Genomic DNA, 128595 nt, shown 5'->3' on the forward strand with positions numbered 1-128595 from the left:
GGTGCGTTAGAATGTCATCACCTCAAAAGCACCTAAACGTGGCATGGAAATCTACGGGTATATTGAAGAGTGAAGTGTGGGTCACCAGACCAAACAAACAAAAACAGCTGAGAGCAAAGCATCAAGGATATCTGGGCTTCCATAACTCCCATGCAATGCCCTACCATTGACTTCAATGTTAATCGCAGCATTCCAGTTACTAAGACAAAGAGCTTATCACCAAGTATTGAACATTGAAATGTAATTTAGAAGGTACCACATTCCAACTATTTTGATGTAAATGGAAAAAAAGAAAGAAATTTGGATTACAACACTACAAAACTATTTTGCGTAATAATGTGGAACAGAGCATTTAAAGTTTTTTATTATTTTAAAAAATACCGTTATCATTGGAAGGTTCATTCAAAAACTTTTAAATTGTACTCTAATGGCTGATGACTTGAAAATTATGACGACTGTCATTTGTATTGATTATTTGGGGAAACAGCGAAAAATGTCATTTGCATAATAATGTGGAATGCGGTGTAGCTCACCATTTTAAAAAAGGTGTGACCTTCGAATCATGCTCCCCCCATATGTGCAAGGTCTGATTTTTTTTGTTTTTTGTCTCGTCATTCAGAGAACAGAGCACAGCAATGACCTATAAGGCACTGTTTCAATAAGCCATTTGCTGAACAGACTGTATGAAAGAAGCCAAAAGAGGTGTGCACCTTACACAACAGAGCCGTTCTGTCACACCTGTGAAAGTCCGAGTGATTGATTGGCAATTTTCTTTAGCGTGAATGGGGATAGAAACAAGGTCAACAAGTGATTTATTTTAGACCTTCGTAGATTTGACAGAGGTCATCGGAGGTAAGTGGAAACCTTCCAAAAACAGCTCTGATTAAACTATGAACAAATTGGTTATCACAGATGCAACTAAAAGGCACGATCACATGTATCCATTTTATATGCCGCTCATTGGGGAAAGAAAAGAGAGAGGATGGCACATGCACAGTTCAGTAGTACCACTGTGATAGCATTTATTTGATATCAAAGCACTGTCCAAGCGAGCGAGCGAGTAATGAAAGCTGTTCTGCTTGTTGTTGGTCTGCCCACGAGCCTGCTGTTAGTCATTTAGTGCCCACTGCGGAACTCCCAGGAGGCCTGTGTACAGGGAAGCCAACAGGGGGGGGACAAAGGGGTCTGTTATCCCAGGCCCAGGTAGAGAGGGGGGCCCAGAATTGAGTGCTCATTACATTGTATGTATTGGTCGGGGTGGGGGCTTTCTGGGCATGGCAAAAGCTGTCAGCGGCCCTGCTTGTGTGGTTACACGCCTGCCTGCCTGCCTTGCCTGCCTGCCTGCCTGCCCGCCTGCCTGCCTGCCTGCCTGCCTGCCTGCCTGCCTGCCTGCCTGCATCGCGGCCTGGCTGGCCAAATCGCAGCGCTCGTCTCCAGGGACGGATTATGATTCCGTGGGCCCCTGGGCCAGACTAGAGGAAAGCCCCCGCCCCCCCCCCCCTCTCAATGCGTGTTGCTAGTTTACAAAACGATTCAAGGTTTCATGGCCAGATGTGAGCATCTATGCTGTTGGAGGTTTAAGGTGTTGTCCCCAGAGAAAATGTGAAAATTCAGTTGTTAAAAGTGCGATTTTAACGCAATATGAGAATGGAAATATAGAGGCTAGAACTTCAGGGCCCCTTGACTCTTGGGCCCCTGGGCATGGGCCCTGTATGCCCAAGCAGAGATCTGCCCCTGCTCGTCTCCACCATGTGCCAGCAAGGGGTCAGTGGGAGAGCAGCCAGTGCCTTGACTGCACCCTGATAGCAAACTGGAGGGAGGAGGACACTCTGGTAGCAATCAACTAGGGAGAGGAGAGGAGAGGAGAGGAGAGGAGAGGAGAGGAGAGGAGAGGAGAGGAGAGGAGAGGAGAGGAGAGGAGGACCCCCGTTCTGACCCATGGAGAAAGAAGGGAGGAAAAAGCATTAACAAAGCTGTTACAGTCTGCTGGTCACTAGCACTCCCACTACCACCAAAGATCACTGACTGCTCACTTACTATCAAAGGCTTGCGCTGATTGCAATCATAACGTTGAAGAAGCCATTCACTGTCCTTTCTTTTCGAATTTCAATAACCATTTACTATTGACTTTTTTGAGAAAAAAATGGCTTCAGATATAGAACTTTTTTTTTAATTAAAGGCATTTACCACAGGATATTTTGTGGAGAAATACAACCCAAAAAGAGAAAGTGAAAAAAAGAGAGAACATATTTATTTTTAAGGCCATTCATTCCACAGCTGCCCCGGCCATTTTGAAGAAGTTGCTTAATGGCACAGCAGCGTCTGTATCTATCTGTTAATTATATTCCAATTAATATCAGAATGCTGAGGGTGTTGTGGTGGGGTGGGGGGGAGGTGGGGGGTTGCTTGACACCCCTACAAGAGGAGTTGAAAACCAGGAGGAGAGGAGAAGAGGGGGGGGGGTGATGGCAGGCCAATGTGAAAGGCCAATTAGTGATAACAAGCCAGTACTCGGGCACCCTTGCACTGTTGATTAAAAGGGCATGTCACACACATGCACACGGACACACATGCGCACCAGTGGTGGAACTGAAAAATTTTCCCCACCAGTCACTGTGGCAGGTTGATTCTAAAATCTACCAGTCACTCACAATTTTTACCAGTCACCATTTTTACTAGGTCATATTTCACCGCTCCAAACATTGTAATGCCAATTAGGCTAATATAATTTTCTGATCCATGCTTATGTTTCAGAGGTGCCGTTTTGTTTCTTGATCAAATGTTGGATGCTGCGTATAACTCAGCATTAACCCGGGCGGCTGTAGAAAAAAAAAAAAAAATCACCTGTCAAGGTGACTGGTGGGTTGACATATTTCACCTGCCAAAGGCCAAATTCAGCCGTCATTGGCAGGTGGACGGGTGCTTATTTCCATCCCTGATGCGCACACACACAAACGCACGCACACGCACGCACACGCACTGACAGGACTACATAATGGCAGGGCCCAGCTATGGTGACATATATTCACACTTTTGTTTCATTATTATATTTTATTATACTATATACTGTATTGGGCAGCCATGGTGTTATTGTTAGGGAGTTGGACTGGAGATCTCAGGGTTGCAGGTTCAGTCCCCACCCTCACCAATCCCTGAGGAAGGCACCTAACCCCTCCCTGCTCAATGGACTGTAACCAAAACCCATGTATCTAAATAACTGTAATGTATCTACATAACTGCAATAACTTGCTTCGGATAAAAAGTGTCAGCTAAGTGCAATTTAATATTATCATGATCTTCCTTTTCCATTTCTTCATGTACATAGTAGACATGATACGCCATTGTTACAGACCCGACAGCAGAAGGCAGGCTAGGTTGAGAGGGCCCACCGCTGCAGCACAGCCTGAAGACCCCCCCCCCCCCCCCTCCCTTTGAGGCCACTTAAAAATCATTTACATGCACCATGTGATTCATAGGGGCAGTTGGAGACACTCGCCTCCAAATCGCTTCCAAAACCTGCACTGGTCTGGTTTGGTCCCTGGCTTGTCTTGTACAGAAAATAAAGAAGGGAGCCCTGAGGGCAGGCAGAACGCCATAGCAGTGACTAAAATGAAATAAGAAGAGAGTGCTTGCCGAGGGGTAATACTGATGCAAAAGAAAACACTGACCCCTACAGGACAAAAGCGGAACTGATGAGCCAGCACATCTGGCCTCTGGATTTGGCCCCATGGTACTTGCATTTTACGTTCGCGCCGATCACCATCAATGACAGATTAGGGATTTTTTTCCTTTTTCTACCAAATTGCAAGTTCTTAAAAGAGGTCCCGCTGCAACAACTCCTCAACAACTTTTTGAACTAGCATGATCTGGATAAATAAGAGTCTTCACAGAAATTAACGTTAGTATGCGTGTATACTGCTTTTCCAACAAGGCAACAGGTGCTGGATAAAAAGAATTAAAAAGGCATCCTACAACGTGAGAGAATCTCTGCCCCCTTTCTGCTTCTGGTTTTATTCATCAGAATTGGAATTAAATAGTTTGCGGAGAGTCTCTCTCCCTGTTTAATCTCCACAGAAAACCTGTGGATGATTGCCTGTGGTCTGTAGAGTTAAGATAAGATAAAAATAAACTTTATTGTCTATTTGCACAGAAATTTGTCTTGCATGACACTTCTCCACAATCCACATGTAAACGCACATTAAAAACACACAAAACATAATATAGAGTCTAGTCTGCTTGGTACAGAAGCTGATTAGGGCAGCACAGTACAATAAAAAAATACTAATTAAGTTACTAAGTTAGGTTACTAAAAAAGACGTTACAGGTACTAATAGTTACTAAAAAAAATTAATAAATAAAAAGTAACCTTTCCATAGTAGGAGATGGCCTCTTTGTATTTCTCAATGATGTCCTCCGCGCTCAGGCAGTTCTTGGCACGGCCAATCTCGGTGCTGGTGTCGGCGTTGATTCCATTGGTGGTGAGCGCGCCTGGGTTGAGGAGCAGAGTGGAGGGAGAGAGAACGAGGGAGAAAGAGCGAAAGAAAGAGAAAGAAAGTGAAAGAAACAAAGAGCAAAAGAAAGACAGCAAAAAAGAAAGAAAGAAAGAAAGAAAGAAAGAAAGAAAGAAAGAAAGAAAGAAAGAAAGAGCAGAAAAAAGAAAGAACGAAAGAAAGAAAGAAAGAAAGAAAGAAAGAAAGAAAGAAAGAAAGAAAGAAAGAAAGAAAGAAAGAAAGAAAGAAAGAAAGAAAGAGCAGAAAAAAGAAAGAACAAAATATTCGGGAAGTATTAGAGAAGACAGAAAGGAAAGAGTAATGAAAGGAAGACAAAATGGATGCAAGGGGTGACAGGGTGGCAGAAAAACAGAAAATGATGGACACAAAAGAAGAAAATGAGCACCGACATGGCAAGTGACCGCAAACACTCACAGTGCTCCATTCGGAGTTTAAGTTACCATTCGATTGAGAATTATAATTATTACTACCATGAGTAAACAATGCAAAATCACAGACAAAAAAGAACTAGCGTTCAAAATTAAAACATTTGGCTAAATCACTTCAGAGGAGACAGAGGAAGCAAAAAAAACTGAAAATTGTGTGCCATGCAGGCCTGTGGATTGGTGGGCATTCAAAGCAAACAAAAAAGTGACTAAAAGAAACTCAAAATCATCTGTTAGACAGGTAAAGGGGATCAGATTGGTGAACGCAAGAGGCAGGCTGAACGAAATGTCATTGATATTTATCAGCTCAGGGTACCGTCATGACTCATTCCGTCAAGACATTGACATATTAACACGGAATATACATTTTGAAACAGCACAGAGACAGAGAGGAGTAGGAACTGGTGAGAAGCCATCTCAGTATAGTAAGTTTTATCATTAATCCTTAATGACTAATTTAAAATGTAATATTTCTTTGGAGGAAAACAATGACAGCTCTTCCTTAGCCAATTAGTGAGGCATTTTTAGGGCAGAGCCAATGATTGTGAAGCTGTGGCAGCACAGCGAGCTCCTTCTAGCAGCTCCAAGACTGCCAAAACTTCCAGAACGTTCTCAGCAGACCGTTGAAGATAGCCCACATGGAAGGCTGAGGTTGTCTCTCTACGGTGGCCCAAATAGAACACACTGAGCTGTAATCTTCACGAGTGGGCTATAACTTGGCATCAAGAGAGATCATCTTTTTTTTTGCTAAATACTGAAGGTGACAACAAACACAAATAGGCAGTGCTATATCTGCCCAACATGGACACTTTCAAGTAAAAACCATAATGTTCTTTCTGCTATATAAAGAGCTCTTTTCCAAAATGAGATATGTCCATTTTATATAATGTTGGGAAATCGACATTTTTATATTGGGCATTCCATTGAAATGCATTGCAAAATTCATTTTCACAGAGGTTTTAAAGTATGTTCTCAAAACATTTGAATGGCAGGAATTCACACATAGATGATAGGACCTCTTAACAATCAATTCCAATATTAAAATGCAAAAAGTCAAAAATGGTGGATATAGCGTTTTGGAAAAGAGCTCTTCATTCTCTACCCACACCAGAATCCCATCTCTCATTAGTCACGCCTCAGCAAAGACGGCATTAAAAATGTAAGTGCTCTCATATATCCATGTCCATACATGCGTCATCATAACCATTACGAAACTCCATACCGCACACACATATGCCTTTTTAATGCACATGCATATGTTGGAGGCACATTTCTAACGCCAACCTAGTGACAACTTCCCACTACTACGTATATATGTGTATATATACAGTGAGTCCAATATGTATTTGATCCCTTGCTGATTTTGTTGGTTTGCCTACTAAAGAAGACATGATCAGTCAATAAATGTTATGATAATATGTATTCTAATATGGAGAGACAGAATATCAAAAAGAAAATCCAGAAATTGACTTAAGAGAATATATATTAATTTATTTCCATTTCATCGAGCAAAATAAGTATTTGATCCCCTGCCAACTGATAACAGTTCCGGGCCCACAGACCAGATGGGCACTTCCGATCAACTTGTCATCTGAACTAAAGACACCTGTACATACTAACATGCATAAAAGACACATTGAATCAGCAGAATCAGTCCATAGTATGAGTGAATCAGTCTCACTCCAACCTCACCAGCATGGGAAAGACCAAAGAGCGGTCAAATGATATCAGGGACAAGATTTTAGACCTGAACAAAGATTAAATGGGCTGCAAAGCCACAAGAAAGAGACTGGGCATTAATGATCCAGTTGTTGATGCATTTCTTCCTAAATGTGAGGAATACAAAATGACTATCTGGGGTTCTATACAAGATTTGACCTTTTGTAGGGATTTGATAATCATGAGAACAGAGAGAAAGCACCTTAGACCTGTACGGGATGAACTAGGCAATGATATCAAAGCTACTGGGACCAAAACCACTGAGAAAACTACTGGTAGCACTTAATGCCACAGAGGTTTAAAATCCTGTAGTGCACACATGGTACCTCTACTTCAGAAGGAACCTGTGCAGTCCCACCTGAGGTTCACCAACGGACATCAGACTGGTTTAGGATATGATAAGGAGGTGCTGTAGTCAGATGAAACCAAAATCAAGCTGTTTGGCATTACCTAACACAATTCAATGTGTTTTGAGAAAGAGTACTGCTGCTGTATGATCCCAAGAACACCCTCCTCACCATCATGCATGAAAGTGGTATCAATCATTATGGTTTGAGGGTGTTTGTCTGGCCAAGGCACAGGGCAACTTCACATCGTCAATGAATGGATGGAGGGAGACATGTAATGTGCAATCCTGAGTGCAAACGCCCTTCCCTCCACCACTACACTGAAGGGTGGGCCATTTTTGGATCTCCCAACATGACAATAATACACAACATACAGTCAAAGCAACGAAGGAGTGGCTCAATAAGAAGCATATTAAAGTCGTGGAGTGGCCTACAGTCTCCAAATATTAACCCTATAGTAATTCAATGGAAAGAACTGAACCTCCCATTTGCCAAGCTACAGACCACAAACTGTTAATGTTTTAGAGATAATATGCAAAGAAAAATGGGCAAAAATATTTTCTACTATATGCACAAACATTGTCATCAACTAAAAGAAGCATCTGACCTAAGTGCTAGACAACTAGGGCTTTGCCACAAAGCACTTTATCTTCTTTAGCTGGAGGGGTCAAATACTTATTTGCCTAAATTAAATACAAATAAATTAAAATATATTATTTTATGTTATTTTCTGGAATTTCTTTTTGATACTCTGTCTCTCCATGTTTGAATACATATTATCATAAATTTATAGACTGATCATGTCTTTATTAGTGGGCAAACCGGCAAAATCAGCAAGGGATAAAATACATATTGGACTCACTGTATATATCATATCACCATATCAGCTGTGGCCTAGTGGTTAGGGAGGTGGACTTCATGAGGTTGCAGGTTCATATCCCACCCTAACCAGACCTCCTCCCTAAGCCTCCATCCATGGCTGAACACTGAAGAAAAAAAAATCTTAGCCAGCTTATCACTCTAGTTTCAAGCAAAATGCATCAAGTCGATTTAAGTAAAAAATCATCTACTAACTAGTAGGTTTTGAACTAGAAAGTTTAGACTATTTAGACTTGTTTCAAGACATTTGCCAGTGGGGCAAGTACTTTTTTCTCAATCAGATTTCTTTTACTTGTTACAAGTACAAATACTTCTTGCAAAAAGTAAAGATAACTGACCTAGAAAACATTACTTGCCCCACTGGCAAATGTCTTGAAACAAGTCTAAATAGTCTAAACATTCTAGTTCAAAACCTACTAGTTATTAAGTAATTTTTACTTAAATAAAGATTGACTAGATTTTTTTACTTGAAAATAGAAAAATATGCTTGCTCAGATATTCATTTTTTGCAGTGAACTGTCCATGAGCTAGGCACCTAAACCCACATTGCTGTAACCAATACCCTGAACATAAATAGTAACAAAGTCGTTTTGGATAAATCCGCCATCTAAGAGTAATGTCAGAATAATATCATCAAATAATCACTTTCTCGGGACGCCGTGGCTCTGTGGGCTAAGGAGCAGTTACATTAAACCAGGGACCAGGGTTCGAATCTGAACGGAAGACACTTCCAGATTTCTCCCTCTCACTCTTTTTCTCCTTTTCTTGCTCTTTTTCTCTCTCTCTCTTTCTCTCTCTCTCTCTCTCTCTCTCTCTTTTTCTCTCTCTCTATCTCTTTTTCTCTCTCTCTCCCTCTCTCTCTCTCTCTCTCTCTCTCTCTCTCTCTCTCTCTCTCTCTCTCTCTCTCTCTCTCTCTCTCTCTCTCTCTCTCTCTCTCTCTCTCTCTCTCTCTCTCTCTCTCTCTCTCTCTCTCTCTCTCTCTCTCTCTCTCTCTCTTTTTCTCTCTCTCTTTTTCTCTCTCTCTCTCTCTCTCTCAATAAAAAAAATCATCCAATCCTGAATGTGTTTACTCTGAGTGATCAGGAGCATGCCCACAGTCAAAACTGAGGCTATCCGTCCTCACTTTCCCTCACCAAGGCCACACAGCAGCACCAGGCAGCCGAGACTGCCACAAGCCCCCTCTGAAAAATGAGAAACGACTTGGACGGCTCTGAATCTCACTAAGTATTCACAACAGAATATATATACTCCCGCCCGCCTGCCGGTCGGATAGCTGACTGGTGGGTACCGGCGTCTCAGCACACGCGGTGCCAAACAGCACTCGACAGATTGGGCTCCACAAAAAAAAAAAAAAAACGAAACTTTTTTTAGAAATGCCTCTCGGCCAATCTGCCTCAAAATATACAACATTCAAACTGGCACCGCGGCTCTTAGCAACAGCAGCCCCCTCGGTCCATAGCAACAGGGCTCTCGTTATGACACAGCATATGAAGACGAGAGCCCAAATGTTAAAGTCTGCCATTTGCCGATTATAGTGGAGCAATCGCCCACGCGCTGTTCCCCTGCGTCCCAACATCAAGAGTTGCCATATGAGCAGATAAGAGGTGGGGGGAAAGCCTGCTAATTGCATTTATATGTACATAAACTATATATAAGTATACATAATATACCCACACAGCATATGATTCAAATATACAGTACATTGATCACTGGGGCACCAGTTGGGCTTCCTCTTGGCATGAATGAGGCATGAATGCAACTTCGTTGTGTGTGCACCGTGTACTTGGTGCAGTCACCATAACAAAGACACATTCTGTACACACTCTGTAACAGTGTGCAAAAAAAGTGTCTTAATAAAAGTGTGTGAATTTGACTCCAAGGGAATCTAGGTCCGTACGGGCCCCTGTGAGGCTTTAATGTCCATGGCTGCCGAGACGAGAGCAGAATAACTATTTGTTGTTAAACTCTGCCACCTGGTGGTAAAACAGAACCAGAGACGATTGATTTCAAGGATGAGACGGTACATAAAGAGTTTCTTCTGGAATGAATATGATGAAAGGTTCTACGGTGCTATGGCAGCCATGCCCGTTGAGGAGACTTTAGGGCAGGGGTCCCCAAACTAAGGCCCGGGGGCCGGATGCGGCCCTCCATGCCCCTTTGACCGGCCCTCCACCTGTCTACACCTCACCATTTGAACTGGCCCAAAGAAGCAATCCTCACAGGGAAAATCAATGATAAAAAAATACTTCTTAAATATTTGATTTTGTTCATCTACAGGCCTTCCTACAGTTTACTATTCACTAACCTAGTGTGAATCACCAGAAGTTTCTTGTCTTGATAGTTTCTCATCTCACTGTAATACAATAGAAATGGTAGGCCTGTTTATATCACTCATAAACTGTCAATCACCATATTTTTCTAACCTTTCCTTGCAATTTTTACATGGTTTTTAGAAATTAAAAGGAATACTTGTGGTATTTCAAATTGAAAAACATGTGAAGCACTCACTTCTTTTGTAAATCACTTGTAATGATGAACTATTTTGTGCTGTAAATTATGGCTATAACAGGCAATGGCCTAGTATACAGACCCCATGATTGATCCCGGCCCCTGATCACAGTCAGGAATGATAATGTGGCCTCCAGAGAAAAACGCCTGGGCACCCCTGCTTTAGGGGAATGAATGGAGTTCTGTGGGACCGGTTTTGATCACACTTGGTGGAGGAATCCAACCACTTTATTTTGAAGAAGGCTTGCGCCGAAACGCGTGGGTCTCTGATCCCATGTTTTTAAACTTATTAGCCATGTTTCAATAAAGACTTTTTAATATTTTTCCACAAGAAGAGTGCCTTGGACTCCCTTTGTTGACAAGATACCACTTTATTTTAGGTTTACCTAATCAGTAATCTTTGGGCAAGTCAAGGACAGAGTAGTTTATCTATCATAACTCCCTGCAGAGCTCATTACAACCTGCAGATTTACATCTGGCTGGATGGATCACATTTCCTTTTGTCAGGGGTCCTTACTTTCTGAACCTGTCATTGACACCTTTAGCCTGACTCTCGCCAGACCGGGTAGAAATGGAGGTCATACACACACACACACACACAAACCATCAGACACATGCACAAGGAAAACACATACACAAAATAAAAACACGAAAAAGGGAGTGTGTGAAGGGGGGTGGGGGGGGGGCAGAAGCAAGAAGAAGCAGGAGTCAAGCGACACTACGGGCCCGCACGTTACCATACCTGGATCAATGAGAACCTCCTGAGCTCCTGGAGACACAAAACAGGCAGAGAGAGAGAGAGAGAGAGAGAGAGAGAGAGAGAGAGAGAGAGAGAGAGAGAGAGAGAGAGAGAGAGAGAGAGAGAGAGAGAGAGTGGGGAGGATGAAGAGACGTAAAGGAGAGGGAACAAGAAGAAGGGAAAAAAGAGAGCAAGAAAAGGAGAGAGAGAGAGAGAGAGAGAGAGAGAGAGAGAGAGAGAGAGAGAGAGAGAGAGAGAGAGAGAGAGAGAGAAAGAGAAAGAGAAAGAGAAAGAGAAAGAGAGTGTAAGAGCACAAGAGCGAATGAATGAAGAGGAAGAGAGAGTGAGAAAAACGGAGTAAAAGCGAGAAAAGAAAAAGAAAAGGAGGAGAGAGAGAGAGAGAGAGAGAGAGAGAGAGAGAGAGAGAGAGAGAGAGAGAGAGAGAGAGAAGGAGAAAGATGTAGAGAAAGAGAAAGAGAGACAAATGCACATTGACTCCTGAGTACACAGCGTTAGCATTTTACATGAGCAGATGTTAGTGCTGGTCTGACCTCTCAGTGCTGCTACAAGACACCAAAATATTCTTTTCAGTTCTACTGCTCTACAACAAAATGTTCATCTGAAAGAATCTGATGTACAACATGGGAATGAATTGTGTCCATTTCCTACTTGAGTTTGTGTTCTGAAACCCTGACCATCATATCCCACTAAAATCATCAATGATAGTGAGTTGAATATTAGGTTGTCAGTAGTTTGATTAGGATTAAGCAGTTGTTTAACAGAGTCTGCATTGCATTCTAGTTCGGCCGCAGAATTTTGACAGATCTGAACTAGAATATTACAACAATTAGGTTTTTTTATTGTCAATTTAGGCAGTAGCAGCACATTGAGGTCCATCTAGGTTTCCAGACACAGGAGGAACATTGTTCAGGTTTCAAAACAGTGCTGCAAGTTAAAAGCATGCAAGCTCTGCAGAATTAATTCTCTAGGCATCCATGTTAGCTTAAGAATCTTAAATCCCATACCAAAATAGCGTTACATTCAGCGCCATTACACAAACAAAGCCGTTAGTACTAAACATCCTGAAATGTGAGGCAAAACAGTTAAAATGGAACACACCCAAATCAAACATCAACTTCGTTACTATGGTTAAAGTTAGCCAACGTGCTAATCGTTGTTAGTATCCTAAGTAACTCATATGAATTAGCATCACATTCTTGTTATATGAATTAGCATATGAATTAGAATCACATTCTTGTTAATTCTTCATGGGAATAAAAATGTGCTTTGATTGACTAAATAGGACTCAATGTTAGTACTTGGTGAGTGATTAAAAATCCCTTTTTCTCAATTAAAGAATGGCTCAGGCTGGGTAAAGCTTCAGGCAATTGATAAAAATAAATGAGGAGCAAAAAAGCATGTGTAGGAGCCTGGTAAGGGGTGGGAGTTAGTGTGGCTGGTGGACTGGCAGAGGCACAGCAGCAGGAAGCTAGCCTGTGTTAACCTTAACTAAGTCCTGGATATGCACGCACGCGTGTGCACACACACACACAGGCAAATATGCACACACGCACACGCACACGCACACACGCAGGCAAATATGCACACGCGCACAGCCGCACGCACGCACACACGCACGCCTCACAGTTGCTGTCATGACCATTATTCATCACCAAAAACAGCTGATGATCAGTCACATCATGCTGAAAGCTTGAATTATTTCATACGCGGACTGCAAACATGAATGAGCATGGGGGACGTCAACTCAAAGGGGCTGTACAACAAACAAAACGATTCAACACTCCTCTCGTCATCTCTTCCTATCTTAACAGAGGAAACATTTGAACTTACTAAACGTATTGACCTACAGTATCAAATGTGTTCAATTTATCCTGAATCCATGACACTTAAAAAAAAAAAGCCTCCATCGCCACAGCAGCGTCAGAGATGAACGCCACGTCACATCTGCATTCACCAGGTGTGGAGGCACACACTGCACGCTGAGCAGACTTACATGCACAGAATATTGTCGGTGTACGACAAGAAGGAGAAGGATACAGCCGAGAGGAGGCTGCGTTTAGTTTCCATTGAGAGGGCATTAGTCCATTTTATTTTTTAATACTAAGGGGGGCATTGCCAGGCTTATGATGAGTTCAAGGGGGTGTTGGGAGGCTTACAATGAGGTCCAGGGGCGTTGGAAGGCTTACGATGAGGTCAAGAGGGCGTTGGGAGTGTTATGATGAGGTTCAGGGGGCGTTAATTAAAAAAAAAATGTTTAGAACCGCTGTGCTACCGGAATATTGCCAGAACACAAACACTTTCGGCTTACAAGAGTTAACCATGAGTGACTCTTTTTTTTTTTTTTTGCAAGGGTTGGGAAATGACCCCGGCCGGACTCGAACCGGGGTCCCCATGGGCATGCAAGCCCAAGTGTGGGGGGCTTAGCGCGCTGCGCCACAGCGCCCCTCCATGAGTGACTCTTGCCCAATAGGAATACTGCCCGCATTCCGCTTAAAATCAGAATATTCCTTGCATGTAACTGTGCTCAGTGGTGCACACAGTCCACCACAGCCACCACCATCCTCCACGCCTTACCTGGCCGGTGCCTCTTCCCGGCGTCTGCTGCCTGTGAGAGGCTGGGCTTGCGGGCTGCGGACTTCCCAGCCGTGCCCCCGGGGTAGTGGAAGATGACGGACGCCGAGCACAGGCCCTCCAGAGCCGCTGAAATCACACAAGAGGAATGCATCACTTTTGCTGAACAATTTGGTTCAAAGCAACTTACAAAATACGTAATGGCAACATACAATGTGTGGAGATACTGTAGAAATAATAATCTCGGATCTCTCTCTCCTTCCGCGAAAGCCCATTGTAAACTTGATCTACTTGTCGTGGTCTCGTTGTTTAATGAATTAGTTTTAATTAATTTCCTTAACAGATACGCAGCAAATGATATAACATTCAGCAGGCTAAATACATACTATCACAGGCAGACAGAGCCAGATATGGAGACCAAGGCCGTAGCTAGGGTTTTGAATTTAGGGAGGTCCATGATGTACGCGCACGGGCGCGCCGAACATTTTTACTATTACTGGAATAAACTAACATCTACTGGTCTGACCAAGTAGAGAGAAGTATGGTGTAGATTTCCAAAACATTTTGAGTAGGCATACTCAGAAATTGATGATGGTGATGAATGGGAAACACTTCAAAAAAATATAGGCCTACTTTCCCTGAAAAGTTAGGGAGGTCCGGACCTCAATGCTGGCTACGGCCATGATGGAGACAATCAGACAGACAAACAGACAGACAGACACTGCCACACTTCCAGTCAGACAGGCCATAACATATTGTTTCACCTCTCAGCCACATAAAGTCTTTTGACGGACCATATGCTGCCACACAGGCAGGCTGACGACAATAGGACAGCAGGGCTTGAGACTGGGTAATATATCAAATTTATATCGCCATATCAATATTGCGGTCAAACAATATCAATTTTCATAATATCGAGTTGAAACACTTTTTTTGTCATAGCAGACTGCAGACTTGCTACCTAACACTCATGCAGAACGCCACTGTATGTTTCTCTAGGACAATCCACTCACACTGCTAAAGGGAGGGAAGATTGTGAATTGTTTGGCACAATTGTTTTTTTTTTAAATTGTGATATCAATATTGACTGAAACAATCGTGATATTGATTTTTCCCATAATTGAGAAGCGCTGGCTGTTATAATACACTCACGATTTGGTTCGTATTACAATCTTTGACCTGCGGTTCAATACACATCGTGATTTCCTAAATGTATCTTTTTTTCACAAAAAAAACTACTATTACTGATTGAGCAGGTTACAAGTCGCTAGAAAGTATTTCAAAACTGTTTAAAAAATAATAATGAGGAGGATTTCAAACTTGAAAGCACCATCACATCATATCATGTGGTTGTCTTCTGTTCTGCACCAAAGGGTAACAGAAGTTTGAAAAAGTGTATCACGATACTGCCTTCTTGCATCGCGATACAGTATCGTGACTGAGTATTACTGACAGATATGGACAATGCCACACTACAAGTCAGACAGACCGCAGACAGACAGACCCTGCCTTAGCTCCCAGCCACAAAAAGTCATTGATGGACCATGTGCTGTCACACAGGTATACAGACAATGACAGAGAAAGACAGACAGACACGGATACTGACTGACAGACAGACAGCATATAATTACCTCCCAGCCACAGGAAGTCGTTGACGGAGCGCAGGAGCTCCACGGCCATGTGATAGTGCACCAGGGCGTCCTGCAACATGCCTGCCTGCAAACACAGGTCCCCGACGTGCTTCCTCATGCGGCCCTGGCAGCGCTTCTTATAGTGCCTGTCGAGCAAAGGAGAAAAGGGAGAACCAACGATAAGTGTCCAAATTAAAGCAGACATATTAAACCTCTACATACTTATGTATTACACTCAATATGTCTAACTGTTTAACTCAACGCTTTAGATTTTCTTTTGCCTTTAGACATGTAGGGTGATATCAGGTTTTGATATCACCCTACATATCTTAAGGCAAAAGAAAATCTAAAGCGTTGACTCTACATAAACTGTTACGTTCTAACATTGCTCTTTGCGCCAAGGTTAATTAAACTAAGGATGCATCAATGCTTCAGTAATAATCACGTGATACTGCTCATACCTTGTGATGGGCAACCTGGATACATTAGTTTACAATTCAGGGGTGCATTTCTGGAAAGCATAGTTGTTAGCAGTTAGTTGGTAGTTGGTAGTTGGTAGTCGTCAATGGGAAATTGCATTGCAACCAACAAAGTAGCTAACATAGTTATCAACTACGCTTTCCAGAAATGCACCCCTGAGACACATACAGTATTCCAAATGACCACGTTTCACCGGTCCAATTCCTTCAACCTGCCAATCAACAGGTTGAAAATGGGCAGGTAAACCATGTCATTTAGAATATATGGCATTGAATTGTGACTAATAAATCCAGGTTGCCCATCATTGCTTACTGCTTATACTGCAAGAAATCTACATGGGCAGCTGCATGTGAGGCTCAATTTTGTATGAACAAAATAAATATATCACAATATTGAACCTAAAATAATATAGTACGTCATGTAAATCAGAGTGTCTCAGAACAGAACGGATGATGGCTTCCTGCTTTTATCTGTTCCTCAAAAATAAAACTGGGCTGAGTCCCCGCTGTCGTTTGGTCTTATCTTACCAGCTCCAGGTTGGCCACAGCGGGCTCTGCTGCAAAAAGCAATCTGATCAATCCAGCAAGTGCACACAAAAGCACAGGGAACAGCACAAGGCAACAAAAAAACACTTCCTGGTAAAAGGGCAGCCACAAAACAAGGACAAAAGGCCTACCGTCTACATTTTGTTTCTTTTTACAAAACAACGAAACACGAACACAAGAGGATTGAACGGAGGAAAAGAATTTTAGAAAAGGACAAGATGATGAATGGAGAGGGAGAACATAAAGGGAGCGTCTGTGAGAAGATTCCTTTTTTAATACCTCCTAAAAGACTGTGGGGTGGTCAAGTGCCCTCATCATCATCATCGTCATCATCATCATCATCATCACGATCCCCATCATCAAAATACAGCCAGCAGCTGAATATGTTAAGCACAAAGACCATTGACGCCAAGACAGCTTTCTCATGGTATAAATGTGTAGCAAATACAGCCCTGGGCGCCATTCCAGTGGGAGAAATGACGAGCGATACATCAGGCTTTGATCTTGCAGCGAAGGTGGTCACGTTGGGTTCTTTCCGATATGCGGACTCCCGTCCTCCCTTGCTCACTTGCCTCCTTGTGGCCTTGTGATGACGTCACTGACAACAGAATTGTATTTCAATATCTCACAAAAGCTCAATTCTAATGTCAATTTCTCATTTGCAATCGGGATGGTGAATGAAAAACAGTCTCACAAAAGTTGTTGTGGCTATGCTGACAGCAGGGAAACGCTTTTGTTTTCTACACGGAGGCAGGGCATCAGCAAAACGTGAGGCTACAAGCACTGGTCAAGGACAGGAGTCTGCATATTGGAAAGCACTCGTTGTAATGGTCTGGGCCCACCCATACTTCCTCTAACTAGGGATGCACCGATACACATTTTTTCACTTCCGATCCGATCCCGATATCTAAATTTGGATATCTGCCGATACCGATACTACTCCGATCCAATACCAAAACCACATATATGCAGGGATTTTAACTTCAGGTAGGCCGAAGATGACTATTTGGTCAGAAAAGGAAGTCAGAAGAACAGGAAACCAATTCATAAGTGAAAGTATCAAGTAAAAAAGTAACAATCCCATCCTGAAAACTAATATGCAAGTGTTATGACTTCAAATTAATATTACACCTGGCTCAATATCAGTCCTTTGGAAATTCCGATACTTTGGGAAAATTCCGATCCGATCCGATCTCTTAATATATGTTGATATCTGAACCCGATACCGATACACCGATACCGATATCCCATCCCTACCTCTAACACTGTTAGAAATTTCACTAGTCAAGTTTGTCTGGCCAAGCCTACCATCTCTGATATTTTAAGTCTTCCCAGGATTGAGAACCAATTCAGCTTGAGCATTTCCAATGGCTCAATCAGGCATGTTGAAAGCCATGGCGTCCTAGTTAATGACACCCTCTGAGGAAATGGGTTTACAAGACCAGAACTCGCTGAATTACGTTAAGTTGCGATAGGCTGGCTAGGTCACATGGTTCATGAAATTAAAAGAATTTAAATCATTAGTTTATTACTTCTTGGTCACCATAACCCAGCACCACTTTTTAATATGTATATAATTTAGGGGCTTTTATGCCTTTATTTGATAGGACAGTCTGAGATGGTGACAGGAAGCGAGTGGGGCAGAGAGATGGGGTGAGATCGGGAAATGACCCCTGCCGGACTCGAACCAGGGTCCCCCTTGGGCATGCAAGCCCAAATGTGGGGGGCTTAGCGCGCTGCGCCACAGCGCCCCCGCCACCACTTTTTAAACACAGCTACAGGACTGAGGTGTGATCTGCTACCAGTCACAACAATACCCCCAAAATGGCGCCCAATGATGTCTCTCCTACAACAACACGTCCAACTTCCTTATTGGCTATGAGTGCGTCTTAATATGCGACCTTGCCTCCTCCACTTGCGCTTGTCTCCTCGTCCCGCCTCCTGGCCCCTCCTCCGTGGAGAAAACGATAAAGTTTCCCAGTTGTCAGCCTAGCCACAACAACTTTTGAGGGACTGTTTTTCATTCACCATCCCAATTGCAAGTGAGAAAAAGACTGTACAATTGAGCTTTTGAAAGATATTGAAATATAATGCTGTTGTCAGTGATGTCATCATGACGAGAAGCAAGTGGAGGAGGCAAGTGGAGGAGGCAAGGTCGCATATTAAGATGCACTCTATCCATTATCCAGCTACTAGTCTACCTTAGCATCAAGGCTCTTTGGTGCAGCAGGACCTCTGAGTACATGGATGCCATATCCCCAATTCATGCAGGCAATGATGAGTGAATGAGCCAGCCTGAAGCTTAAGCGGCCACAGCTATGAATTCAACTGTATGAAATCCATGTAATCGGGGCGGGCTGGAGATTACATTCAATACTGATTTGTCACTAGTCTGGAGTCCTGCAGCTAGTAGAAAGGACACTTGACCCTCCAAGTCTCCAGAATTTCTAAAGGAGAACCTGAGTGTTGCGAACCAGGCCAATGAAAAAGGGCATATATGCATGTCCAAAATATCCTATGTCCGTCACCTTTACCCGCGCCTTCTATAGGAGCTCTTTTGTGTTTTGATGGAGGTATGAGCATCCACCAAAATATCCTACGTCGGTTCCCCTTTACCCAAGACTTTTTTAGGAGCCTTTTTGTGCTTTCCATCCATCCTCAGCATAAAAGAGGTAGGCTCAAGAGAAGTAAGGTAATTTCATTTTTGTCTTTTTCGACTTTGTATTTTTAGTGTGAGAGGGGGGCAGGAAGCGAATGGGGAGAGAGATGGGGAGGGGTCGGCAAAAGGACCCCTGCCAGGAATCGAACCCGGGTCAGCCGCATGGTAGACGAGTGCCCTACCGGTTTGCCACGGCAGGGCCAAGGTCATTTCATTTCTACAACAGGAGACGGTTCGTAACGAGTGTGACGTAAAGTCCTAAACTGCATGTTTTGTATAGGAGACTTCCAGGTGTTTTGAATGGAAGGAATTCAATGGGAATGGGAATTCAATGGGTTTTAAGTCATGCCCATTTAGGAGACTCAGGCTATGTCTCAAATGACACACTTTTGTCAGTGCACTGACAGTCAGTGCAGAGTGCACACAGTGCACTGAGGTCTTTAGTGCATAGTGTCGTGGGAAAAAATGAGCACTATGCACTGTGCCCTCGCTGGAAGTGACAGCTGAGCATGGCATTAGCTCGCCAAAATATGAGTTGGCTACTGTTTACAATGCACAGCGTCTGGTGCTTCCATTTCCATGTCCTTCACTCCAAAGGACAACAATCACACATACAATATTTTGGTTGCCATGAAAAGGTTGGTGTCCCATCAACATTACTTACAGAATTAGGAGACTGTTGACCAAACTCTTCTACTGAACTGAATGCCACATTTCCTCCGTGTCATTGTCAACATGGACGCGGTTTAGTGCATGCAGTGTCCATCATTCTATGGCTGAATCTCAAATGGTGCACTTGTGCACTTTAGTGTTCATGTTTCAGTGCGTATGCCGTATTAGTTACGCACTGAAACATAGTGCCCGAAGTGCACAAGTGCGCCATTTGAGATCCAGCCAAGCACTGCATTTTTCCGCCATTGATAGGGGATCATCCTGGCACTTTCAGTGCACTGGCTCAACTGAAATTTTCAGCGTGAGCGCCCTAGGCACTGAAAAACAGTGCCCGAAGTGCACAAGTGTGGCATTTGAGACACAGCCTCAGTTTGGTCTCACTTTTGTTGCAATGGTGACGCCCCGCATAATTTAGCTAGGTTAACATGCTGACAATCTTTGCTTCTACTCGTCTACATCTGTTTTCTGGTTTTCAGATAAAAGGGTCTAAGACCAGGGAGAAGGGCAAAATACTGGAGGGGAGGAGGAGAAAGAGAGAAGGTTCAGAAGCTGCTGGGATTGCCTGATGGGAGCTAAAAAAGACAAAAAATAAAAAAGCAACATACAAAAAAAACAACATCTCACCTTTTCACACCCAACAATAAACTCACAGGACAGTATGGTTGAAAAAAAAACAGAAGAAAAGATAAATAAAGCAAAGCAAATCCATGAAACAGATGACCAAACAAACGACCAAAAGTGAGAAAAGAAATAAAAAGTTAACACACATGAGACAGGAGAGGAAAATCAGGCAAGGTCATTCCTATCTGAAGTTTACATCATGAGAATCTGAACGCAACAAAAACACAAACACTAACAAAAACGCACGCCCTCTGTTTTTAAACCAAGAGATGTATGACATCACATCTCTAGAAGAGGTTAAAATGCCACATACATCTACAAAGTTTAGAGATTTCAGTAAATGTAGGCCATTACACTTGTTGGATACTACTTCTCTGTATAAGAATGATCATTGAACTTATCTACTACACCACTGTAAGAGTTCACATGGCAACTCCTAGGGAGAAAACAGCATGGACAACACCGCCCAAGAATTCAAGAATTCATCACCCACCACCACCACCACCACCGTGACCTACTCACCTACTATCCGTGTCCAAACCCACAAAGTCCTTCTTCTCAAAGGGCACGCAGAGGAGCGGTATCTTGTCCCCGGACTTATCCGTGGCCCGGTCCAGCCGCTTGGACTCCAGGACGATGAAGATGGACTCCACGAAGTCCTCCACGCGCCGCTCCACGTCGGGGCAGTCGTCATAGCTGGAGTAGAAGGCCACGTCGGTGCGCTGCTGCTCGGCGATCTCGCCGGCCAGGCCGAACACCAGCAGGCGGGAGTCGTAGAGCGTGGCGCCGTACACCTCCTTCTGGCCGTGGAAGCGGTCCGAGGTCTGCGGCCACTCCTTGGCCGAGGCGCAGCTGGTCACGGCCACCAGGCCCACCACCTTGCGGTGCGTCTGGAAGTCGCCCCACTCGTTGTTGTCGGGCGGGTAGTGGTGGCGGTAGCGGATGTAGAGCTGGCGCTGCGAGTCGCGCACGCTCACCTGCGGGGAAACAGGATCAAAGTCAACGTTAACTTTAGTATCCGAGATGGGAAATTCAAATGGTCAACGTGCGTATAAGTAGCCTACAGTACAAAACATTCAGACAGGGTAGACAAGACTTTAAAAACAGATAAATAAAGTAAAACTATTTTAATTACCCCCCACCCCTCCATACCACTCGAGCTCCTTTCCACACAGACTGTTGTATACTAAGAAGCTGGTTCAGTAGTTAAACAGTGCAAGTTAACCTTAAGGTAGAGGTAAAACATCTAATAGAAGAGCCTGGAGTGTACAGTTTCAATGAATCCTGGAGGTATATCTATTAGCAGGTTTACCACTTCCTGTGGGTTACACCTAAGCCTGTTGTTAGTATACCCCACTGGAGTCAAAATTCAAAGTCAGTGGGTGCATATCAATTATTGATATCCCTTGTCCAGTTGCGTCTTCCAGTCTACTACAGCCTCATGACATGAGGCTCGGCATCATCGAGGAGGTCTCAAATCATTAAAAAGGGCCTTGCCGTGGCCCAGACGGTAGGGCACTGCACTGTCATGCCGGGGACCCGGGTTCAAATCCAGCCCGTGGTCATTTCCCGATCCTTCCCCATCTCTCTCTCCCACTCACTTCCTACCACCCTCTCACACTGTCCTATCAAATAATCCTGTCAAATAAAATCCCCCACAAAAAATATGTTGTTGTTGTTTTTTTTTAACGATGAGAATGGAGGCGCTGTTGATGATAATGGATTCCTCCATCCTCTCCTAATTCCTTCTTTGTTCCGTGCATAAAAGCTTTTCCATTCACGATAGTCACATGTTTGCGGTACTGACCATCCCCCACATACCTAGACTAACACATGAAGCATTAATTGGCCTCCCTTTCTCTTTTTTGGGTGGGGCTTTCCAAGCCTGTATTCATGTTTTATATGACAGGACAGAGAAGTAGAGGCAGGAAGCAAGTTGAGAGAGAGAGACGGGGAAGGGCTGGCAAAGGACCCAGGCCGGGAATCAAATCGCACCTGGGTCGGCCAAGTAGTAGACGAGTGCCCTACCATTAAGCCACGGTAGCCTAGCCTAGCCTCCCCTTCTCACCTGGTTGACGCTGGCGATGCGTTTGTAGATGCGGAAGAACTGCTCCTCCGGCACGATGCCGACCGGCTGCACCACCACCAACACCGTCTGGTGGTCCTCAGCACACTGCATGTAGTCGGGCACGCTCATGGCTGCTTCTCATGGGCCGCCACTGCAAGCAGGGCAGTGGAATAAGTGATGGGCAAAATGTGGATGCATTAGTTACAATTGAAGAGCTCTTTTCCAAAATGAGACATATCCATTTTATAGAATGTTGGGAAATTTACATTTTTGTACTGGCCGTTCCATTGAATTGCATTGCAAAATGCATTTTATAGAGGTGTAAAAAGTATGTTATCCAAACATTTGAATGGCAAGGATTCACACATAGATGATAGGACTTCTTAGCAGTCAATTACAATATTAAAAAGCAAAAGCAAAAATGGTGGATATAGCATTTTGGAAAAGAAGTCTTCAATTAGGGGTGTAAATAATGATCGATATGCATCGATCCTTCATCGACCATTGACAATCAAATCGTATCGTGGGGCATTCTTATAAAAAATAATCCTATCGATGGCCAAATGTCCTTGCTCCATAATACGTATAATAGAAGTGGAAAAGTAATTAGACAAAAATAATTGAATCGTATCATATCGTGGGCCATCGAAAATAATCGAATCGCTGCTTTAACAAATCTGTGTGTGTGTGTGTGTGTGTGTGTGTGTGTGTGTGTGTGTGTGTGTGTGTGTGTGTGTGTGTGTGTGTGTGTGTGTGTGTGTGTGTGTGTGTGTGTGTGTGTGTGTGTGGATAATGGAGGAGGTACGCTTCACTGTACGCTGATTGTTAGGTAAAAAGTGAATGGGTTTAATGGATATTTGCATGCATGCACAGTTTGCACGAGGTTAGAGTTGGTCGACAGACTCTTTACAGACTTGAACACAAAGGAATAAACCTGAAATCCTTACCTAAAAGTGGTTGTTTAAGAACACAGCAAAGTGAGGCTCCTTGTGGCTATGCAACCAACTGCAATAGAACAGTAGTAAACACAGTTAAAAACGGTTCACTTGAATAACTAGCACACTCTGATGAAAACCCAGCTATAACCACATAGCCCTAACGTTTGAGAATCACAGCATTGCATTATCACCTTGCTTTGCTATGCAACCATACACAAATTACAGCAGTGAGTAGAGTAGTTCTAGATGAGCATCAAAAGCCTGAATCTGAGAACCCCTCCATACAACTTCAGCAACCTTCCTCTGTCATCACAACAGCGTCTGCCGACGCGAGTGTCGGAATGCAAATAAAGTAATCTAGCAAAACGTGCTCAAACGACTATTCATCTATTAATAAACACAGACATTTGTTAACTCAGCTGTTCACACAGCTAACATATCCAGGTGTTAGCATGCTAGTTCCGTATGGGTATAATGCGATACACTGGTTAGGCTACCCAAATAAATGGTACCACCATACCAAAACAAACGAATAAACCTTTTTGAGAGGAAAACATATTATCAGGTGAGGACGGAGGGCATGAATTCACCAAACTGTCAGACAAGAACAGGTGTAACGTGCAACCATACGCATTCATTGAACATTCAATACTGTACCAGTTGATCACGTCGCGTGTTGTAAACATTGGAGCGCCAAGATTACGCAGGAGGTTAAAATGGTCTGGTGACTACTAGACAAGCATACAATAGAAATTATCACACATAAAAGTAAATGAAAATGTTTGAAAGGGTACTCACCGTCTGTTTTCCAAAACACAGCTGAGGATATGTCTTCCTCGACTGATGACGAGTGTTTGCGCTCATATAAACGATTCACATCTCCACCTGCAGTTATGGAGGGGAAGTGGAGCTCTCGGGACAAGTGCGTTCATTCAAGCCCTGCTTCTCTCAAATAAAAAACCACCATGTATAAACCTTCTCAAATCAGTTATGTTCCCTTAAATACTCAAGAGACGCCCGGATATGTCCTACGTGATTTATCATAGATGTGGGATAGCATTTGCCATTGCGCAAAACTTGTCTTGTGCTTTGTTGGCGTGCGCATTGGTTCCACTGCAGCATCGCAGCGCTACTTTTCTGGTTCCAAGTTGGTTGGGGTGCGTTTTAATATGCGACCTTGCCTCCTCCACTTGCATCCTCCACTTGCTTCTCGTCATGATGACATCACTGACAACAGCATTATATTTCAATATCTTGCAAAAGCTCAATTGTAAAGCCTTTTTCTCATTTGCAAGTGGAGGAGGCAAGGTCACATATTGGGATGCACGCACGGTTTGCGCTCAGTGGAACGGGGCTACACTACTCAGAAGAACCACTTGACAGCACATTGAAAGTTTGGTCTCTTAATTATGACTTATTGATCAAATTATGTTTTGACGCTTTGCGAAATAATGGGTTGATTGTATTGTTTTGTAAATTGTGAAAATATAGGTCTACACCCTAATTGACATTTGTATTTATTTTGACCTTGTTATTTATTATCTTGTGATCACCTTCACTGCATGCTTATATAGCCTAATTATATAGCTCTAATATAACCAATATCTTCTTTATATTCACCTGACCAAAACTTTGCAGCAGCTGCTAGACGAAGTGGTTGGAGGGGGGAGGGGGGGCTGTTAGAGTGAATCTGCCAATCAATCGTTTCCTGTTAATTTCCCACAGCTGTTAATTGTTTCACACAATGACTATAAAGTCTGAGGAACTTAGTTTTCCTACATGATTCAGCTGTTCGGATTGAACATATTTGGCTTGGTGACACCAGACTTGTTTGACATTTGCATCAACAAAAATAATCTGCAACTTTCTCAGGGTATTTTATATTTAGTATTTGAGGCATTATCGGCTGGACAGGCTCTCTGTAGTTGCATTTTATCGTTGTTGTCTAAAATGAAGGAGGAAATCGCTGCCACGGTGTTCTTTATCGCAAGGCTGGCACAGAAATATGGCAAACTAGATCGTCACTCAAGGGAGAAATTCGCCGTTGCTCTGACTGCAGTTCTCTTTGAGAAATTCAAAAACCACTGGTATCCTGGCAATCCATGCAAAGGCCAGGCATACAGGTAGGCCTACATTATTCGTTTTGGATTTATAGATCTGCTTGTGCTTTGATTTAAATGTCAGATCGCTCCATAAAGGATTGCATTGTCTTTTAGGCCCGTAGTTCTAGGCCTAGGCCTACTTGCTGGTTCCATGTTGCATTTCATTGCTTGTTCTAACCATGGGTCAACCTTCCCCAACCCACATCATTCCACGTTGCCATTAGGCCTAATGCCTTTTGTAATATTTATTATCCGTGTCAATATTTTGTTTTTAGGTGTTTGCGCATGAACAAACTCCAGCCAACGGATCCAGATATAGAACAGGCATGCCGTCAGAGTAACATTGAGTTCGATGACCTTGGTCTTCCTGCCGAGATGAGCATTTGGGTAGACCCGGGGGAGGTTTCTTGCAGGTAAGAATTCATTCCACTGTTGGCCTACATCTTAAAGGTGTCTTTTTTTCTCAGTTTTTTCAGAATGCAAGCTGACCATTCACAAATGTTACCTTTCATGAATAGGCCTTGGCTACTTACCACCACCATCCTATGTTAAGTATTCATTATGACTGGGAAAATTGCACTGTTCAAACGTGAAGATGGATCGTCTCCATTGTCTGCCCTTTGAATTTCCAGAAACTGGACTTTTTTTTAGATGCAAAACTTGCTTTGGCCATACCAGTAAATATTTATTAATAAATAATAGTTCATTATTTAATATTCATGAAAAGGATCCAATTTGGCCAAGGGCGGCACAGTTTCAATGAACAGCAAAATGGTTGCAATACCCTGCACAAGTTGTGTGGTATATTCCGATGTTACGGGCTGGAGATGACCAAAGGTTCATATGGTTTTACACTGTGTAAACGCATGGCTAGACACTTCAGTCGATGGTCCACAAACTTAATCACAGTATCTGCACTTGCTCCTCTAAGCTCTTGACATGTAGGCCCATATGGAGCTCATTGAAAATGCATTGCTTTTGGCCTTCCGTTTACACGTAAACAGACTTTTAAATTCAGCACATCAAAAAAATCCAGCTTTGAAAATATCCCACTTAGGAACCTAAAATGCATATGTTGCAGTTAAAGTTTTTATTTTTTTTAGCCACATGTTGCTTTTACACCTAAATAAGATCTAAAAAATATCTGGATACGTGTACACATGGGTATCACTTAGGTGTGGATGGTGGGGACGACATTCCTTCACTTACTACTGGAGATTTATGTTTTTTTTTCATTAGATATGGAGAGAAGAGCACCCCGTTCTGCGTGACCCAACTGGAGGGCCAAAAGACCGATGGAGACTTCTCTCGACGAATCAACAACGCAGTGGAGCGGGCATCCTCTGACTACCACTCTGGCACCTCGTCTGACGAAGAGGGTGACACGAACACCACCTTCAGTAGCACTAGTAGCAGCAGCGCAAACAGTAGTGTCCTGTCTGCTCCTGAGCTGAAGACCATTCCCACCGTCAGCAACCCCAACAGTGTCTACCAGGTGAGATGACTAATGCACCTTTTGGATATTGGCAGCATCATTTAAAAGAAACTCGCAGACCTATTAGGATTGTATGGGTTTTATTCCCAAAAGACACATTATTAAAGGGACACTCCTTCCATTTGCATTAGGCTTTCCATTGCTAGACACCCAGTCATACTTTTGAATGGTCGTGCAACGCTTTCAATTCCCCCTGAGACAGGAAAAATCCGTATTCACCTCTTAACACTTCCTCCTACAATGATGTAAAATTCGTCATAAGGCATCATTGTAGGAGGAAGTGTAAGAGAGGTGTTGAGACCAGGGGGTCAGGATTTGGCTCATTAGCTTCGCCGATTAGCAAGGCACGTCCTCGTCGCAATTACACCACCACTTCGCTCAAAGAGGGTGGACGCGATTGGTGGGTGCGTGACTTTAGAGTTGGGCACACATACCTATACAAGTGTGTGGTTGGGCACCTCCATGCATCCAATGCCCGTCTTCCAGATATCTTTCTGGTCAATCGTAAGTCAGTCATTAACGTGTCACGTATTTGGCTGAGTAAACTGGTGGCGGCAACGACTCCATCTTTGAAGCTGAACAAATTGTTCAATTTTGGCTGAATTCACTAGCCTAGCATTTCCCATTGAAATGACTGGAGGCGGGATTTATTCACCAGTTCTTATACTCATGAACGGCCATCCGGGTACTTTGCTCGTAAATGTGCGTTACGCCCCTTTATGGGTGAAAACAAACCGAATGTCTCATCAACTTACATGCTACATCGGCTTGTCTAAATGAACACAGTCCATGCTTCAGCCACGGCTGTTTGGCTCTATTATTTGAACAGCCGGCACCAGAACACGTTTTTCGGCATGTTGCGCGTGAACAACGCTAGTCTACAGGTCCGTATCTTTCATTCTCGCCGTTTATTAAACCCCAAACTTCACCAATTGACTTGCATGGGGGGTTTTCCCCCACAAATGGGCGTAACGCACATGGAAAACGTCACGCCGTTCATGAGTATACTACCTCCATGGTTGAGACTACAATCCCGCCCATAGGGGGTTGGACCTAATGCGCTAACAGACCCATGGGGGCCGCTAGGGGGTTGGAAAGTGGTACAGATTCTAAGGGCCCAAGCACTGATAGGGGCCCTTAAGGGGGCCCAAGCACTGAGAGGGTCCCTTAAGGGGGCCCAAAATTCGAATCTTTCATGGGGCCCAACATTTCTGGCAGCGCCCCTGAACAGACCTATCACAGATCAGTGTGCCAGTGCTTTTGAAATCACTGGCATTGAGGCTCCAGTAAGTCAGTGGCAGAGTTGCCTGGGTGTGGCCTGTGGAACTTGAGCAGAGCAATGCATTAGGGGATTGTCAGAAATCCACAAGCACTTAAGTCATTTTCTGCCTTTTCTCAGCCAAGAAGGCACCAAATTAGAAATGTATGCTACTATTCTATGCCATATTAAAAAAACAAGTCCTGCATAATTTTTTTTTTTTTTTTTTTTTTTTAACTCTTTGCTTTGCAGTTCTCTGAATTTGGTCTACCTATTCCGACATGGAACCCGTACCCAAAAAGGAAGCCTTTCCCTGTGGATGGTTTCCAACAGCTCAACGCCCCTAACAGCTCTTTGCCACAGCGTACTCCCTTCAAAAGCTATCGTCCGAGCTTCGCCTTCTCAGGACCGCGTGTGGACAAGTACCACTGGGTCAGCAAGAGCAGATCGTAATGGACAAGAGGTCTACGACAATCACACACTCCCATACTGCAACTGTGAAAAGTTTAAGAAATTAGGATAAATCCAACCTTTTTATATAAACCCAGTTTACGTCATGTCCGCAAGACCTGTAAGCACTTTAATAACTATTGATGTTGGTGTATATTTTTAGTGTCTGTTTTTTATGAAATTTTAAATGTGTTTTTATCACTAGTCATGTGAAAATAAATAAAAAAAATATGACTTTCTTTAAACGCCTTGTCTTTTGATGTTACTCATTTAACTCTGCCTTGATGTTACAATTAGACATTTCTTGGGACATTGTTTTTGCACGGTGATTCTGAGAAAGTCCGCTGCACGACCAGGATTTCTTTTGCTCCCAATATTTTATTTTTACGTGACGTTTTGGGAGCAAAAGAAATCCTGGTCGTGCAGCGGACTTTTTCTCAGAATCATCTAGTCACTTGTGGTCCTGCTCCCAGGTCAGACGTTCCTGTGGATGTGCGAGCTTTTCATCATTACCTCAACATTGTTTTTGCACCACATACTTCTATAACATTGTAGTCATCCAAAGGCTTCAAGTCAAATGCTGAAGCTGTCTCAAGATGTATTGTACTTGCTACGTTTACATGAGACCTTTTTCATTCAGAATTAACTGACTTAATTCTGAATGAAGCTTAATACCGCTTTAAAAAAGTGGTGTGGATTGGACCTGCCCTCACGATCCAATTCGATCACGATTCGGGAGATTTCAATTTGATTCTATCCGATTCAATTCTACAATGTATTACATTTCTACTGAAAGCAAATGAAGAGTTCAGATGCAAAACCCCCTAAGTGCCTTTTCAGAAAATAATCTTAATTCATTTTTATTTAATACAAAGCTATCAAAATTGCATATTTTTGTTTTTTATTTAAGTAATATAACTATATGTATTATCAAGTACATGAATGTAAACCAAACCAACAACGGGGTTCTCTAAAAATATAGAAGTGCAGGTCTTCAGAAATGGAGTTAGGGGGTTTTGCATCTGAACTCTTCAAATGTTTAATCAGTCATGATGAGGCAATACAAGTACTCAGATAATGAGCAACAATTTATTGGCCGTTTTCTGTATCAGTCTTGCAATGTTTCGAAGTGCTTTTATTTAATTTAACATTCATTTGCTCCCGAAATATCCATGGAAGTAATTAAAACTTAAAATTGCCGGATCGATTCTGGATTGCCCATGCCCCGGATTGGATTGCATCGCCGAATTGATCATTGTTGACACCACTAGTAAACACATTGATTCTGAATTAAAGGAAAGATTTTCAAAAATCGCAGCAACTATTTAATTCGGAATTTAAAAAATCATGTAAACATGATCGTCTGGCGTTCTGTTCCTTTCTTACAGAATATGCAGAAACTTTTAGAGGTAACAGACCTCCCAGTATTCTACCTATCAATGGTCTGCCCAACTGAATACTACTACTGCTGGCACTCTCAGTCTGTCCAGTAAGGAAGCAACATTCAATGTGAATCCAACTTGCATACTGTTGTGTAAATGTAACAGGTTGTTTTGGGTGGGGTGTGCTCATCCAGAGTCACTTGTTGCAGGTGTATGAAATTTAAACTGCAACTTTTCGATCACCCTGGATCTTCCTCAGTGTGCAGAACTACCTTCAAGTGTAAATTCAACAAGCAATAACATTAGAGGTAATAACCAAAACGTGGCCCAAAAATAGATTCTGCAGGTATCTACAGACCGTTTGTCTTTTCATCCATTTTGCCAGATTTTGTCACATGCGTCGTCTTTGTCCCACACCTTTATACCATGAGGTGGTGCTATGATTCACTGAAGTCGCTCAGGTAAAGCTGTTAATAACCCAAGATGCACATCAATGTGGCAAGGGGCCTATACTACAAAGCTGGTTCAGGATAAGTTAAGGTTAAGTTCAGAGGTAAATCATCTACAAGACCTTTTCTTAAGAAAATTAGGACTCTAGGCTCTTCTATTAGATGATTTATAGTGGTGTGCATTGGCACTGCCCTCACGATTCAATTCGGGAGGTCTCGATTCGATCCAATTCAATTCTACAATGCATTGCAATGCATTACATTTCTACTGAAAGCTTAATGTTTCATCAGTCATGATGAGGCAATACAAGTAGTCAGATACTGAGCAATAATTCATTGGCTGTTTTCTCTATCAGTCTTGCAGTTTTCAATGCTTTGAAGTTCTTTTATTTAATTTCATTCATTTGCTCCCGAAATATAAACGGAAGTAATTGAAACTTACAAAAATTGCTGCATCGATTCTGGAACTTGCCACATTGAATTGGATCGCCCATGCCCCGCATTGCATTGCATCGCCGAATGGATTATTGTTGACACCACTGGTGATTTACCTCTTAAATGTTGTAGTATAGGCCCAAGATGTTTTGCCGTGCATGCCAACACACCAGCATGGTGTCCAGCAGGAAGGAGAGGTGTCGGACGGAGAGGCCGGGGTTGCCCATGCGGCGCGAGGCGTACACCATGCTCATGGAGGCGACCCATCTGGGCCGTCGATTCCTGTGTGGCTGCTGGATGTTCCTGAGATTGATTTAACACTGCTTGAAATTAAGGAAAAAGATCCTGAAGCAGAATTAGTAAATAGTTTTCACTACCATGTAGAGAATTAGCCAGGCCGTGCCCTCCTAGTGACTCAACAACACCTTCAGTTACTAGTCAGGTCAAGAGCAATGCAATGCACTTTCTGAGTTCCCGAAAAATTGGGAACTCCTCCCCCTTTGTTCGGAACCAAAGAATTAGCAAACAAAGGGAGGCGGGTCAACCATGCCGTTTGGGAAATGTTAATTGTTATGCTCTTGGTCAGACCAAGTCTCGAAGATATTTTAAAGCCGATGATAATCAGGCTAGAGGAGAATAGATATAGAGACTGTGTTTTAATTTTTACTGATGGGTCAAAGGACCAGGGGTCACAGGAACAGCCTTTTTTATGTCGGGAAGGAACGTGCAGGCCGTTAAGAGAACGTCTCATCTATTGAATGTGTTTACTGTGGAGTTGTATGCCAGCCGGATGGCAAAAACGACGCAGTGCTCATTTGTTCATTTTTGCAGCTGTACTCTGTCATGCTTGCACTCCAATGGATTGAAGAAGTTTAACCTCCTCAGCCTGTTGTCTGTTCTGACTCAATGTCATCTCTAGTGTCCATTCAAAGTGGCATCTCCTCAGGTCATCAGGATTTAATACTTAAAGGGAGACTGTGTGAGATTTTTAGTTGTTTATTTCCAGAATTCATGCTGCCCATTCACTAATGTTGCCTTTTTCATGAATACTTACCACCACCCAGGCTTGTACGAAATTCAGAATTTCTGAATTAAATTCAATTCAGGAAGTGGAATTGAATTTGAATTGAATTGACTCCACCCCTACAGGATGTTGAATTGGACTGAATTTGAATTACAGGAAATGGAATTCAAGATGGAATTGAAACTCACTGCAATTCAAGAAGTGGATGAACACACAACTTTTGTTTTTTCAAAATAATAAAATACAACAATAACAGTGTGACTAAGTACAATAGCATTAACAAATATATTGCTAAATGTATTCAGCATTCAAAATGATAAGTAAATGTTGTATAAACCATGCAGGCCCCCATTGTGATTTTTAGTAGTTGCATGTATAATAATTAGTGTTATGCAAGGCCTACAGATGACTTTCACACTTCTTATTTGTTATGTACCAAAATGTATGTAAATATTACCACCTAAGGTCTACAGCAAATAGAGAATGGCATTGTACTAACTCAAAATGGAAGTTAAAAAAACCCGAAAGTCAAATAATTACCTACCCAAATCCTAAAGCACTGCTAGGAAGTAGCCCAACAGGTGACCTAAGGGGGCTATAATTCACTCTTCCCACCCACCTTGCAGTGCCGGGAATAGACACATGCTTATAAATATACAGCACCATCTAGTGTTCTTATTTTGTCATTACTTTGAGTTTCTTTGAATTTTACACCACCACCCAGGGATGGGCAAAGACACAACTAAATGTATTTCAAAATACAATGCAAAATACCCAGCTCTAAGATGTTACAAATACGTTACAAAATACATAACAGTAAATGTATCCATAATCAAAATACTGTATTTTGCATTTCAAAATACACAAAATACAACAGAAACTAGGTATGTGGGTGTGTCTTGACTTTTAAGCTAATGAGTCTGGCTATTTGATGTAGCGGTTAGAGCCCCAGTTTTGCATGCCAGAAGTTCAAGGTTCGAGTCTCAGCAAAGAAACTCAATTTCCCTTCACTACTCAATGGCTTGTATGGCATGACCAAAAATAACAATTCAATTCACTTACACAATAAAAGGTAGGCCTACTTTAAACCACACAAACTCCTGTGTAACCATCATTTCCAGTCATTGAACAAACAATAATGTTAAGTTCTTGTAATTATGGAGAAGGCTATATAAACAATGGGCTACTTGGCACAACTAGCATTTAAAAAATGGTACAGATATGTCAAGGTCTGTATGTGAGTTCAATAAACAAGAAAGTGTATCTTGTAAATTATGTCCACGTATCTTGCAAAGCGTCACTAATGCACCATTTGTGGCCTTAGAGCGCCATCTTGTGGGTGATGCATGGTGCAGCATTAGTAATGATCACGGTTGCACCTTTGGTGCTTAGCATGGCAATTTCAATTATTGATGATATTTTATCAAGAGTGGCGTTTTTTGATCCAACAGCATATATTCAATAATTCAGAATTTTGAGGCTGGTTATTCGTTAGTAACTCGTAGTCAGGTAGTCACCTGCCAATGTTACCTGGGAATTGAACTGTCAATCTTTGGAGTCCTTCACCCCTTTCCCAGACAAACACTTTTACATTCCAATATAGCTACAAGCATCACTTACATACTATTTGATCCGTGTTCCTACTATGTAATTGCATTGTTCAGGAGAAAGTAGGCTATTGTATTTTCTCTTATTTTGAAAATTCAAAATACAGGGGGGAAAGTATTTTGATACAAACTTCAAATACTTGTAATTCACTGACATGAAATACAAAATTCAAAATACTATGTTCTATTTCGAAATGTATTTTAATTGAAGTATTCGAGATACTGACCATCCCTGCCACCACCTAGTGTCAGTATTATGTCATTGCTTTGAATTTCTTAGAATTTAAATTCTGTGAAATTCAGTTTCCTGCCATTCCAATTCGAATTGCAATTCCATTTCCTGTTTGGAATTTCAATTCAATTCATATTGAAATTCAAGAATTGAATTTGAATTTTGGGGTCATTCTCAATTCAATTCGGAATTTCGTACAAGCCTGCCACCAGCATCAAATTCTAAGTTTTCATTATGACTGGAAAAATTGCACTTTTCATACATGATCTTCTCCATGGTCCGCCATTTTGAATTTCCAAAAATAGCCATTTTTAGCTGCAAAAATGACTGTACTTGGAAAATACTAGAGAAAATATTTGTTTATTACTTAGTAAACTTTCATGTAAAGATCAAATTTGGCAATAAGCAGCCCAGCTTCAATGAGCAGCATAGTTGCAGTACCTTTTTTGTCCATTTCCTGCACATGTCCCAATCAACCAACTGTTGTGTTTATTGTCTCAAGGGACTATATCCAGTTAGTGTGAATCCCAGCACACAGAGGAGTGACGAGGCAGCGGACAAACTAGCAAAGGATGAGGACACAGGCGCATTTCTGCCAATTTCAATATGCTGTTGTATTGCTCACGCCTTTCCGAGATATGAGTAGGGTTGCAGTGGTGTAGTCTACTTTTTTATGGTGGGTATAGGCCTACTGTATATTTGAGCATTTTTTGAAGTGGGTATACTGTATATATTTGTGCAATTCAAAACAATGGATCAATCAATTTTAAGCGGGTATACTGAAATCCCTGAAATTTAGAAGTGGGTATACTCCGTATACCCGCGTTCTATGTAGACTACACCATGAGCTATTCTAATGTGGGCAACTTTTGTTTATTATTTTTTTTTAAATGAACATAGGCCTACTCCAAATATTTTCCCAAAAAGTATCGCTGTTTGCTAGCTGTCTGCTGATGTTGCATAACCTTTTGGATGTTTTTGGGAATTAAAAAAATAATAATAATAATAAGAAGAACAAAAGTTGCCCCCATTAGAATAGCTCATATCTCGGAAAGGGCTGGGCCAAAAAATGCGGCATCACCGGATAGGCCTACTGACAAGTCAAGGGTAACGTGAGCAATACAACAGCATAGGCCTATTGAAATTGGCAGGAGTGCTCCTTTAACAGCGGTTTGTTTGTTCTTAACAAGCATAGGCCTACTGGTCTATGTGAGCACTGCGCACTGAATAAAAATGTTTTACTACACTGCAAACACACAAGGCAAAGACGACACCTAGAAAGCTGTTGAAACACTGACACTGTTATTAGCAACCCTGCTGAGTGAACCAAGGTCACAACACATCACTGAAGCAGTTATAGCACTTTTTAGAGACACTGGCCGAGTGGATCTAGGGACTCTCTGGTTATTTTAGTTTTTTATTTTGATTTAGGCCTATTTTTTGCCGATCAGTTGCCTAATTTTATATTTGATTTATTTAGTTCATCAGCTGGTTAGTTATTTAGTCTGCTTACTTTCTTTTCCTTTTTTTCTTCTTCTATCTTTCTTTCCCTCTTTCATTCTCCCTTTCAGTGTTAGCTGTTGTGAGGGCTAGTAGGTCTAGAACTAGTATTATGCCTAGCCCAGAGCTGTAGAGAAAGAGTTGGATCATCCTTTGATCTTTGCCGACGAGTGGTCACGTGGTTTGCGTAGTCTACGCCCACCGCAGAAGGGTCCTATACACCGGGAGCTGTCAATATATTTCATTGAGCGAGAGCGTCCTTTTACGGTAATTATATCAGATTATACCCCCCCAAAAAAAACGAGTTCGGTTTGTTTTTTGTAGGCCATTTTATGGCCTTCATTGTCATGTAAAAATATTGTAGTGTCAATACCGTAATACTGTAATATCATTGCAGTTACACTTTTGGAGGGAAACGTCATCTTAGCTAGGAAGCTCCATTACTTACCATTGAGATGCTAATTGTCCGTAGCCCTTGATAATGTCTATTTGTTTTGGATTCAGCAGATTTACAGTAGGATATTTTAATGGATAAAATACTTCCAATACATAAAAAAATAAACACACACGCATATATATATAAACACAGCATGTCCCAGTTGTAGGCCTACAGTAATATAACAATACTGTTAATTTCGGCCTTTATGATGCTAGTCATCATCAGACCTGCCAAACCACTCAATGCAGGATGCAAATGAACATGAACATGATGCAATGAACATGAAGTAAATAACCCACAGCTGTACAACCTGTGCTTGAATGGTTCAATCTTTTATTTGAAAGAAAAATTACTCCAAATAATAATAATTATATTGGTATAGAAACATAAACAACCCAAACAAAATAACTATGAATAAAACGGCATGTCTGTGTACATGACAAGACGTGTGTGTGTGTGTGTGTGTGTGTGTGTGTGTGTGTGTGTGTGTGTGTGTGTGTTTTCGTGAAATCAATAATGCATGAAGAATTGGAATTCACTGGAACTGGAAACATGCTGGAACTTCCAATGCATTGAAAGCATCAACCTATGACCAGAGTGGAGGAGACAGGAGAAAAAAAAGAGAGAGAGATTTATTTAAATACATGGCATGGGTGTTGGTGCTGAAAGGGATTGATTTGAATATTTCAGAAAAGACTGATCTGCTGGGATATTCACACATAACCATCTCTGGGGTTAACAAAGAATGGTAAGGGGGGAAAAAGGGTGAGCAGAGATTCTGTGGGCAAAAAATGTCTTGTTGATGGCAGAGGTCAGAGGAGAATAGCCAGACTGGTTGGAGCTGATACAAAGGCAACATTAAGTCAAATAACAACTCTGTACAACAAAGGTATGCATAAGAGAATCCCTGATCACACGGCACATCAAATCTTGAGGCAAATGGGTTACAGCAGCAGAAAAGCACATTTGCTGCCACTCCTGTCAGCTAAGAACAGGAAAATAAGGCAACAATTTGGACTGGCTCACCATACACGACACTAAAAGATTGGAAAAATGTTGCCTGGTCTGATGAGTTTTGATATCTACATCTACACTCAGGTGGAATTGACAGAATTTGTCGACAACAACATGAAAAGATGGATCAACCCTCTATTACATCAACGTTTCATGCAGGAGATAGAATGGCATAGGGATATTTTCTTAGCACAATTTGGGCCAATTAGAACCAATTAATACTTTGTATTTGTTGGAATGCCACAATCTCCACCAATACCACCAGTCTGCACCTCCTGCACCAGCCTGCTGTAGCGGTCTCCACCAACACCACCTCCTTCACCTCCTGCACCAGCCTGCTGTAGCGGTCTCCACCAACACCACCTCCTTCACCTCCTGCACCAGCCTGCTGTAGCGGTCTCCACCAACACCACCTCCTGCACCAGCCTGCTGTAGCGGTCTCCACCAACACCACCAGGCTGCACCTCCTGCACCAGCCTGCTGTAGCGGTCTCCACCAACACCAACACCACCAGGCTGCACCAGCCTGCTGTAGCGGTCTCCACCAACACCACCGGTCTGCACATTTCATTGAGCGAGAGCGTCCTTTTACGGTAATTATATCAGATTATACCCCCCCAAAAAAACGAGTTCGGTTTGTTTTTTGTAGGCCATTTTATGGCCTTCATTGTCATGTAAAAAATATTGAAGTGTCAATACCATAATACTGTAATATCATTGCAGTTACTCTTTTGGAGGGAAACGTCAACATCACCCGCACCAGCCTGCTGTAGTGGTCTCCACCAACACCAACACCACCAGTCTGCACCAGTCTGCTGTAGCGGCCAACACCACCTCCTTCACCTCCTGCACCAGCCAGCTGTAGCGGTCTCCACCAACACCACCGGTCTGCACCTCCTGCACCAGCCTGCTGTAGCGGTCTCCACCAACATATAACCAAACTGAATCAAAATGTGTCTTTTATGGTAGATCATATTGTTAACCAAGTTAACAATGACATTACTTAAAATTGTTAACTAAAGTTAACGATGACATTACTTTCTGCCTCTCCTCTATACCTCTCCTTTTAAATCCATCTCTAACAATGATGTTTTTTTTCCCATTTTGTTAAGCACTTTGAGTTACATGCCTTGTATGAAACAGTGTTATACAAATACAATTATTATTATTATTATTATTATTATTATTAAGTTCTATGAAGTTGTAAAACTTGAATAAATGTTTGACAGACAGTTGAACTTACAATTCAAAAATATTGTTAATATCAGTGAAATTATGAAATTATGGTAGTGCAAAAATGAGTATACTACTGCACCCACCACATCCCTACATTTTGAGTTTAGTACAATTTGTCGAATCTATCATTGTATTGCTGGATTGTGAATTTCAATTAACTACATATATTCTCTTGTCTCCAAAACACTTTACAGTTGATGTGTTTGCAATAATTAGAATGTTGTGGAGAAATTATGTCTGGCATGAGGGCACTGTGCCTGCGTTTTCCCCTTTGATAAAAAACCCTAGTAACCTTACCTTTTGGTCATATGAGTGGTTTGTGTCTTCCAGCTTGAATCACAAGTCTACAGCTTATTGGGAAATACGCCAGGATTGCTCCAGCAGGTTTTCAGTTTGCTGGTGGGTGGGAGACCAACAGAAAGCTTTAAAACAGAAAGGCAAGCATTAATCATAAACTGTTCAATGACTGAAATATTAACACTGCAATGTTGAAACGTTGACGAATAGGCTACCAGGTTATGATTTTACTGATTGTAGTTAATACACAAGTACACAAAAAATAATTCTTGCAGTTCTTTGGTAATGTCACACACTAATATCTGACCGAAAATAATATGAACCACACTCTAATCAGGTGCTGTTCATACATACCCGGGTATTTAAATATATTAAGACCTTCCCCTTCGGTTGTGCCTTTCGTTCACAAACGAAGGTTTTCCTTCTATAAATGAAGTTCCAAAAAAAACTCTTTAAAATCTCCGGTTAGCGTTTGTAACGCAGACTTCCACTTACGGCGCACAGGCTTAACGTATTTATGACAGCTCTCAACTGCATATTTATGCGTATTTGCCTGTGATGTGAACAAAAATATTTTGCTAAGCGTAGAGAAGAAAATGTTCGTTTATCAAAATACCCAGGTATGTATAAACAGCACTTTACCCTGATCATCACGAGCTCACAGCTTCAGCACACCATCTGCTTTAAAATAGCTATAGAATCTAGATTCGAACAGAAAAATGACAAAATGAACATCAGCATTTCAATGCCTCGCAGTTCATTGTGAATCTAGCTATCGTAAAGATACACGAGTAATGTAAGCTTAATGTCAGCATAACAAATGAGCAGGTAACATCACCATTGTATACTACCCAAAAACAACAAACATCCTCGGAGACTGTACTGATAGCCTGTGTCGACACACGACACAGTAGACACTCAATGGCACAAAAATCCCAAATTCTACTGAAGTAATACCTGAAGCCATGAACATCAGCATTTTAATGCCTCGTAGTCCATTACTGGATCTAATTAGTTACCACAAAAGATCTCCGTGCATCAACTAGTATAACTTTGTTGACATTAGCCTTCAGCTAGCTTAGAAACATTAGCTATAAATGACCGTAAGCAAATAGCTCTGAAATCAAACATAACGACTGTATGGATATTGACAGAAGACAACAGGACGGTATCTTATAAAATATGCGACATATGTGACATGTCATCGTTTAAAATATAGATTGAAAGGTAGCATTGATGTTTTGCGAACACGTCGAAATCCAAAGTTGAACCAAGCGCCGTGCTGAAAACGCTACCACACAATTAACGGGTTTTCACATTACCATTGTGATTTTATATTACCCAAACTGGAAAAATTACATCCTCAGAGACTGTACTTGTGATAGCTTACGCTGACACAGACAGACAACTTTGATTAATCTCCCTATTATATCAACTTACCTGGGAAGTGGTCGACACGCCAACGACACTCAATGGCGTCCCCGTTGCTGCACAGGACCCTTTGAGCAAAATGAAGTGACGGCGAAACCCCGGATGTAGAGCAGCCATGCTCGTCCGCGGCCGTCAACGGCTTCAGGACAACTCTTTTCTCTACAGCTCTGGCCTAGCCTATCAAGTCAATGTGATTCACACCCCACTCGGGTAGATGGCGTCAATGCGCTGAGTTTGTCAGCCGCGATAAAAAAAAAACCCACCGAAGAAGAAGAAAACAGAAGAAGCGAAAACCCAACAAGCCCACAAAAATGCCGAACCGTTGTGCAGTCATAAACTGCAGAAATATCAAAGTCAAGGGACTTTCCTTCTTCAATTTCCCGAGGGACAACAGAAGGTAGGCGTAGGTTAATGGCTGTCTATTGAAAAAATATTAACATGCAACGCAGCGATCCTCGCAGTAGCCCAACATCTGTCACAAATTCTGAAAACATAGGTCTACTGCAGGCAAAGACATGGCATACTCTTTGCTGCAGGCCTATAATAAGTCTAAGGAATGTCAGGTAAATTTGCGTGCCTTTGATTGACCAAACAGACTAGGCTACTCTCAAAACAACTGCTTACAACACAAACAAAAAAGATCCAACAAGCGGTTGCCCTAACAAAAGTTGGCGAGAGCAAAGCAGCATTGGACAGTGATAACAAAACTCCTCTATTCTTTATTGAAGTGCAAGAAGATGTTATGGATACCGAACAGGTTTGTAGTGGATCATTAAAGGACCGGTGCACTGTGTAGGACATGGGTAGGGAACCTTTTTCATTCGCGGGGCCACTTCAAATTCCTCCAAGGGCCGTCAAAGTCCTCAGAGGGCCGCAATACACAAGTCAGGATTTCCCCTGCATTTTAGGCCTATATTCAAGCCAGCCAGCCAGCCAGCTGACCCTACCTTCTGTTGTTCCCCTGAATATAACTTAATTGTATTGCAAGTAATTTCCTTTACAAAATGTGTTATATTTCATGTGAAGCTGCATAACATTGAAAAATGAGAAAAGGTGGCAATATTTTTGTCAGCACTCTTAAAAGAAGAAAAACTTGTTGGGTGAAGCCTGCTCCAAGCTGCATAACATTGAAATTATGTCAGGGGCCGGATAAAAGATAGGATGTGGCCAGCCTTTTCATGTACAGTATGAAAAGTGCAATTTCCCCAGTCATTATGAATACTTACAATTTGATGGTGGTGGTAAATATTTGTTTAAAAGGTACCATTTGTGAACGGGCAGCATGAATTCTGGAAATGAACTGCTAAAAATATAACACCGGGCACCTTTAAAATGCAATAGCCTAGGCCTACAGGCAGGCCCCTAAATTAACTTTTTCTCCACCAGCCAAAATGGCTAGAGATGTTAATTGTTTTAGCCAAAAACACACTCACTAATGGGTCAAAGCGGCTTGTAAGTTAGTTAGTTGGTCTTTTCTACCAGCCAAAATGAAATTCCACCAGCATTTGGCTGGTGTTAATTTAGAGCCCTGCCTACAGGAATATAGAGTGCGTTGCAATATGCGACCTTGCCTCCTCCATTTGCGCTTGTCTCCTCGTCCCGCCTCCTGGCCCCTCCGTGGAGAAAACGATAAAGTTTCCCAGCTGTCAGCCTAGCCACAACAACTTTTGAGGGACTGTTTTTCATTCACCATCCCAATTGCAAATGAGAAAAAGACTCTACAATTGAGCTTTTGCAAGATATTGAAATATAATGCTGTTGTCAATGATGTCATCATGACATATAACTTCCTGGTACGAGGAGGGAGGCAAGTGGAGGAGGCAAGGTCGCATATTGCAACGCACTCATAGATTACACAGAACACAGAACAACGTCAATGAACTAAGTGGTAGTACGAACATTACTGACACAAACTAGAGATCCGAATCAGGAAATGGAGCGGTTCTACCTGCAAAGAATAATATGTGAACAAGAAATCAGTCCATCATACACATCGCCATAAAAAATAAAAAAAAACAATTCTTGCATTTGATTTCAGGAGGAAAAAATGGTTGCACAATATCCGTCGGAAAGACTTGCCTCTCAATCTCACACACGTGGATCTAGTCCAAGGAGGGTACATGGTATGCGAGGAGCATTTTGAGCCACCTTTCATCATCAAGGTGAGTCATTGGCATGTTAACTCATTGATGCCTGATGTTGCGTTGCGCAACATTGGCCCTGGCGCCTGGAGCTGCATTATGCAACATTCAGGCTCATGAGACTTGAGACAACTTTATTAAAAAATCTTTGATTATTTTAGATGAATGAACAGATTCTAATGAAAGACGAGGGTCTTGGCATTTAAGTGCAACTTCTTGCATGTTTTTATGTGCTCCAGAGGTTGAGATATTTAAGTTTTTATAGGCTGAGGGCAGCTTTTCTCAAAAAAGGGCTCAAGCATTCAGCACCCTTTTTTGCAGGTGCCTCAGGCATCAATGGGTTAACAGCATTACAACCACTGTATTCCAGCAGTCACATTTATTCTCTGAACATGTTATATACCATCATGCATTATATTGTATTGTCTTACTGCTCATGGTAACAGTACCAATCCCTAAAAAAACTCCGCGAGGATGCCTACCCCACTTTGGTGAACTGCCCCAACCCACCACCACTGGCATTTCCTCCTTCCAAAAGGAGAAGGAAGAGACTGGAAGGTAAGAAAACTAGATGGCAAATGTATACTGTGTATGATATCAAGTTCATTGATTGATTGATTGATTCATTCATTCATTCATTCATTCATTCATTCACTTATTTTTGTTTCTGAAATACACAGAAGGTACAAATGTAGGCCAATCTGAAAGGGCCAGTCCCAGGGCCAGTCCCAGTGTAGGCCAACCAGAAGAACCACAAGAATTGGAGGAATGGGAATGGGAATCGGAATCGGAATCGGAATCTGAATCTGAATCGGATGGATATGAGGAAGTGGAAGTGGAGGAAGTTGAATGGGATATATCGGGGCAGCAATTGATCATACTGGCCGATGGACAATATTCCTCAACAAGGCCCTGAAAAAGAAGAAGCAAAACCGTCAGAATTGTAAGACACTGCATATAGTATGCATACCGGTAGCTCTGTTGTAAAGAGTTGTAATTAAAGGTGGGGTTGCAGGTATGACATCACGTTGAGGGAACTCCCCCAGGATTCTAAGGTTCTACATAGACTCCTATGAGCCTCCGGAACCCCCAACGTGATGTCATAATAGTACATTTTCTTAAAATGGTTAACCTGCAACCCCACCTTTTAACAACCATTGTTTCCCGACAGCTGTCTGTGCAGTGCTTCCAGGAGAGTGTTTTGTTGTCAAGGTGAGCGTGAAGATATGACACACATGTACAATAAATGTCATGATGGGAGAGTTTGTTGTGAAGTGTCATATGAATTGTTGCTTGAATTGTTGCTTGAAACGCCCTACAATATCTTGCACAAGTTATGTGAAGTAGCTGAAGAAATTCCATTCACAGTATTTTTTCAAGCGCCATAGTCAAGGTGATGGTGAAAATCAAAGCATACATGGGTTCTACATCTTTGTTTTCTCCTGGCTGCGCGACAGTAGCTGCGCACAACTCAACCTCTGATTGTCGGAAACCGCTGTCGGTCAAAAAATTGGATCACGTGGTTGGCTGCCAGTGTCTTGCCCCTCCTCACAACATCGTGTTTATAAACACGGTTAACCCATGTATTGCGAGCTCAGATGAGACGCCTGAGAAACAAACTGGCCATGAAGCCTCCAATGAGAAGGTAAGGTGAAATAAACAAAGCAAAAACATGCCCTGTTCTTTCAAGGGACACTGTGTGAGATTTTTAGTTGTTTATTTCCAGAATTCATGCTACCCATTCACTAATGTTACATTTTTCATGAATACTTACCACCACCATCAAATTCTAAGTATTCATTATGACTGGAAAAATTGCACTTTTCATACATGAAAAGGGGGATCTTCTCTATGGTCCGCCATTTTGAATTTCCAAAAATAGCCATTTTTAGCTGCAAAAATGACTGTACTTGGACCATACTAGAAAATATTTGTTTAATACTTAGTAAACTTTCATGTAAAGATCAAATTTGGCAATAGGCAGCCCAATTTCAATAAGCAGCATAGTTGCAGTACCCGTTTTGACCATTTCCTGCACAGTGTCCCTTTAAAGTAGAGCACACCATCAGCTTGTCTTTTGGAGTTTGTATATCATCGATCTGCTAGGTCCATGCGATCTTCAACAATAGCATCTGTTTATGACTATAGAAAACTTTCTTCCCACACAACATTTAGGCAGTCCTCTTTTTTCCTTTAAAGCCACGCCACAATGGAGTGCTATATCACAGGTGACCTGAAGAGCTGTGTCTCAGGAGATTTAAGTCACAACTTAAATGTTCTCTGAAAAACATTCAAAACTGAAACCACTTGGTGATGATGACAATGTCTTTTATGGTTAATGTTTTTTTGTTTTTTTTGTTTGAGTGGATGCGGGGGGACATGCCATATGAGTGATTTGTTTATTGTTTTAATGTGTATATTCACATGTTTTTGCTGGCTTTACTTTATTATTTTATTTATTTCATTTTAATGTCCTGTCCTGTCAGGGACTACAGATGCAAATTAGCCCAAGGATAACTCTGGTACAATGCAACATGTATGTTTTAATTGTACATGGTCCCAATAAACTGACTTGAATTAAATAGAAAATGAAACCCTCTCCATACCTAGACCTCAAGATATTCTCAAAAAGGGCACTGGGAGGCTATACCAACCAGTGTCTGTACAGTTGGCCCACATACACCATTAATACATAGCAAGAAGACTATGGGTGGGCCCATGCCGGTGAAACAGCTCACACTCATATGTAACAGAATGTACAGGGATGGGAATGTGCAATGATGGGAATCTGTTTGTGAAATTCAAATATAAGTATCGTGTGTGTGCATGCACAAAAGTGTTTTTTTTTTCCTTTAAATAAATAAATAAAATATTGACTTTAGCGACTTCTTTCCAAATTTTGATTTTGGCCCTTTTGTCAAGTTGAGTTTGACACCCCTGCTCTAGTTTATACAGGCACAAATAAATAGCCCATCCACAAAAAGACTGGAAGGAGATTTGATGCCAGTGTGAAGGACATGGCCCACAAACCTTTGAATACCTCCAAGGCATATTTGCCCTACCCTGAAGATTAACCCCTGCAGCAGTACCTCGCAGGGCGTAGTGGATACTTCCAGGTGAATATTACACCTACATATGTATAGACTCAAGGCCACCAGTGACAGAGCCTTTCATGTGGCTGCCCCACTCCCCTGGAATGACCTACCCAGACACATTCAAAATGCCTCTTCACTGGCCATCTTTAAACAACATCTTAAAACCCATCTCTTTTTGGAGGCCTTTGACTTCTAGTGTTCACAAGCTCACACCTACACACAATTACACTGATATTAATTATGTAAAGCGACCTTGGGTGTTTTGAAAGGCGCCATGTAAAACAGAGGTATTATTATTATTATTATTATTATTATTATTATTATTATTATTCAATGTCAAACAAACACAACCAGAGATGGCAACCTGTCCCCGTTCCCAAAGCTATATGTGCGTGATGTGTGTTGGTGTAACCTGTAGGCAATCCAAAACACTGCAGGCAAGCAAACAGAAAGACAGGGTTATTGGGATGACAAAAATGCATGCAGATGTAGCCTAGTAATATTGGGTAGTACAGCCGTCTCCAAAAGAGTTGTCGCCTATCTATCTGTTTGGAATAACAGCTGCTAACCGGAATTTTAATTAATCACTTGGCTTCAGAAGTCACTCATATGAAAGCTACAACCCTCCCGAATGAAAATGTATGTACAAAAATAAATGTCATGCACCAAAGAAAGATTGAACCTTTAATGAACACAGACAGGGCAGGTTTTCACAAGACAACAGTTTTGTCGCCTATCGAACATAATGTGAAAATGAGCAGATAAGTCACTTCAAAACACTTCAAATACGCATATCGGGTGTCATACTTAATCACTGATTTACTCTCACCTCTCCAGAAAATCAACTTTGGCCTTAGGTGTATGTTTAGGGTCATTGTAATCATGGAAAGCAACACAATGAAAATCAATGGAGGTCAATGAGAGATGGTGACATATTTGCTATTCGTAGAGCAATACATGTTTAACTTCATGATTTAATCAATGATAAAAGCCCTCACACACCAGCAGCATGCATGCAGCTCCACATAAGAGCTGTATCCCTCCCATATATTTATACATGAAAGCATGTTTTTTTGCTGCAATATACTGTACATAAAAAACATGGACAGGACCAGTTCAGTCAATTTCAACATGCAGTTGTAATGCTCACACTACCCTGGATTTGTCAGTACCTGAGGTTTTTTTTTTCTTCTTCAGCCTTTTTCGAGATCTTGGTCATTGTAATGGGGGCAGCGCTTTGTTTAGGCCTACATTTCAAAAAAACATTTTTATTTATTCCCAAAAACATTCGAAAGCTTATACAACATCAGCAGACAACTAGCAAACAGCAGTACCTTTTGGGAAAATATTTGGAGTAGGCCTATATTCATTTTAAAAAAATGTAAACAAACATGGGGGGGGGGGGGGTTGGACAGTATAGTGAGAGACGTGAAGAACAGAGCAAGAAAGAGGGCAGGGAAGGATTGAGAAACAACTTCGAGTTGTAATCGAACCCCAGTCACTGTTGTAATTGTCAGAGGCGATTCTAGGGTAAGGTGGGGCCCCAAGCGAAAATGCAAAATAATGAACATTTGAACCAAAATCACAACTAGTGTGGTAAAGTGTGGGCTGTTATCCACTATCTAGGGCTTAGGGGCCCCAAGCGACTGCCTGCCTTGCGGCAAGATGCGCCTCTGGTAATTGTGTAGCGCCACACCTGCTACTTTATATATGTCTGGTATGGCGACATCACTCAGGCTGAAAGGAAGTCTTTGCAATGAATAATCAAGACTGCAGAGAGGATTATAGGCACAGCACTTCCCTCTATGGACTCTATATATGTACAGCGCAGTCATATACTGGAGAGCAGAGAGAATCATTAAAGACCCACTCCATCCAGCTAACTCTCTGCTCAAACACAAGAACTGCACATACAAACTGAGACACAGTAGAGCGGACAGCATTCCTACCAGAAAAGCAAGGTTTTTCAACAGTTTCTTCCCAGCAACAGTGAGACTGATGGCCAAAAAGAACATTTGATCCACCTTTTTTAATTATTCTTTTGATCACTTTGATTCTTATCACTTTTTAATGTATTTTGTCTTCCTATTTTTCTATTTAATTCTATTTATTGACTCAGAGGGCCTGCACAAGAGTTCCTATGTGCTTGGACTACTAGTTTATGCACAAATGGCAAATAAAGTACTTTGAACTTTTTTGAACTTTGATATGTGATGTTGACTTGGTGATGTTGGAGAGTGTGGCTTTCTAAAAAACAGTACCAAAGTGACTGGTATATATGTCATAGGTGCCACCAGGTCCAGATTCTATTGCCAAGAGCCTGTCAGTTCAATTATGGTGCTCATGTAATGGAGTAAACACTAGTAATTCCAAAGAACATTCAATTCAACATTCAACATTCAATTCAATTTTCAAATGACCTGGTTTTACCTGTCAAAAGACCCTAATTGGACAGGTAAAACTAGGTTGGTTGTTTGGAAGATGCGGGACTGGACTGTAGCTTTTGTATCCAGGTTGCCCATCACTATCATCATTATTTTCATTGTTCATTTTCAATGTTTGGTGGACCTGATAGAATTCATCCAAATTTCAAAATATTTTACACAGCATGTTTTACTAGGCACAGAACATGTTTATCACACAGCTGGGGCAATCTGTTTTCATTGGGTTGTTTGATGCACCAGAAATGTCTATGTCTGTTACAAGATTTTCACCATCACCCTAATTTTCTATTTTCATGGGGCTGGTGGAGCCGGTAGACTTCATCCAAATTTAAAAATATTTTACACGGACTGTTTTTACTGGGCGTAGAACTTTTCTTTTTTTTTCTTTTTTGCAACTTTCATTTTTATTGGAAGGATTTTCATAACATTCACAATTGATCTCCTCTAGATCTTTAGACATAAAAATGCCACATATCCACATTATGAAATATATATCCCATATGAAAGATTAGTCACAACACAAGAACCAACAAACAAAAAAAAAACATAATAATAATAATAACAATAATAATAATGAAGGAATCAAAACTACAGAGCAAAACCAAACAAAACGACTATCCATCCAACGAATATCTACATAATTAATCTTAGAATTTTTTTTCTTATAGGGCCAAGGCTTTATTTTTTTCATAGGGGCGTTTGATGCACCCTATTGCACATCTCCACTATTTACAGTGAGTCCAATATGTATTTGATCCCTTGCTGATTTTGCCGGTTTGCCCACTAATAAAGACATGATCAGTCTATAAATTTATGATAATATGTATTCAAACATGGAGAGACAAAATATCAAAAAGAAATTCCAGAAAATAACTTAAAATAATATATTTTAATTTATTTGTATTTAATTTAGGCAAATAAGTATTTGACCCCTCTAGCTAAAGAAGATAAAGTGCTTTGTGGCAAAGCCTTCGTTGTCTAGCACTGAGGTCAGATGCTTCTTTTAGTTGATGACAATGTTTGTGCATATAGTAGAAAAGATTTTTGCCCGTTTTTCTTTGCAGATTATCTCTAAAACATTAATAATTTGTGGCTGTAGCTTGGCAAATGGGAAGTTCAGTTCCCTCCATAGAATTACTATAGGGTTAATATTTGGAGACTGTCTAGGCCACTTCCCGACTTTAATTTGCTTCTTATTGAGACACTTCTTCGTTGCTTTGACTGTATGTTGTGTATTATTGTCATGTTGGGAGATCCAACAATGGCCCACCTTCAGTGTAGTGGTGGAGGGAAGGACGTTTGCACTCAGGATTGCACATTACGTCTCCCTCCATCCATTCGTTGACGATGTGAATCTGTCCTGTGCCTTGGCCAGACAAACATCCTCAAACCATAATGATACCACTTTCATGCATGGTGGTGAGGAGGGTGTTCTTGGGATCATAGACAGCAGTTCTCTTTCTCAAAACACATTGCATTCTGTTAATGCCAAACAGCTTGACTTTGGTTTCATCTGACTACAGCACCTCCTTATCATATCCTAAACCAGTCTGATGTCCTTGACAGACTTATGAACTGTATCCAAAGCACTCTCCTTTGAGTCAAGGTAGTTGAAGTATTAAAAACCCTTTATTTTACATCGGGGTAAACATGTTAAAAACGCCGACCGGTTTCAGCCGTCTGGCCTTTATCAGGGCCAGTCTGATGTCCGTTGGCAAACCTCTGGTGGGAATGCACAGGTTCCTTCTGAAGTAGAGGTACCATGCAGCCTGATCTCCAAAAAATCTGTGCTCTTGGACACGAATGTTAAAGACACGAAATCCGTGTCCAGGAGCACGGATTTTGCCAAAATTCCGTGCTCCTGGACACGGAATTGTTTTCCGTGATGGGCACACGGAAGTGCTTTCTATAGGCTATTACCACAGCACTGTGTTAACTCTATCATTTGAAAATACATACCAAATGCTAATCCTAAACAAAATAATGCTATAGCAATTTAAGTTGTGACCTGACCAAAACATTCCCTAACCTTAACCTGTCATTAAAGACATATTTTTGAGAAATACCTTTTCCAGTTGGTTGCTAGGCTATCAAATTCATATAATGAATGAAAGAAAACTAGCTGTGCCCAGACCAAAACAATCCCTAACCCTAACCTGTCAGTAAGAAATGTTTTTTTGAGACAAAATATTTGAAATTAGAAAAATCCTGAGAAAACACAAGACTGTGGAAATAGCCTATAGAAAGCACTTCAAGCAATTCTGTGTCCAGGAGCACGGAAAACAATTCCGTGTCCAGGAGCACGGAATTTTGGCAAGATCCGTGCTCCTGGACACGGATTTTGTGTCCTTACCATCCGTGTCCAGGAGCACGGAATTTTTGGAGATCATGTTGCACCATGCACCATCATGTGTCCACTACAGGATTGTAAACCTCTGTGGCATTATGTGCTACCAGTAGTTTTCTCAGTGATTTTTGTCCCAGTAGCTTTGATATCATTGCCTAGTTCATCCCGTACAGGTCTAGGGTGCTTTCTTTCTGTTCTCATGATTATCAAATCCCTACAAAAGGTCAAATCTTGTATAGAACCCCAGACAGGCTGATGGATAGTCATTTTGTATTCTTCACATTTTGGAAGAAATGCATCAAACAGTTGGGTCATTAATACCCAGTCTCTTTCTTGTGGCTTAGCAGCCTGTAGAGTGGTGGCTTTATGTCACCTTTCATATGTATTCCTTGAAGCGTCACTAGGTGGCGACACCTGTATGAGTGAGTGGCACAGTTAATAAAGTCAGTCTAGTGTGTACATTTACCGGAGCTGCATGTGTGATTTATTGGCACGCTACATGGTGTCAGAAGCGGTTAATAATGGCTCAAGGACTCCGCCGTATCGATCCACTTGTGTTTGATGAACATATTGCCGACAACTGGCGCAGATTTGAGAAGGAATGGACAATCTACTGCAACGCAGGACTCTCGGACAAGTCCAAGAAAGTTCAAGCCTACACGCTACTGAACCTAGCCGGACCGGAGGCTGCGGAGAAGTCGGAATCTTTTGTGTATGGAGAAGGGGAAAGCCAAGAGAAGCCCGATGATCTACTGAAAAAGTTTCGTGAGTTGTGCTTACCAGCAAAAAACATAATTATGGACAGACACGCTTTTAACACTGCTAGCCAGGGAACTGATGAGTCAATACAGGCATATGTCTCCAAGTTAAAAATACTGGCAAAGAAATGCGAGTTTGGCGCGCTCCGTGATGATTTGATAAGGGACCGCATCGTCTGTGGAATACAAAACGATACCCTTCGCAAACAACTGTTACGTGAACAGAAGCTTACCCTTGAATTGGCCATTAGCATGTGTTTGCTTCATGAACAATCCGAAAAAAGCTCCAAAGAACTCAGAAAGGAAACAACTGATGTGTGCTCAATTCAGAAGGCTCGCTGTGGCAATTGTAATGGCCAACACTCACCTGACCGCAGTAAATGCTATGCTCTCAATAAGATATGCAATAACTGTGGAAAACTGAACCACTTTGCTAAGTGTTGTCGCTCTGCACCAGTGCAGGGCACGGCTCGCCACACAGCCCCCTCTCAGTACAGGCGAAGAGCAACTGGTAGAGTAAATGAACTGACCACTGAGACAGACAATCAGGTTGATACTTTCTACTGTGACACAATACTCACAAGCGCACAGAAGGGGGAAATCTTTGCCACGCTGGAAATGAAAAATGGAAATGCACAACTGAGGGTGAAAGTAGACACTGGCGCCAAATGTAATGTGCTGCCCAGGAAAATGCTACAAGCTGTGGACCACACAGTGCGTGTGGATCCATATGAAAAGGTCAATCTCGTGGCTTATGGAGGCGAGACAATCAAAACAGATGGCACTGTGACACTGCAGTGTACACGGGGACAGTTCAAGTTTCATGTGGTGAACAGGGATGTGAAACCCATACTGGGGTTGCAAGACAGTGTTGCTCTAGGCCTCATACAGCTTGGACCAGATGTCCACACACTGCAACAAGAAGCTCCAGAAAGACTGCAATACCAAGACCTGTTTGACACCAATGTCATAGGCAAACTGCCTGGGGTATATCACATGAGACTGGATGACACTGTTGCCCCCACAATATGCGCTCCACGCAGGATCCCCATTGCCATGAAAGATAAGGTCAAGGCGGAGCTGGATCGAATGACTGCTCTCGGTGTCATTACACCAGAAAATGAAGCAACAGAATGGGTGTCTGCCATGGTTGCAGCAAAGAAAAAAGACGGCACAGTGCGGATCTGCATAGACCCAGTGCATCTGAACCAGGCTCTCCTCAGACCCCGCCATCCCCTCAAATCCATCGAGCAAATCATCGCAGACATGCCTGAGGCAAAAATATTTAGCATCTTAGATGCCAAATGCGGATTTTGGCAAATACCCCTTGACCATGCATCCTCAAAACTGACGACATTTATGTCACCTCATGGCCGATACAGGTTCCTGAGAATGCCATACGGCATATGCACAGGCAGCGAGGTCTTCCAAAACGTGATGGAACAGCTGTTTGCAGGACAACCGTGCGAGATCGTGGTCGATGACATCCTCATCTGGGGACGCACATTACAAGAACACGATGAACGCCTGACACAGGTGATGAACAGGATCCGTGCCATCAACATGAAGCTCAATCCTGAGAAATGCAAATTCAGGGTCAACTCTGTGCAGTATGTTGGCCACCTGTTAACTGCTGACGGGGTTAAGCCAGATCCTGAAAAGGTCAAAGCTGTCTGCGAGATGGAGAAGCCTCAGGACAAGCAGACACTACAGCAATTTCTGGGCATGACCAACTATTTATCCAAATTCATTCCCCAGTACAGTGACATGACGGGCCCTTTGAGACAGCTGATACACCACGACGTGGAGTGGCACTGGCATGACGCCCATGATGCGGCGTTCAGAAAACTGAAACAGGCGCTGACCAATCCCCCCGTGCTACAGTTCTTTGACACCTCAAAGCCAGTGGTCATATCAGCAGACGCCTCCCAACATGGTCTCGGGGCAGTGTGCCTCCAACAAGGCCGGCCAGTGGCATTCGCATCCCGTGCCCTCACACCGACTGAGTCCAGGTATGCTCAGATTGAAAAGGAAATGTTAGCCCTGGTGTTTGCAGCTAAAAAATTTCATGACTTCATATACGGCCGCCCTGTTACTGCTGAAACAGATCACCAGCCCCTTGTAACCATTCTGAGAAAGCCACTGCACACCGCATCACCACGCCTGCAGGGTATGATGCTAAAGTTGCAGCGCTACGACCTGGATGTGATGTACAAGCGAGGCAAAGAGCTGTATGTGGCAGACGCGCTGTCACGAGCACATTTACCTGAGTCTGAGCCCCCGCTTACTGATGACTTACTAGAGGTGATGACGGTCCAGGTTCTCTCCTCACGTCGCACAGATGAATTACGAGATGCAGTCAAGAGCGACATCACCTGTCAACAGCTCTGTGAAGTCATCTTACACGGCTGGCCCAGCACCTCCAAGGAACTACCACAGCTGCTGCGACCATTCTTCTCCATGAAGGAGGAGCTGACATTGGATGACGGGTTGATCCTACGAGGGCAAAGGGTTGTGATACCTGCAGTACTGCAAAAGTTCTACACTGACCAGTTACACCAAGGCCATCCCGGAATGGAAGCCGCCAAACGCAGAGCTCGAGAGACTATGTACTGGCCCTCAATGTACTCTGACATCGAAAGAGAAGTGTCTCTCTGTACTGCATGCAAAGCTTTGACAGCTCACCACGCAAAGGAGCCAATGCAACTCCATGACATTCCTGAACTGCCATGGTCATTCACTGCAGCTGATATATTTGAGTGGCGTGGCAAAATGCATCTAGTCCTAGTGGACTCGTACTCCGGGTGGTTCGAGCTGGATTACCTCCCCAACATGACCAGCAACACCGTCATTGGGAAGCTGAAGAGACACTTTGCAACACATGGTGTGCCCCACACTTTCATGAGTGACAATGGGACCCAGTTTTCGGGGAGGGACTTTGCACAGTTTTCACAATCATGGGACTTTAAACACATCCGCAGCAGTCCCTACTATCCGCAATCTAACGGCCTTGCTGAGCGTGCAGTGAGATCCGCCAAGCACCTGCTGGAGAAGTGCCACCGTGATGGCTCAGACATTCAAGCAGCCATTCTGCACACTCGCAACATTCCCCGTGAGGGACTCCCGTCTTCTGCTCAACGCCTGATGTCCAGGCGTACTAGGACCTTCCTGCCAGCCACCACAGACATGCTCAGACCCGCCATCCAAGTCAACGTGGCTGCCACCATCACCAAACACAGAACGAGGGGGAAAATGTATCATGACCGCCATGCTCACCGTCTCCCTGCACTTAAGCCAGGTCAAACAGTCAGAGTGCAGACTGAACGTGGTTTTGATCACGTGGCAAGAGTGGAAGGCCCAGCCCAGCAGCCTAATAGCTATGTGATAGCATCACAAGGAAAGAGCTACATCAGGAACAGGCGGCATCTCCTCCGGGTAGATGAGGACCCACCGGCAACCCCTGAAGAGGACGTGCCACTGACCTCCACCTCTCCGGCACCTGATAGAGAAAATGACACCAGCGCACCACCTCCACCTCCTACCACACCAGTGGTCAATACTGCTGGCCCAGTTGAAAGACAGTTGGTAGTGACACGAGCAGGCAGAGTCAGCCAGCCCAATCAGCGCTATGGGGACTATGTCAGTCCTTAGAGTGAAAAATGAAAACGTGAAAATGTTATCAATGTGTTCTTTTGTTTAACTGAACTGGTTCTACTTGCTCTTATTGCCCTTAATGTCTATGTTAGGTGTTATCTTATGTTTTGAGATAGGCAGCTTGGTCAGATGATTTTGTATGCGTTTTAGTCCTGATCTGTTACATGCCTTAGTTGAGGTTAGTATTAGGTTGTGTGCAGCATAGCTACTTTATCTAGAAGAAGGGGGATGTAGAGTGGTGGCTTTATGTCACCTTTCGTATGTATTCCTTGAAGCGTCACTAGGTGGCGACACCTGTATGAGTGAGTGGCACAGTTAATAAAGTCAGTCTAGTGTGTACATTTACCGGAGCTGCATGTGTGATTTATTGGCACGCTACACAGCCCATTTAATCTTTGTTCAGGTCTAAGATCTTGTCCCTGTTATCATTTGGCTGCTCTTTGGTCTTTCCCATGCTGGTGAGGTTGGAGTGTGACTGATTCACTCATACTATGGACTGATTCTGCTGATTCAATGTGTATTTTATGCATGTTAGTATGTAGAGGTGTCTTTAATTCAGATGACAAGTTGATCGGAAGTGCCCATCTGGTCTGTGGGCCCGGAACTGTTATGTGTTGGCAGGGGATCAAATACTTATTTTGCTTGATGAAATGGAAATAAATTAATATATATTCTCTTAAGTCAATTTCTGGATTTTCTTTTTGATATTCTGTCTCTCCATATTAGAATACATATTATCATAACATTTATTGACTGATCATGTCTTTGTTAGTAGGCAAACCAACAAAATCAGCAAGGGATCAAATACTTATTGGACTCACTGTATGCTTAACAGCCAGTCGTCCTGCAAGGGACGCTTGGACAAATGAGGTTGCTGGTGTCCGAAATACACCCGGCAGAGAGAATGTGCACTCTAATGTTGGATAAAATGGCCATGAAGAGGCATCTGGACTATGCGGTCAAAACAGATGCTATTTATGGCATTTATCAGACACGACAGGAGAGGCAGCCAAACAAGCCATGGGGTTCATGACCAGGGACATCATGGGCAAGTGGAATATGGTAAGCTATACCCTAATTAATAAATGTCACAATAGATGCCACAAGTACAACAAACTGCATATTTGAACTATTTACTTAGATATCGTGACGTTTTTGTGTGAACAGACAGACGGTCTACTTCTTCTCTGCTAGTCCAATGCCATCTGACAGAACTGTACCTCTTGTGAGGGAAACAATTGAACACCTCACCTCTATCGGGCTGACAGTCAGTATTGAAAACTACACTTAACATGGGAGCGTACCTATGTTCCCCGGGTCCTATGTTCCCCGGCCTTTGTATGGGCCCGGGGCACTTAGGGCCCTTTTTCTAAAAAAAAAGGGTTCTATGTTCCCCACATTTTATCTAATCCTTCCCAAAACCATCCCCAAATGTACCCTGTCTGTAATGCAATGTTTTCTAATTGTGCCCTTCCCAAAACCATCCCCTAAACCTGTCAGTAATGCAATGTTTGAGTTGTAAATTTGTGCCCTGACCAAAACTATCCCTAAACTAAGGAGCTGTTTCCAGGTAACAGAATATGTTTATATGTGGATATTTTTTTTCTCCTGGTTACATTGGTTTTGGCCTTCAATTTCCACGTAGCAGATATTTAAAATCCAGATATAAAAAAGCAGGCTTTAAAAATATCCTATTTAGGGGGCTTAAACGCATTTGCGACAATGGAGGATTTATTTTTATTCACATGTTGCTTTTACACCTAAACAGGAGAAAAAAATACCCTGCTAAAAATATCCTGCTACGTGGAAACAGCACTTAACCCGTCACAGAAGCAACAACAACCTGCGCTTTGCCTTATGGCAGCAATCTACTTGGAAGCAGCGGGGAACATAGAACCCTTTTTTGAAAAAAGACTCCCAAGTTTCCCGGTTGCTGGGAACATAGGACCCGGGGAACATATAACCCTCTTAACATAATGGCATCATTGCTGCATCACTCACAACTTTTCTCTCATGTCAACATGTCTATTTCTAAGTTATGTGACCAGGCTAACCCAAATGTGAAGGCTCTTCACCTTCTTGGGGCTAATTTCCAAGGAGGAGGAGAAGAAGAGTCACACACTGCAGACAGGAAGGTGGCAGTGATATTTAAAGTTGCTAAAACTATGTCCAAACTTTATGTCCTTATGTGCATGGGTGCGTCTGGCTCCTTGCCTTGTCATCGCGGAACACTGACAGTTTCTCAGACCAATTGAGCAGCTGCCCATACTTTTTTAGTTTTTAAAACCTTGTGAGAAGGGGCGAGTTAGCCTTCTCACAGTCAGCCACATTAAATAAAATCCATCCGAAACATCCTCATGAAGTATGGCTGGTCTGAAGATAATAGTAAATACTAAAAATCAAATCTGTGTCAACATTTAAAGCAGTATTAACTCATTTTCATCTATAGCCACTCTCTCACTGAGAATAAATAACAAATTACGTCACCATTCACACCAGCTCTTCTTAACAAGCTTGTGGGCTTGTATACTTATATTAATTAGTGGTGTACTGTTCTCCCCAACGCCTTGCCAGATAAACAGTCAGATAACTCCACTCCACAAACCACGCAGACAAGTTCTTCCTTTTGACACTTTATGGCTTGTAGAAATGGGTAAAATAACGATGCCTTCAAGGCAACCTTGAAACTTGGTGAGAAGTGTTTACATTCTCAGGAACACACCAGTAATAAGAACACGTCCAATAGTTATGACGTCAGTCAACCTTGCACAGATAATTACCTACATTTGCCAGAAGGTGGCGATAGAGGACCAAAAATAACAGAAATAACACTTAACCTGAATTTCACATTATGAAAATAGCACCAGTAAGCATGAAACAGAACACTCCCCGCCTGAATACCCAAGGGGTTTCACTTATTCTTTCCTTTCCTTTGTTGTTTGAAAATGTCCTTTCCTGAAAATTAAATGAACTCATTAAACATTACATTCAATTGACCAAGTTATCCCTTCTTCTTTTCCTTCTTCTACCTTTTTTTTTTTTTTTTTTTTTAAACAAATATACTTCTCAAAACATTTAAACTTAATATGTCACTCATTTAAAATCCAGAGGAAATAAGTGAGATCGGTTCGTCCATAGGCATGCAGCTAGTCGCTGATTGCGCCAGCTGCCCCAGGAAGTGTAGGACAGATTTGGACTCTGCCCTACCGCTGCGAGTCCTTCTGGTCAAAGTAGCCAGACGGAGGCGAGTGTGGGCCTAACCTCCGAGTCAGCCGTGATGCGGGTGTGAGCAGGAAGCAGTCTCCCCGCCATCCTCCTGTGCAGGGTCTGTGGGGTCTGCAGCGCTGTTGACTTCCAGCGCTGGGCCAGGATGTAGCGCTGCAACATGCCTGTTGCTTCCACACTCTGTGCAGCTCACGTCGTCATTGCAGTCCTTTGCCAAGTGTATGGCTTTGCAGCACTTGTAGCACACTCCATGCATTTTCAAGAGTGCCTTCCTCTCCTCGTATGGCTTGTCTCGGAATCCCCGACACATGTGTAGGGGGTGGGGCTTGTTGTGAAGGAGGCAGTGGTTGGCTGGGTCCTCTCTGCTGGTGGGCCTATCTGTGAGAGGGGACTCAAAAGGAGTGAGTGGGGCAGTGGCGGTCACTCCAGTCTTGAGAACAGCTACGGCTCTCTGTTCCTCTGACCTGGCTGGTTTGCTATGACTAGAGAGTTCGTTGTTGGGGGGTGCCAGCATGAAGCTAGGGTCGTTGCGCATTCTCGCTTGTTGACTCACAAAGTCAGCAAAGAAGCTGAATGGGGGATAGGGGGCTCTGCGCTGTTCCTTGTAATTGAAACCTATTGTGAGCCACTTTTCTTGCAAGTGAAACGGCAGCTTCTGCACAATAGGGTTAACTCCCCGGGGTGTGTCTAGGTAGCCAAGGCCAAACAGTTCCCCATCAGCTTTGGCTGCCTGTATTTCCATCAGGAGGTCGCCCAGCTCCTTTAGTTTTCGTCCGTCTTTGCTTTGTATCTTGGGGAAATCTTCCAATCTCTTGAGCAGAGAGTTTTCAATCACCTCTGGTGCGCCGTAGTACTCATATAGCCGATCCCACACCGCCCTGAGCCCCTACTATGGGTAATTCACGTACACAGTCCTTATGCGCCTAGCGTGGTCAGCCGAGTCTTTGCCTAACCACTTCACAAGAAGGTCGAGCTGTTCGCTAGCAGATAGGTTGAGGTCTCCTATTGCATTCATGAAGGAGGCTCGCCAAGCTCTGAAGCATTCGGGATGGTCGTTGAACTGCATAAGCCCAGTGGAAATGAGCTCACGCCTGGCCATGAATCTAACAAAGTCTGACATTCCACTGTTCTGATCAGACTGTCCATTCGCAGGGTTGCACTGTTGATGAGCAGGGCTGTGTGGTTTTACCGCTGGCTCTTGTTTGGTGTCCTCGTTTCCTAAATGCTGCCGTACCATCTGTGAATGTGTGTGGACAGGGGACTGCCACTGCACACCTTGCTCTGCAGAGCCTTGCTGTATGGGTGGGCTGTGGGACTCTACCATTTCAGTGGGCCGTGTGTAAAGTGGTGCATGGTTCTGTCGAGGGGGCACTGTATTTGGACCTATGGTGTGGTAAGAAGCCACGGAAGTCTGCAAGTCTGGAACACCGTCTAGGACTAGGTGCACCACTGGAGCGCTCTCACTCACTCCTTCAACATAGTTCTGGGTGCGTGCTAGTGAGTCATGGACTGGCACATCGATGTCACAGAGATCCTGTTCTAATTCTTGTTGCACTGCTGCCTCTAACACATCTGCTTTGGCTGTTGCAACTGCAGCTCGTTTGTCAAGGCGAACTTTTTCCAGTGTAATTTCCAAACGCTTAGTTTCCAATTCTAATTCGGCCTGTTTAAATTTCAGTTCGTTCTCTTGTGCAGCGAAAGCCGCTTCCACCCTGGCCGCCTCTGCCTCTGCGCGAGCGTTAGCTGCAGCTAGTTTACTAGCTGAGGAAAAACAATTCCCTTTATAAGAACAAGAGGCGTTAGATCTTGTTTTTATCGTTCCTGAGTTCGAAGCCCTTTCTGCCATTTTAATTTAGTCCTCGCAGTGCTTACTTGAGATGACAATCCAGTTGTGGTGATACTGTTGGGCGCGTAGCTCCCGCGTAGTCCTCTGATCTTTCAAGTGTGAAGATTAGCCCGCCGAAGACGCTATTTTACTGTACTGTTCTCCCCAACGCCTTGCCAGGTAAACAGTCAGATAACTCCACTCCACAAACCACGCAGACAAGTTCTTCCTTTTGACACTTTATGGCTTGTAGAAATGGGTAAATAACGATGCCTTCAAGGCAACCTTGAAACTTGGTGAGAAGTGTTTACATTCTCAGGAACACACCAGTAATAAGAACACGTCCAATAGTTATGACGTCAGTCAACCTTGCACAGATAATTACCTACATTTGCCAGAAGGTGGCGATAGAGGACCAAAAATAACAGAAATAACACTTAACCTGAATTTCACATTATGAAAATAGCACCAGTAAGCATGAAACAGAACAAGTGGGAAATTTCAAAAGTGGGGGCAAAATCTGAACATAACCTCTCATTATTGTATCTGATAATCTGATTTGCCTAGATAGCTAGTAGCCAATGATACATGGATTTGTTACCCTCTAGAGGTGAGACTATGCACGAGTCAGTATCGGACATGAATAGTACACTGTGCAGGAAATGGTCAAAAAAGGTACTGCAACTATGCTGCTTATTGAAATTGAGCTGCCTATAGCCAAATTTGTTCTTTACATGAAAGTTTACTAAGTATTAAATACATATTTTCTAGTGTGGTCCCAGTACAGTCATTTTTGCAGCTAAAAATGGTTATTTTTGGAAATTAAAAATGGCGGACCATGGAGAAGATCCCCCTTTTCATGTATGAAAAGTGCCATTTTTCCAGTCATAATGAAAACTTAGAATTTGATGCTGGTGGTAAGTATTCATGAAAAAGGTAACACTAGTGAATGGGCAGCATGAATTCTGGAAATAAACAACTAAAAATCTCACACAGTGTCCCTTTAATTTCTGAACTTTTGATATCAGAAAGTTTATCAGTGAAGATGAGTCTAGGTCTAATTGTGATACTAAGAGAAATTAAATTAACTAATTGTGGGCCTAAAAGTGACATAAACATGAAAACACATGTTTTGTATTTTCTGTCTGATAATGTGCTATATAAATCTTGTTATTGCTATGAAAATACATTGAGCCCAAATACAATGTGCCATGTGAAGTAAGAAGTGATGTCATCATAATGGTTCCCATGGTAGAATGACAACTACAAAATCTAGATGGCAAGAGTTGATGTCATAGTAGTTTCCATGGTGGAATATTACAGCTACAGAATCTTGAACTAGAATGGTCATTTGTCCAGCTACTCACAAGATAGACAGCACATGGATTTACTCATGTATGTGGTGAACATTATGGGCAGTAAAGGGCATTTTTGAAGACTCCAAAAAGGTAGGCCTAAATATTGAATGTTTCTGACCTGATTTTATGTATTGAATACAGAGTTTAGCCTGGATAACAAGGGTGTCGAGAAGTAGTTCATTACATTAGACTGAGAAAAAGTCAGATTTCTAAGTAGGTGGTTTTCAAAACGGGGGCTTGGGGTCTGAAGGGGATAGTGTGTGTGTTTGTGTGTTTGTGTGTGTGTGTGTGTGTGTGTGTGTGTGTGTGTGTGTGTGTGTGTGTGTGTGTGTGTGTGTGTGTGTGTGTGTGTGTGTGTGAGTGTGTGTGTGTGTGTGTGTGAGTGAGTGAGTGAGTGAGTGAGTGAGTGAGTGAGTGAGTGAGTGAGTGAGTGAGTGAGTGAGAGAGAGAGAGAGAGAGAGAGAGAGAGAGAGAGAGAGAGAGAGAGAGAGAGAGAGAGAGAGAGAGAGAGAGAGAGAGAGTATGGGTGGGGTAGTACAGTTTGGGCCCCCCTGGGCTAAAAGGGAGGGATGGAGAGAAGGATGTGCAGACTCTTGCAGATAACCGTCCTGGCAGTTTCAACCACTGAGAAAAAGCAAAGGAGAAGTGTTTTTTCCATTGTGTGACAGTTGAGGAAAGAGAAAATACTACTCTTTGGAACTTGTGTCTTTAAAATTAGATTAAATATGGTAGATGAAGACCCTGTGAAGTCAATTTGTGGACAAGTGTTAGCAGTTTCAGTAGTGTTGTTTGATTCGAGCAACAAGTGATGGGACTTATGGGACTTTGTTACTTAAATTATTAAACTGAGAAAATCTAGAAAACTTAATCTACAGCAGTGTTGTTTGGACAGTAAAAGACACTGACACTGTTTTGATAGCTGTTAAGTGTAGCCAATTAAAATAAAATGACACCACTGTGTGCTCAATATGAACATACCAATGATACAGTAACATACACTATCTATGGCCACAACATGGAACACCATGCTGGATAGACAAGCATGAAATTATGTCATAATGGTTCTCATGGTAGAATGACAGCTACAGAATCTAGATGGTAAGAGTGATGTCATAGTAGTTTCCATGGTGGAATATTACAGCTACAGAATCTTGAACTAGAATGGTCATTTGTCCAGCTATTACTCACAAGATAGACAGCACATGGATTTACTCATGTATGTTGTGAACATTATAGGCAGTAAAGGCCATTTTTGAAGACCCCAAAAAGGTAGGCCTAAATATTGAATGTTTCTGACCTGATTTTATGAATTGAATACAGAGTTTAGGCTGGATAACAAGGGTGTCTAGAAGTAGTTCATTACATTACACTAAGAAAATGGTCAAAGAGTCAGATTTGTAAGTAAGCTTAGGTGGTTTGAAGTGGGGGCTTGGGGTCTGAGGGGGATTGTGTGTGTGTGTGTGTGCGTGCGTGCGTGCGTGCGCACACGCGCGCAGGGGTGCCGCTAGGCATAAGCAGAGTAAGCAGAGCACTTAGGGCCTCAACCAGAGAGAGAGAGAGAGAAAATACTACTCTTTGGGACTTGTGTCTTTAAAATTAGATTAAATATGGTAGATGAAGACCCTGTGAAGTCAATTTGTAGACAAGTGTTAGCAGTTTCAGTAGTGTTGTTTGATTCGAGCAACAAGTGATGGGACTTATGGGAATGGGAATTATATTATTAAACTGAGAAAATCGAGAAAAATCTACAGTAGTGTTGTATGGACAGTGAAGGACACTGACACTGTTTTGATAGCTGTTAAGTGTAACCAATTAAAATAAAACACCACTGTGTGCCCAATATGAACATAAGGACCTTGGACCCATTAGACACATACACACTATCTATGGCCACAACATGGAACACCATGCTGGATAGACAAGCATGAAATGATGTCATAATGGTTCCCATGGTAGAAAGACAGCTACAGAATCTAGATGGCAAGAGTGATGTCATAGTAGTTTCCATGGTGGAATATTACAGCTACAGAATCTTGAACTAGAATGGTAATTTGTCCAGCTACTCACAAGATAGACAGCACATGGATGTTTACTCATGTATGTGGTGAACATTATGGGCAGTAAAGGGCATTTTTGAAGACTCCAAAAAGGTAGGCCTAAATATTGAATGTTTCTGACCTGATTTTATGAATTGAATACAGAGTTTAGGCTGGATAACAAGGGTGTCGAGAAGTAGTTCATTACATTACACAGAGAAAATCGTCAAGGGGTTTTCAAAGTGGGGGCTCGGGACCCCTGGGGGGTGTAAAGGGGATAGTGTGTGTGTGTGTGTGTGTGTGTGTGTGTGTGTGTGTGTGTGTGTGTGTGTGTGTGTGTGTGTGTGTGTGTGTGTGTTGTGGGGGGTGTACAGACTCTAGATGGCCAGAGTTGATGTCATAAGTGGTTTCCATGTTAACATGGGCCATTACAGCTACAGAATCTTCAGCTAGAATCTTCATGTGTCAAGTTGAAAACCTCAGGACAGCGGCAAGTGAGCTTACTCGTTTAAATGGTGAACATTATGTGAAGATCGTTTCGCTTCAGTGATTAGATTGGTCGTTGGTCCGTGAGTTAGACATGTGAGGATCAGTGGTGCAGGAGAGAGAATGTGTAAAGAGAGAAATGCTGCTGCTGTAGCAATTGATAGTGCTTTCCACTATTAGGGATCACCATTGAGTATATAGAATAGTATTTCAATGGGGATCACAAATCCAAAATAGTTCTAGCTTTAACTGGGATCACTTCGTGGGTGGTCTAAGGAAAGATTAGTACTAGGTCTAAACAATTCTGGTGAAGGTATACAAGTCTTTAAAATGATTTGAGATTTGAGAACAAGGGCTGAAGTCACTCTGTAGACGAGCAAGTGTCAGTAACTTGGGTTTGATTTGTGCCTGACCTGAAAAAGCTTGCAGGTTATTTCAGTAGTTGGTGCAAATGACAATACAGCCTCTCATCACAGAACCTCAATTTGTTTTGACATGCTCAATGTTATAGAGAGTTTTCTTGACAGTGATGGGATTTTATAGAATGATGTTTCACATTTTTTATATAAGGCCTAGTACTTTATGTGGAGAAAAAAACTTGTCCTTTTTTGCATTGGTGAAGTGCAGCTTGAAAAAATAAATAAATAATTTGTTAATCAATCAGTGTGTAGGCCTATTTAACAAGGACATGAGTAAAACATGGAAAGACATGATAGCCCCAACACTGATAGCTGAAATGCATGAAGTGATGTCATAATGGTTCCTATGGTAGAATAGGCCTATACTGTACAGCTACAGAATCCTGAACTAGAACTAGTCAAGGTAACAATTTCAGGACAGCAGATGAGCTTATTACTTCAGATGGTAAACATCATGTAAACAACCTTTTCAGTGGACAAGATTCCATAATGGTAAATATTACACGTTACACATTTTTTGTGTAATCTACTATGTAATCTGTGTATTTGTTTAATCTAAGCTTACTATATTATCTTATATCGATAGATGTAGATGTAGATAATTTTGTGTGGAGTGTGGAGAAAATGCTGCTTTGCATGAAACTTTTGGAGATGTTTACTGAGACTGTTATGAGGCCAAAGTTTTGTTTAACTGACCTGATTTTTCTGGGATAACTGGAGTTCTTGAACCAGAAGGGATTTCCTCCAAGTAAAAAAAATAAATGATATTAATGTCCCAAAAAATGTTGGTAAATTACAAACTTTGCCACACTTTTTTTTCGATCTGTGACCATGCAGTCTAACTTAGTTTGCAGTCCATGTTATCAATACAGTCAATGCAGCTAAAGCAGCTTTTTGTGTCTTCAATGTAGAAGTGAACTGATGAATGAATGAATATACTATGTGTTACAGAGCAAAACTATGAAGGACTGGGCACAGTCAGCACAATGGACTGACACCCGCCCCTTTAGCCAAATCCTGTCAGGTGGTACACAAGACAACAGTGACCTCACTTTGAGGTATGACCCCTTTGTGACACAACACAACTACAAATTACTGTTTTGAACCCATTTATTTATGTGTATAAATATATAGTTTTGTTGCAAAATGGTGCATCCACCATTTTTTACTTTTGCATTTTATTATTACTCACTTGCTTACTTAGTTTACTTTTATTTTTCAGGACATTGCACATTAATGAACATATACACAAATACACACATATATGTAAATGTGCCAGATTGTAGCCCACAGGCTAATTTTCATGTGGTGTCCAAAGCAGGCTAGATGTTTTCAAGCAAAAGAATTTAAAATCACAAACATATATCTAATACCAAAACAGGAAATGACTGTTCAGAGGTCTATCGCCTATGTGTCAATTCTTGCCATTCAAATATTTTGAGAACATATTTTTTAAACCTATATAAAGAGCATTTTGCAATGCAATGCAATGGAATGCCCAATACAAAAATGACAATTTTCCAACATTCTACAGAATATACACCGTTTTGCAACGAAACTCTTATTATTACTGTGTATTGTATGTGTATGTATTAATATTCTGGATGTAAATCACAGCCTCCATGACGATACGATTCGATATCGATTTCTTAAGGCATCTATTCCATTATTTTGCCCCACGATACGATTCAATTAATTTACATGAATTTTTTTTCCAATTACCTTCCCACCTCTATTATGTTATGGAGCTAGGGCATTGGGAACTTAAGAATGCCCCACAATATCATGCGTTTCGATTCAATCATCGGCCGTAGGATTCATGCATCGATACGTATTGATTATTATTTACACCCCTAATTAATATCTAATTATATTTTTGTTTTTATGACTTTCCCAATGTTGTTTTCGATGCCATGATCGTTTCTTCCCAATTTAAAGTGTTGCAGGTCCACGTACCTCTAGGAAAGGCAAAAAGGGTGGATCAGGCCGTGCACGTGCCTATGTAGACATCCCGAAGGAACCAGATTATGACAATCTGCCAAAGCCAAAGCAGGCCATGAACAAGAAACAGCGTGATCATATGGCCAGGAAGCGTCAACTGCGTGACTGTAGCCAGGCGAGGAATGGCCTGGCACAAGGACAGCAGAGAGCAGGTATCTCCAACACCGTCAACGCAGTGGACATTCCTCTGCAGTACCAGTCTGACAGCGGTGAAGAGACCCCAACATGCTGGTTTTTCATTGTCAAACTGTGTCGCTGCTGTGCTAAACGGCTATTTAAGAGAAGAGCGACAAGAGAAAGAGAAGAGGAGAGGCTGAGGGAACTCAGACTTCTGGAGGAGGAGAAACTGAAGGAACTGCAGAGAAAGTTTCAGGAGGCCAAGGAGCTGCAGAGAAAGTTTCAGGAGATCAAGAAGAGAGAGAAGAGGAGGCTGGAGGAGGCTGCAATGAAATTTGAGATGAGGAGAAAGGGAGAGGAAGAGGCTAAGAAAGAACAGCAACTGCTACAACAGCAGGTAGTGCAGGACAAGACATCTGATCAGTGGAATTGCGGGCTGACAAAGGAAGAGATGGAGGAATTGGAGATGCTCAAGCAGCTGGAAAAGAGCCTTTCTCTCCAGATTCTTGGACTTGAACAGTGGCAGGCCGGATATGAAGAAAGAACAGCAACTGCTAAGAAAGAACAGCAACTGCTTCCTGGACTTCAACAGTGGCAGGGCATGCCTGCACCATTGACCAGCAGCACTGATGATGAGGTAATGGAGAGGCAACACCTACGCACTAAACACCAGCAGATGACATCGAGAGAGATTGAGAGAATGGCAGACATGGCGAGGAAGAGAGAGAATGAAAAACAGGACGAATGGAGCGGATCAGTGGAGGATGAGAGTGTGGAACTTGAACTGAACTGGCAGTATCAGCTTAAGTTGCAGCGGAATGCAGCGGAAATGGAGCACAGATTTGATTTGAAGAGAAATGTGCTGCTCAACAGGCACAAGGAAACAATGAGGGAGCTTGACAATCAATGGCAGCTGCAGTATAATGCAAAGAAGAAGGAAATGGAACAATATCAAGAGAGACGAAGAGAAATGGCTAAGAGACGAGAGGAGGAATTGTCAAGACTGATTGAACAGCAGCAGAACATTAAGAGAGAAGCAGATAATTGGAAAGTCAAAAAATGCCGCATTGCAGAGCCAAAGCCACAGAGACAGAGCAATGGAGAGACCACCATGAGGGAACAATTGGAGAACGCGGTGCACAGGGCAAAAAATGAGCATCAGAAACAAACGCGATCAGATCAGGAAAAATTGCACAAGATGAAAGAGCAGCTTATGTCCATGAGGCAAAGATTTGAGAAGGGGAAAAAGATGGTGGAAGAGAGATATGAAAAAAGGTGGAAGAGAATGGAGGAAGAAAGGCAGAAGGAATGGGATGAAAGGGTGCTTGAGCTCAACAGAAGGCTGGGACAGGAGAGGCAAAAGCAAGAGGTGTTGAAGATGCACAAGGAACACAACATCCCTAAAGAGGCTCTCACTCGAATGAAAATACCATCCAAGCCTGGAAGGAAAGAAACAACCATGGTGGAAGAGACAGATGAGGAAACAGAGCTGGAAAAAGTAGTGTTGAAACCGCACATCACAAAAAAAACGCTCTCTCGAGTGGAAATACCATCCAACCCTGAAAAGAAGGGAACAATGATGGAGAACATCAGCAAAATGGAGCAGAACATCATGAAAGATTCACACACTGAGACGGCTGAGGACAGAAAACTGGACAAATTGGTGTTGAAGCTGCACAAAGAGCAGGACATCGCAAAAGAGGCTCTCACACAAAAGCAAATACCATCCGAGCCTGAACAGAAAGAAGTAACCATGGAGGAAGACACAGATGATGAAAGAAAACTAGACAAATTGGTGCCTCACAAGGAGCAGAACATCAGAAAAGAGGCTCTCACACAAACAGAGATACCACCGAAGCCTGATAAGACAGAAATAATGATGGAGAACATCAGCAAGATGGAGCAGAATACCGCAAAAGATTCAGTCACACTAGCGGAAATAGAGGTTGAACAGACAGAAACAACCATGGTGGAAGAGACGGATGAGGAAAGGGAGCTGGAGAAAGTGGTGAACAGTGAATGCGTTGAAGAAATCGGACATAATGTAGACAAAAGAGACCACAAAGAGGTAGATTTCCAAGACGGGCAAAACACTCTGGAGGATCATCAATCATCCATGAAAGACAATAGAATCCAGAAAGAACAAAACAACTCTACAGAGTATGAAGTAGAAAATGATAAAAGAATGGAGTGCTTAAAGGAAACAAGGCAGGACATCATCTATAAAGGTGAGCAGCTCTCAGGTCAATCGAACAAAAGAGCAGAAGCATCTGAAGCTAAATTAGTGACTAAAACAGAACAAGCAATCCCAGGAAGTCAAATAACAACGTTTACTGAAAGTGAAGAAAGCACAAGACATGCTCTGTTGAAACCTGAAAGCAGACTTGCTGAAATTGACAAAAAAGAGTCAGTAAAGAGACTAGGTGGTGAAGAGAATAGAAGCTTTGAGGAAAATGCACAACCAAAACAAGCCATGTGCCAGCAAAAAAGTGGGATGGAATGGCTGACAGATTTCAGAAACAAACAAGAACAGGAAATAAATAGCTTGGCTGATGCTGACAAAGGAAGCAAACCAGCAGCAAAACAGGTCATGAGCGAGGGAATGAATTGGCTGCTGTGTGACGTAAAGGCAGAGAAAGACCTTCACTCAGGACCACAGGTGAGACCTGTGGAAGGAAGACGGCAAAGGGTATGTGAGCCAACAGCAGAAAAGGCACAGCTTGGACCTGAACGCAAGGACCTGATGGATGACTGGTTTGGAAACATGGCCGTCAAGAGCAAAGAGAATGGAAGGGTTGAGATCAACAAGAGACATCAGCAGACAAGAGAGGAGAGCATGCACATTTTGGAGAGTCTGACTGATTTATCAGAGAAGAAAGATGAGACAGATTGTCATTCAGGATGCCAGGATGCCAAGAGACCTGTGGCAGGAAGAAGGCAAGGGGCCTGTCAACCAACAGCACAGCTTGAACCTGAACGCAAGAACCTGAAGGATGACTGGCTTGGAGATTTTGGTGTCAAGAACAAAGAGAATGAAAGAGCTGAGATGAACAGAAGACATCAGCAAAGAAGAGAGGAGAGCAGACAAATGCTGCAGAGTCTGACAGATCAATCAGAGAAGAAGGCTGAGAAAGATCACCATTCAGGATTCCAGGTGAGACCTGTGGCAGGAAGAAGGCAAAGTGCATGTGAACCAACAGCAGAAAAGGCACAGCTTGAACCTGAACACAGCTTGAACCTGAACCTGGATGATGACTGGTTTGGCAACATGGCCGTCAAGAGCAAAGAGAATGGAAGGGATGAGATCAACAAGAGACATCAGCAGAGAAGAGAGGAGAGCAGACAAATGTTGCAGAGTCTGACTGATCAATCAGAGAAGAAGGATGAGACAGATCGTCATTCAGGATTCCAGGTGAGACCTGTGGCAGGAAGACGGCAACGTGCATGTGAACCAACAGCAAAAGAGGCACAGCTTGGACCTGAGCACAAGGACCTGAAGGATGACTGGTTTGGAGATATGGGCGTCAAGAACAAAGAGCATGGAAGGGCTGATATGAACAGAAGACATCAGCAGAGACGAGAGGAGAGCAGACAAATGCTGCTGAGTCTGACAGATCAATCAGATAAGAAGGATGAGAAAGACGGACATTCAGGATGCCAAGTTGCCAGGACACCTGTGGCAGGAAGAAGGCAAAGCGCCTGTGAACCAAAGACACAGCTTGAACCTGAACGCAAGGACCCGGATGGTGTCTGGTTTGGCAACATGACCGTCAAGAGCAAAGAGAATGGAAGGGATGAGATCACCAAGAGACATCAGCAGAGAAGAGAGGAAAGCATGCACATTTTGCAGAGTCTGACTGATTTATCAGAGAAGAAGGATGAGAAAGATCCTCCTTCAGGATGTCAGGGGAGGCCTGTGGCAGGAAGAAGGCAAAGTGCATGTGAACCAACAACAGAAAAGGCACAGCTTGAACCTGAACACAAGGACCTGAAGGATGACTGGTTTGGAGATATGGGCGTCAAGAGCAAAGAGAGTCAAAGGGGTGAGATGAACAGAAGACATCAGCAGAGAAGAGAGGAGAGCAGGCAAATGTTGCAGAGTCTGACCGAACAATCAGAGAAGAAGAATGAAAACAAAGACAAGAAACTCATACCAGGGTCTAGACGTGCTATAGGGAGCGCAAATCCTGACGAAGGATGTCTTTTAGAGGTAAATAAACCAGACACCAAACAGACAATAAGCCAGAGAAATGAGGAGATGGACTGGCTGTGTGGATCCAAGACAAAACAAGTGGATTCAGAAAATGTCACAGCAGCTGCAGAGGGAACAATAAGGCAAAGGGCACGTGGACTACCAGTTAGAAATACAAAAACACCTGCATACAAGAAACTGGACGATGACTGGTTTGGGAGTACTACCAAAGAGGACAAATGGGACATTGACAGGAGGCATGAGCAAAGCAGACAGAAGCTGCAGAACCAGACCAATCAAGCAGAGCAAAGAGAAAAAGAGGACATCATGGTAGCACCAACAGTGAGAACTTCTGTAGGAAGGAAAGATGCTGGAGGCCTATTCCTTGGACAGGTAGACAAACAAGAGATGGAGCAAAAGACACGTGAGGAGAGTTGGAATGAGCTCAGACGCGATAATCATAGAAAGTTAATGGGAAATCAGCTCAAGCAAGAAACAAAGATTCATGTGAGCCAGCCAAAAGAGCAGGGCAACCGACTGGAAAGACACAGAACCCAACCAGAGGGATTGCTTAATGATGTGAGTCAAACACGATCAAATAAACTTGAAGACACACTGGCTTACAAGGAGACAAAGGCACAAGGAAAGGCAGACACTGTACAGCTAAACAACACAGAGAGCCACGTCAGTGTGAAATGCCAGAATAAAACTGACAACTGGTTCAAACAATGGATGCAGACAAAGAAAAGCGATAAAAAAGCTGATCCGGCAGGAAATGAGAAGGGTGGCGTGGAGCTGTGCGAAGTAAGACGTCCCACCAGAGAGAACAACGGGAACATAGGCAAAGTGGAGACTGTGGCCACCAATGGATCCTTGAGAGAGCTTCAAGTCAGCCAACTCACAGAAAAGGAGGAAGTAAAAAACAATGGGACAATGGGACAATGGGAATCGAGCCTGTGGGACAGCATAACAGGTGAGCTGCATGTACAACCAAGCCGATCATTGAAAGAGGCGAGCCAGTCTGACCTTGGTGATCCAGCAAAAAGGAAAGTGGTCTCTCCTCATCAACAAGCCACCACAACAGCAGGACGTCAAAGGCCATCTATTGATAGATTTCAAAACAATTCCAAGTTCGAGATGGATGATGATGGATTGGAATCTATCACTTTGGAGGAACCTAGATCAGAGAGAACACCACCTCAGATGACGTGGACAACAGCAACACCACAGAGAGGAAATACACTGGGCAAAAGTGAGATGCCAAAAGAGTTGCTGAATAACCCCAGAGACTTGGTGAAGGAGGGCGAACAGGTTGAAAGTGCCAACCAAGAGAGGGAGAGGCGGAAAAATGAACAGGCTCACAAAGACAACGAGCTAAGTAAGATGAGGAAACAAATGGAGACGAGGGATGGCAAAACAGAAGGCCAAGCAACTTTTGACAGCAAGAGGCCCTCTGAGGTCCCCCTCATTTCCCATTCATTGGATGCTGTTCATGAGAAGAGGAATAACTCTGGTGTTTCAGCTAAAGAAAAAGCTGTGGAGGAGGACAAACTCCTGCGTAACACAGAGCACCAGGGGACCCTGGAGAAGAGCCCCTCTCTGGTCAACCTCTTGGCCTGTTCAGATGCCAGTGGCGAGGAGGGAGATAACAGGTCTGAGACCGCCTCCTTAGCACAATATCAAACACCAGAGGTTGACTGTGAGAACACAAACAACAAGAGTGTGAGGAGGAGGGTCCTTAAATGGGTCAATAAGAAAGCAAAGGACTACTACAGCAAGAAGATCGAAAAGACATACAAGAGAGAGCAGGAGGAGGGGGACAATCTATACGCACCATGTAAGATGACAAATTCATTATTTTTCATGGCACAACGTTAGATTGTACAAAGGATTTACAAGTGTTTTACACTTTTATATATGATTAGCCTATATATCAAAGAATCTTACATTGTTATGCCACTTCCAAAGAGTAGGTGGTAGCACCATATGATTAAAGTCTGTGGGTATACAGTAGTCTTGTGGTAGATTTCTTCAATAATATATTTTTGTAGGCCTACTGCTCAATTATATCACTATATTGTTTTATTAGGGTACAGCGTAAATGCAATGTGGCGCTCAGAAAGGGAGCAGGAGAAGAGGAAGGCATTAATGAAAGCTGAGGAGAGACGGCAGCGCTTTGAGGGTTCCTTGCTCAACTGGGAGGCCAAACGGGCCAAGAAGAGGGCTCTAAGGATGGAGGAAGAGGAGAAATGTAACAAGGAAATGGATGACATGTGGTTTGTGGACGACCTCATAGATATATTCTAACAATATCCCTGACAACCTCATGTAAAGGATGGTAAGGTATTGAACTTTTTTTTTTTAACCTCAGTAAACTTAACATTATGATGTGTCTTTACCATGAAGCTATGCAACAAGTCGATTTATGATCTATAATCCAACTACTGATTCTACTGTACAAGATAAACAGTGTACTTTTTTCATTTCAGTGGACAATTTGGCTTATACTGGACGATGAACCACAAAGGAAAAAAATGTTCATGAAGACAGGAAGAACAGAGACAACCAAACATCTAGAAAACCTGAAGATACATGACACTCTTCACATGGAACAAAACTGCTTTGAATGCAGTGGGATAGATTTATTAGCCAAAAAACATACACACGCTTCAATCTTAATATTTCCATCTTTTTTCATTTGTTATTTTGTTTTTATTACTATTGTTATTATCATTTTCATTATTATTATTACATATTAAAAATATAAAAATATTTTTCAGTCATTCCTGTTTGTCATTCTTAATTCATTAGTAATTTGCTGTAGGCCTATCATCATTTGCCATGAATTAAGCTATGTTAAGCTTACTTTCTTTTAAACTTTCTCACTTTAAATTTTCACAAATGCTCGAAGCCCACCTCTGATCCAATTAAAAATACACCTCAGATAAAAAGCCGACAGCAATGCACACATGGATATTATCTGGATTATGGTTGATTTCAAGGTCCACTTGGAATACCCTCAAGTCAGCTGCGGTATCAAGCTTGAATGATACCACAATTGCAATATGTCTGTGACCTCTGAGCATGAATAAAACCATTTCATAAGTGCCCTATCTGAAATTAGAATTCAGTAGCCTGATAAATGTGGATGAAAAAAATATTTCTACGGTTCTAGCCATTAGGATTGAGAAAGTGCTCCCTAGCTTAATGCATGGGGATCAAGTGGGTTTTGTGAAGCATACAGTAGATGTGCAGCTGACAATTTGCGATGGATTTTGCATATATTTTGGAAGAGCAGAAATAACCCAGATCCTGTTGTGGCCTTCTAATTGGACGCAGAGAAAGCGTACGAAAAAGTTGAGTACACCTATCTGTTCTATACGCTAAGGAAATTTGGTTTTGGTCAGTCATTTATGCAGTGGCTGGAGCTAGTGTACACTGACCCTATGGCTACTGTTCTTACGAATGGGGTGATGTCACCATACTCTTTTGGTATTCGACAGGGCTCACCATTATCACCGCTTATTTTTGCTTTATTTGTTGAACCCCTTTCAAGTAATCCTGATGTGGCAGTGCCGCCTATGTGTTCGATTATTGACTCATTTTCTGAAATATCTGGCTATACCATTAATTGGTCAAAGTCAGAGGCTATGCCTATTTCTAAAATATGCCCCCCTGCCATTAGGAGCTCATGGCAATTTAACTGGATGCCCATGGGTATGACATATCTGGACATTAAACTGACCCCATGGTTTGGACAACATTATACATATAAATATTGATCCAATTATACAAAATATTGAATTGGGCAAAAAGGTGGAATGGTACCACTACGCCTTCTCTCTCTCCCAGTTAGCTGTTAGACTTTCCCAGATGAGAGGCCTTCATGGGTGAACATGGAAGAAGGGCTTGTGGCCCCAAGTACATTAGAGGCCTTTTTTTACCCAGAGTGGTAGAAGGACTCCCCATGATGATCCTGTTTTGGCTTTTATAGGCCTACAAGAAACGTGGGCAAGGTGGTCTTACAAACTTATTAATATTTGTCATTTTCTGTCAATCAAAGCTTCCATTTGGTTCAACAAGAAACTGTTAATTGGTAATGAATTAATGGATAATGACACTTGAATGTGAAAAAATAGGGTGCTCTGGGATGGGATTGTGAAGCTTTTGAGGTGAGTTTTTCAGTATGATTTTTATGTATCACCTGATCTATGTGTTTTTGGTTTGCTGCCAGAGGACATTCATAGGACAGATATTCACATTCATGATTCATATCAGACGAGAAAAAGATTTTGTGGAAGTTGTGGGTGCATCTGGCCACGACTTCAGGATTTCGCATTATATTAAGACATTGGAAGTCAACTTCATCCTGTTTATTTAAAGAATGGACTGAACTTAAATTGTGGGGTATGAGCGGGTTACTTTTAATGTTGGAAGGAAGGAGATCTTTAATCGGGTGTGGGGACCATTCTTGAATCAGTTAAGGGGAATGGAGGTCGGTGTGGGGTGTGATTGATGTTTGTGGGCACTTTGTCTTTTGTTTTTCTTGTTCTTCCTTTGTGTGTGTGTGTGTGTGTGTGTGTGTGTGTGTGTTTTGCTGTTTGAAAATGTAAAAAAAAAAAAAAAAAATCAGTAGCCTATGTAGGTCTATAGCCTACATCTTCGTTCTCGGTGGAGAACGGGCTTCTCGTGATCGTCCGCGCGGCGAACTGATCATGAAAGTGCTTTACGGACCACTGTACTCGAGAAATCATGAAAGTGATTTACGGGGTCGCTGGACCACTGCACTCGAGTGACACGAGCAAATAGCGAAAATAGAGCTCGAAAGTCCCGCCCCTTAGTTCCGCGTTTCACGGGACCTAAGCTGACCATCTAACAACATGGTAGAGAGTAAATATCTTCTGATCTCAGTCATGATATGCGCTGGGCTACAAATATGCTGTTTAAGAGGCTAGATAAAGATTATTCATGCAGAAGTATCAATGTTTTGTTCCGAGGCCGTCGGCATGAAAAATGTGAAGAAACACAACTTTCTAAAAAGTTTGGGGGTTCGTACGAAAAATTAAGCAAAAATATCAGAAACAACATATATGGAGCTCGTGGCACAACTCAAAGGGGATCGAAATATCATTTTAATACCGCCATTGGATTACATGCTACGATTTTCGGCTAAAAACGCCGTTGAGGTCCCATGAAATCGGGGGAAGTGACGTCACTTTCGAGCTCTATAGGTTATTGGGCAAGGCCGTTGGCCATGGTGCTAAAATTACTGCTGAGCCCAAATCTTGGTTATGATTAAAAGACGCTGCATGGTCTCGGGAGTACGTGGCTCCAACTGAGAGCTCGGACATTACCCGCGCCCGTGAATAGGCCTACTGTGAGAGCTCTGAGCGGACACCCCCATGCCGGTTATTAGGAGAGCGAACGAAACCAAGGAGGCGCGAGGGCGGAATCCTGGATAAAACGATCGAGATGAAGATATGGGGTCATCGGGGCAGATGAAGGGTACGCGCGAGGAAGCGAGTTTGTGACTTGGAGCAGGCGAGCGGGGAATAAATGCGGTGTTGGTAGGCTAATTGAGGGAAATGAGAATCAGGCGGGTGACGTTGATGTGGTTGTTTTCCTGGAGATTGCTCCACTACTTTTGACGGGGAGCCCCATTGCTCCGTCATCAATATAGACAGTGGAGTCAGACCGTATGAAGAGGGCTTGTGTCTGTGTTAGGGGCCGGCCTATGCCAAAAATGCCCAGGCCTTTTTCGTGCAGAAAATAGATGAATGACAGACGAGCGGGGAATAGAGTGCAGGTGTTAATTTAGACTTGTGCATTAAATGTAATGTCTCATTAGTTACATTAAAAAAGACAAAGCAAGTCCTGATAAAGACAGGGAGGGTGCCATCCTCTTGGACCTTAAATTTAGTGATATTGTCCCATTTTTGGAAACAAGCTTATTTTACACCTCTCCTTGAGTTAAATGATTGGGTTTTACCTTTCTCCTGTACTTCCTGCAGTTCCCTGAATATGGCAGTACAAATTTTACCTCCAAGCAAGCAGTTAATATTGAGTCCGATGAGACCAGCTGGCGGCTAACTGGTCTCATAGGACTCAATGTTAACTGCTAGCTTAGAGGTAAAATTTGCACTGCCATACTCAGAGAATGGTTGAAAGTACAAGAAAAAGGTAACATTCAATTATTTAACTCAAGGGGAGGTGTATGAACTTATTTCCAAAAACGGGGTAGTATCACTTTAAGCAGCCTTATGTGGCCCCTGTGAAAGAGGGTGCTGGGGCCCAAACTTTAACCATGCATTTAGTGAATGTGCTGCTGATGCACAACATCCCGGCTGAAACATGGATGTCCGCCCAATGGAGGTCAGATGCTGAGGGTTTTTGGTAGGGCCTATAACATTCACCGCCAAATTGGTCAGGCTCCGGTTGGGTCCCTAGCTGACAAGCTCCAACCGTAACTCAGGCCATTCGTGAAGTCTTTACGAGAAAAACAGAAAAAAAAAATCAACTTTAGATGCTGGATGTTACGTTGCACAACATTGACCTTTGGCGCCTGGAGCTGCATGATGCATTTCAGACTCATGAGATATTGTTATTAAAATGTTGGTATGTTAAATCTGAATGAACACAGTATTTAAGTCTTAGTATTTAAATGCAACTTGCAGTGTTTCATGTTTTTATGTGCCTCAGAGGGCTGAGATTAGGTTTTTATAAGCTGAGGGCAACTTTTCCCAAAAGGTATCATCATTCAGCGGGCATTTTTGCAGGTGCTTTAGGCATCAATGGGTTAAAGGCCCGAAACACCTATGAACTGAATGAGATTAAAACTACGGATGATTCTAGTGATTTAAGTTTACATTGAAGGTGGAAAATTCTGGTGCAATTCCGTCTTTTATGTGGTTCTTTTTTTTTAACGACAGCTCAACACACAGTTCAATTGGGACTCTACGCATCATCCCTCAGGTTAGAGGTCCATCACAGTGGGACAAACATCACTTAAAAGTAGAGTCTGGAGCACACCACAGCTTTTTTTTTTGGAAGTTATTATTATGATGTGTGCAAACACCCGACTAACGTTTCAGTGTTGCTACACTATCTTCACACACACACACGCACGCGCGCACAAACGCACACACACACACACACGTCAGATTTTCCCTAGGGGAGGTCTTTATTGGTCAGCCATGATCTCGGACCAAATTAACAACTCAACAATATTAGAATGTATTACAATAGGAACTAGAATGTATAACAAAATTAGAAGAATTTTGTCCATGGGGGGGATGATGGGCTCAGTCAAGTTACAGAATTGTACACAATCATAAAATATTACTCTTCTTTTTTTAATCATACAAAATACTGCACGTAAAGCAGACCAAACAATCATGTGTTAGTGGAAAAAGGGGGAGAAGAGCAGAAAAAAAAATTGACGAAGCAAACATTTCAGGAAAAAAAAAATCATTTGTGAGCGACAAGCTGCAGCAGAGTGGAGGCGATCTTGTCGAGGCTGGTGGGAGGGTTGATCTCTTCCTCATAGCGGGCCCGAACAGGACGCATGTCACGGTAATGGTCCTCTGGCGGGTACTCATGGTAACCTGGTCGCGGGAAACCATCGCTGTACCTCTCCGGGACGTCTCTTGGCGGCGAACGGTGGTATTCTTAGTGAAAAGACGACAATGAAAATACTTATTAGACTAAAAAGGGACAAATTCATATTGATATTTGATAGTGCTGCAAAACTTTGAACTGCATTGATCACAAAATTTGTAATTAATGTAATTCATCTCATATATCATCAGATCATATTCCAATTATTAGCTCTGAAACCTTTATTAGATGACGCATGTCCAATCAAATTAGTATAATTTCAGTACAGGGTTTCTGCACATTTTGGATCACCAAATATAAAACTTTTTAAGACAAATATAAGACCTCTGATGATAAAATATAAGACCACCGCTCGGGGTGACGCATTGCAATATTGCTAATGTTATTAGTTTGCATTGCTATAATGAAATGTAGGCCTAGTACATAATTATATATAATAAACAATATTATATGACTACTGTGCTTTTATAGTGTAGCCTAGGGTAAACACAGTGTAAGCAGTAGCAAGGTGTAACTGATCTGTAGGCCTACAGACACCATGCATGCATATGGTCAGTTACAGTGAGTCCAATATGTATTTGATCCCTTGCTGATTTTGTTGGTTTGCCTACTAAAAAAGACATGATCAGTCAATAAATGTTATGATAATATGTATTCTAATATGGAGAGACAGAATATCAAAAAGAAAATCCAGAAATTAACTGAAGAGAATATATATTAATTTATTTCCATTTCATCGAGCAAAATAAGTATTTGATCCCCTGCCAACTGATTACAGTTCCGGGCCCACAGACCAGATGGGCACTTCCGATCAACTTGTCATCTGAATTAAAGACACCTGTACATACTAACATGCATAAAAGACACATTGAATCAGTAGAATCAGTCCATAGTATGAGTGAATCCGTCACACTCCAACCTCACCAGCATGGGAAAGACCAAAGAGTGGTCAAATGATGTCAGGGACACGATTTTAGACCTGAACAAAGATTAAATGGACTGCAAACCCACAAGAAAGAGACTGGGTATTAATGACCCAGCTGTTGATGCATTTCTTCCAAAATGCGAGGAATACAAAATGACTATCCATCAGCCTGTCAGGGGTTCTATACAAGATTTGACCTTTTGTAGGGATTTGATAATCATGAGAACAGAAAGAAATCACCCTAGAGCTGTACGGGATGAACTAGGCAATGATATCAAAGCTACTGGGACCAAAATCACTGATAAAACTACTGGTAGCACTTAATGCCACAGAGGTTTAAAATCCTGTAGTGCACACATGGTACCTCTACTTCAGAAGGAACCTGCACAGTCCCACTTGTGGTTTGCCAACAGACATCAGACTGGTTTAGGATATGATAAGGAGGTGCTGTAGTCAGATGAAACCAAAATCAAGCTGTTTGGCATTATCACAATTCAATGTGTTTTGAGAAACAGTACAGCTGTCTATGATCCCAAGAACACCCTCCTCACCATCATGCATGAAAGTGGTATCATTATGGTTTGAGGGTGTTTGTCTGGCCAAGGCACAGGACAACTTCGCATCGTCAATGAATGGATGGAGGGAGACATGTAATGTGCAATCCTGAGTGCAAACGTCCTTCCCTCCACCACTACACTGAAGGGTGGGCCATTTTTGGATCTCCCAACATGACAATAATACACAACATACAGTCAATGCAACAAAGGAGTGGCTCAATAAGAAGCATATTAAAGTCGTGAAGTGGCCTAGACAGTCTCCAAATATTAACCCTATAGTAATTCTATGGAGAGAACTGAACCTCCCATTTGCCAAGCTACAGCCACAAACTATTAATGTTTTAGAGATAATGTGCAAAGAAAAATGTGCAAAAAATATTTTCTACTATATGCGCAAACATTGTCATTAACTAAAAGAAGCATTTAACCTCAGTGCTAGACAACTAGGGCTTTGCCACGAAGCACTTTATCATCTTTAGCTAGAGGGGTCAAATACTTATTGGCCTAAATTAAATACAAATAAATTAAAATATATTATTTTAAGTTATTTTCTGGAATTTCTTTTTGATATTCTGTCTCTCCATGTTTGAATACATATTATCATAAATGTATAGACTGATCATGTCTTTATTAGTGGGCAAACCGGCAAAATCAGCAAGGGATCAAATACATATTGGACTCACTGTAACTGACAACTGGCATTTAATTGAGGGTCCCACGCATGTTTTGACGGCCTATGGAAAAATCAGATGAATGTTCATCAAATGCCTTTAAATGTACACATTAAAAATGGCTCAACAATTAATCATTTCTGATGGATAAATAGTTGAATGCACTTTGCTATTAGGAGAGAGGACACCTGGTGTCAAAAGGGTTAAATGTATGACTTCTTTGAGTGCCGTTCCTCCTCCTCCAGCTCGCTTTATCAGAGACGGGTAGCAGAAGCAAGCGTTCTACTTTGAGCTTAGCCTGTCTGTAGTTTGTTGTTCTCTAGATGGGCGCAAGAAACAGCGCACAACTTGGAAGCGATTTCCAGCATGTCCATAACAAGCATTTAGCGCGTTTGCCGTTGCCCATCTGGTTACCGATTTGGACATTACGCACCTCGCCAGATCATTGGCTTCGTACATATTCTGTTACTCATCCGATTTCGTATTGCCTCGCGCTCACTTCCTCATGCTGCCATCATGTTAACGAAATCATTTTGCATTTGACAGAGGCATCAAATAGCCTGTCACGTATCTAGAGGCGATTTTGAAAGTGTAAGCTATTGTATGAAGGAACAATTATTTTCGAATACGGTCATAATGGACTTTATGAAATGAACCCTTTACATTTAGCAAACGCTTCTACCCAAACGCGAGGGCATGGCTAACATGCTTACGATAGACAACATTATAACGACTGATTAGGCTATGCGTCCTCCCGACACAGTTAACATCAAGCTTCATATTCCGACGTTGCTTTGGATAGCAGCTAACCGTTTTATTTCTTGTCCTCAAGCCACATTACACTGAACGTGCATCAATCTACCCATCTCGATTCACGTTCATATTTTTTCGACCACTTTTTCGACTGTTTCTACTAGAACACGCAAGTAGGCTAGACGCTGCGCCCACAGGTCTGCGGCTGCCCCCCGCTGTGTGGCCAGCGGGCTGCGCTGCGCCACAAACACAGATCCGTTTCCTCTACTTTTCCGCATCTTGATAAGGGACGTATGCCGGTTAAATAAGGTTTATAGCGTCAAAAATAGACCTTTTTTCTTACACTCAAGCTACCCAGATGAAATATAAGACCTCCCACGTAAATATAATACCACACTTCCAAAAATTGGCGAAATATAATGCTTTATAAGACCTTAAAAAACAAATATTAAAAGTAAGACTCTATAAGACTTTTTAAGGATCCGCGGAGACCCTGCAGTAAAAGCCTCACAAACTACACCGACAATTCAATTTCTCTTCCGTATACGTCATACTGCGCATGTGCAGTGTGCAAAGGGAACGGATCGGGCAGGCAGAACCCGTTGGGCACCGACACTATACACACAATTTTGGCTGTGGTAGCGGGAAAATAGCAAACACATCCATGGTTACTGCGAGTACCCCCCAAGAAAACACATACACATACATACACACACACACACACACACACACACACACACACACACACACACACACACACACACACACACACACACACACACACACACACACACAAAAAACCTTACCTCTGTGAAAATCACCCCGTGGGTATTCCTCAATCCTTTCATCAGGCACCGGATGTTCTCTTCTATGCGGAGGCTCGTCACGCTCATAGCGCTCAGGGGTCGCTTGGTGGTGGAAATCGTCACGCCTCATCTCTGCAGGTGGCATTTCTCTTGTCCAGCGACCATAGTCACTACTGGTTGCAGCCCGTTCTGGAACATCCCCCCTTGGCTGACCATAGTCTTCAGACTCCATGGGGGAAATCTGATCCTGAATAATCAAATCGAGGAAAATGGGGGGGAAGTAACATCATGATTCTGGTAGGCCTATACATTTGTTGTACAATATTGTACACAACACATTTTTTAATTATATATATCAAAACGTTCATCAAAATTAGTATTGTCTGGCTTCAGGAATCCCTAAAAAAACGATTTTTACAAAAGCACAGATTATAAGTCCTCACCCCTCTCGTATCCTTTTTGCCAGCCTGAAACTCTTTCAGCAGAGAGCAGAGTTTAGTCTTCAGGAAATTGGCTTCTTCCACACTCTCAATCTGAACACCTTTCTGAAAATGTGCGAAGACAACAAGTGGAAATTATCGAAAATGATATCTGGATGCACACACAGACACATCCCCATGTGATTGCCAAATTCTGCTGACTTACAAGGACGTCAAGAACGTTGCCAGAGTCTGGTGCTCGTTCCTGCTGTCTGTAATCCTCCTTCAAGCGCTCACGTTCAGAATCATGTCTCTGTATGTTGACAAAACAATATTTTTTCAGAAAGTGCGCTAAAGTCCAAACCGGGTGCGAGCAAACAGATCCATACATATTTAGTAGAAAAGCCGCACTCGAGTGTGACTCTTCTATTTATGTTGGTGGGTTAGCATGAAAGACAGACGTCCACGAAGAAGGCTTAGGCCGAAACGTCTGTCCATCACGCTAACCCACTAAAACAAATGCAAGAATCACACGAGAGTGCGGCTTTTCTTCAAAATATGTTGACAAAACAAAACACTACTGTATCAGGGGCAGAAATGCTTATTAACACACAATTGTCAATACACTATGCTCCTGCGCGTTAAATAATTACGTCTAACTGGGTGACAATGGTATAAGGGTACAATAAAACTAATTAAAAACAAAGAACAGTGTGCAATTATAATAGCATTAAAGCTGTTACAAGAAGACAATATACTAACATATGTATAAAATATACACTGCCTGACCAAGAAAAAGTCCCACCACAAAAAAAAAGATCACTCACACTAATGTGTTTTTGGGTCGCCTTCACCTTTGATTCCTGAACATATTTGGTGTTGCTTTATTTTACTTTATTTCCATCTAGTGTTGCATTGAGTTTTCACTAAGATTTTGTATTGACATTTGAATGCTGTGCAAAGCCTTCTCCCACACATCCGAAAGATTCTCAATGAGGTTGAGGTCTGGACTCTAGTGGTGACCAATCCATGTGTGGAAAATGATGGCTTGTGCTCCTTCAGTCACTCTTGCTTGTCTTTAATTGAGCAGTCATGTCAAAATACATCCTTTGGTCAGGTAAAAGATACTAATCTGAGAGGGTTTAAGTGAGTAAAGTGAATGAACTGGAAATTCCACCCATGCATGTTTCCTTTCCTGATGGTATGTGGACATATTCCAAGATGACACTCAGATTTTGAAAACATGGTTCAAGGAGCATGAGACACCCCTTTTATACATGGAATGGCCACCGGTGTCCAGAGCTGAACCACAGTGAGCATTATGAGAGATGCTGGAGGCGGGGTGACCATTTTTTTAAGTGGGGACTTGTTTTTGGCCAGGCAGAGTATAAAACATAATGCTCAATCTTATGGACTTACATAGACATCCTGAACACTGGGAGGATCTTGCTCCATTCTACGATCCCTGTAATCCTCCCTGAAGTGGCCACTTTCATAAGGCCTCTGGATGTTTGCAAGGAGGAAGACAAAAAACTAATATGTATGAACCTGTTTTTTATAATACAGTAATTTAGTTTTAGTTGTTTTGTGACTGTTGATAAGAGGACTTTAGAGGACATAAAAAGATGGTTGTCAATCATGTATTGTAGACTTGCATTACCACTTAAGAGTCCTCGCACACTGAACCAAAAATGTACGTACATGTACTGTATACATATTGTACCCATATTGTCCACTTACGGGGAGATCCACAAAACGTCCAGGGTCTTCCTCTCTTCCATGTTCCCTGAAGTCCTCTCTCAAGCCTGCCCTTTCAGGAACCCTCTTAACATTAGAAAAGAAAAGAAACATATGGACTCAGAATGTTCACAATTCCTTAGAGGACAAATAAAAAAAGAACAATTGGAAATCATCTACATAGACTTGGGTTCATATTAAGATTACGTCTATGTTCCTTGTGCGTTGAACCAATATATAATTGAAATGTATAGTAAGTATTTATGGCTTCATGCATGTAATATACAGTATATGATATGAACATGATGGTACATATTTCCATTGATTGAGCAAAGTACTTCCAATGTACTGAGCGTTCCCATGTCGTCCACTTACAGGGAGATCCATGAAATGGTCAGGATTTTGTTCGGGTCTCCCACGCTCCCTGAAATCCTCCCTCAAGCCCCCACCTTCAGAAGGCCTCTTCAAATTGACAAGAAAAACTAACTTTAGTTGCAGAACATGCAGAACTCCTTGTGTTATTGTACAAAGGGACACACACACACACACACACACACACACACACACACACACACACACACACACACACACACACACACACACACACACACACACATGCTGTTTTTTCCCCCAACAGATTGCAACAACACAAAAAATAAAACGAATAAATAAATGTGCACATTTTAATCTTGACGTACATGCTCATAAGCTTGTTCGACTTTTCCACGTTGTCTAAGGTCTCCCTTTGAAGGGCCACCCCCACGACGCCTCTGCAAATATGAAGGAAAGCACAAATTAATCAAATGGTACTGGGCACACAACAAACTGCCACATCCACAGCCCACTTTATACAGTACATTCCCTCATTGGACTCTGGAGAGGACATGAAAATGGGGGAAAAAAAAGAACATTTTGACATTGGTGAGCCATAAACTCAAGACTGTTTTTCACTGTCTGAACAAAATATAGTCAGTTCTGAAGTCTATAACACGCAGTTCAAAATGGCAAACATGGAGAAGTCAAGAGTGAATACACAGAAATAGATGGGGGTGGTAAATAAAGATGAGAAGAAGAAGGTTGAAATGTTATGAATAACCACCATAAATTCTGGAAATAACCTACTAAAAATCACATACTTCACGTTGAACCTTTAGCCTGTTTCCTGGCATTGCTAACCACTTAACAAATTAGTTAGCATTGCAACCAATTAAGTTGCTAGAATACCTAGAAATGATGTTGTCAAGACACGCACCCCTGATTAGTAGTATTGACACAATTTCCTGTGGATATTAACTTACCCGAGCATGACTGGATGCATCCTGAACAATTTTATCAGAAACAGCCTTTGCTCTTTGACTGCGAGAAAGACAAAAAGGCACACCACAAGTAACTCAACCAAGGCGTAATTTAAAATACCTAGAGGGTGACAATACATTGCTTCCTTCTACATATGCATGCGCATACAAAGAAAACAAGTCCGACAGGCAGACAACAGATTCTCAACATTTTTTCCTCATCTCTGCCGCCTTGTGGACATAAGAGGGAATCACAATTCAGAAACGCGTCACGGACCAATGGACGGCGGACAAAGTCTCTTATAGAGATGCGTGAGACAGATCTAAAAAACAAACACTCCACAAGAGCTTACTTACCATTTTAAAAGTAGATCTATTTCATCCTCTGTGCAATCGCTGAACCTGCTCTTCTTCCGCTTTGCAGGATATGGCTCCTGGAATGTATCTTGTTGCTGAGGGTAATCTGAGTAGGGCCTTCTTCTGTCTTCCTCGGGCCTTGGCGGTAACTCTCCCGCTCGTGGCCAGTCTCTCTGCATTCTAGGTTCGGGCGCTGATCTGCCATAGATGACTACTTTGTGGCCCTCGGGCTCAAAATCGGAGTGCGCCCTCTGCGCACGATCATCCTCAATGTGAGGTTGGAATCTCTCTTCGGAGAACTGTTCACGGCCCACGTAACGGTGATCGGCGTCCATTCTTGGGCGATGATCAGAGGAACCCTCCCTTGAGTAGGAACGACGATCCCTGTCACGGACGTTTTCAACGTAACCCCCGTAAGGATCTTCATTTGCATAACCCTCCGCAGCACTAAGCGGGTGGCGTTCCTCCCGGGGATAAGAAGGCCCCCTCGCCTCTCTCTCTGAATATGGCCACTCATTGGCCAGGTGAGAGGGCTCAACTTCCTGGTGTGGTGCGGCAGGAGGTCTAGAACGGTTGTTGTACTCATAGATGTGTTGACGATGTTCCCCTTTGGGATGGCGTGAATCGGGGTGGTCATCCAAAGGTGGTGGTCTTCTAGGGGGACTATCATTTTCAAAGGGGTCATAGATCTCACTTTCGCGATGCATTTTCCTTGAGAGGTCATCTGGAGGTGGCTGCACCCTTCTATAGTCCCCATCATCTGGGTACGCTTCGGTGACATGGTAAGCTTCAGTGACATGGTGCCTCTCATGACGTCTATCCACAGCCACGGTCACAGAGATGTTTTTCTTCAAAGACATTGAGAACTCCCGCGGAGGGCGGTTGCTGTCTTCCAGATGGTACCGTTCACGGGGATCTTCTTCGCGATACTCGCCGCTAAGTGGGTAAGCATGTGCTGGGTAGTAATTGGCATCATTTTGTTTTGGGGGGAATCCCTGTGGTGGGTCAAACCTCCCCCTGTCCCTGCTTGGACCGGCTTGTGAATGGCCCATGCCCAGTTCATCTCTGGGATTTACAGGTATATTAGGTTTCTGGGGGTCTAACATGTGATAAAAAGAGAAAGTTATTCCATTGATTTAGAAATAAAGTCAGGTAAATCAACAACAATATTTAACATGTGGTAAATTTAAAAGCTCACCATTCCATCTTGTGGTTCTTTGTTTAGGCAATTCCTAAATTTTCAAAACATTGTCATAAGAATTTCAGAATGCAACCATTACATTTATGTTTAATTGAGAAGTAGTCATAAGGCATATTAATAGTTAAACCTACCTTTGGTTTTCCACGTCCCTCTTGTCTTTCTACAATTTCTGCTTTTGCCCTGATCACCGTCCCCTGCTTGCTATTGTTGGTATCATCCCATGTGACCAAATCAGGCCTTCTCATTTCCTGTGGGATGGGGGTGGGGGGATTGGAGTAATCAATACCTCGTTTTCAACAGAGGACATACATACCTTCTCAGTGTTTGTAAACTTGTGAGTGTGCACACAGCCAGGGATTCCAAAATGCTAGGTGTTTAGGTGTTTATCATTGGAAGTCCCATTGGAGCCCTACACAGTGTATGACAAGAACCTGTTGTCTTGTCGGCTGGCTGTTTTATCCACTTGCTCGCACGCTGTACTGTCGGTGACACCGTTTGGAAGAACATACTATTATGTCACTCTGAATTATTTGCCATGCTCCCTAAGAAACGCTATATTGTGTTGCAAACGTGTTGCAACAGCCACTGTTGACAAGGCGGGGTTTCGCAGTCGGAGGCAGCCTCTGATTGTTTGGAAGCTGCAGCCACTCAAACGTTGTTCTCACGTGTAATTGGAGTTAGGGCTGGGCGATATTGAGATAAACAATAATCTCGATTAGTGTCTGCTATATCTCGATATACGATATATATCTCGATATCTAAGGGAAAAAAAACCCACGAAATTCAGCAAAGGTTTTTCTTTTTATTTAAGTGCAAACAGGTCCCGTCCATTTTGGGATTCCTGGCTGCGTGTGCATTCAGGTATTATCCTGATTTTCCCAACTTGTTAAATGCTTACCACAAACTTTTGTCGATGTTTTCTTCCCACCACATGGCTGGCCATCCCGGGCGGGTCCGTTTCTAAATTACACTGCTTGCACTTGTATTTCACACGGGGGGTGCCATTAGCCTGCATTAGCTCTTCGGTCTGCTCAATTGAGCTCAGACCTGCAAAGGAAAAAGAAAAATTTTCGGTATACACATCTTGTCAAGCAACATACAGTATGGTGTAATGTGTTCACTTCTTAGCCAAGGTCAGTCAAAGTTACCAATGATTGGCTCATCCAGGTTCAGGTAATCCAAGTAGTCCATGAAGCCTTTCCATACTGGCATAGCTGGAGCTGAAAGTGACAGAACGGCAAAGTAAAACATGTGTCAGACTGTCCTTTCCATCCTTGCTTTGGGTGAGTAGAAACTACAGTATGCAATTTCTTAAAACTCCCTTGACATTACCACCCTAAAGCTTTCAAGCAAGATTTACCAACATGACCCAATATGATTTTGAGCAAGCCTTTTAAAACAGGTTTTATAAAATAACCAATATCTTCCCCAAATCCACTAGTAGATAACCAATCTTTCGTTGAATATTGACCATAGGTCAAAAAGCACACCAAATGTAACTGAATATTGCACAGTACATCTAGTGTCATCACTGTGTTGGTTTATTCCATGTTTCATTCATTGTCCAGTATTCTTCTGACAGAAATGACAGTTGTTTCTAGTGTTGTCGCTAGGTTGTAGATAATAAGACCTTACAGGAATGCATGATGCTTTGCAACTTTTACACAACTTCAGTCAGTTGCAATTTAAACAGATCAGCTCTCCTGCACTGTAATTTGCAACTAGGCCTACCAGAGGTTGACAGGTAATACTTATCCTCTGCGTGTATATGTTAATCATAGCCTAATTCCAATTAAGTGACAAAAAAGTAAACATTGCAAATATGTACAGCAATTTTCTTTTCCAAATGCAATATCATTGCAACAACTTTAAACTGTGACATTTTTTTAAGAAAGGGTACAGCAAAATCAGCCGCAACAATCACAAAAATGTATCGCAAAATCCTGGTGGGACTGGATAATGAAAAAGGGCACCGTTTTGAGATCAGAGCTAATATGCAGCACTGCTTAACCATTAAAAAACTTCTGGTGGCAGCACAGAGGTACTGTTATGCTGTAGACCAATGATTTTGTCGCTTGAAAGACAAAAATGAATGCCAGTTGACTGAAAAGTTGATAAGTCACCAAAGGCAGCTAACAGTGACTAAATCTAAGTGACAAACTTGCTGAATTGTCAACAATATCACCTTCAGACGAGAGTATGCACCGCCTTTTTGACACTATCTGTTGGCAAACAATGAGTTCTTGCACAGCAGCACATAGCAATTCACAACAGGAACCCTTCGGTCTCCCGTCACTGAATCCCAGAAAGAATGGATGGAAATAAGCTGCCGGTAGGACCATGCTGAGGGCATCTGACTGGCAGAGGCTTCCAGAAAACGTTATTTGCCATTGGCAATACGTGCTTTTCCACACAGCTGAATGTTTGCTGCCGGTTCATCTTGCAGAAAGTTCCTTTGAAAAGTTGTGGAGGCAAGGGGAGTTGAGCTGCCCTGCTAGGACTCAAACCGGGGTCTGACTGCTACACCAAAGTGACTCATTGGCGTGACTGCGCGCATCTACAATCATAGTGATGGTAACTCCATCACAAGTTGGTTTAGTTGACAAATGTACATATTGTACACAACAATTTAATATTGGTCTAGGAAGATAGAATAATACAACTGCATGAAGGCCCTGGGACGACGCCTTCAATTTGAAGTCCACGTGATTGCGTGCCCTTTTGATCGTCATCAATTTGAAGTCCATGTGACCGCGTGCCTTTTTGATTTTCATGTAGGTTCCTCGTTCTATACTGGATCACATATGGTTGATTGGTCTATCGTGGCGTAGTGCATTTCTCCTTCTACTTTCATTAACGTGACGATACAAACTCTAGCGCTTTCTTTCTTCATCTGCATACAGTTATTCTCCGAGTCCATTTTGCATAGCTAGCCAACATGGTTTGTAATCACACACAAAATATGTTGGTAGACCCATCTTCAATAATAGCTCCAGCAATCAGTTTAAGGCGATTTAATTACCAAGGGCCTCAAAAACTGTTCGAAATGAATGGGAGACAATGTTGAAGCAAATGTGGAGTACTTGGTGATTAAGTCAACATGTACACCACTCATCTTCATTGTCTGGACAAAGGGTGGAACATTTCCCTTGAGATGAAGAGGAGAGGGGACATTCATTCAGGGAATCCAGCAGGTTCTTTCGATGGATAGTTACTTACATGCATCGCTTAGAATTGCCTGATTGGCTTATCCACATGAAACCCGTCTATGCATAGTTCAGGAAATAAAAAAAACGAGCCCCTGTGAATACAGGATATGATTGAAAAAAATCGCCCACCATAAAAATCTTTTCAGGGCTGTGTCTGGAAGAAGTAAAAGGAAGAAAGGAAAATGTACAAAGCATTTCGGGTGTGCAGAGTTGTTAATGGTGGCAATTGAAAAAAAAAATCTGAAATTCTTGATTAATCAGGAAACTCATGTGCTTTTCTCAGCATCAGTAGGAGTGGCGAATGCAGTGCACTGGGCAGTCATGGGTGAGCGGTTAGGGCGTCAGACTTGCATCTCAGAGGTTGCCGGTTCGACTCCCGACCCGCCAGGTTGGTGGGGGGAGTAATCAACCAGTGCTCTCCCCCATCCTCCTCCATGACTGAGGTACCCTGAGCATGGTACCGTCCCACCGCACTGCTCCCCATGGGGCGCCACTGAGGGCTGCCCCCTTGCACGGGTGAGGCATAAATGCAATTTCGTTGTGTGCAGTGTGCACTTGTGTGCTGTGGAGTGCTGTGTCACAATGACAATGGGAGTTGGAGTTTCCCAATGAGCTTTCGCTTTCACTTCACTTTCACACAGGCAACAACATTTTACTTTCATTCGGATGGAATCTTCCTGGATGCTTCCATACCGGTTCGAAACTAGGTCATGGCTACTGGTTGATCACGGAGTCTTTCGGAAATGTGATTTGGGATTTTGTTGATCAGGGAAATCTGGCCAAACAGGCCATTTAGTTCTTCTAAGCTTCAGTCGTGGTACCCGATAAAAAAATGAGACTTCATCAGGGATTAAGATATATATTACACCGGTATCTAGAGGATACACGGTCATTGTACTTTTATCATGACGGCATAAGTAAGCAAGCTACAATTGGTGGGGGTACAGTTCCCACACATTCATCATCATTATGAAGATGCTTGATTATTTGTGGCTTTGCCCAGTAGAATTCACCACTTTATCCACAGTTAGAAGGGCGGCTGTATTCATATTTGGGTAGCAGTTGATAATGCTAAATCATTCAGAAGGGCTGTGGGCAGCCTAACTTGAACAGGCAGACCGAAAATGCTGTGGGAGCGTGGCAAACCATGAAATGGGAAGAGTTAGCTGGCGTGGTAATGCGAGGTTTCACATTACCAAACACTCGTGTTGTCAAGAGGGGCAAGATGCTAAGCAGCCAACCACGTGAGTTCCTTTTTTGAGTGACAGCAGTTTCCAAAATAGTGCGCAGCCAGGGGTGTATACAAACATGCAACCCATGTATAAGGTCGATAGAGGGATTTGATGGACGCATGTTAGCCCACCGTTGAGAAGTGAATTACTTTGCAAGGTCTTTGTCCTCGAACTTCTGCAGGCTTGTGCATTTCCATTTTATCTTGTCATCAACATACACACTTTCATTACTTGCACGTCCTCTTCAACCTTGAAAGCGTCTGCCCTTATGTAGGACCTTAAAACCCTTCATAGCATTCATGGAACTAAAGCTGTTCCAAATTTCTTTCCAGAGGCAAAAAAGAGGCACTCGATGCAAATGTGCCTCTGATGGAAAAGGAAATTGAAAGTCCTTTCTGAACAAGACCATCTGTGCAGCAAAGTTTAAAGTGCCAAAAGGCTCATATTCAAGACAGCATCATTACTGCTCATTTTCACACGTCATGTGCAGGGTTTTCCAAGTTCTCCTGAACACAATGATTACAATATATGTGTATTTTTGAAAGCATTTCTACTGGCACACACTTTAAAGCCTACACATTTGACTTACCTGAAGTGAAATACTGTGTGAAACTGATTTTGAGTGAAACTAACAGGACTAAAATAAATAGGGAAGAAAAATGCCAAGTGGATTGGCATGATGTTACCACTTACCCTGACCATTTGCTGCTTCCTCTCTCTTCATATCAAAATAGAGGGGGAGACATTGATGAATTAGTCATTTCATATAATACACAGTATTACATAAATGTATCAAAATCCATCACTTGCTTATACCAATGCCACGGTGCTGTGACATCAGCTAGCAACACACAAAGACTTATCTGTAACAGAAATGCAATAAAAGTGTGAAAAAAGCCATCAAACAGTTACGCATCTTGAAAATTCGCTATGACAATTACATGTAGCCAAGCGAGTAATCTCAGTTCTCCTTATATACAAGAGCATGATCCATATACTACTCCATTATCGCTGACGGCTTTCCTGCAATCTTCATCCCCTTTTAAATGGGGAGGCAATACATACAGTGTAGGCACCTTTTCCCCGTGACAGAATTTTCAAAGCTACAACTGACAAAGCAGCATGGAAAGTAATTGGCTGCACGTTGGATGAAGACCTTCATGGGAACTTCAAAAGTGAAGAATCAAAGGAGTGGAAGTAAGAATCAAATGCTGAATATAGTTCACAGCAATTCAAATTTCTCAAAGAAAGCCAAGTGATCATTTCACAAGATGCTGCAATTTATGTCTGCATTTATCGTTGACAAAGAGGTCAATGTTGATGTCCTAATGCAATCAAAATGATGTTTTCAAAGTGGCCATTTTGTCCCAAGAGATCACTTGCATTAAAAAGTGCACAAAATGCACAAAAAGTATGCTATTTCTGCTCAAAGTTTGAACTAAAGCAGAACATTTACAAAAGTTAATCCTGATGATATCTGATGGCAACAGATACCTGATATAAACTTCCAATGGCCTTGACTTCAAGGTCTTAACAGGTGTGAAAACCCCACACTGCATTGTCGTTTCAACACCGCAGAACACTGGGATGAAAAACAACATGTTGACCTGAATGAAACAACATGTCGACCTTCGTACTTGATGAGGACATGATTGATATATTTCAGAACCAAGAAGAATGCTAGTGTGAAATCTAGCAAAATGAAAACAGAAAGTCGACCCAAATAACCAGAACGCGTGTTGGGACTTCACTGGAGGCGATCGACATTTCAAACTCAAGAAGAGTGCTAGTCTGAAATCTAGCAATTTGCTAGCCAGGCCGCGCCCTCCTAGTGACGCAACAACTTCAGCGTTGCAACTAGTCAGGTCAAGAGCAATGCAAGTACTTTCTGAGTTCCGTAAATACGGGAACTCCTTTCACTTTGTCAGGAAGCAAGCAACCATACGCAAACCAAGGGAGGCAGGTCAACCATGCCGTTTGGGAAATGTTAATTGTTATGCTCTTGGTCAGACCAAGTATCGAAGAGATTTGAACGTCGATGATAAATCAGGCTAGCAATCTGCATGACTGCAGGACGAGCACAGGGAAGGACTACACTTACACAAAAGTGCTGCTACGCTGGTGTCATTCGCTATAGGCAAGATCACCAGCAGCCTGGGGTCAAGACCCCGAAGACCCCAGAACCTTGGACTACAACTGTAAATGCGTAACGATTCAGACTCCAGGCTCCGAGTTTGGAGTGCCAAATCAATGCTGATGTGTTAAGGTAGTGGTTCATTTATGTGCTTAATTGGCAACGGTGAACTGGTTACCATTACGTAAACTTTTTTTTTTAAATATATTTTTTGGTCCTTTCAGACCTCACCATGGACTGGACAGCACAAGAGGCAGACAGGAAGCGAACGAGGAGAGAGACGGGGAGGGGTCGGCAAAGGACCCGGGCCGGGAACCGAACTCGGGCCAGCCGCACGGCAGACGAGTGCCCCACCGGTTAGCCACGGCAGGGCCTACATGTTAATTGCGTGCACACCCTAAACCTCAAGACCATCTGTGTCAGAGTAGAATGATTTCAAGTGGACGCGCGCTACCATGTCAACTGAGAGCAAAGCTGTTACCTCAGTTGAAATCTTGAAGCATCAAGAAATGGGTATGCGGAGAAATACAAACACAGAAGATTCATAGATAGTACTGGGTAGTGTAGAAAAAAGGGCAAAGCACATGAACAATGAATGAATGATGAAACTGTGCCATCATGCTTGAGCATCCAAGTCATCTAAGAAAGACAGACAAATGTGCTGGCCAATCGAAGATAGCAGCATGAAGATTAATTAGGGTCAAAGTCAAGGCCCACGTAACCATTGAGAAAGATTGGTATCCGACAATGGAACAGCACGATGTTGACTAAAGTGAATTCTCTACTACCATAGATCTTCCAACAATATTTTTCCTAACCACCAAGTTAATTTCTTGAAAACAAGTAGAAATGTGTTAACTCCTCCTGTAAAAGTTGTAATAATTAAAAACATTCTACATCTTCTATTAATGATATGCTGTATTTAAAATACACAATGTGTTCTTTCACACCAATGCTTTAAGTGTTATACAATCATGAGCAAAATCAAAGTTTAAAGGGGAAATCCGGTGTGAAATTACCTAAATAAGGTTAAACCATGATGCTGAGTGTTACTTCCAATATTCTTTATTTATCCTCCTTTTTTTTGTCACTCCTCCATCGAAGCTCCACCCCTCTGTAGTTGCACAAATATATTGGTGGCGGTAATGCAACCTTCCGTATGCCAACCGACAAATAAATCACAAGATGATGATGATGCTGAGCGCTAACCTTCTCCACATACCTCACCTCCATACGTCCCCTGTAGGGGTGGTACGGTTCACAAAATTCACGGTTCGGTTCATATCGCGGTGTCAAGGTCACGGTTTTCGGTTCTCTACGGCAGTGTTTCCCAACCAGGGGTACGTGTACCACTAGGGGTACGCGAGCACACTTCAGGGGGTACTTGGGAAAATGAAAAAATGTATGGAGCATAGTCACATTGGGATATAAAGCATGAGTGAGGGGGTACTCATGGTATGACAAAAAGGCTTAGGGGGTACACGTGACAAAAAAGGTTGGGAAACACTGCTCTACGGTTCTTTTTTTTTAGTTCAGGATAAATGGTGCACTGGCTAATAGAATCGGACTTATCACTAAATATCCTACATATGGTTTGTATGGCTTATAATGTGAAAATGGTATGATTTCAATTGTGTCATCCTCTGATTTGGTCTTATACGCTAATGCTTTAATCAGAGAGACTGAATAAGATACTCCTAGAATCTCTGTTTTACATATTTTTCTGGGCAGTACATGAATTGCGGTTTGCGATGGATTGCACGGTTCGGTTCGCTATGTGTGTGAATTGTACGGTTTCGGGTTTTCGGTGCGGTTTGTGCCATCCCTAGTCCCCTGCATTCAAAATTTCAGCGCTAGTTAGCCCATGCTAAAGTTGGACTTCTGTTGTGATTCTGTCGGCACCAAAGTAGCTATCATTATCTCTGTTTTCCATCCATTTCCGGGCTCAAAGTTACTTACCTCATTCCGTAGAGTCGCAGGGTTGTTGACATGTAAACCGAGGCATAGAGAACTTTGATAGTGCACAGTTACAGTAGTTTAGAAAGTGGGTCATTTTTACAGGCTGCGCCACAGCCAGTTTAAAAACAGCTTTTCCACTCACCACATTTCCGGGTGGTACTGCACTCTATGGGTGCCAACAGAGGAGTGCAGACTCCATTCGGAATGAATGGGCTGCGCTCCCTCGACAGCGCCCCTAGGTGAACTGCAGGCATGGATTGCCAGAGTGTGACGCAGCCTGTAAAAATGACACTGTTTCTAAACTAACTCTGCACTATCAAAGTTCTCTATACCTCAATTTACACGTCAACAACCCTACGACTCTATGTGAAGTATTGAATGTAACTTTGAGCCTCGTAAATGGATGGAAAATAGAGATAATGAGGTAACACTTTACTTTACGGATCGCTAATAAGGTGGTAATTTCATGTTAATTTCATAGTTATTTCAGGGTAATAACTGTTTGTTTTTAGTAACAACAGCAAAATAACCATACAGTTTCCAGTGCATTGTGGTGACACCCTGATGACTCGCAGCACGTTGACACTTTGTTGACACACACACACACACACACACACACACACACACACACACACACACACACACACACACACACACACACACACACACACACTGCACTGGAAACTGTATGGTTATTTTGCTGTTGTTACTAAAACAATCAGTTATTATCCTGAAATAACTATGAAATTAACACGAAATTACCACCTTATTAGCGATCCGTAAAGTAAAGTGTTACCGATAATGATGGCTACCTCGGTGCCGACAGAGTCACAACAGAAGCCCAATTTTAGCATAATTCTGAATGCAGGGGACGTATGGAGGTGAGGTATGTGGAAAAGGTTAGCCATCAGCATCATGGTTTAACAGTATTTGAGCCATTTCACACCGCATTTTTCCTTTAACACAAAAAATGCATACTAACCAATCTGAAATGCTTTCTGAACAATGGTTGTCAGTGTTATCTGTGCACATTTCCTTAAAGGTGCACTGTGATATTTGTAGTAGCCAATTTCCAGAACTCAAGCTACCCCGTTAAGAAATGTTGAGCCACCACCATCAAATTCTAAAGATCATTTATGACTGGGAAAAACTAGGCCTTCAACACATTTGGCTTAGACTACTGCTGACTGCATTCAAATAAATAAAAACAAAACATGGGAACTCCGGATGAGTACTTGTGAGTTTTGCAAAGGCCTACCTTCAAATGTTGAATTGTAGTCAGGTGAATCCTGTACTGGGTATCACCCCTGATGCTCTTGTTGCAGAACTGAAGGAACGAATAACACCTTTGTTAACTTTGACATAGAACTTACATAGGTCTAGACTACCATGAAGTTAAATTGTGGCCTACTATGCTCAATCTACATGCAGGTCCTTAAATACTTGGAAGTCTTCATTGGACTTACACGACATTGAATGAAACCATTGTCAGGGTCGTCCTCGTATTCAGTTGTTATGATGTCAGCCATTTTCCCCCACCTGCAGATAAATAAACCAAGCATGTTGGCCTTCTATTACAATGTCGAGCAAAATTGTATTGGGTAATATATACACTATTGATCATCATTCTGGATACATCCTTTTTTTATGTCAGAAATGTCGTACAACATCTAACAACTCACTTCAGGAACCCAGCTTACCAGCCTGTAAACTGACTAGCCGACTAGCAAAACAGTTCACCTACCTCTGCTGATTTCGATCAGTGGTTGCTATTGAAGCTCTCCACCAGCGCCAGTCAAATCACAAAATGTCCCTCTGTTTTTGCACTTAGCGCTATGTTATTTTACATCAACAACAATAATTTTCAATAGAACTAGCGGTGTAAATATTCACGTTAGCGTCCTGGCAGTCTCGAGTATCCAACCGGATGGGAAAACCAGAGCGGTTCTAACAAAACTAGAAAAGTAGCTCGTGTTGTGATCGCGCCCTACTGGCCTGGAGGACTCTGTGCAATTTTGACAAACGATACTAGCTTGAATAATGCAACATTATTGTGGTCTGTTCAATTCAATTAATTTAGCACAATTTACTCTGTATACATGCTAGCAAATGACACTCCTCCCTTAAGTTGACGAATGCAGTTGCAGCATCAAGGAAAGGGATAGGCTAATACCATAGCAGAGCCTGTAGGAGGCGATACATTTTCTTTATGCAAAAAAATCCTCAGGACGTCACCAGAAGAAGAATCAACAAGAATTTCTAAATGGAAGAAAATGGCGGTAGTTGTACACAGACCCACATGACTGATAGCATTTTTGGAAGTAAACTGTTGTCGTAGAATACATATCAATCTTGTTTTTTTTAATTAAAAGCGTAACAGCATCCAGCGATTGTGAAGGTACAACATGTTTGTCGCCAGAACTATCGCCGCAGATCACAAGGATCTAATTCATGATGTATCCTACGACTTTCATGGACGGAGAATGGCGACTTGCTCCAGTGATCAGAGTGTAAAGGTATGATATTTTCCAACATATAAGGCAATTAGTCTAAAATGATGGCAAACAAGAGCAGTCTGCTTTCCATGTGCTCCATCAGGGAATAGGTCTAGCCCACTTGAACAGGATATCGAAGAATTGGATTTAAAATAGTCTTGTGAAGTTAGCCACAGGTGATGCACTGAGCTTTGACGTGTGTTTTCCCATTAATGTTGTCTTCCTAACGCCAGCCTGTACGTATTTACATTCTTTCGAAATCCCTCCCATTTGTCTCAGCAAGTGATTATGTCCTGAACAATTTTACACACACACACACACACACACACACACACACACACACACACACACACACACACACACACACACACACACACACACACACACACACAGATGAACTTGCCTTTATGCCTTTTACACTAATGTAACTTAAAGCTCATCCTGAGGGTCTGACAGTTACTGAAGAGTCGCATCTTTGCTTTGCATCCTAGGTGTGGGACAAAAGTGACGATGGAGAGTGGCATTGTACTGCTAGCTGGAAGGTAAGTACAACCCTCGAGATTTGTCTGCTTGCATTCACAGGGGGTGCATATCACCATTCACCACCATATCACCATTAGGGTGCGTCAACCCCCCATGATTTGTAACATACTCTTTTATTCTTGCGGCCTTTGAAAAAAATGTATTGCCTCATGCAACTCCAGTCATGATTGATTACTTTTTACCTTAACACACCTCTGTTAACTTCTTTAGTGTGTGTGTGTGTGTGTGTCTGTCTGTCTGTCTGTCTGTCTGTCTGTCTGTCTGTCTGTCTGTCTGTCTGTCTCTCTGTCTCTCTGTCTCTCTGTCTGTCTCTCTGTCTCTCTGTCTCTCTGTCTGTCTGTGTGTATAGACCCACAGTGGATCTGTGTGGAGGGTAACCTGGGCACATCCGGAGTTTGGCCAGGTGCTGGCATCCTGCTCCTTTGACCGCACTGCAGCCGTGTGGGAGGAGATCGTGGGGGAGTCTAACGACAAACAGAGGGGCCTGAGCCACTGGGTGAGTCTCATGGGGCGCCTTATCAATATCCTTCCTCCAATAGTAACCTCCTCCCTCCGGCCTCTTCCCCTCAAGGCCTGAGATCTTAGAGGATCTCAGACCAGGAAATGGTGAGAGGACAGAGGAGGGAGGCAAGATCGCATTGTGGGCCTGCACACGGAGGGGCAAAAACTTTGCCCTTTGAGACACACTGGCTGTGGTTGCCACTCACATCTTTAACCCATTGATGCTGGATGTTGCGTTGCGCAACATTGGCCCTGGTGCCTGGAGCTGCATGGCGCAACATTCAGGCTCATGAGATTTAAGACAATTTTATTTAAAAATCTTGGTATGTTAGAGTTAAATGAACACATTCTAATGCAAGATGAGGGTCTTAGTGTTTAAATGCAAATTATGGCGTGTTTTTATGTGCTTCAGAGGCTGGATAATTTATTTTTTTATAGGCTGAGGGTACCTTTTCTTCAAAAGGGCTTAGGCATTCAGCAGCCTTTTTTGTAAGTGCTTTAGGCATCAATGGGTTAATTGAGATGAGACTGGAGCCCTCTGCACGCTGCCAAAGTGCCAACGTTCGCTTCCACGGTTTTCTATACAATCCTGGAGTGCGGGGGCCCTTATTCTGTTACTATTGATAAACCATTAAACCAAATTTTGCGTTCAATTTCCCAACTTCACACAGATACTGTAAAGCGAAACATGTTGCTTCATTGCCAGATGCATGCCCATATATTGAATATGAAATTTGCACTCAAGCGAACTTAAAATGCCGTTTTTGAAAAGTTCCCAACAAGTTTTCTCAGATAAAACGTACCACCTTGGTTGACAGCCGGACGTTGGTGACTGAGGAGAAGTTTGCGCCCAAGCAAAGGAGTATTCATTATGACTGGAAAAAAATGCACATTCCATACACGAAAAGGGGGATCTTCTCCATGTCCGCCATTTTGAATTTCCAGAAATAGACATTTTCAGCCGCTAAACTTACTCTACTTTCGTCTCACTAACAAATATTAGTTTATTATTTAGTATTAACATTCGTGAAACGATCCAATTTGGCAATAGGCAGCTCATTTTCTCCAAGCAGCATACTATAATTGCTTACCTACTCTGGCCACCATCCTACATGTAGCACCTTTTTTAAATGCAGGTTTTGAATAATTTCCCAACTCTTCGCAGATAAAACGTACCACACTGGTGGACAGCCGGACGTCGGTGACAGACGTGAAGTTTGCGCCCAAGCACATGGGCCTGATGCTGGCCACCTGCTCTGCAGACGGCGTGGTGCGGATCTACGAAGCGCCCGACGTCATGAACCTCAGCCAGTGGTCCCTGCAGCACGAGATCTCCTGCAAACTCAGCTGCTCGTGCATCTCCTGGAACCCCTCCAGGTCTGGACACACACACACACACACACACACACACACACACACACACACACACACACACACACACACACACACACACACACAGTGGCCCAGGATAAAGTCATCCAATACCCACAATCTAACAAGGACCCTATCCTGGGCCCGGGACAACTGGCCTCTTTAAGGCACAAGCTACAATGATGATTGATCAATCACAGCATTCATAGACATGTCAGCACAGCTAATAACGTGTTAATATCAATGGCCAAGAGTGAGCTATATCAAAGTCCTGTCTGACATACTTTTTTGAAAGTGCACTAAAAACGGTGCCCCTGCAGCCATAGTTATATCAAAAAATGTTAAAGTAATCGGACACAAATTCACATTTCCCAGAGAGGTTGGAGAGAGTTGTGTACGACCATGTCTCCCCTTCCCAAATCCTGAAATGCGTCATCCTTGGATTTAACTGTGGATGTCCACATGGTAGTGCATAGGTACGCTTCTCGTCATCAAGAAGTAGCTTAACTGCTCTAATAGTTTTGCGGATAACCTCACTGTAAAGTGATTCACAATGATATGCTATTTTTTTAGATGATGATTATGTAGCCTATATTGGAGAACAATCAGGGCGGGGGCATTGCAGTTACTCCGAGAAGTGACTGGATGTAGCGCTTATGCTGTGTCACAGTCACATGCACGTAAATGCAAACTACTGCGTCTCCTTGAACCTCTCCAGGTCTGCACACATGAGCCAGACTGGCATCATGTAAAGGCGTCTGTATCTCACGCCAGTGCATGTCGTGTTGAGGAGGTGCAACGCCTTTGCAAGTGAAGTAGTGGTCCTCAACGCCGCAGGACATCACTTTTGTCACGTAGCGAGATTCACACAATTTTCCCACCTTGTCGGGGAATTTCTGTTGCTAAGCGTAAAAATGCTCTGCAATGCACTGACTGAAACCATGCCTAACCTGTCTGTAAAGCAACGTTGCTGCTGCTTGTAGTAGAGAGAGAGAGGGTCCGAGGCACTCTGAAGTCTTTATTAAAAGTCCTTTATTAATACATGGACACCATAGATAGCCGACGCGTTTCGGTCGCTTGCAACCTTCTTCAGGGCTCAGAAGTATTTGTGAATTTGTTGTGAAATTGTGCCCAAACCAAAACCATCCCTAAACCTAATCTGTCACAGGGCATTGTGTAGCACAAGTCAACATGCAAAGGCATTGTGCACAAACGCAATAGACGGTTCAATTTGGTGTGTTATTTTGCTTACAGGGTACTTTTATGATGCCATGTTGCGTAAGTACAGTATGCAAGATGCACAAACGCACACACGTAGATACACTAGGCTTGTGCCTTACATACACACTAGGGCTGGGTATTGGCAAAGGGTTCACGATTCAATGCGCGTCACGATACACATTAGAGTGTGGCTCGGGCCGTTTTTTTCTGTCCGAGCCCGGCCCTCAGCCGACAGAAAAGTGATCGACTCCGACCCGAGCCCGAGACTAATTAAAATGTTTGTGTCCGAACCCGTCCGAAGCCCGAGACCACTGTAATAACAACAGAACCTGTGCGCAAGCAAGATTTTCTATGTGTGCTCCTCCATACTCAAAATACCACGTGATAAATAGCCAGGATAGGCAAAGACGTTAGGATGAGGCAATTTGCAGTAGCCTGATTTAGTTACGCAAGCATAGTAAGTATAAACACACACACACACGCGCACACACACACACACACACACACACACACACACACACACACACATGTGACAGCGCACCTTATGTTTCTTTCGGTTAGACCAGAGATGTTGGGTGCGGTGATCAAATGCATGGGAGGGGCGTGAGAGGATAAGAAAGGTGAAAACTAACGAATACGTTTTGGATGCAGTCAGCGCGGCTATGGAACATTTGTTACGTTACTGTTAGTGCAAATAAATCCCCGCGAGCTCAGTGAAGATGCAGCTCCTTTTCGTTAAGAAGGATGGGCTATAAGTTCACCCCGAAGAACAGTAGCCTGTTCGGCCCTCCAAGAGAATGTCATTTCCCCTGATGTCCATGCGGTCAATATAAAATCAGGAAAGGTTGCACGCGCATAGTTAGCCTACAACTGTACAGTAAAAGTGACAAGAATTAAGAACCTACGTGAAGGACATGAAATGTCACAGCGGACAAAATAGTAACAGGAAACCTCTCCGACCTTTGGCAACTCAACGTAGCGTGTGCGTCTTCTTTAATCCATATTATGCTCCTTGCTACCCCATGCTGGAAATGTAATCCTTGGCGAGCAATGCAGTGTCAAACTTCGTCATTTTATGTTCAACATTTAAGACAGCATCGAAGGCATGCTAAAACATGGTCTACACTAGGCCTACAACAAAAGACCACGCGTTCACTGACAACTGTTGATTTGGCGCTTATTAAGAAAGCAAGTTGACTCGGCATTCCTGCTCGGCTGACTGGGAGTGAGCGTCCATGTTGCCGCTGGTAACTGGCGCGTGCATACAGCCAATAATAATCCTCGCACGAGTAGCCTACCAACATTTTCATTAATGCATATTCAATTACTTATTTTTTAATCACAAAACTGCCGTTTGCATGAACTGAAACGTTTCCTCTGGTTGGTTACACTTTTCACAATGTCTGTTTGCTTCAAGCCCGAGTCCGACTCGAGTCCGACAGATATTCTATTTTTTTTGTCCGAGTCCGGTCCGGCCCGTCGGGTTCCGACCCGGCCCGTCGGGCTTCGGTCGGGTTGCCATGCTCTGATACACATGCCCCGATGCGATTCTATCACGATGCATTGTGATTGATGTATTATTCCAATAGCCTGGTTGACACCGACGGGGGGCTCCAGAGCTACACACACACACCGTCAGTGAGAACCAGGCAATTATTGAAATGCATTGCGATATTGACTTCAATGGATGTGTAAAAATACAGCTTACTTGTCAGTTGCTGTGTAGCATTCATAAGACAGTTCATTTTATTGAGAATTTTAAGTTAATTCAAAAATGTTAACATCTAGGAGCAGGGGCGCCGATTTGTGTTTATGACAAAATCTCGGGAGTCATTACCAAGTTCTTCATGTAAACTGGTGACTATAGAGCCCCTTGTGAAAGGCAGTACTGTCTTCCTTGTAGAGGGATAACTTACCGCTTAGTGCAGCATCCTTTTGCCATCAGCCAACTCTGCAGGCTCAGGAAGAACTCCCACAGCCAGACATGCAGAACGCACACACACACACACACACCACTCCCAAATAACAAATCTGCTGCGATACTAATTTAACACACAATAACTGATTATTTGTGCAGTACCAACAATCCCCCCTAACCCCCCCAATTCTGACATTGGCGCTGCACCACCGCTGCCCCAAGTACACACCGGTCCAGCCCTCTTAATCCGCTTTGTCACATTCAGCCCGTCACTCACTCAAGATGCTGCCGCGTCAACACATTGAGCTGCAACCATAATTGAGCTTACGACAAGAGGAGACGACTTGTGCTGATCGATGTGAAAGGCCTCGGCCCCCATTTTACTTCAACTTCGAAACTTTCCCTGCGGAATTCTGCTCTGTCAGACAGAAGTGAATGAGGAGACGTGTCTGTCACAGTGTCTTGTCACCGCATTTCACCTACAGTCCAGGTCACTGGCTGTCAGAATGAGCATCCAGTTAGTGGCTCACAGACTGTAGTCAGTCAGAGTCGTTGGGTTTAGGGATGCACCGATACCACTTTTTTGAAAACCGATACAAGTACGAGTACATTAATGTGTGTACTTGCCGATACCGAGTACCGATACCGATACCTTTTACCACCAAAATACAATGAAAATAAATGCATGGCCTTGTTTTTTTCCGCCTGTCATATTTTTATTGTCTATTTCCATGTAGATTTAAATGTTAGTAAATGTATGAGGTGGCACTTTTTTCCATGCTGATTTTAAGTCCACAGAACATGACAAGATTTTGCATTGTTTTGAGTAATAGTAGTACTCGTAGCTGGTATCGGCAAGTGCTTGACGAGTACGAGTATAATGAGCAGTATCGGGAGCCGATACCGATACCAGTATCGTTATCGGTGCATCCCTAGTTGGGTTCTTCCTGATATGCGGACTCCCGTCCTCGGCCTGTGCTTGTGTCCTCGCGTTTCGCTGATGCCCTGTCTCCGTGGAAAAAAAACGATAGTTTCCCCCGCTGTCAGCCTAGTAGCCACAACAACTTTTGGGGGGCTATATCTTCATTCTTCATCCCGATTGAAAATGAGAAAATGACATTAGGATTGCGATTTTGCGAGATATTGAAATACACCTCTGTCGTCGTTGACGTCATCACGAGGTCACAAGCAGGCAAGTGAGCAAGGGAGGACGCGAGTTAGGATATTAGACAGAACTCCTCCTTTATTAGTCCCTGTTCTTGGTGGCCATCTTGGCAACGCCTCGGGACACCGGAAAAGCCCTCTTGATTTTTCACCACAGCTTAACAATGGTGAAAATATGGGGCCCTTGGAAAGAGGTAGGGAACTCTAGATAACCATGGCTGAAATATCTCGTGGTGCAGGAAAATGAAATATGGGCCAATGGGATTGGACAATCACAAATATTAAAACGTGAAGCAGTGTCCGATCTACCAGGTGAGCAGTCAGGCACTCAAATGTGGTCAGACAGTTTCTTGTAGTCTAGCCTTTCCCTCCACTAGTCTTAAAGTTTCTTTTGTTTCAGACATGTTTAAAGTTTTTATCTTTTACCTGATATGTTTCAACTGTCATACTTCCGTAGTACTTTAAGAATTGATTTAACTCTTAGACATAATGAACGCCATAGATCTCTCCCAGTCCCTCCACCTGTCTCGCCCTCCACTGGCGACGAAACGCAGAATAACTGCTGAGTAATCTGGAAAATGTTTGTGCATGACAGGAGAGAGTCTGTGAGAGTCTGGGTGACAGCTGGAGGTTTTCAGTTCAGTTAGTGTGAAGACGAGGAAAGGGGATAGGTGTGAGTTGCAGGCTTGTCTCCTGCAGCAGTGCCTCCTGTTCTGTTCTGTCCTGAGCTGACAAGCACCTTCTCTGACTGACACCTACCTACTCGCTTTAACACAAACTGTGGTGCGTCTGGCCATGTGGTTGTCTGTCAGTCTGTCAGGTAGTCGATAATCTGGAGTAGCTGTGTCGACCTACTACGTCTATTAGGGCTTCTCACTCAACGGTGTGTGGTGGTTATATTGGGGTTTTAGCATGGGTGATCTGTGAATGAATTACTGTATCTGTTGTAACTTGCATTGCTCGTGTGTGGTGCACACAGAAGTGAAAGTGAAACCCCGACTCCCATTGTCATTGTGACACAGCACAGAAATGCATACTGCACACAACGAAATTGCATTTATGCCTCACCTGTGCCTGGGCCAGCCTCCAGTGGCACCCCAAGGGACCAGTGTGACGGGACTGTACCATGCTCAGGGTACCTCAGTGATGGAGGAGGATGGGGGAGAGCACTGGTTAATTACTCCTCCCACCAAACTGGCGTGTCGGGAGTTTAACCGCCAGCCTTTGGGCTACAAGTCTGAAGCCCTAACCCAGGGATGTCAAACTCAGGCCCGGGGGCCAAATTTGGCCCGCAGAGCCATTTTATTTGGCCCGCGAGATCATGTCAGATGTCTATTACAGTTGCCTCACATACACCATTAATGCATAGCGTAATATAACTTGAACATGAAATTTGCTGTGTCACAGGATGTGTAGACATATCTGAAATAACAAATATGATGGGAAGAGTGTATGTGAAATTTAACTATGAGTATCAAGTGCATGCATGCACAGTTTTAGTCCATTTTTAAAATATAATTGAGGAGTTCTGCCCACAACTTCGTTCCAGATTTTGATTTTGGCCCTCAGTCAAATTGAGTTTGACACCCCTGCCCTAACCGCTTACCCATGACTGCCCTTTTTACATGTATTGGTTTTAGTATGGGTAAACTTTGAATGAATTAGCTGTTGTTGCTTGTCTTGCTCATGTGACTATACCTAATGATGCCATCTATAATTTTAGCAATGATTAGATGCCCCCCTTACATCTGTCATTTAGCTCCTCACACATTTAAATGTCCACTGGGTAATTACTAACAGATCCATCTATGTATAATAATAATACGATTGTATTTTACTGCCTGAAACAAGGCATACTGTAATTACCACAATTTTAGTGTGAGCTACAAAATTGCTTGCATTCTGTAATGCCAGAATGCTGCCAACCTCCCTTGGGTATTGTGCTTGTTTTAATGTCTTAATGAAATCCAAGTAATCGTAAATGTAAACGATACACAGGTTGTTGTTTGTGAATATTAAAGGCAGCTTACAACACTTTTGTACGTAGCTTGCAAATACAAGAACCTTAACTTTGCCATGTAATGCAACTTCACCTTTTTGCCTCACACAAGGGCATGAAAGCAACACGGCACACTTTCATTGTCCCATAAACATCAAGCACTCCAATAGCATAAAAAATGAATGAAATGATGTGAAATCAGGCAATGTCCGCAACATCATCCAGAAATAAAGCAGTTGGCAGTATACAACAGAGCTCGGTTGGGGGGTCCCAGCGCCACTGTATTTTTAACTCGCCACCTAGCTGTCACTATAAATGCTGCAAGGACTATATGACTTTAGACAGTATAATGAAGTGGTTCCCTTTGGAGAGCAGTGATATGGCCCCAATCTTCTGTCCCAAGATGTTTTTTTGAAATGATGTGGTGTTAACGATCACAATCTCCACTAGGTGGCAGTGTCTGCCTCGTCTGAGTTTTTTTTTTTTTTTTCCTTTTCTTCCATTTGGCTTTTCTGCTGCAGTAAGTCCACTGCTTCCATACAAAGCTGGAAAAACATGAATAATAGCCAAATTCTGCAGACATTGTCACCTGCTTGTGAATGACTGCTTTGGAGGGCTTAAAGGAACACCTTGTGCGCAGAGCACATTTAATGGAAGTCTGTGTGCTTTTGTGTACAGAGACTAGGTGTTCTAGCACTTGGCATGTGCCATTTCTTTTCTTATTACTAAGCTAACTGGAAGTGAGTCTGTCTGCCTGTAGTAATGTTGGTGGTTGAAGAGGTTGTCACAATTGCAGTTGTGGTATCAAAGAAAGAGAGGCACACATCCTTGCGTGTGAAAGTGAAGGGTACTGCCACACATTTCATCCAGACAATTCATTAAACTGTCTGATCCTTCATTTAGTGAGCTAATTGATGAAATCAAATGTGTTTGGAGGACAGACGGGAATGATTACATGGCAGTATGTTTAGTTTCTCAGTCTACACCAAAGAATCCTATTCGTTCCATTCCATTTTTTCATCCAAAACTAATTAGCCATTTAGGCACATGGTATTGGTTACCGTCTGCTGTAATGTGGGGTGAGGTGCCTTGCTCAAGGACACTTCAGTCATGGATGGAAGTGTAGGGAGGATGGGTAAGGGTGGGATTTGAACCTGCAACCCTCTGATCTTAAATCCACCTCCCTAACAAAATTACACTCATCCACAGAAAACTCCCCCTCCCCCCCATGATCAACCCCTGTACCTGTCCTCTGCCAGTGTGAAGAGGACACTGGCCACCATCAACCCACGCAAAGCAGCTGGCCCAGACAACATACCTGGCCGAGTGTTGAAGGATTGTGCAGAAGAGCTGAAGGATGTCTTCACAGACATCTTTAACATCTCTCTGGAGCAAGCAGTCATCCCATCACTTTTCAAAGCTGCTACCATCATACCCGTGCCGAAGAAATCATCACCATCATGCTTCAATGACTACCGTCCTGTAGCACTGACGCCCATAATCATGAAGTGCTTCGAACGGCTAGTCCTGTCACACATCAAAGCCACCCTACCCCCCACCCTGGACCCCTACCAGTTCGCATACCGAGCCAAGCGATCCACGGAGGATGCAATCTGCTCTGCCCTCCATCCAGCCCTCACCCACTTGGACAATAAAGACTCATATGTGAGAATGCTGTTCATTGACTTCAGTTCAGCATTCAATACCATAATACCACAACAACTCATCAGAAAACTGGACAAACTAGGTTTCAGCACCTCCCTCTGCAACTGGCTGCTGGACTTCCTGATGCAGAGACCACAAGCAGTACGGGTAGGGAATAACACCTCAAGCACCCTGACCCTGAGCACGGGGGCTCCGCAAGGCTGTGTTCTCAGCCCCCTGCTGTTCACGCTGCTGACACATGACTGCACAACGACCCACAGCACTAACCATCTAGTGAAGTTTGCGGATGATACAACACTGGTGGGCCTCATCACTAAGGGCGATGAGACCCACTACAGAGAAGAAGTAGACCTGCTGGCCAGATGGTGCAAAGACAACAACCTCCTGCTGAATGTCAACAAGACCAAGGAGATTGTTGTCAACTTTCAGAGGGTCCAAAAACAACTGCCACCACTGACCATCGACGGTGATGCTGTGGAGAGAGTGAGCAGCACCAAGTTCCTTGGAGTGCACATCAGCGACGACCTCTCTTGGACCACCAACACTACATCACTGGCGAAGAAGGCCCATCAGCGTCTCTACTTCTTGCGCAAACTAAAGAAGGCAAGTGCTACACCCTCCATCGTGACAACATTCTACAGAGGAACCATAGAGAGCGTCGTGTCCAGCTGCATCACAGTGTGGGGAGGAAGCTGCACGGAGAGAAACAGGAAGACACTCCAGCGTGTTGTGAACACAGCGAAGAAGATCATTGGAGTACCACTCCCCTCCCTGCAGGACATTTACACCGCACGCCTCACCCGAAAAGCACTGATGATCATCAAAGACACAAGCCACCCTGCACACAAACTGTTCAGCCTCCTGCCCTCTGGAAAGAGGTACAGGCGCCTCCGTTCCCGTACCACCAGGCTTGCAAGCAGCACGATGCATCAAGCAATCAAGATACTGAACACTCAACCCACTCTCCCTTCACTGTCAGCCTCTAGCCAGCCAGGCCACTGACAACGCTCCCCCCCCTCATCCCCACCACCATATCTGCGACTGAACATTCCACCTGCACTACTACATCTGTGACTGAACTTTCAACCTGCACTAACTCAAAACATACACATGCACACACACACACACACACACACACACACACACACACACACACACACACACACACACACACACACACACACACACACACACACACACACACAAGCACACTGCACTTTCTGCACTAAACCCAAACATACACACACTGACACACAACTCATACTCACACACATACACACACACACACATACACAGGTACACACACACAGACGCACACCGCACTTTCTACCTGCACTAAACACACACACACACACACACACACACACACACGCACACAAAGCACATACAAACACACACACACACACACACACACATACTGCTGCTGGTGTATTTAATAAAAACCTTTTTTAATTATTTATTTCTTCAAATGCTACTATTACTATGTCAGAACGCTATAAAGGACTTTTAGAAAAAGCACAACAAAATACCTCCTCTTAATGTATGTTCTCTACAAGTCTTCTGTTGTCCAGTCTTGCACTTTAAATGTCTGTATGAGCAATGTCTACGTCCATACTGTCTATGTCCATGTATGAGTACTGTCTATGTCTATACTGTCTATGTCCTTACCTAGATTAGTCTATGTCTGCATGGGAGAGCAAGAAACGCAATTTCAAATTCTTTGTATGACCAGTGCATGTAAAGAAATTGACAATAAACTTGACTTGACTTGACTAACCATTAGACCACGGCTGTGGTTAATAATAGGCACATGCATACTTCTCTGTTGTATGGGATGCTTTCAATGTCGCACATCTAATTGTATGTGTATAGTTTAGTGTATGTCTACAGCGACCGTAAAGTATCGCACTAGTCTGCTCCTCATTCAATTTATTTAATTGTGTTCTATTCTCTTCTGTCCGATCTCAGCTCCAGGGCCCACCCACCTATGTTTGCTGTCGGCAGTGATGACAATGTAACCTACACTGGCAAAGTCCAGATCTTCGAGTACAACGAGAACACGAGGTACGTTGACAGAATTATACATGTATAGCCCTACATATTGTGCATGTAAGTCGCAGGTGTTCACATTGTAACATGGGAGATTTGCAAAACATAAACTGTGGAGCTAACTCGGTTCACTTTGTGCTTGTTACATGTAAAAACCTATGAATTCGCTTGCCTGGTTAAACCCAGACACAGGGTTCAAAGCATGAGAAAAAAGTAGCGGCTTATAGGCCAGACTACTACTTCTAGAAGGGCTACTCACTCAGCAGTTTGAGGTGGTTATATTGGTTTTAGCATGGGTGAACTGTGAATGAATTATCTGTTGTCACTTGCATTGCTCATGTGTGTGGTTCTTATATTGAAGTGAAAGTGAAAACCCAACTCCCATTGTCATGGTGACACAGCACAGAAATGCACACTACACGCAACAAAATTGCATTTATGCCTCACCTGTGCATGGGGCAGCTGCCAATTTCTATTTATTTAACTGTGTGAATGCCCTATATGAATGGTCCTCCATTTTGTCTGATCTCTTTCTCTTTCTCCCTCTCTCTCGCTCGTTCTCCTCTTCCAGGAAGTATGCAAAGGCCGAAACTTTGATGACGGTGACTGACCCGGTGCACGATGTGGCCTTCGCCCCCAATCTGGGGCGCTCCTTCCACGTCCTCGCCATAGCAACCAAAGACGTGCGCATCTTCAAGCTGGTCCCTCTGCGGTACGTTGGACGAGCATACCAGCACACCATTCATTGTGACTCGGATTCATTGTTATTTTGATCAATTGTGACTTCCAATGCATCGTTGCATTCATTCATTGTAATTTTGATTCAGTGCTTCTTTGATTGATCTATGATTCTTGTGATCACGAGATTGCTGAAAAAAGAGCTTAAAGCACAGTGTAATTCACCTGAACGGTTATGGTGGTTATGATGATTATTGCAGTACAGTAGACCGCAGGGCTTGACGTTTACTTTTGGACTCACCAGCCACTAGGGTTGTAACGGTATATGAAAATCACAGTTCGGAAGGTACCTCGGTTTTGGGGTCACGGTTCGGTACATTTTCAATACAGTATTTGGGAACACAATGGAAAAAACATTTTCTTCCTCAGCATGCTGTTTATTTCACCAAAATATTTTCAAAATACAAACGAAAAAAAGGAAAATGCATTCAAAGTGCTACTTTGGGTCTGAGACTTCATCAGTGTAACAAATAGCACTTTTCTCAAGGTCTCACAAAGAACAAGCCTCTACACCTCTCTCCCAGCGTTCTGCATGTGCCACTGCTTATCGCCTGGTGAACAGACGGAACGTCTTCTGATTGGCTGTGCATGTGTCCATTATTCCCCGAGAACAGGAGGCCTATGATGTCATGTGGTGGTGCGTGCATCTAACTTAGACGCACATGGAGTTTTCATTTAAATATTGTCAACATTCTATCGAAATCATGCGGAGAATATACCCTCAGCATTCCAAATGAAGGTTCCATGCGCGACCAAGTTAGGCGCACGCACGCCCGCCCGCATGACAGAGACGCGTCTAAGTTTCTTTGCTGGATTCTGGCCGGTGCAGTTTAGCTTGACAGTTGGCACACCTCGGCGGCCTCTATCCCATGCATAGGCTTTTAAGACAGTCTAACACATGTATTCTTTTTATTCACCTAGACAGCAAGGCTGCAAGCCAGTCTCCTGCAGCAAGATCATCTGCGAGGCTCTCCGAAATGTCTCAACTTTTAACAGCCTACAGTGGTCAAACGAATGACCATTTTACACAAAACTGGGCCGGACAGAAGTATTGACACCCTCAGCCTAATACTTGGTAGCACAACCTTTAGACAAAATAACTGCGAACAACCACTTCTGATAACCATCAATGAGTTTCCTACAACGTTCTTCTGGAATTTTAGACCATCCTTGAGGTGATTTGAAGGGTGCATTCTCCACACTGCCGTTTTCAGATCTCTTTTCTATGGGAGTCAGGGGTGGACTCCTACATTATGCTGCAAAATTTGTCGATAGTGTACAGACTTCTTAATTCCATGCACATGGTCAAGCAGTCCAGTGCCAGAGGCAGCAAAGCAACCTCAAAACATCAGGGAAACTCTGCCACATTTGACTTTAGGGACCGTGTTCTTTTCTTTGAAGGCCTCATTTATTTTTCCTCTATTCATTTGAGTTAGCAGGAAAAAATTAGGCCTTCAAAGAAAAGAACACGGTCCCTAAAGCATTTGTGATTGAACTCATTTTCTGGAAGAAATCGAGTATTATCTGACAGAATTGAAGGGGTGCCAATACTTTTGGCCAGCACTGTATGAATGAAAGTAATTGCAATCAAACTGTCTGATGACTAAACAAATCATAGCCTAATCATAGCCTGAAATGTAGGAAGTGGTGCCCATAGCAACGAACGAATCGAAGTGGTTAATCTACTTTCTCATGAAGCCTTAGATTGTCAAAATTGATAAATTATTACTTGAATGCTGGCAACCGGGTGATAAGTGGAATAACGGCCTCCTTGTAGGTGTCCCGATATCAAGGGAAAATGGACTTCGGCTGCACTGTTGGGCTGTTGGAACGCTTCGCCTCGTCCATTATTTCCCTTGATATCGGGACACCTCATCGGGCGTTATTCCTTACATGTAGTGGCAGCATAATGTAAACATGAATAGAGTAGCCTCTACTTTTCGGTTCTGTTCGACACTGTTCGGTTCTGTACAAGGCTGTTCTGTTTGGTACAAATACAATACATTATACCGTTACAGGCCTACCAGACTGTGACCAGTGGTTTTCCCGAGTCACGAGCCATTCAGCTATTGTACTAGCCACAAATGTTTCTATTGTTTGTTTTTCTTTATCATGACACTGCACAGGCTTTTTCCTGAACTGAAATACAAACATTTGATACACAAGGTACCCGGCAAACAATGTTGGTTACTCTGGGATGTCATACCAAGGAATAAGCTACCTATCAAATTGGCTAGTGACACTGACATTATTGCCAGCCACAGCCCAGTTTTACCAGCATTTTGCCAGTTAAAGGGTGCCAATGTCGAGCCCTGGTAGGCTAAATTTAATGTATTTTTAATTGGTTAAATGTTTTAAGGATGAATGGAAATGTTGTATCTCATTCTTACAAGGACATATTATGGAGTTTAAATTACACATTACAAATTGTTGGTCGTAGTAGGTATACAGATGATGATTCCTGAAATGATGATCTTTGCAAGCAAAAAAAAACACATTGGATATTTATTTAAACAGCAGCACAGGCAGTTTTAGCAAAAAGCTGGCAACGACAATGGCCTTGGGTGTTAAATGGAACCATGCTTTTTGATCATGTTGAAGTGGAAATAACTTTTTAAAAGATGTGTTCACATCATCTGACATCTGCCTAACAACTATAGTAACTGATACAGCTGGACGGGAAGCAGGAAAAAGTCATTGACCAAAGCACTGCGACTTTTTTAGGGGGAGGAGGAATTATGATTTTCTTGTTTTTCTTTCATGTGACTGACTTCCTCTCTCTGTATCCTGTCTCTGTGTCGACTGACGTTTGTTTTGCCGTGTTTGTGTGTGTGCGCGCGCGTGTGTGAGAGCACTTGTTTCTGCCTGTACATGACTTCATGCCCCCCCCCATCTGTGTGTGTTTGTGTGTTTGTTAACATGCTGAATTTGTACCTATACAAATGGCTGTAATCATCTGTAATGTGAAACAGTGAATATACTACAAAAGTCTTAACTCTGTCTCTGTCTGTGTGTGTGTGTGTCTCCCTCTGTCTCTGTCTGTGTGTGTCTCCCTCTGTCTCTGTCTCCGTCTGTGTGTGTGTGTGTCTGTCTCTGTCTCTGTCTCTGTCTCTGTCTGTGTGTGTGTCTCCCTCTGTGTCTGTCTGTCTCTCTGTCTCTCTCTCTCTCTCTCTCTCTCTCTCTCTCTCTCCTCTCTCTCTCTCTCTCTCTCTCTCTCTCTCTCTCTCTCTCTCTCTCTCTCTCTCCTCTCCACCCCCCCCTCATCTATCTATCTGTCCAGGAGGGAGACGGCCACCTCGTCGGGCCCCACTAAGTTCGAGGTGCAGGTCATGGCCCAGTTCGACAGCCACAACTCGCAGGTGTGGAGGGTGAGCTGGAACATCACCAGCACGCTGCTGGCCTCCTCGGGAGACGATGGCTGCGTCCGCCTCTGGAAAGGTCAGGGGTCCCGCAACACCACAGGAAATGAAAACAGAAGAGGGGGAGAGAGAGAAAGGGGAGAGAGAGAGAGAGAGAGCGAGAGAGAGAGGAAAGGGAAGTAGGGCTTCTTTTTTTTTTTGGAAGAAGTGAGGTCAGTGGGTTTAGCAAGGGTTCACCGAGAGGCTTTTTGTCAAAAAAAAACAAAAGTCTGTTGAAATATCGAGACTGGTTCTGCTCAGTGAAGTCTTCACACGGAGAGAGTACCACAGATGCTCAATGGCATTTAATGGGGACAATTTGGTGTAATGGTGCAACTTATGCATGTTTTATTAAGCATCACTTTTGGGTGCAGTGTGCAAATTGAAATGTGTGGAACGGAGCTGAAGTAAATAACCTCATACCGATAAAGAGTCTCTGTTACATGTATGTTGTTTGGGGGGGGGGTAGGAAATTAAATGGTATAGTTGCTGAGGCCTTAGCTTCCTTGTGAATCTAGCACCTCGTGAGACTCAAACACACACTTAACTTTTTATGCGAACATTGTTCTACGAGTGTTCTTAGCTTCTGTGTGAATTTAGTAACAAGTACTGCATACATGTATGCGTATACACACACACATACTAAGTAACCATTTGTTATTCCCATATGTCTTGCCTCTCAGCAGCCAACTGAGTAAAATTGTTCTAGGAGTGTTCAGTGTGAATCTAGTAACAAGTCAGAAGATATACATGCATGCGTACACACACATTCACACGACACACTGACTGCACTAGGGCTGGGTATCGCAGCCATGTTCCTGTATCGATTTGATTTCGATTATTAGGGCTTTGAATCGATTAATTTCGATTCGATTCATTCCGAATCGATTCAATCCGTTCCCTTCTTGGTGCCAGGATTTCCCCCAAAAGATGCTGTTGCCTCTTTTTATATAAAAATGTCAAAGGGCTGTGGCTTGACAGTGTTAACAGATTGCTAATTTGAAATAAGTAGGCCTAGGCCTAATTGACTAATACTTACTGGGTATTTTCCATAGACCTAAATTAAACAAAAAGAACAAAAACAAAAAGAACCAAAACATCGATTTTGTGCCCTGTGAATCGATTATGTGAATTTCGATTCGATCGATTATCGATTAACTCGATTATTTTACCCAGCCCTAGACGAGACACGCGCTCTCTCTAACTGCGCTGCCCTTCTCTTCTCTTCTCTCCTGTCTGCAGCCAACTACATGGACAACTGGAAGTGCACGGGCATCCTGCGGGGGGACGGCACGCCGGTGAACGGGGCCTCGGGTCAGCCCGGAGCCGCCAACGCCGCGGGGGCCGCCGGGGCGCTCATGTCCCAGGGCGCCGTCACCGGGGCCGTGTCCGCCGGGAGGTCAGTGTGATGTGACAGTGACGTGGCGTGGCGTGACGTGTCGGCATGGCAACCCAAAACACCCCCCAACCCCAACCCCAACCCCAACACCACCCCCTCTCACTCCTGCCTCTTGACTCCCAATAAAAAGCACAATAACTGCACTGAACATGTTACTGCTGGGGGACAAAAACGAGCTTCTTTGTTTTTGTTTTGCTTGTTTGGAGGACTCACTCCCGCCTGACGCAGTTGCACACTTAACCCCAGTATACTACTTCTACTATAGCTTAGACTTCACCTGACAAGCCCCTGAAGCTGCCAGCATCCACTGCTTTTTTTACGTTCCAGAAGGACTTGCGTACTGTTAATGAATGAACATGCACCAAGGCAAATACAGAAGGCATGTAACCAGACATGTTTTTTTGTGTTCCATGTTATTGCTATAAGCATGGTGTGTTGTGTTAATTAGCTGTGCCCTGCGGCTTTGAACTTTTGAAGCATTATAAACGTCTGAGCCTTGTTCGGTTCTGTTTTGCAACAAGCGTGTGATGTTTTTTGTGGGCACCTGTTGAGTAATGCTGGAACCCGTGTGTGTGGGTGTGCATGTGTGAGAGAAGTATGTATTCTGCAAAAGTGTGTGTGCGTGTGCGTGAGAGAGAAGTGTATTCTGCAAAAGTGTGTGTGTGTGTGAGAGAGAGAGAGAAGTGTATTCTGCAAAAGTGTGTCTGCGTGTGTGTGTGTGTGCGTGTATGTGTGCGTGTGTGTGTGCGTGTGCGTGTGTGAGACAGAAGTGATATGTATTCTGCAAAAGTGTGTGTGTGTGTGTGTGTGTGTGTGTGTGTGTGTGTGTGCGAGAGAGAGAAGTAATATGTATTCTGCAAGAGAGTGTGTGTGTGTGCCTGTGCGTGTGCGCGCGTGCGTGCGTGCAAGAGAGAAGTGATATGTATTCTGCAAGAGTGCGTGTGTGCGCGTGTGTGTGATGTGTAACCTTGCTTGTGTTGTGCTGTGTGTTCTCCCCCTTTTAACAGACCCAAGGCTCAGCTGATGCCCGGCTAATGAAGTTGTGTACCGCTCGCTGCATGCCCCGCTCCACTCCACTCAGCTCACCACGGGATTGGACTGTTAGGTTTTCTCTCCTTTTATTTAAAGGAACAGTCCACTATTTTGTGAAATGTTGCTCATTTTAGTCCTCCTTTGGCTTTCTCCTGTTCTTGTCGCTGTTCTCTGATTGGCTGAGCACTACTGGCACCCTGGGGCCTATACTACAAAACAAAGCTGGTTCAGGAGTAAGTCAGGTTAAGTTCAGAGGCAAATCATCTAATAGAAGAGCCTGGAGTCTAGCCTGGTGAACCAGCGCCACCCGCTGGACGGCAAAATGTTTTGTCTACGGGTGGGTCTGGCTTCGCATAATGATTCAATGAAGCCAGAATGCCATGAATCTGGCAAACCAATTACAACGCAAAGATGTGTTTTGAATCAAAGCGGGCAGGGTTTTGAGGGAAGGTTGTTCTCATCAACAATCTTCGGATGTATTATGCATCAAGGCCAGACTAAATTAGACATCCACATTTAGTCTGGTTTATCAGGCTACCTGGAGTCCTCATTTTCTTAAGAAAATGCCCCAGGCTCTTCTATTAGATGATTTTTTCCTGGTTTACTCCTGAACCCGCTTCTTAGTTAATACAGGCCCCTAGTCAGTCCTTTGTCATACGATCACTAGACTCAAAGAATGGCTAGAAGAACAGGAAAAATGTAAAACTCAATTACTCAACTCAAAGTCGAGGTGTAAAAAGTGCATTCCAGTTCCAAAAATGGTGGATTATTCCTGTAACCCCACCCCCTTTAAGACCAACCAATAGACCCTCTCCATTTCCACCATGTCACAGTTTTGTAGACAATCTTGAGTTAAAGGAGAGGATCTTCTTCTGGACCCTGTTTTGTGACCACTGCCGTGCTCACAGGCTATTGTATTCTAGTGCTGTATTTGATTTTTCTTTCTTTCTTTTTTTCTTTCTCCTTTTTTTGTTTTGATAATGTGTTTTGGTTTTCTTTTTAAAATCCTACTGGCAGTATGTGACTCATGTGAGCACAACCCCTAGTTGTGCTACCAAATGTAGTGTAGATCTGCTCTTAACAAAAGTCCCCCCCATTCCCGACAGTACCTTTCAGCATTGATTTCCCGTGAGTGAATTGTTCTCGACTGCCTTGTCTTTTTTGGCGGAGAGAGAATCTACACCGTGCATTTGGATTGGCTCGAAACCTAAAATTAGTGGTTGCCCAGGAAACTAGCCCTTACACTCGACAAGCCAAATTTTTGTCTGATGCTTGTGTGTGCCACGTATGATTGTGTGAATATGTCTCTAACAACTGATTCTTTTTTTTCACCTCACTGTTGTATTGTTTTAATAATAATGGCCCTTAATGAATGCATTTAATAATACACTTGTGTTTGGGTGTCTCCTTTTTTTGTCTACACATTATTAATTGTGTTTCGGTTGATCTTACGGCCTCCCTTTTTATTTTCCTCTCTCTGCGACAAGCCATTACAGGCTTAACCACCAGAAAGCAAATGGACGCTTAGTTCACATTTATGCAACAACAACCCCCAAACTACCAAACCGCTGTAGTGTAGTGTAAGTAGGCCTAATGAACGTTTGCTTCAAATGTATTCATAAATGCTTCAGTGCACCCAAATCACCAGCTGTGCAAAATAAGCACAGTCAGGACCCGTGCTTCCATACTCTTTGGGATTTTTTGGAAAGAGGAAAAGTCTTGATAAACAATTAATGCCAGTGTGCGATGAACTCCTACCGTTTTGGCGTCTCTTTTTTTTTTATCCTTTACCCAAGTGTTTCAAGTCGCATGCATGTCAGAATATATCCCTCACACTGTTTAATGGAGGGGAAATGATGCACACCTTACATACAGGGCATAGTTCTGTTTTTAAACAGAGTACTGGCAGTATTTAGTTAGCGCACGAGTTCATTCAGACTGTGGCTATGTTTCGGGAATATTCCGGTTGCAGAATGCTTGCATCCACAGGCCAAACATGTAAATGGAATACTCCAGAACTTGTAAACTGATCAAAAGTCAAGATTACTTTATTGTCAAAAATCTATATAAGAGGGTCAGCACAGAAGTAGTTTGAAATTGCGTTTGACCAGTCTCCAATGTACAGTTTAACTAAAAACATTTAAATAAGACCTTGTAAATAAATTGTAAATTTAGAGATTATTGTCAATGTTCCATTTGAAACCTGAATATTCTGTGCATGTAACTGCACTCATTGTATGATAGAGCAGAAATGCTGAAAGTCTGAATTAGGAGATGGATCAGGGGTCCGTATCTCGAAAGCGTCTTTGCTAACGACGTTAGCAAAGTCCTTCATAAGAGCGACTCAACTCTCTCTCGACAGCAACGCTCACCACTAAATCCAACGGAACGGTAAGACGGTCTTAAGACGGTTAGCAACGACAAAAATCGAGAAACGGACCCCAGATCAGCACACGGGCATACTTACAGCGCAGTTCAGTATGTGTGTGGGGGCAGAGCTGGAGTGGCCATAGGGCATACAGGGCATTTGCCTGGTGGACTGTTGATGATTTTGGCCTGGCCTGCCCCTTTATGTAATGGTATCAGTCCTCAACCCGCTACAGCTGACCTCTCCGAGTCAGATTTAAATATTCAATTTGGCTCATTTGTAGGGATGCACCGATACCGATACTGCGATTACTCAAAACAATGCAAAATCTTGTCAAGTTCTGTGGACTTGAAAGCAGCATGGGAAAAAAAGTGCCACCTCATACATTTACTAACATTTAAATCTACATGGAAATGGACAATAAAAATATCACAGGTGGAAAAAAACAAGGCCATGCATTTATTTTCATTGTATTTTGGTGGTAAAAGGTATTGGTATCGGTACTCGGTATCGGCAAGTACACACATTAATGTACTCGTACTTGTATCGGTTTTTAAAAAAGTGGTATCGGTGCATCCCTACTCATTTGGTCAAAATAGCTCGTAATAGATGTGTCTCAATGCCTGGTGTACCCGTCTTGGCTGAAAATGCCCGGCCTGATTTTTCTTCCCATCCCAGCCCTGGGTTGGGGGGTTGTGTGGGAATGGGGTCCCCAGATGGCCTCAGCCACCCTGCCTGCCTCCCTCACACCAGTCCCCAGGACAAGCCCCAAATGGCTCCACAGCAAAAACCTGTCATCCGTCTCACACAGATCTCACAACATCATGAAAAATAATGTTTAAAAATCCAGCCCCTCCCTCTGATTGCTTTCTGGGGCGTGTTGTGTTGTCTACATGCACGACTCATGTAAAAGTTTCTCGCTTTGTTTATTATTATATATGCTCTGTGTAGTGTTGGGGCTGCACAGTGTGTGTGTGACGGCAAGATCAGTCGCTACCTACCTCGTCGACACAGAAACGGGCTGTTGCTGTACCAACAAAGCCCTGAAAGCAGCCTTGAGAGTACCAAGCACAAAGCCATCTGTTGTGATGTGAGCATTTGGGTTTGTTTTTTGGGTGGGCGGGCGGTGAAGGTAGGTGTATGTGTGGAGGCGGGGGTGTCCTGTATTATTTGTTTGTTTGAAAACTGAACTGAATCGTCAGGAGAGGAAACTCAAAAAGGTGTGCATGTTACATGTTTGTGAGTTTATGTATGGGGGAGATGAAAATGGTTAAGGCGAGCGAATTTCAAAGATACAAAAGTTCTGAAGCATTTTTGTAGATGTGACATTTCTTAACTTTTTTGCCAAGTGATTTAATTTGTACAATACAGACTGGTAAATAATACCATCTCATTGCTCATGCTCTCTGAATTCCACCCTGTCCTTATATTTCCGTGGCCCTGACGTTGTAAGGTAACATATGCAACATATCAAAACATTTGAAAGTTTTTGTTGCAGGCTTTATAGTACTTTCATGAAAGGAATCCCTGAACCGTCCATTCAGTTTGCAGCCTTAAATGCAATACACCATAGTGATAAAAGAAATCTCTTTGCCTTTAGATGGTGAGACTGCTGTACTGTGAGACGACATTTGAACTCATTTCGGTGAAATACATGTTCTGAAAACACTGTAGCATATCATTACTGAGCATTAGAGTAGATTTTAGAGTTTTTGTTTTGCAAGCAAATCAATGATTTATGGGTAATTACAAGCTTATGTAGTCATATCCCTGGCACCTCAGATTAGCACTTTTCACAAAAGCAGTTGTATTCTTGAGTCACATTTGAGGGGGTATACCTAATAATATAATAAGTACAAACGAGTAAAACGCAGGTATATCTCTCTGTCTCTCTCTCTCTCCCACATTTGTGTCTTGTGTCAAATCGTTGCAGACAGCCGACTGACTACACGGCGTGACGAGGAGGAGGAGGATGAGAGACGGGGATAAAATAGGCAGCCTGTGGGTGTCTGCTTGCTAATTGGTGCTTGGCTTGTTTGCACAGACTGCAAAAAAAAGGAGACGCGTTAAAAAAAAAAGGCATCAGCCACATTTCAGCTCACCACACTATACCACACCGCCGCCCCACCCCCCCCCTACCACCACCACCCCCCGCCCCCTCCTCCACCAACTAGACACTAGTGATCTGCTTTTCAACCCCAGGGAAGCAATATAACCATCCTACCGTGCTCTTTTCATTTTGTTTGTCGTCTGTTGTTTCGTTCTCTCTTCCTTTTTCAAATTCTTTGTCTTTTCCCAACTCATTTACTGTCATCTTTTAGTTCTCCCTCTGTGTCTCTGTCTATCTCTCTCGCTCCCTTTCTCTACCCGCCCCTCCTTCTATCTCTGTGTGTGTGTGTGTCTGTCTGTTTTTGCAGTGTTCTGTCTGTTTCTCTTTCTCTGTCTCTCTCCCTCTCTCTCTGTCCCTTTTCTTTACCCTTCCACCCACACACACATAGTATTTCATCCTCCTCTCTCTCCCTGTCCTCCATTTTTTTATCATTATTTTTTTCCCCCGTGTGTTGGTTCTGTCTGTCTTGTCTTTTTTCCCCCCCTTGCTCCAGATACTTCTTCCCCCACCTGGACCCCCCCAGGACCGGCTCCAGGCTGGGGCACCTCCTGCCCCCGCACTCCCTCATCGAGCCCACCACCTGCGAGTCGGAGCCCGGTGGTGTGGGCCCTGCCGCCGGCTCTATGCAACACGGCCTGGCCGGAGCCCTGCTGCAACCCCCTCCCCATCTCCGCAGGAGGCTCATGATAGCGCCCCCTAGGGACCAGATCCCAGAGCATGACTATACATGACTTGACACTGCTTGACTGACCCATCTGGTCTCCCCATTATGTAGGCCTATACAGTGTTGCTAGATGGGAAATACTACTGTAGCCTATCAAAAACTGAAGATTATTGTTTTTTGCCCTGCCGTGGCCTAACGGTAGGGCACAGGGTTACTATGCCGGCGGCCCGGGTTCGATTCCGGCCTGGGTCATTTGCCGATCCCTCCCCGTCTCTCTCTCCCCACTCATTTCCTGTCTCTCCTTCACTGTCCTGTCAACAATAAAGGCGAAAAGCCCCCCCCCAAAAAAATATGTGTTAAAAAAACAAAAGATTATCGCTTTTGGGAGTTTATTGGTGGGAAATGATCGTACACGCATTGAATGGTTGTTTCAAGGCAACTGAACTAAAACATGAAACATTAAATTATCGACCCTGCCCTGGCCAACCGGTAGGGCACTCGTCTGCCATGCGGCCAACACGGGTTCAACTCCTGGCCGGATCTAAAGATATACTGAAAGAAAAAGTGAAAGTGAAAGTGAAAGCCCATTGGGAAACTCCAACTCCCATTGTCATTGTGACACAGCACTCCACAGCACACAAGTGAACACTGCACACTGCACACAACGAAATTGCATTTATGCCTCACCCGTGCAAGGGGGCAGCCCACAGTGGCGCCCCATGGGGAGCAGTGCGGTGGGACGGTACCATGCTCAGGGTACCTCAGTCATGGAGGAGGATGGGGGAGAGCACTGGTTGATTACTCCCCCCACCAACCTGGCGGGTCGGAAGTCGAACCGGCAACCTCTGGGATGCAAGTCTGACGCCCTAACCGCTCACCCATGACTGCCTATACTCAAAAATCTGCAAAACTGTGAGGGGTGTATTCACTTTCGTGATATACTGTATATGACTAACGCATGTATTTAATGCCACTTCTGCTCTGCTCTGCAATAATGAGTACACTACACCCCTGTTGAAAAGTAGGCCTATACATTTTGAACAACATGCATATCAATAAGCACACACGTTATTTCCAAAATGTGCATAGGGTCAGTTTAATACAACTTCTGTTTATCTTACAACAGAAAAGTAAGGTTAATAACTTAATGATATAATTTAGATGACATTTTTTCATTTTTGTGAAATCATGCTGGTGCAAAAGTGAGAACACGCCTATGTTGAACTTCCATACAGAGAGACATGATCTGCTTCAGTAGTCAAGGGCTATTGGCTTGCATGTTTCTTTGGTGAAATTCAGCTTTCTGGTGTTGATGGCATTCAGGCAGCCCCAAACCACATCCCACTACCATGATTGACGTAAAAGCATGGGGCCCTTTTCTTTGTATAAATCACTGTTTAAGACCACAGATGCTTGACACCGTCTGAAGTAGAATGTGTTTATCTTATTGTTATCGGTAGGCAGGACATGGTTCCAGCATTGTCTGCTTGTCTCTGATGAGACCATTATAAAAAATGCTTGAGATGGTGTCAAGCATGTGTGATGGTAAAAAGTGATTTGTACAAAGAAAAGTGTCTGGTCTCATGCCTGGTAGTGGGACCATGCCTGGTAGTGGGACTGGCGTGGTTTGGGGCTGTATGAATGCCATCAATAGTAGGAGGTTGAACTTCACCAAAAGAAACATGCGTGTGGACATAATAATAATAATAATAATAATAATAATAATAATACTCTACTCTACTTCTCCTTTTAAATCCATCTCTAACATTGATGTTTTTTTCCCACTTTGAGTTGCATGCCTTGAATGATACAGTGCTATACAAATACAATTAGGCTATTAGGCTATTATTAGTCTATTATTATTATTATTATTATTATTATTATTATTATAAAATGTAGGCCTATATGTAGTCTAATAATAGGCCTAATCATTAATAACGTCACCTCCTCATCATCATCGGAAACAGTAGGCTAGCCAAAGATTTTCTTAGATCTAAATGCAGTAGGGCGTCTCTGTCTCTATCTGTGCGACGAAACTGGCAAATGAGCATTCTAAAATTTTGATTTGAATCACTTCACAACCACTGTGAAGAAATGTGTAGAACGTTCATTGGGCTTAAAACTGGAATGCTCCGTGAAATCTTCTCACTTTCATTTGACACAAGCATGAGGTCGCACGACTTTTCGCACGAGATCCAAGAAACCGACTGCGATTCATTCCCCTTCCCCTACCCCGATCAAGCCCTCCAAGGTGGGGAGTGGCTCCGCCGGGTCTCCGGTGATCGGGCCGGTTGGTGGTGGGGACTGGGAGAGAGGCCAGCTAGATCGGGCTCGCGATGAGCAGGAGGACGAGAGAGCGTGGTGGCTCGGGTGGATCGACCTGCGGCGGCTCGCAGCTGAGAGGAAGAAGGCCGAGGAGGAGTGGAGAGCCAGCGGCAAGCTGAGTAAGTAGCCTAGGCCTTTTGCCTTTCTCCTCCGTTATCAGTTCAACAAGCTGAAGCAGCAGTGGTGCCAGCTGTGGCAGCGCCAGCAGCAGCAGCAGCAGCAGCAGCAGCAGCAGTTGCAGCAGCAGCAGCAGCAGCAGCAGCAGCTGCAGCAGCAGCAGCACTGGCAGCAGAACTGGCAGAAGTGGCAGCAGCCGCAGCAGCCACAGCAGCAGAAGCAGTACCAGCAGCAGCAGCAGCAGCAGCAGCAGCAGCAGCAGCAGCACTGCAACCAGCAGCAGCAGCAGGAGTGGCAGCACCACCAGCAGCAGCGGTATCAGCAGCAGCTGAAGTGGCACCAGCAGCAGCAGCAGCAACGGCAGAAGCAGTACGAGCAGCAGCAACAGCAGCAACACTGCAACCAGCAGCAGCGGTATCAGCAGCAGCTGAAGTGGCACCAGCAGCACCAGCAGCAGCGGCAGAAGCAGCAGCAGTACCAGCAGTGGGCAGTCATGGATGAGCGGTTAGGGCGTCAGACTTGCATCCCAGAGGTTGCCGATTCGACTCCCGACCCGCCAGGTTGGTGGGGGGAGTAATCAACCAGTGCTCTCCCCCATCCTCCTCCATGACTGAGGTACCCTGAGCATGGTACCGTCCCACCGCACTGCTCCCCATGGGGCGCCACTGAGGGCTGCCCCCTTGCACGGGTGAGGCATAAATGCAATTTCGTTGTGTGCAGTGTGCAGTGTTCACTTGTGTGCTGTGGAGTGCTGTGTCACAATGACAAATGGGAGTTGGAGTTGGAGTTGGAGCAGCAGCAGAGGTGGCACCACCAGCAGCAGCAGCAGCAGCAGCAGAGGTGGCACCAGCAGCAGTACCAGCAGCAGAAGCAGTACCAGCAGCATCAGCAGCAACTGCAGTAGGAGCGGTATCAGCAACAGCAGAAGTGGCACCAGCAGCAGAAGCAGTACCAGCAGCAGAAGTGGCACCAGCAGCAGCAGCAGAAGCAGCAGCAGCCCTTCAGGCGTGAGGAGCTGAGCCGACCCCAGCATCGCCAACCCCAGAGGCAGCGTCAGCACAAGGCCCTCCTGAGTCCCGTCCTAAGAGCAGCCGCCCAGGCCGCAAAGAGCTGCCACGTCAACGGCAGTGTGGCCCCAAGGAGGGTCCTGAGGCAGTGATGGACAGGGGGTGGGCCATCAGGGATACAGATTTGATGTCGGTTCGGGTGGGGTTGGGTGAGGTGTGTTGGGGCGGGGTGACCAGGGATACAGATTTGTTGGGAGGTGAAATGCATTGACAACAAATACATTTGACAACAAATAGACTACATTTTTTGTTGTCAAGGACATTTTTTTCTTCTCAGAAATGGGTGGATGGGTAATATCATATATAATCATATCATAAAATAAAACCATGAAATAATTATACTTATAACATTAAATAAAAGGTGAACACCGTCAAACTGTATGTCTTGTGTACTTTGTCATCTGGAAGTGAATGAAAAGGGGCTTTACAAGGTTTTGTCTTTTTTACATTTTCTTTGTTAATCAGTACACTTTATTGTAAAGCAATAAAATGTCACAACCAAGAATGACATATAAATTTGCTTTTTTTTTGTAAATGAAAATTTCCTGATAAGAGGGACAACACACATAGGCCTAATTACGAGGCCACTCTTCATGAATCCAATGAAGACGATATTCAAATTAAGAGTTCCATTGCAAAATGGTGTATCCTCCACCATTCTTGGTAGGCATTGAGAACAAAATAACACAGTGAGCATGAGTTCTGCATTCCACTGTTGCATGCATGCTCAGTTTTTTGTCATGGGCTATTAAAACATGCGTTAAGCCAAGCCAAGAGAATCATTAGGCCCACAACATTTCTGCCTGTGCTGTATGCTGAGCATGCTTGGTTTCCAAAGGGTTCCTCCAGATCAATTCTTCCTTACTGTTTACACTATGTGTTTGCAGAAGGCTACACTATACGAGCACAATAGTCATATTAGGCTACATTTTTTATTATATGCATTTCATTGTGTTATAGCAATATAAAGCAATAGCAATATCAACAAAAAATGCATGCACACACACACACAGTCCCCGTGTGGTGGTCTTAATTCTTCTCGTCTTAAAATGGTCTTAAATAGTATTAAATTAGGTGAGCAAAAATGTGCAGATAATTGGCTCTAATCAAGTAACAACTTAATTAAGGCTAGCCATAGCCTGTGTAAATGTTAGGACGATTGAATGGTTATGTTTGATAAGAATGAAAGCAAGTTGCCTTTAGGTAAAATATACATTGCTAAAGCCTTTAGGTAAAACATCCACATTGTGTGTCAAATGCTAAGCCCTAGGGCAGGGCTATTCAATTAGAATTTCATAGGGTCCACATTTCAAAACCAAGAACTTAAGTCTGGCCGCACATTTTCAGCCATCACTAAAACAGAAGTGACACTTCAAATCAGTAGTCTACAAACAATTAACATGTTCCTCGAACCTAAAACCGCATTGAATGTGAATGTACAAGACAAGCAGGCAATTCACAAGAAAAGCAGGTGTTGTGCTGCAGTATCAAAACTGGAATGTACACTGCTGCAGTTGGGGGCGACACCTGGGCCGCATGTGGACTGCATCTGGCTCTTCTGACTGCATCTGCCAAAAGAGAGCAAGGAGATGAAGGAACGGAGAGAGAGAGACAGAGACAGAATAATCTTCATAGAGATAGGGTCTACTGCAGGGGTGGGCATTTTTTTTTGGCGTAAGGGCCACATTTGGTCTAAAATATAATCATATTTTTTGTCCGAAGGGCCAAATGTCGTAGGCAAATTGGCGTGTCAATAATAAGAAACATTGTATGTTGACATAACTGTAAAGGGACACTGTGCAGGAAATGGTCAAAAAAGGTACTGCAACTATACTGCTTATTGAAATTGGGATGCCTATTGCCAAATTTGATCTTTACATGAAAGTTTACTAAGTAATAAACAAATATTTTCTAGTATGGTCCAAGTACAGTCATTTTCGCAGCTAAAAATGGCTATTTTTGGAAATTCAAAATGGCGGACCATGGAGAAGATCCCCCTTTTCATGTATGAAAGGGCAATTTTTCCAGTCATAATGAATACTTAGAATTTGATGGTGGTGGTAAGTATTCATGAAAAAGGTATCATTAGTGAATGGGCAGCATGAATTCTGGAAATAAACAACTACAAATCTCACACAGTGTCCCTTTAAGTCCCCTTTTAGTCCCCGGCAGCCATTTTAAGAATGTTGAGAGAGCGTATGAATTTGTATTAAAAGTTGTCTTCCTTGTAATATCTCTTCGGGCCACATGGAATGGCTCCTGAGATTGCCTAGCCAGGCTACGTCCTCCTAGTGACGCAACACCTTTGGCGTTGCTACTAAGTCAGGTCAAGACTAAGAGCAATGCAACATTTTTCTGAGCTCCGGAGAAATCGAGGAACTCCACCCACTCTGTCGAGAAGCAATCAACTTTAAACAGATCCAACGGCCCTAGGTAGAGGCGTGTTCAATGCAGTGATGTGATTGGAGCAGAGAATTTCTATTGGGACTAAGGGCACAGCCCTTTGTGGCCTCGACCAGTAGCAAACCGGGGGAGGCGGGTTAATCAAGCCTTTTGGTAACGCTATTCGTTATTTTCTTGCTTCACGCAGGTTCAGCTTCACGCAGTTCCAGAATTCTCCTTGAAACTTACCAACTACCTTTATTTCTGTTTCTTTGCTTGTCTTCATCTTTTCAACCAGTCATATCATCTCTCCCTCTGTTCTTTTTTTTTTGCTTGTCACTCCTTCACTTCCCCGCCCCTTCTGTATAGAGCTTGAAAGTGACATCACTTCCCCTATTTCATGGGACCTCAACAGCGTTTTTAGCCGAAAATCGAAGCATGTAATCCAATGGCGGTATTTAAATGATATTTCGATCCCCTCTGTGTTGTGCCACGAGCCCCACATGTTGTTTCTGATATTTTTGTTGAATTTTTCGTACGAACTCCTAAACTTTTTAGAAAGCTGTGTTTATTCACATTTTTCATGCAGACGGCCTCGGAACAAACCATTGATACTTCTGTATGAATAATCTTTATCTAGCCTCTTAAACAGCATATTTGTAGCACAGCGCATATAATCACTGAGATCGGAAGATATTTACTCGCTACCATGTTGTTAGATGGTCAGCTTATGTCGTGTGAAATGCGGAACTAAGGGGCGGGACTTTCAAGCTCTATGAAAAAGCTACACTGAGGGGTCCTCTCAGGCGCATCTGTGAGTGTATCACCCCTTTCTCACACAGAAACAAGAGAGGATAGCAAGAAGACAGAAGAAGAAGACATACCTCTAGATAGAGATTGTAGAGTCATAAGGTCCACATAGGTTGGGCCCAGGATTCATAGAGGCGTAAGGTCCACAGTAGCTGGGTCCATCATGTCATAGATAGTCACACTGAATCTGAGCACTCAGATGTGGCCCCTGGTGGCATCAAGGGTGAGGAAAAACTCCCTTTTCACTTGATTCTTAGTTTATAGGGGGGGAAAGCACAATAAGGTCTGAGACAAAAACCTCATATAGTCAGGAAGAAACCTCAGGAGAGACCAGCGGCCACCTAGGAGAGCCCCCTGCCAGGGCTGGTTGTGAACAGTAAGGATGCTGCGGCAACTGGGATGCTGTGACGCCTTGGCAGCTTGGCAGAGTAGGCAAGGGTGGAAAGGTGGGTCTTCAGCTGCTTCTTGAAGGAGTCGATGGAGCTGGCTGATCGGATCTCGATGGGGAGGGTATTCCATCTCTTGGGCACATAACACACGGACACAGCGTCTCCAATCTTCTTAGGGGGGGGGGGGGTCCTTAGCAGCTTGGCTTGGCGTCAGTG

General features: G+C 43.1%; 7 protein-coding genes and 1 long non-coding RNA gene across 11 annotated transcripts in view; 6 read left to right on the plus strand and 2 right to left on the minus strand.

Annotated features, from left to right (window-relative positions):
- The window catches only part of trappc9 (trafficking protein particle complex subunit 9), a 356695-nt gene extending 332513 nt beyond the window's left edge, over positions 1 to 24182 (minus strand). The window contains exons 1-8 of the mRNA XM_063185055.1: positions 24133 to 24182; positions 23344 to 23401; positions 22397 to 22547; positions 20851 to 21305; positions 15352 to 15497; positions 13724 to 13849; positions 11132 to 11158; positions 4367 to 4488 (exon numbers count right to left, since the gene is read on the minus strand). Coding sequence (XP_063041125.1) covers positions 4367 to 4488; positions 11132 to 11158; positions 13724 to 13849; positions 15352 to 15497; positions 20851 to 21305; positions 22397 to 22525 — 1005 coding nt within the window. The 5' untranslated portion in view covers positions 22526 to 22547; positions 23344 to 23401; positions 24133 to 24182. The remainder of the gene's footprint in view (positions 1 to 4366; positions 4489 to 11131; positions 11159 to 13723; positions 13850 to 15351; positions 15498 to 20850; positions 21306 to 22396; positions 22548 to 23343; positions 23402 to 24132) is intronic.
- A 917-nt stretch (positions 24183 to 25099) lies between these two features.
- Positions 25100 to 28884, plus strand: LOC134436607 (maternal B9.10 protein-like). Its single transcript, XM_063185904.1, has 4 exons — positions 25100 to 25457; positions 25712 to 25849; positions 26676 to 26931; positions 28442 to 28884. Exons 1-4 carry the CDS (start codon positions 25114 to 25116, stop codon positions 28640 to 28642), a joined length of 939 nt encoding a protein of 312 aa, XP_063041974.1. The 5' UTR covers positions 25100 to 25113; the 3' UTR covers positions 28643 to 28884.
- An 11041-nt stretch (positions 28885 to 39925) lies between these two features.
- Positions 39926 to 43087, plus strand: LOC134435901 (uncharacterized). Its single transcript, XR_010032123.1, has 4 exons — positions 39926 to 40081; positions 41723 to 41846; positions 42272 to 42383; positions 42506 to 43087. It is a non-coding gene; the product is annotated as an uncharacterized LOC134435901 (long non-coding RNA).
- Positions 43088 to 50232: 7145 nt separating this feature from the next.
- LOC134436027 (uncharacterized protein K02A2.6-like) lies at positions 50233 to 54120 on the plus strand. Its single transcript, XM_063185056.1, has 2 exons — positions 50233 to 50423; positions 51513 to 54120. Exons 1-2 carry the CDS (start codon positions 50233 to 50235, stop codon positions 54118 to 54120), a joined length of 2799 nt encoding a protein of 932 aa, XP_063041126.1.
- Positions 54121 to 62613: 8493 nt separating this feature from the next.
- LOC134436028 (trichohyalin-like) lies at positions 62614 to 68004 on the plus strand. The gene is made up of 4 exons (XM_063185057.1): positions 62614 to 62681; positions 64424 to 64530; positions 65411 to 67818; positions 67970 to 68004. The coding sequence occupies exons 2-4, from the start codon at positions 64433 to 64435 to the stop codon at positions 68002 to 68004; spliced, it is 2541 nt and encodes an 846-aa protein (XP_063041127.1). The 5' UTR covers positions 62614 to 62681; positions 64424 to 64432.
- Positions 67971 to 72521, plus strand: LOC134436608 (trichohyalin-like). 2 transcript variants are annotated; one of them, XM_063185906.1, is made up of 3 exons: positions 67971 to 71619; positions 71872 to 72120; positions 72272 to 72521. In XM_063185906.1, exons 1-2 carry the CDS (start codon positions 68064 to 68066, stop codon positions 72087 to 72089), a joined length of 3774 nt encoding a protein of 1257 aa, XP_063041976.1. In that variant the 5' UTR covers positions 67971 to 68063; the 3' UTR covers positions 72090 to 72120; positions 72272 to 72521. The 2 variants fall into 2 exon arrangements, with proteins under 2 accessions (XP_063041976.1, XP_063041975.1); XM_063185905.1 differs by having other exon boundaries at positions 67972 to 71619; positions 71872 to 72125.
- Positions 72522 to 76938: 4417 nt separating this feature from the next.
- si:ch211-13c6.2 (uncharacterized protein LOC100000125 homolog) lies at positions 76939 to 96585 on the minus strand. Of its 2 annotated transcripts, XM_063185907.1 has the most exons (18): positions 96399 to 96585; positions 96121 to 96193; positions 95913 to 95981; positions 91255 to 91279; positions 87269 to 87340; positions 87019 to 87167; positions 86252 to 86368; positions 86118 to 86151; positions 84920 to 86018; positions 84566 to 84623; positions 83966 to 84037; positions 83643 to 83729; positions 83271 to 83354; positions 82950 to 83033; positions 81757 to 81843; positions 81555 to 81656; positions 81112 to 81358; positions 76939 to 77449 (listed from the first exon to the last, which is right to left on the minus strand). In XM_063185907.1, exons 2-18 carry the CDS (start codon positions 96181 to 96183, stop codon positions 77250 to 77252), a joined length of 2649 nt encoding a protein of 882 aa, XP_063041977.1. In that variant the 5' UTR covers positions 96184 to 96193; positions 96399 to 96585; the 3' UTR covers positions 76939 to 77249. The 2 variants fall into 2 exon arrangements, with proteins under 2 accessions (XP_063041977.1, XP_063041978.1); XM_063185908.1 differs by lacking the exons at positions 91255 to 91279; positions 96399 to 96585 and having other exon boundaries at positions 96121 to 96141.
- A 339-nt stretch (positions 96586 to 96924) lies between these two features.
- On the plus strand, positions 96925 to 121624 carry seh1l (SEH1-like (S. cerevisiae)). Of its 2 annotated transcripts, none has more exons than XM_063185909.1 (9): positions 96925 to 97170; positions 97641 to 97691; positions 98042 to 98188; positions 99359 to 99570; positions 109500 to 109595; positions 110152 to 110292; positions 113599 to 113756; positions 114959 to 115115; positions 121119 to 121624. In XM_063185909.1, the coding sequence occupies exons 1-9, from the start codon at positions 97060 to 97062 to the stop codon at positions 121354 to 121356; spliced, it is 1311 nt and encodes a 436-aa protein (XP_063041979.1). In that variant the 5' UTR covers positions 96925 to 97059; the 3' UTR covers positions 121357 to 121624. The 2 variants fall into 2 exon arrangements, with proteins under 2 accessions (XP_063041979.1, XP_063041980.1); XM_063185910.1 differs by lacking the exon at positions 121119 to 121624 and adding an exon at positions 116123 to 117534.
- Positions 121625 to 128595: the final 6971 nt, after the last annotated feature.

The sequence above is a fragment of the Engraulis encrasicolus genome, chromosome 20 (genome assembly GCF_034702125.1).
Source record: "Engraulis encrasicolus isolate BLACKSEA-1 chromosome 20, IST_EnEncr_1.0, whole genome shotgun sequence".
Lineage (NCBI taxonomy): Eukaryota > Metazoa > Chordata > Actinopteri > Clupeiformes > Engraulidae > Engraulis > Engraulis encrasicolus.

Excerpts from the sequence above, each read along its gene's own strand:
- si:ch211-13c6.2 (XM_063185907.1), bottom strand. The coding sequence starts at position 96,183 with ATGGCTGACATCATAACAACTGAATACGAGGACGACCCTGACAATGGT. Across the intron at positions 87,168-87,268 it reads CCTGGATGAGCCAATCATTG|GTCTGAGCTCAATTGAGCAG; the intron begins GTAACTTTGACT and ends TTTCCTTTGCAG. Across the intron at positions 86,152-86,251 it reads AGGGACGTGGAAAACCAAAG|GAATTGCCTAAACAAAGAAC; the intron begins GTAGGTTTAACT and ends TTGAAAATTTAG.
- LOC134436608 (XM_063185906.1), top strand. The coding sequence starts at position 68,064 with ATGTGCCAGCAAAAAAGTGGGATGGAATGGCTGACAGATTTCAGAAAC. Across the intron at positions 71,620-71,871 it reads GGACAATCTATACGCACCAT|GGTACAGCGTAAATGCAATG; the intron begins GTAAGATGACAA and ends TTGTTTTATTAG.
- seh1l (XM_063185909.1), top strand. The coding sequence starts at position 97,060 with ATGTTTGTCGCCAGAACTATCGCCGCAGATCACAAGGATCTAATTCAT. Across the intron at positions 97,171-97,640 it reads CCAGTGATCAGAGTGTAAAG|GTGTGGGACAAAAGTGACGA; the intron begins GTATGATATTTT and ends TTTGCATCCTAG. Across the intron at positions 109,596-110,151 it reads GAGTACAACGAGAACACGAG|GAAGTATGCAAAGGCCGAAA; the intron begins GTACGTTGACAG and ends CTCCTCTTCCAG.
- LOC134436607 (XM_063185904.1), top strand. The coding sequence starts at position 25,114 with ATGATTCAGCTGTTCGGATTGAACATATTTGGCTTGGTGACACCAGAC. Across the intron at positions 25,458-25,711 it reads TGCAAAGGCCAGGCATACAG|GTGTTTGCGCATGAACAAAC; the intron begins GTAGGCCTACAT and ends TTTTGTTTTTAG. Across the intron at positions 26,932-28,441 it reads ACCCCAACAGTGTCTACCAG|TTCTCTGAATTTGGTCTACC; the intron begins GTGAGATGACTA and ends TTTGCTTTGCAG.
- LOC134436028 (XM_063185057.1), top strand. The coding sequence starts at position 64,433 with ATGAAGGACTGGGCACAGTCAGCACAATGGACTGACACCCGCCCCTTT. Across the intron at positions 64,531-65,410 it reads AACAGTGACCTCACTTTGAG|TGTTGCAGGTCCACGTACCT; the intron begins GTATGACCCCTT and ends CCCAATTTAAAG. Across the intron at positions 67,819-67,969 it reads GCAGGACATCATCTATAAAG|CAGACTTGCTGAAATTGACA; the intron begins GTGAGCAGCTCT and ends GAAACCTGAAAG.
- LOC134436027 (XM_063185056.1), top strand. The coding sequence starts at position 50,233 with ATGGCTCAAGGACTCCGCCGTATCGATCCACTTGTGTTTGATGAACAT. Across the intron at positions 50,424-51,512 it reads GAGAAGTCGGAATCTTTTGT|GATCCCCATTGCCATGAAAG; the intron begins GTATGGAGAAGG and ends CGCTCCACGCAG.